This window comes from Rhineura floridana, chromosome 1 (assembly GCF_030035675.1).
Source record: "Rhineura floridana isolate rRhiFlo1 chromosome 1, rRhiFlo1.hap2, whole genome shotgun sequence".
NCBI lineage: Eukaryota > Metazoa > Chordata > Lepidosauria > Squamata > Rhineuridae > Rhineura > Rhineura floridana.
The window spans coordinates 149,849,204-149,971,099 of record NC_084480.1 but is presented as its reverse complement, the minus strand read 5'-3'; the positions used below and the strand labels follow the sequence as shown (position 1 = coordinate 149,971,099).

Here is a 121,896-nt window from a genome sequence, read left to right as displayed (position 1 = left end):
CATGTTAAATAGTCCAACCCTATGTCAACAGTTTGTAGACATGGCCCTGCGACCCTTTCGGGCTCAATACCCTACATTATTGGTCTACCATTATATGGATGACATCTTGGTGGCTGGGAGAACCCTCCCATCTATGTGGCAACAACACCTTACTGATCATTTGTCACAGTCAGGGTTGCAGATTGCCCCTGAAAAGGTACAACTCAAAGAACCATTTCTGTATTTAGGACATAAATTAATGCAATCCTACTCCACTCCTGTATTGCCCTGTCTTACTTTGTCAATGAAGCCAACTTATGTAGAACTACAACAATTCTTGGGTTCTATTAATTGGATTCGACCATATTGTAAACTTACCACTCAAGACATGGGGCCTTTATTTGAATGTTTAAAACAAGGACGTCAACCTGCAGATATTATTACTTTAACGAAACAGGCAAGGCAATCCCTAGAATTAGTTTCTACAACGTTAAAAGCTATTTGGGTGGATCGACAAATATTGAATAAACCACTGATTTTATTTGTTTTATTTGATGGAAGCCAACTTTTTGCTGCACTCACTCAGGAGTCAGGCTCCAATGCTACACATATAATAGAGTGGCTTTACTTAGCCCATACACCAAAGTCATCTATCACAACTTTGCCAATGCAAGCAGCAGAAATAATCCAAAAAGCACGATTACGATCAAGGCAATTATTAGGTATCGATCCGGTTGAAATTTCGTTGCCTCTTAAACTTTACACATGGGAAAATGCTGTTGCGCTTTCTGATGACCTTCAATGGGCTTTAGTCTCTTATTTGGGCACAATTTCATGTCGTTCCTCATCAGATCCACGGCTTCAAATTACACAAAAAATTCCTATCCAGTTTCAATCTGTAATCAGTTTACAACCCTTACCTGCGGTCACGGTCTATACTGATGGCAGTCCAACTAGAGGGGTTGTTGCATGGCACGAGCAGGGGGTTTGGAAGACAATTTTCACCTTACCCCAAACTTCCGCTCAGAGATCTGAGTTGGCCGCTGTTAGTATGGCGCTGTTGACTTTTGCAGATCAGGAGGTTAACATTATTACCGATAGTCTTTATGTTAAGAATGTTGTACTTGCATTACCCGGTAGTTATGTCTCTCCCATGCTGGACACTAATCTACTTGCTCTTATGCTTACACTTCAAAAACTCATACATACTCGGTCTTGTCGATTTGCTATATTTCATATTCGCAGTCATCAACCTTTCCCAGGATTGTTAACAGAAGGTAATCAATATGCTGATCAGGCTCTTCGTGCCCTCCTTTGCACACCCATAGAAAGTCATGCCCTTCATCATCAAAATGCTAAAGCACTCCAGAAGCAATTCCATCTTACTGCCCAGGAAGCCTCTGCCATTATTCAACAATGTCCCCAATGCACACAGTTAACTCTATCCCCAGAACCAGGAGTGAACCCACGAGGTCTCATAGTTAACCAGTTGTGGCAAATGGATGTTACACATTTTCCTACTTTCTCCCCATGGAAGTATTTGCATGTTACAGTAGATACATATTCCGGATACATATGGGTAACTCCTCAGAAAGGGGAAAAAACTAAGAATGTTATTAATCATGTCATTCGTTCTATTGCCATCATGGGCCAACCTCAGACGATAAAAACTGATAATGGTCCTGCATATGTTTCACAGCAATTTGCACAGTTTTGCACTAAGTGGTCCATTACACATTTGTTTGGTATTCCTTATAATTCTACAGGTCAAGCTGTCGTCGAACGTACCAATCGTACCCTTAAAGAGCATTTGCTTAAACAAAAACAAAAAGGAGGAGTACCACTGGGATTGGCCACCAAAGAGGAGTGGCTGGCACAAGTGTTGTTTACCATTAATCATTTAAATTTGTCTCAATCTCCCAATACTCATTTTTCCTTTTCTACTCGAGCGCAGCGGCATTTTCAGCAGTCGGAGTCTCTACCTGCCCCGCGGGTGCAGTTTCGGCAACTACCAAATCCAGAGTGGAAAGGCCCAGTTCCGCTTATAACGTGGGGTCGAGGTTACGCGGCTGTGTCTACGCCTGACGGTCCTGTGTGGGTACCTGCTAGGTGTATCCGGCCCTGGAAAGACGATGTCCTGGCACGATAATCTTAAGAATCCCATCCCTAATTTTTCTCTGCAACTTCAGGATACTGGGATGTCTTCCAGGAAGCGTGGTCGGAATGTTCCGCAACCTCCCGTGACTTGGGGCCAAATAAAGAACTTAGCAACACAAGCAGAAAAAGCAATGGAACAAGCCGGGGTGGACAAGACAACTGAGAATACCATTCTTGCTTTAATTGCGTCTTTAAATACAAATTCTATTTTTGTACTTTGCATTTGTTGGATTTTAGGAAGCGCCGGGGCTGACAGGTTGGGGCAGGAGTTGGGGATGCGGTTTCAACACAATATCTGGGTTCAGTTAGCAAGAATGACAAATGTGAGTGACTTTTGCATGACTGAACATGTACAGGAAATGGGTATGTTGGGAACATGTTTAATACCCGTATGCAAAGCACCTGGGGATATTGGGAACATTACAGGACTTGGGCGGTTCATGAATACTTCAGAGATTAAATATCATACTGTTTCGAATTGGGGAACTCCAACCTTCCAGCTGCCTGTTAATGCTTTTCAATTATTTACATCACATGTTGCAAATTCCATTAATAATACGTGTGCTCGGATGGTTAATTGTAGTCGACATAAGGTGCAGAAGGGATGTCTAAAGGTTGGGAGACCCACATGGAATTGTACACAGCACATTAACATATCCAGTATGTACGGACACATTCCTTTACCAGGTGGATGGTTTTGGACATGTGGAGAAACCACTTTTAATTATGTTCCCGCTAATATTTCTGATACCATCTGTTGCCTGAGTCGACTGGTTCCCATTTTCCTTCATAAAAGGGAGTTGCTAGCCCAACGTAGGAAAAGAGAAGCTGTTGCCATGCCGGCTGATTGTAATGACAAGGTGGAATTGCTTAATAAAGCAGAAAGTGTATCACTAGCCATCTCCCTTGTTGGACTTCCTGCATTGGCAGTAAGTAACAGCAATCAATTACATAAATTAGCCTGTAATTATGTTAAGATGATAAATGCCACCTCTCGAGCCATTGCTTTGTTAAATGAAGAGCAGGGTATATTAAGACAAGCTATCTTGGATAATCGTGCAGCTATAGATTACCTGCTATTACAACATCAGTTGGGGTGCGAAACTATAAAGAATATGTGCTGTTTTAATTTAACTGACAACAGTTTTGAAATCAGAACACAGGTAAAAAACTTGAAGGATCTAGCTAATAACATTTTGCAGGACGCCCCTACAACTTGGTGGCAGTGGCTTTGGAGTTGGCTGCCCACTGGATGGCTAAGTCAGATTCTTAGATATGCTATTCTTTTACTCATTTTAAGTATAGGCTTATGCTGTTTTTTACAATACCTTTTCCAGACGTGTACACCTGTTGCTCCGCGACCATTACGTAGTAATTACTTTTTGCTAAAAAATAAAAAAGGGGGAGATGTGGGGTGGACTGAATGAACAGCATACGTTGGCAAACCACGCTGCTGTTCTCAGTACACTATCTCTCAAGACATTGCGATCTGACCAGTGGAAAAACAGGATGTGGTTAACTTTATGGCTGTAAACGATACTGACATCTGTAGTGGTTAAATAACTGCCTGCATATTGCCACGTAGATAATGCTGTTGTACTATGTATGTACGTGATGTTATACAATAGTTAAAGGTCATAGGCTGTTTATGGAGAGAAAATAATCCACGCCTCCAAGCGGAGGTAAAATAAAAGCGGAGACGAGAATTACGAGGGGGGCTCCGAAATTGAACTCTGGTCTCACCGTGTCTCACTGTGTCGTGATATCTACAAGCAGTGAATTCAGATTTATTTAAAAGCATGGCCAGCAACTAATTTTTTTAAAAGGGCCGTATTTTTAATGGAGCGGTGGCCAAAGGGCCAAGCAATATTGGCTCTGCTCACTGACTCAGAGGGAGAAGTTGGGAAGGGCCAGGTAGAAAGCTGATTTGCAGAGAGAGGGGAGTCACTGTGAATCCCTGGTCACAAGTTGCTCATCTCTGATTTATAGTTTCTATAGTATTGTGTGGTGAACTAGTCCAGTTAACCAGAGTTCAAATATGAAGTTTTCAAGACAACTGTTTTGTATCAGATTGCTTCACCTCACACCATACATATAAAGCGCTGTTATGGCATTTTAACAGCCATGTCTTCCCCCAAAGAATCCTGGGTGCTGTAGTTTGTTAAGCGTTCTGTGTATTGTAGCTCTGTGGAGGGTCTCCTGATAACTCTCAGCACCCTTGAAAAATGACAGTTCCCAGGAGTCTTTGGGGAACAATATGACTGCTCAAGTGGTATAAACATTCTTTAAATGTATGGTGTGGATGTGACCATTGTAAGGAGCAAACTTCCTGGTTTTGAAACTTTCCTTTAAGCAGTTTCTAGAACTGAATAAGCTTAAAACATAGACAACAGAATTGGGTCATTCCTGGATTGTTCTGTGTCTCATCTGAGGGCTCATCCAAACGGAGCGGGATAATCCATGTTTTCCATACCCGGTTTGTCATCTGACAGTCCTCACTTTGCCTGTTTGTTCGCTCTTTCCCAATAAAAAAACCTGCTTTTTTGGGGCCCACACACGCAGCAAGAGGACCCGTACTTCTTCTCACTTTTTCCCAGCTCCGCCCATAACACTCCCCCCATGAGCCAATTGGTCCGCAAAAATATGACGTATGCTCCTCTCCCCCTTTGCAACAAAGCACAAGGCGCATGCACTTGAACATATGAGCGCAAAAGTTTGAATTTCCTGATGGTTTGGTAGTAGTGGCTGTAATGGAGTTCCTTGTCGCTCACCACTCTGGAGCAGTGCCGGCCAGGGGGGGTGTCTCCAGGTGCCCCTGACCATCCAGGGGGATTGTGGGCAGTGCAAGGTATCAGCGCTTGTAATCTCTGGGCAAATCTCCCCATAACCCTTGGGCTCATTCACTGCAGGGTTCAGCCCTGGACCATTATGCAGTTCGGCGGCAGGAATGCTGCCCCTGAGGGAAGCAAACAGCCCCCCCCCCACGGGTGGCTGCTCTTGGCTCAGGCAGGGAATGCAGGCAAAAAGCCCCACGCGCTGCTGTGTCAATCTGTGCTGAAGCAACCAGCACAGGCTTTGTGGTGTTCCCTCTGATAAAAGAAACATGCAATTCCTGTATTTTTGTTTGTTTGTATTTGCAATATTTTGCAAAACCGGCTGTATGCTTTTCTACCTTTAACGTTTCTGGAGATACACATGATTGCAATTCCACTTATTTCTCCAGAACAGCAAGTAACGATGTGTCATGTCTAGGAAGGTAGACCACCAGTCTTTATGGTTGCGGGTGGCTGAGACGCTCTAGCAAACCACTTATATGCCAATAATTCCTGTGGGTTTTTTGCTTGTATTTGCCATATTTCACAAAAGCTACTGTATGCAACAGCTCAGCTGGGCTGCGGAGAACCTGCAGGCTGTGGTTGAAATTGACAAGACTCAAAGAGAGTAGCTTGCAGGCAGGAAAGCGAAATTGTCTAAGGGTGCATGAGTAATCCAAGAGGAAAGCCTCTATTTCTCTTCTCCCCCCATCTCCCTCGACTCTGGATGCCTGGAAGCAAAAACCAATACGTTCAAGAAGGGCATTTGATGTGGGGGTGAGGGGTGGGAGGTGGAGGTTAGGCAAAGATAAATATTTTCTCCCTTGAAAAAGTTTCCAAACAACCACAATTGCAGATCTCACCCTGAGCGGCTGCCCAGTTTGCAGGCTGGCTTAAAATTAACCGCTGTTGCTGCTTCTGCGCAAATGCGCTTTTTTGCATTTGCGCAGTAGAAGTTGCAGCCCCCCCCCCCCAAGACCACACCATTGCTCTGATAGGTTCCTTTTTCCCGGGCTTTCCCCAGATATTTGTGCACATGCGCAACAGTGGAAATACGTGATTGGCTGAGAATGAGGGAAGGGATATGGGGAACCGCCCAAGAACCACCCATCAAACGCCCACAGCTGTAAAGTCTGCGGTATTGCATCCGAGCGCCTGAAGGTACAGCGGATGATTCCCGGTTTAAAAAAGCAAATCGCATGATTTGCGGTATTGCAGGAGCAGATTTAACCGCACAAAAATGCGCAAAAGCGTGCGGCGTCATACGGACAGCCGAAAAATAATGAAAACACAAAGCGATCATGTCACACATTTTACAGTCGTCTGGATGAGCCCTAAGTAGCCCTTTTTTGAGGTCCTCAGCATCCTTCATTTGGTGCTGGTTCCCTCCAATCCATACAGATACCAGAAATAAATTTAGGACAGGCCTGGGCTCTGTGATCCCTCAGACTTTGTCTGTACTGGTGGAGAACCAGTCAGATGGGTGACTAAGAAATTTAATAAATAAATAAATAAATGATATGGATATAAGTTAATTATGAGGTGGCACCGTGGCAGGCACGGAGATGCAGTTCCCGCAGCTGTGGAAATGGAGTCGCTCACTATTCTCTTCATCCCCCCCCCCATAGTTCTGGAACTCCAAAAGCACCACCAAATTCACTAAGCGCACGAATAGCGTCTGCCAATATCTTTCTCTAATTTTAAAAGGCTGCCAGGTGATCATATCATTTTATCCTCCTGCAGCTGGCAAACTCAGCTCCCCTCACATTTTGTGTGCATGCCTCAGCTTTTAATGAAAATGGATAAGAAGCACCAGGCAGGGCTGGTCTTACAAGGAAGCAATATGCAATAGTCTCTTTGGGCTAGAGAGGTGATCTGTTTCTGCCTTAGATATCTATCTCTGTGAGGAACTAGCAAATAAATAGACACATCCTAGTGGTTCAGAGCACACAGGGCACCGTTCAGACTTTTTGTTTTGGTCTGCATCAGTATTAGCAAGAAATACAGGGCAGCTGAGGAGTCCTGGTGGCCTGGGGGTGTGAAAAAGTCTGCTCGTTTTGGAGGTGACGCAGACATTTTTGGAACCAGAAGCTGAGTTTTTTTCCCCTTCCTCCTCACCCCACAATATTGCTTGTGTAGAAAAGCAGAGGGAATGTTTTCATGAGAGAGGGGGTCTCCTATGAGGGATTCCACTGATACTGTTTTAAAAGACAAACACATACCTATCAAGCAATAAACATACATATTGGGTTGTACCCATCAAAGACACTGCATGTCCAAAATGACTTCCACTTGAGCAATGAAATTTCTCCTCCCTCTCCCTACCCATGCACTTCCCACACACCCCAAAATCTGCTCTGTGAGTTTTCCAACCAGATGCGGGGGGTGCATGGAGAGACGAGAGAGGGGAAGCCCCACGTCATTCCACTTCTGCAATGACTTCACTGGATTTAACCCTTTAACTTGTACCAAATTGTTTTAGTGGGGGGGGGGTCTGGAATGAGCTGAAGAATAGGCTTAGTTTCAAGGGAACACAAAAAGCTTTAATTAATTAATGTGAGATCCTCTTACTTAGTATTGCCACGCACCCAGGGCCAGCCCAAGCCATTTTGCTGCCTGAAGCAAAAGACAAAATGTCATCACACACACACCTCCCTAATTCCAGAGCTTGGAAAAGTTACTTTTTTGAACTACAACTCCCATCAGCCCTAGGCAACATGGCCACTGGATTAGGCTGATGGGAGCTGTAGTTCAAAAAAGTAACTTTTCCAAGCTCTGCCTAATTCTACATACAGAAGCCAACCAGACTGACAGTTCTAACCTATTTTAACACTGTCAGGGTAGCAAGGTGAGCACAGGACAGACAAGAAGGTACACACTGTTCTGCCTTCCAACACCTCACTATCCCTCCCTCCCCTGCCCAACATCTGCCAGTTGAAGAAGTCGTCTCACTCTGCCTAATGGAAAAGCTGTCCCTGTGCCCAACTCCAAAAATATCCAATCGGTTAGCCAGATTTGAAGGGACTGCCCCCTTCAGATTAATTATGGACTCTAGACCTTCCAACATCTGCTTTGAATCTGAAATAAATTCAGATTGGTGGCCACTCTAATAAGGACAGTGTGGACTCCTCCAAGCCCTGATGCGCTATTCTATCACTATACGCCAGGGCAGAAAGACCTCTAGCACAAGGGAACTCCTTGCAACATGAATTATGTTCACCCTGTCTCCCGCCTCTACCCATTGTTCAGTGGGCATCCAGTTAATTAATCTAGGTTTTTCAGATCAATTACAAATCAGTGTGTTGGGCGGGGTAGAGAGATGGCACCCATCTGCAGTGATTCTGCATTGAAATCTGTACTGCTTTGACAAGGGCTTTCCCCATTTACTGTACAACAAATTTGTGGATGAATGTAAAAGTATAATGGCTGTTACACATCGGCAGGGCTGCTTTGGTCTTTGTACACCTTCCCCAACCCCACTAGCTTATTTCTTAGTCCCCCTCCTCCTCATTTTTGTATGATTGTAATGAACAATTACACAACAGCCAACAATTATTAGACTTTTTTTTAAAAAAGCTGAATTGAATGAGCTAACTGAAAAGCTAAGGCGCTTCCTGTCACTATTTTCAGGTGAGATTCAATCACATACAGGCAAATTCCAGTTGCACGTTATAGCTGATTAAGAGCTCTTGCGCTACAAACCCACTTCCTCAAAAAGGCTGGACTTTTTGCAGTAAGAAAAATGTTGAGAAAATGCACTGGAAAGTGCTGGATAACTTGCTTTAACCTCCCTGCAGACAAATCAGAAAGAGTGTTCATTAAATAGCCACCCATCACAAAGCCAGTTGTTCTGTCACAACAAGCCAGTGCAGCCAGACACCGGAGAAACTGAGGCATATGAGATCAGTGAGCATGGGATGGAGCAAGCAATGCACCAAAAGGGGCTGCACAATGAGAAATTAAAGTATAACGCTAGTAATTATTATTCAATGACGTATAATAATTCAGTAACAAAACCCTGTAAAAAAAATTAAAATGTCCTGCAGTGGAGTCATTGCCTGCTTTTTCTCTTCTGATATCACCACCTCCTCTTTCTTTCCCACCCTTTTCTTCTCTTGACTATTGTCCAGTGAATTGAGACGTTGCTGCTGCTGCAACTTTTCTTTCATCCCAGCCCCTCACATGGGCGGGGAGAAACAGGGAGGGCTGGAGCCAGACAAGTCGCTAGATTGATCTGGAAAGGAACCAGTTTAATCCCAACTATCAGGAAAAGGGAGCTGCCAGCAAGGCAGAGCCAGCCTTCTGAGATCAGGCAAAAAGAGACCAGGAGAGATCTCTCCTCAGGAGGGGAGACCCCAGCTGCTGGGAGAGCAGCCTCCTGGGAAAAGACATCAGGATAGGAGCATCACGCAAGGCAAAATGCATGAGGTTGGTGATCTCCCTCTCTTGACTCTAATTCTACTTTTAATCAACTCCTTCTGAGGTGCAGCATGGGGAGGTGGAGACTGTGCAGCTGGGGCACAAGAGGGACTGCTGGAAAAGACAGGGGATACATGTAGGTAAGTGCAGGGGGTAGAGTCAGTTATTTTCCACTTGAGTAACAAATTCTGCAGCCTTTCCAAATCTATAAGTGAACAGGATTGCCAGATTGTTGCTCTGTTCTTACTGGCTACAGCTTCTCCATAGGAGGTTAATTTTCTCTTCTCTCTTATCCCCATGTGCTTCACGGGCTAAGTTTTGGCATGTCAGGCTGTTTTTCTAAAGGCACAGCAGGGCCAATGAAAAAAGGCATCATTCTGTAAGTGGATCTCTGATGGGGACAGCAGGGCAACCCCATACTTTAATCCCAGGGTGAGAATATGGGCGCTTCCACGAGGCAGTTTATTGTGGACTCAGTGCTGATGCTCATGCGTGCAAGTTTTTTGCAGCATCTACACATTGTCCACATCGTCAAATTGCTATCCCATATGCCCCCCCCCAGCAGTTTGATGTGGACAATGTGTAGATGCTGCAAAAAACTTGCACGCATGAGCATCAGCACTGAGTTCACAATAAACTGCCTCATGGAAGCGCCCATATTCCCACCCTGGGATTAAAGAATGGGGTTGCCCTGCTGTCCCCATCAGAGATCCACTTACGCTGGATAATGGAACGGACCAAAGAATTTCAGAAGGAAATCACCCTGTGCGTTATAGATTACAGCAGAGCCTTTGATTGTACAGATCATGAAAAGCTATGGAATGCTTTAAATGAAATGGGGGTGCCACAGCATCTGATTGTCCTGATGCACAACCCATACTCTGCACAAGAGGCTATTGTAAGGACAGAATATGGAGAAACCGACTGGTTCCCAATAGAAAAGGGTGTGAGACAGGGGTGTATTTTATCACCCTATTTATTTAATCTATATGCATAACATATCATACGAAAAGCGGGATTGGACCCAGATGAAGGAGGTGTGAAAATTGGAGGGAGAAATATCAATAATTTCATATATGCAGATGATACCATACTCTTAGCAGAAACCAGTAATGATTTGAAACGAATGCTGATGAAAGTTAAAGAAGAAAGCTCAAAAGCAGGACTACAGCTGGACATCAAAAAGACTAAAGTAATGACAATAGAAGATTTATGTAACTTTAAAGTTGACAATGAGGCCACTGAACTTGTCAAGAACTATCAATACCTTGGCACAGTCATTAACCCAAATGGAGACAAGAGTCAGGAAATCAGAAGGCGGCTAGGACTGGGGAGGGCAGCTGTGAGAGAACTAGAAAAGGACCTCAAATGCAAAGATGTATCGCTGAACACTAAGGACCATTCAGACCATGGTATTCCCAATCTCTATGTATGGATGTGAAAGTTGGACAGTGAAAAAAGCAGATAAGAGAAAAATCACCGCATTTGAAATGTGGTGTTGGAGGAGAGCTTTGCGGATACCATGGGCTGCGAAGAAGACAAATAATTGGATGTTAGAACAAATTAAACCAGAACTATCACTAGAAGCTAAAATGATGAAACTGAGGTTATCATACTTTGGACGCATAACGAGAAGACATGATTCACTAGAAAAGACCATAATGCTGGGAAAAACAGGAGTAAAAAAAGAGGAAGGCCAAACAAGAGATGGATCGATTCCATCAAGGAAGCCACAGACCTGAACTTACAAGATCTGAGCAGGGTGGTTCATGACAGATGCTCTTGGAGGTTGCTGATTCATAGGGCCGCCATAAGTCATAATCTACTTGAAGGCACATAACAACAATATGCCCTCCCTATTTAATCTAGATTTGCCATTTCCATGGTTGGATTTTCAGGAGAAACAATAAATCCAGATTAAATGAGACATTATGGAGCATTTTGATAAAGACAATGCGGTGTGGATGCAGCACAAAACTTGCATGTGTATTTTGAGCAAACTGCCTTGTGTGAGTGTGCTGCCTGCCCCCTTTTCGAGACTGATTTCCTTCATCCTGTTTCCACTGAGATGCTGAAGTAGCAGACTGTCAGCAGCCAGGCCACTCTCCCCAGGGCACAGCTTCTTGCCCTCCCTTCTGTGAAGTGATTATACAAAGCACACAAGTACAGAATGCCTCTCTGTTTCAGTCCCCCCAACCCCCAGTGGCACATAGTTTGCCCAGTTTGGGGTTTACTCTGACCCCTAAATCTTCTAAGATTTTAAATTACTAGAGTTACTGGATTCATTTTAAAAACATTTTTTTGCAGCGCATGTCTTGCTGCAGTGAGAGTGTCATCTGAGGTACACATTTTCAATGGGAAAACTAGAGCAGATTGTAGAAGTGGCTTTGATTTATTATTGGAGCCAGGCTACACATTAGACTCAACCTGTGAACCCTAAAACCCCAGCAGCATTTCCTGGTATCAATTAAGCTCATTTATTAGGAAGAACCATGTCATAAATCAGGGAACCAGACAGTTGACAGAAGGGGAGAAGTTGCTATTAAATACAGAGGGAGTGGGCAAGGATATGATCTCAAAACTATATAGATTCCTGGTAGGGAAAGATATGGGGCCCAATTTCACTTTAAAATCGATGTGGGAATCAGATTTGAACTGTCAGATTGAAGAAGAGGAATGGAAATGTATGTGGGCAAAGTTCCCATATAGATCTGTATCAACCTCCCACAGAGAAATCACCTTGAAAGTTATAAAGTGGTACTTAACTCCTTTATATATAGCACAAGTTTTTAAATCAAGTTCCCAAAAGTGTTGGCAAGGCTGCATTTGTGGTGGGAATGTTGTAAGATCAAAGGGTTTTGGAAGGAGGTGTGGGTGGAGATGCAGAAACTGACAAAACAACGATGTCATTTCACCCCAGATTTAGCCTTACCGAACATTTTCATGGGGAAAAAATTGGACTTGAAATATAAAAAAACTAATTTATTGGATTCTTGCTGGCAGCAGCCAGACTGGTGATTGCTAGATACTGGAAAACATTGGACAGTTTGACTGTACAAAAATGGCACCCAAAGCTCTTGGAAATCTTGGAAATAGTCTTTTTATAGAAACTGACACATAAAATAAAACTGGTGGAAGGGAAAAAGAAAAAGACTCTTGAAGCAGAATGGTGGCCTTTTGTGTTCGCATCTACATCAGATTCAGGAACTGGACTAGTACCTTCTCCATTTAGATTACTGTGGCTATCTTGATGCTTGAAGATCTCATCTGTAGTATCTGCAAAAAAAAGAGAAAGAAAGAGTTATATGTTGGGGGGATGGGGAAAGGGGGGATAAAGTTACTGGTTTGTAGCGTATTTCTTATATGTAAAATAGGAATAAATAAAATTAAAACAAAATACACAACCCAGCAGCAGGTCCTTCAAGGGAACAGCAGCTTTGGGAGGAGATTCCTCTGCCCACTTCTTTATTGCTGTAGTTCTCCTCACCTTCTTGAGCCCCATTACTCCTCAGGGAACGGTCTCTTTTTGCTTCTTTTTGAGGACCAAAGAATATTTATTGTTCACAGGTCTACCCTGTTAATGTATCCAGGCCAGGGGGAGGGGTCTAATTTTAGTACCAAAAGGGTTGGGTGTCTGAGCAGAGCTGAATCCTCCCTCCCCATCTCCCTGCACTCCATTGTTGCAGACACTTCTTTGCCAGCTTGTCTCATTTATGGGATGTGAGCCCAGCTGGCAGACAAAGTGCTTGACGTCCGCACCACAGGCAAGGTAAGACAGAATTAGGAGGGGGGGTTGGATTTTCTATGCACACCCACCATCTCATGTTAAAATAAGGCACACACCATGGCTATCAGAGGCTACTTGCCATAATGGCTATGCTCTCCCTCCACAGGCAGAGGCAGTATGTTGGAAAGCACAGGACGGAAGAGCACTCTTGCACTCAGGTCCTGCTTGCAGGCTTCCCATAGGCAAGTAGTTGGCCACTGTGTGAAGAGGATGCTGGATTAGATGGGCCATTGGCGTGATCCAGCAAGCGATTGTTATGCTCTTCTTTTTTATGTTCACTCTTCACATGAAGAGGACAGCCACGTGAATGAACAACATAGATGTCTCCATCACATTTTCTTTGACCCTTTAGAGAAGCCTTTGCCAACATGGTGCCCTCCAAATATTCTGGACCAAAACTCCCATCAGCTCCAGCCATCTTAGGAGGACACCAAGTTGGCAAATGCTACTTTAGAGCATGTTGATGGGACTATATTATTACAAGTAGAGTGTAATAGAAATTCTTCTAAACATTTACTGATCTAGCATCTTTATCATTCTGTAATTTTGGTTAGCTCTTATTCCGCCCCTCCCCCCCAAAGTAAGGATGCTGGGTTTACCTGATTTAGGAGCAGTCACCTTTTAAAATCACTTATATTTTTACTTAGGTTGAATTTTCCTTTCTAGCGTTTTAATGGTTTTGTGAGGGAAACTAACATGTCTTGCATGGAGGTTTTGGTCCTGGGGATTAGACCTGTGCATTTGAAGAGGCACTGGACAGGAGTCTGTGAGGAAAAGCAGAGGGAGGATAAATAAATAAGTCTCCAATTTTGCACTTTTATAAGTCTCATGGTAGTGCGACATACATGCTTATATTTCTCCCTTTTAATAGCACCTACCTAATTCAGGCTGGATCATACTTTCTGAGTTTTACCTCTGTAAGTTACCCAACTAATAAATATATTAGTTATATTTCAGACTTTTATATTCTGCTTTTCAGAAATAAGCAACCTCTCAAACCAGTTTATTGTAATATTAAAGGAAAACATCAGTTTAAAAAATTGCTGCTAGGCACAGGCTAAACTAAGAGGTTAGGCTACAGAATGATGAATAAATGACTGGTGTAAATCAGTGTGAAGGAAGTGACAAAGCTGGGACAGTTTCTGTGTCTGCCCTTATACTTTATTAGGTAACCATAAGCACTTTCACAGGTAATCTGAAGTGGCACTCATTTTATTGTGGCACTTCAAGGCAATACTTTGGGATCAGCATTTCAAATTTATTTATTTATTTATTTATTATTTCATTTATATCCCGCCCTTCCTCCCAGTAGGAGCCCAGGGCGGCAAACAAAAGCACTAAAAACACTTTAAAATGTCACAAAAACATACTTTAAAATATATTAAAACAAAACATCTTTAAAAACTTTTTTAAAAGGTTTAAAAACATCTTTAAAAAAGATTTTAAAACATGTTTTTTTAAAAAAGAAGGTTTAAAAAGATATTAAAAAGCAATTCCAACACAGACGCAGACTGGGAAAAGGTCTCAACTTAAAAGGTTTGTCGAAAGAAGAAGGTCTTCAGTAGGCACCGAGAAGATAACAGAGATGGCGCCTGTCTAATATTTAAAGGGAGAGAATTCCACAGGGTAGGTACCACCACACTAAAGGTCCATTTCCTATGTTTTGCAGAATGGACCTCCTGATAAGACAGTATCTGCAGGAGGGTCTCACCTGCAGAGCACAGTGATCAACTGGGTATATAAGGGATAAGAAGGTCTTTCAGGTATCATGGTCCCAACCTGTATAGGGCTTTATACACCAAAACTAGAACCTTGAACTTATCCCTGTAGCAAATGGGCAGCCAGTGCAATTCTTTCAGCAGCGGGGTGACATGTTGGCGATACCCTGCCCCAATGAGCAGTCTCGCTGCCACATTTTGCACCAGCTGCAGCTTCCAGACCAACCTCAAGGGCAGCCCCACACAGAGTACATTACAGTAATCCAGCCTGGAGATGACCAGTGCATGGACAACAGTTGTCAGGCTATCCTGGTCCAGAAATGGCTGCAGCTGTCTTATCAGCCGAAGCTGGTAAAAGGCACTCCTAGCCACTGAGGTCACCTGGGCCTCTAGCGACAAAGATGGATCCAGGAGCACTCCTAGACTATGGACCTGCTCTTTCAGAGGGAGTACGACCCCATCCAAAACAGGCAACTGACCAATTATCTGAACTCGGGAACCACCAACCCACAGCTTCTCCATCTTGCTAGGATTCAGACTCAGTTTATTGGCCCTCATCCAACCCACCACCGAGTCCAGGCAGTAGTCCAAGGCTTGCACGACCTCTCCCAATTCAGATGTTACAGAGAAATAGAGCTGGGTATCGCCAGCTTACAACTAACACCTTGCCCCAAATCTCCTGATGTCCATATAGATGTTAAAGAGCATAGGGGACAAGATGGTACCCTGCAGCACCCCACAGCACAACTGCCAGGGAGCCGAAAGCCTATCACCCAATACTATTCTCTGAAAACGACCTTGGAGATAGGATCAGAACCACTGTAAAACAGTGCCTCCAATGCCCATCTTACCAAGTCGGCCCAGAAGGATACCATAGTCAACGGTATCAAAAGCTGCTGAGAGATCAAGTAAGAGTAACAGGGTCACACTCCCCCTGTCCTTCACTCGATAAAGGTCATCCATCAGGGTGACCAAGGCTGATTCAGTCCCATAACCAGGCCTGAACCCAGACTGGAATGGGTAAAGATAATCTGTTTCATCCAAGAGTACTTGTAATTGCTGCACCACAACCCTCTCAATCATCTTCCCTAAGAAGGGGGTATTTGTGACCAGTCGGTAATTGTTGCAAACCAGTGGATCCAGGATGGACTTTTTCAGGAGCGGTCAGATCACCATCTCTTTCAGGGTGGTTGGAGCTACTCCCTCCCACAACGATGCATTGACCACACCCTGGATCCACTCAGTCAAACCCCCTTGGCAAGCTTTAATAAGCCAAGAAGGGCAAGAGTCAAGAGGACATGTTGCTGGCTGTATCATCGCAAGCACCTTGTCTACGTCATCAGGACGCATCAACTGAAACCGTTCCCAAGAAGTTGCAGCAGACGTTGCACTGGACACCTCACAGGGGACTACAGTAGATGTGGATGGGTCATCAAGATTGCTACCGAGGCGAGCAATTTTACCCTCAAAGTGCCTTGCAAACAATGCACAGTGGACCTCTGAAGGGTCTAAAACTCCTTTTCTTGGAGTTGATGTCAACAGACCCCTGACAATATGGAAAAGCTCCACTGAACAGCTACTTGAGGATGCGATGGAGGCAGAGAGTGGGACTTCTTCACCGCCCTCACCGCCACACACAGTAGGCAAAGTTATGATGTTTTACTCATGCCCGATCAGCCTCACAACACATCTTTTGCCACTTGCGCTCTAGCTGTCTTCCAGCCTGTTTCATTGCCCTTAGCTCACTGGTGTACCAAGGTGCAAGCTGGGCTCCACAATGCCAGAGAGGGTGCTTGGAAGCAACCATGTCAAGAGCCCAACGCACCTCGCTGTTCCACAGCGTGACAAGGGCTTCAACAGGGTCACCTGCTCTATCTACTGGGAACTCCCCCAGGGCATTCAGGAATCCTATGGATTCCATTAGGCTCCGGGGGCGAACCATCTTAATCTGTCCACCACCTCTGCAGGGGAGGATTGGAGCCATAAGTCTAAACTTCACCAGGAAGTGATCTGACCATGACAATGGGGTGACATCCACCCCTGCATCTCCAGACCACCCCTTCCTCTATCTGGAGCCAAAATCGAGGGTGTGCCCTGCCCTATGCATCGGGCCAGTGACAATTTGAGACAGCCCCATGGTCATCATGGAGGCCATGAAGTCCCAAGTTGGAACACTAGAGGCAGCCTCAGCATGTAAATTGAAATCACCCAGCACTATCGTTCTGGGCTCCTCCAATACCACAGCCAAGATGGCCTCTGCCAGCCCAGTCAGAGAAGCTGCCGGGTAGCAGGGTGGACGGTATACCAGCAGCAACCCTAGTTTACTGCCCTCACAGCCAGCTCCAAGACAAAGTGGTTTCCTGGTGACAGAGATGGAAGTTCTGTAGACCACAGCAACTCCTCCTGCTTGTCACTGCAGCCTGTGCTGATGTTGCACCAAGTATCCAGGTGGGCAAAGCTGGGTCAGATCAACTCCTGGCTCACCCACCCAGGTCTCAGTAATGCATACCAAATCGGCACCTTCATCCACGATCAAATCATGGATGAGTGTGGTCTTATTGTGTACCGATCTGGCATGAAACAACACACACAGGCCAGTGGGCACAGCAGGTGAGCAATGAGGAACCCATCCATGAAAGGAGTGGGAGTAAGGAACAAGCGTAGATAGCCTTGCTCTTGTCTTATATGGTAGTTCACCATCTCCCCACGGCTATACTTCTTTTTACCTGTGATCACTGAAATTGGGGTGGCATCCAGGGCTATGGAGTCGGAGTCGTGGAGTCGGAGTCGGAAGCAATTTTGGGTGAAGTTGGAGTCGGAGTCGGTAGAAATGTACCGACTCCAGCTTCAAAATAAATTTTGATTGACAATTAAAAAAAAAAAATTCACAATGTCAAAGAAGCTTCCCATGAAGTCAGCTGTAGTTGAGCATTTCACCATAACTCAAGATGGAAAACATTTTGTGTGTCAGTGTATGACACAGGACCCAGATGAAGACAAATGGTGTGATGCCAAGATCAGCGCATATTCAGGCAGCGATGAAAATGCTCCTATGAGAGCTTCCAATTTAAAAATACATTTACAGCCCTTTCCAGGGCTGTGGAGTTGGAAGCAATTTTGGGTGGAGTCTCAGTCGGAGTTGGACAGTAGAAAAAAAGTTGGAGTCGGAGTCGAAGGTTTGGTGTACCGACTCCACAGCCCTGGTGGCATCACCCATGTTCCTCCTTACTAAGACTCCTCCTAGACACCTGATATAGACCCAACAGGAGCCCACCAACAAAACCTACTTGAACCAGTTATCCCAGTATGCCTCTGAGAGAATTGGGAACAGTCAGACCCACTCAATATCTTTCACATGGGGCACATCTACTCTCCTCCATCTCACACCCAGGGAGGGCCAGCCTTCTGCCAGTTACAGACTCTCACTCTGAAGGCATCTGGAATAGTTACAGCCATATACACAAATGTGTCAGGTAAAGAGAGTAATATATTGCAGAGCTTGATTTTTCACTTTGTTGTGAATGGGTGCTATCTCTTTTCTTATGGTAGCCTTTTAAAAGAAAAATTTCCTTACCAAAATATTGGCCAATATGGACATTTCCTATTTAGTCTGCTGTTGGGTCAATTGGTTGATTACACATCAGTGTATATGATGTTTTACATGGTGCTTTACATGATGCTCAAACTAACTATGACTTTTATGACATAGTTTTCTAATTTGTAGCTCCCACTGGCCCTCATGCCAACTATTTGTGAAATTAAAACACAGCTATGACACACCAAACTATGGGATAAAAGTCACATCTGATTTGGTTCTAACACCTTGATGTCCAATATAGTCGCCACCTGTGGCAAAATGGCTATTGATCTGTGGCAAATTAGTGCTTTATTTCTACTACCCATTTTTAAAAATAAATATTTAAATAAAATTCTTTTATACATGTACCAGTTCAGAAAAGTATCCACCCTCCGGTCTTTCATCTTGGCATTTACAATTCTCAACTCTCTCAAGAGCTTGTGAGGCTTCTTTCTATGGAGAGGCACCTTTTCAAGAAGGATGGGATTTTACTTCAAAGCACACAACATTTGAAAGATGACTCAATTGTTACAATGTGGACTTGTATTTTAAATCAAAATGAGTTTGTGGCTCTAAATACAGTTATTCCAAAACTATTTTCATTTTCATTTTTTGGTGCAACATGGCTCCATGAATCAACTTTTTCTGTGATAAAAATGGTAAAATCAAAATGTACATCACAGGTATTGGATGAAAATTTGGAGGCGGAGTTGAGATGTAGTTTAACTGATTTTATGCCTGATTTCCCTGCACTGCTTCACGAAAAGATGTGTCAGATCTCTCACTAATCCTATCAATAAATTCAAAACATTGTGTATTCTACCCTCAAAAGCACAGTTAAAAAAACATTTTTGTCATGCGGTGAAAATGTTAGCACATTTGCCACAATTTTAGCAAGTATGAAAAAACAGTTGGACACCTCTGCTTAACATAAGTAAGCAGAGGAATATAAGCAAAAAAGACAGGTCCGCATCCCCAAGTAACCTACAATCTGCATTTCAGCAGTGGATGAGACAAACGAGAGACGGGGGAATGAGAGAGGCAGTTCACAAAGGGATGCATATGAGCAAATTTGAGCAGTTACTTTTACTTTTGTTTTAGTTGGAGATTAGGACTAAGGGCCTGAGCCAAAGACTTCGTGGAAAAGGTAGGTTTTGTATGACCAAATATGAGGCACAAAATATACTTCTATGTGCATTGAAGAACATAAGAGCCTGCTGGTTCAGGCTAAAGGCCCATCTAGTCCAGAATCTTGATCTCACAGATCAGATGCCTATGAGAAGCCGGCGAGCAGAACATAAGTGCAATCACACTTTCCTTATTTGTGATTCCCAACAACTGATATATACAGACATGCTGCTCCCAGTACTGGAGACATCTGTTAGTGCAAATGACACATCACACTGAAACCAAACATTACTATATTCCTGAGCCTAACTTGCAAACAAGCTCTGAGAAGTGATTAATTGCGCAATGAATGTGACAGGAGAAACGGAAAGGAATGTGCTTCAGTGTCATGACCTTGCAGAACCAAAATCCATTCTCAACCTATCAGGGAGCAACAGGCTAGACTACACAATACTATGCACACTTACCTGGGAATAAGTCCCAGTGAGCACCAACAGAAGTAATGTGCATAGGAGAAGGCTGACAATCATGCTGACTACTCAATCAGACCGAAGCAGTCACTTTGGTTCAAGAAGTATATCCCTAGAACTCTTCTCTCTTACATTATAGTTTTCTATATGGAGGGATTTTTTTGCGGGGAGGGGATATGGAAGATCATGTGGAAAAGTGTAACTAGAGCTAAAATGAAACCCTAAAATTGTTTGTTTATTTATTTATTTATTTATTTATTAAATTTATATACCGCCCGACTAGCAATAGCTCTCTGGGCGGTGAACATAAAATAGCATAAAAATACAATGAATAACAAAATAATACTAAATAATACAATCAAAAATTGTTGTCCTTGATGCTCAATATTCACTGGATATCTTGGCACATACTGACTATTTGATATCTGCATTTTACATCTGATGATATTTGAAATTATGTAACAAATATTGAAAGAAAATATCAATGTCATACCAAGAACTGGAATAAATATTTTATATTTGACACATAAAGGTGTTGACAGCTGACATTTGATTAATTTTTTTCATATGTAACAGTACTTGGCAGTTAGCAAGTAGCAGCATTTAATATTTTGTACAGTGCTTAGGTTTTAAGTACGGTAAGAAGAATAAATCTTATTATTTGACTGAATTCGATGGTTGACATGGAATAGTACTAACATCTGACATTAAGGTGTAGCCGTATGAATATAAAGTGCATATAATGAAATGGAGTCTAGTTCATGAAAGCTTATGTCATATTGAATGTTAGTCTTCAAAGTGCTACAAGACTGTTCTCAGTATCTGGCAGTATTTTATAGCTTTTGAAATGTCATATTTGATTTCTGCCACCATCAAAACAATCAAGAGATACTAAGAAGTCTATGACTGCAATACTATGCAGACTTTCTTAGAAGCCAATCCCATTGAACTCAGCGTGATTTATGTTATCTCTGATTCAGCATACTGTACATAGAACCGGCTGCATGGCAGTCCAGTTTCAAACGTTGAAGTAAACTTTCACACTCAAAATGTGAGTTTACATTTCAAATTCAGAATTTCATTTTGAAAAGTTGAACAGTGAAATTAGAGGTGATGAATTTTTGGTTTGTGTGACTGTTCCTTTCAGCTCTAATTGTAACCATGAAGTTTGAAAATCAGACTGAAGGCAAGCGGGTGGAACAGCTCAAGATGGAGGCAAAGCAACAGAAAATGAAGGCAGCAGAGATAGAAGAGGAGAAAAGGGATGAGAGTGAAGGTCTTATTGAGTTCTTCAGTTCCTTCCAGGAGCTTTTCCAGTTCTTTTGTAACAACACAACCATCCATGGGGCCATCCGGCTGGTTTGCTCTAAGAAGAACAAGATGAAGACTGCCTTCTGGTCGGTACTCTTCTTTCTTACCTTTGGCCTCATGTACTGGCAGTTTGGAATTATCTACAGAGAATACTTCAGCTATCCTGTCAGCTTGAACTTGAACTTCAACTCTGATAGGCTTACATTCCCTGCTGTCACACTGTGCACCCTCAATCCCTACAGGTAAGCCTGACGATGTACAATATTGGAGGGCTGGGCTGCCTTCAGCCTTGCATGGTCTATCTCCTCTGCCCTAGAACCTGAGTGGTCTATCAGTGTTTTAGGGTAGAGACACACTCACTGTTCTGCTGGTTCCAGAGCATCTCTACCTCTCTCTTCTGAAAACGGGCACACGACGTTAGTCAAACCCCACGCCTTTTTTCTGTAAAACCTGGTGGAAGCAGCTCTAGTGCTTTTTTATTTTTTTAATTCAGCTTCAAAGAGATTTCATAACTGATCAGCAAATAATCCATTCTCCCTCCAGGTATGGCTAATGGAAAAGCTTTGATCTGGTGACTAGTGTGTTTACAGCATTAGATTTATAAAGGAAGAGTTAATAATCAGTATTCATTGATAGTTAAGGGACAACTAATCTGTGTAATGTAATCCTCCTGAGCATGTACTCTTGCTTTGAAATATGTTCCATACTGGAGTAGATCAAGGGGGCAGTCTACGTGCTCCAGCCTTCCTTGCAAAAATCCTAGCAATAGGTGAACCACCATTAATTAGCCATTGGTCCACTGGTGGACCATAATGTATCTTCTGTCCACCTTTGGTGTATTGCATCCCTGTAGGTAAGTGTAAAGACACTGACCCTACAAGCCCATTCTTCCATCTTTTAGGTACAGTGCTCTTCAGAAGGAGCTGGAAGACCTGGATCGCATCACCCGCCGGACACTGATGGAGCTGTACAAATATAACATGTCCATGGAGCAGAGCAACTGGAAGGCCCGATCCTTGCGGAAGCGCAGCTATAGGAGCTTGGCCCATCATGTACAGCGCCACCCACTGCGTAGATACAAACGTGAGGCCAGCATGGAGGACAACAATCCCCAAGTAGACAAGAAAGACTGGCAAATTGGTTTCATTCTGGTAAAGATGACTTCACATTCTTCTGTTTATTTATTACATTTATATACCGCCCCATAGCTGAAGCTCTCTGGGCGGTTTACAGCAATTAAAAACAATAAAAACAAATATACAAATTTTAAAACACAAAAAACAATTTAAAAACACATGCTAAAATGCCTGGGAGAAGAGGAAAGTCTTGACCTGGCGCCGAAAAGATAACAGTGTTGGTGCCAGGCGCACCTCGTCACAAACATCATTCCATAATTTGGGGGCCACCACTGAGAAGGCCCTCTCCCTTGTTGCCAGACTCCCAGCTTCCCTCCGAGGAGGCACCCGGAGAAGGGCCTTGGATGTTGAGCGTAGTGTACAGGTGGGTTTGTATCAGGAGAGGCGTTCCATCAGGTATTGTGGTCCTAAGCCATGTAAGGCTTTATAGGTTAAAACCAGCACCTTGAATTGAGCTCAGAAACATAAAGGCAGCCAATGCAAGCAGGCCAGAATCAGTTTTATATGTTAGAACCATCTGGTCCCTGTTACCAATCTGGCCGCTGCATTTTGCACAAGCTGCAGCTTCCGAAACGTCTTCAAAGGCAGCCCCACATAGAGTGCATTGCAGTAATCTAACTTGGAGGTTACCAGAGCATGGACAATTGAAGCCAGGTTATCCCTGTCCAGATAGGGGCATAGCTGGTCCACCAACCGAAGTTGGTAGAAGCCACTCCGTGCCACCGAGGCTACCTGAGCCTCAAGTGACAGAGATGGTTCTAGGAGAACCCCAAGCTACGAACCTGCTCCTTCAGGGGGAGTGCAACCCCATCCAGGACAGGTTAGACATCCACCATCCGGTCAGAAGAACCACCCACTAGCAGCATCTCAGTCTTGTCTGGATTGAGCCTCAGTTTATTAGCCCTCATCCAGTCCATTGTCACAGCCAGGCACTGGTTCAGCACATTGACAGCCTCACTGAAGAAGATGAAAAGGAGAAATAGAGCTGTGTGTCATCAGCATACTGATGGCAATGCACTCCAAAGCTCCGGATGACCGCACCCAACGGTTTCATGTAGATGTTGAACAGCATGGGGGACAGAACTGACCCCTGTGGAACCCCATACTGGAGAGTCCAGGGTGCCGAGCAATGTTTCCCAAACACCACCTTCTGGAGCTGACCCACCAAGTAGGAGCGGAACCACCGCCATGCAGTACCTCCCACTCCCAATTCAGCCAGTCTTCCCAGAAGGATACCACGGTCGATGGTATCGAAAGCCGCTGAGAGATCAAGGAAAATCAACAGAGTCACATTCTCCCTGTCTCTCTCCCGACAGAGGTCATCATACAGGGCGACCAAGGCTGTTTCCGTGCCAGAACCAGGCCTCAAACCAGACTGAAATGGATCCAGATAATCGGTCTCATCCAAGAGTGTCTGGAGCTGGCCTGCCACCACTCGTTCAAGGACCTTGCCCAGGAATGAAACATTTGCCACAAGCGCCAGAGCTTGGAAAAGTTACTTTTTTGAACTACAGCTCCCATCAGCCTAATCCAGTGGCCATGTTGCCTAGGGCTGATGGGAGTTGTAGTTCAAAAAAGTAACTTTTCCAAGCTCTGCACAAGCCTATAGTTATTAAGATTTTCTGGGTCCAGGGAGGGTCTCTTCAGGAGTGGTCTCACTACCGCCTCTTTCAGGCAGCCAGGGACCACACAGAGAGGCATTAATCACTTCCCTGGCCCAGCCGGCTGTTCCATCCCTGCTAGCTTTTATTAGCCAAGAAGGGCAAGGATCCAGCACAGAAGTGGTTGCACGAACCTGTCCAAGCACCTTGTCAACATCCTCAAGCTGCACCAACTGAAACTCATCCAAGAAATTGGGACAAGGCTGTGCTCTGGATACCTTGCTTGATTCATCTGCTATAACACTGGAGTCTAAGTCCTGGTGGATGCTAAAGATTTTATCCTGGAAGTGCCTAGCAAATTCATTACAGCAGGCCTCAGATGGTTCTGCCATGTCCTTGGGGCCAGAGTGTAATAGCCCCCGGACAATTCTGAAGAGCTCTGCTGGGTGGCAGATTGATGATTTGATAGTGGCAGCAAAATAGTTTTTTTGCTGCCCTCACTGCCCCTAAATACAGCTTACCATAGGCACTTACCAGTGTGTAATTGCATCCACCAGGAGTTCGTCTCCATCTGCACTCTAGCGTCCTCTCTGCTTCTCCCCTCCACCTGCCCTGCATCTTTTCCTCCCATGATTTTCCCCTTAATATTGCTTTGAAGTTCAGTATCTGCGCTGCCCTAGGAAAATTTGAAAGTTGGGAAGGATGCCCATGCCTCTCTCCACCCCCTACCTCAATATGGCAAAATTCATTATAGGACTGTTTTTCTTTAGACCACTTTGCGGATGATTTTGGAACCTCATTCACACAAATCTGGTGATGACAAATCACCAAATCCTGCTTGCATGGTGATGGGATTAAAAGTGCCGACTCTTGTAGATGTCACAGTGTGTTTCTACCTATGGAAGTATTTTGTTGATGAAGTTTGCAAAGGTTTTTATTAGTTTTGTTTGCATCCCACCGTTTGGCCTATACCAGCCTTTCTGAATCTGGAGCCTTCCAGATGTTTTGGACTACAACACCCATCATCCCCAGCTAGCACAGCCATGCCGTGACTGGGCCTGATGGGAGTTATAATCCGAAACATTTGGAGGGCACAGGTTCAGGAAGGCTGGCTTATCTTAAAAGGAGTTTTAAAAAAGGCTGTGTTTTTAGGGACCTGGACTTTTCCTCTTAGAAGTGATGCCGCTATTAAAATATGTGAATGAATACATATTCACATATTTATTAAGCATAGCTTTGAATATTGAATTTTCATTCCAGTTAGGACTGACTCATGTGGAATCTGGAACAGGACACTTCAGCTTATTTTTATAACTTTGCAATAAGAGTTGAGATCACAGCAGTTTTGCCTGTCAGGAATGTGCCCTGGAACTCTAATCATGCTTCTTGCTTATCTGGATGGAGGGATGTGTGTAGAAACTAGCCTACTGTACAAAGGCAAAATTTGCATTTGTTGCTCTGCCCACTTTTGCCTCTGCCTGGACTCACTGAGCACGGGTATGTGGCCCTTGGAAGTTTGCCTAGAAGGGAATGTGACTCTTGGGCTGAAAAAGGTTCCTGTGATTTTGGTCCACATGTTATAAGAAAGAGAGAAAAACAACTCTTTTCATTAATGAAGGTCATGTTTACACTTTACCAGCCAAGTCTCTTCAGCTTTCTGAAGTTCTGTCCTCACTACAAATTTGTATCAGTTTTATACCTGCATAATTGTCATAGCTTCCCCAAAGAATTATGGGAATGGCAGTTTGAGGGTACTGACACTTCCCTGTTATGTCCAATACTAGTATTCTCTCACAGAATTACACCACCCAGGGTGCCTTGGGAGTGGGGAGATAGATATTAAACCAATGTATCTGTAGTATAGCTATCCTGAAAAACCGAGTGCCATAATCTTGCTTGTGACAGCCAAGATTTGAGCCTCTCTTAGTGTCCCAAAATTTCATCCTCATCAAGCATTTGGAATGCCCTTTTTCTCCATGTCCATTTGATATTTCTGTCCCACTGTTTCACCTATAAACACACAGGAATGCCTTCCCTTCCCATGATGCCTTCCCTTTTGCCCTGGGAGTGGCCTAATAATGGGGTTGTTAATTTCCTTTCGCAGTGTAATGAAAACAAGACAGACTGTTTCCACCAAATGTACTCCTCAGGTGTGGACGCCGTACGGGAGTGGTATAGTTTCCACTACATCAACATCCTGGCGAGGATGCCCGATACCAAGGCCCTGGATGAGTCCAACTTCACAAGCTTCATTTATGTTTGCCGTTTCAATGAGGCAACATGTAACAAAGCGTGAGTCCCAAAGTAACTGCTGATCAATAAACCAGCCTTCCTCAACCTGGTGCCCACATTAGCTGGGGCTGATGGGAGCTGTACTCCATCTAGAGGGCACCAGGCTGAGAAAGTCTGTCACAGATGAACACAGGCACTGTTATTTTTTATTCTAGCCTAGTTCTCACATCGTTCTATTTTATTTATTTATAGCATCCATATGCCACCTTCCCATCATTGACCAAAGTGGCTCACAATATCATTTTTTTTAAAAGAAACAAAAATAGCCAATAAAATAGTGGATCACCATGTTAAAGGAGGCAGTTCACAGCATGATCTGTGCTCCCCCCTTCCTTTTGTCAATGGACTTGTCCAAGAGAAGGGGAAGGATCATGTTGGACCTTTAGTGTGGAAAACAGGGTGGTTGTTGTTTTCATTTATCCTCCCCCACAGTTCTTTCTTGCATCCCCCAGATAATTTGGATTTTCCCCAGCCAGATTCTGAAACCAGAAGTTCATCTAAGAGAAAAATATGTCTGAGGGGCATTTGCTGGGAAGAATTGGTGGGCACAGAAATGACTGAGCTCTGTGCTTTAAGTGCCTCCCCCCATCCCAATGTTCCAGTGCCTTTATTTGGAAACATGCATTTGCTGAGATATCTTTTAGTTCCACCCTAAGAAGACATTCGAATGAAAATTGCATGCTGAATCTTGTCTGGCAGCTTAGCAATCCCAGTTGTTATGGTCTTAAGAAGTAAAGCCAATGCAGCCATATCCATGTATATCCCCCTCCCCCTAAGAAGGAGGTTGAAGTAGCCCAAGCTTTATGCAGAGACACTTCTTACATGGAAAGAATCATCTCTGCGTGATTCCCTTGAGGTGACTTTCCAGGTGCTGCTGAGGGAGACCTGCACAACCTGTGATCCACCAAGCCCGCCAGCCACACGTATTCCAACCTGCTGCCCGGTGCTTGGCAACCAGCCTTTTCTCTCCTATTTTTGCAGGGCCAGGCAAACAGCTATAACAAGGAAGTTTATCAAGTCCCCAGTGGGCTGCATTTGGCTTGGTGATAAGGGAATACATGAATCAAGCCTTCCGTGACCACAGTTAAACCAGAGTTAGTTACACAGCTTAGATCCCTTGTCAAGAACAGAAAAACCATTTTTCCAGTGCAGCTGAGCTTGGGTTGTTTTGGTTCCAGCTGGCATGCAAAAACCATCATTAATTTCAGCAATTGTTTGCAGGACTTTGTCAACTCACCTTATTCTGACCTTCCTTTCACAACTTGTGTACCTCCCTTCCCCTCCCCTCAATCCATCTGCTGCTGACACCAGGCTTCACCATGAATGCTTTGAATCACTGCAGTGCTGTTCATCCTTGTTTAAATTTGCATTACATTTAAGCCTTGCTAAATTGCCTCTCATGCTGCAGAAACTTTATTTATAGTGTAGACACAGCTTGCGGTGGGTCGTCTCCACTCCTTTCATACATCCTTTGTGCATCTTAAAAAGTATTTGATCTTCCCCATGAAGATTGCTAAGTGCATCCAAGTTTCCCAGAGAAATTGTCCTGTTACAGGGTCATCACAGGCAGACTTTACTTACCTTTACCAAAGCCAAGTAAAGAGTTATGGAGTACTAAGCAAACACTTGAGTTCACTAAAGTGCTTCACACTGAATCTGTGGGTGGAGGAAGAGAAAGAGGTATTGCTGGGCTTGACTGAAAGGCTCATGTCAGCAGTTTGTAACAGTTTTTTAAGATGGAATGGAGTGAGTGGTATGCACAATTAGCCCTTGCTGACGCAAAAAGAACCCAGGATGCAACCAGGCATGTAGGGGGGAAGAGGCAAGTATGCTTTAACCTAATTTAATATTCCACTGACAGGTGGTATCAAATGTACCCCAAGAGCATGACATGAGAGGGGGAGTAGATCAGTGACTGGCAGGGGAGGCAGGGCAAGGTAATGAGCCCTCCTGAGCCCTGGGGCCCTCAGTGGTTGCCCAGTCATGCTGACCCCTGATGCTGGTGTAATTCCTTGCAGGTTCTTACGGGCCAAAAATGAAATGAATTTGCAAAGATTCCATGAATAACTTGTGGACTTTTTTCCCCAAAAAACATAACATTAAACATAACACAGTTTTATTTGGTTCTCAGCTTCCAAATACTAACAGAAGAGCCTTAAATCTGGCCTAGTAGGTTAAAGTTAAAGTACACATCTTATTAAGAAATATAAAATAAAATGAAACAATACCGTTATAAATTCATAATAAGGTTCAACAATAATACAGAAACATAATAATCCCAATAACAGCAAAAGTAACTGACCAGCAGGATTAAATTTTGGGCTCAAACCAAATCCCCCAAACAACAGCCCACAGTCAAGATGCTCTCTGGCATCTCCAGGTAGTAGCACTTTTCATAGCTGCTGTAGTCAGTCAGGGCCCCACTGTCCCAAGCCAGGTGGGAAAAGGCCAGCAAGCCAGGAGAGGGTCTTGCAAAACTCACTGTCGGAGTTTCTGGCACAATCAAGATGGTCTTTCTTGTGTATTTATCCCGTGTATTTTATGTATTTTACATTGAGCCCAATGACGTATGGGCATCTATGACTGGCAAAGGAAAATTCTCAATAAAGGCATGTTTGTTTTATTAGCAAATGGTGGCATGGTTAATGCCTACTGCCAGTTATTTGATTTGTATGGCTTTCTTGGAGTATATTTGACCCCAACATTGGGTTTTTTTTCTATTGACAGAGGGTTAAATTTGCACAACACTTTTTCCATTATATCTTAAGGCACACTTGGGCCTTTCACCATGACTAGCAACTTCTTTTTTCCTTCTTCCTCAACTGCTTTTTTAAACCGAGGGGGGAGGGAGAAGGGTGAACACTCAGCCTGCATCTATAGCTTGATCCCTACTTTGTTATTTTGTTTTGTTGGCCCCAGTAAAGGTATTTATACTACTGTTGATGTTTGTTTTTTCCTAATGGACCGACAGAGCAAACAATTTGTTGTTACTGTTGTTCAGCTGAATTGTCATAATTCGGTTAACCTGGATGCTTCGTCTCTTTTTCTCAGGAACTACACACATTTTCATCATCCTATTTATGGAAACTGCTACACATTCAATGACAACAGCAGCACTCTCTGGATGTCCTCCCTGCCTGGAATCAATAATGGTGAGCAGGTGCATAGAAGGTGGTAATGGATGTCAGAAGAGGGTCCTCGCTTCCCTTTCTAATCTGGCCCATGGCAGCTGATGGGTGCTACGGCGTTCTCTTCGAGGGAAGGCACCACTTTCAACTCTTTAGTGCAGGCTACAGCACTTCACCCAAACCAAGTGGGCTTGCCTCTGCCTACTCTAGTTCATGCAGATGGTGTGGTAATAATGTTTGTGGACTGCATCACTTCAAAGTACAGCGTGGGGCAATACATGGGCAAATGCTTTCCCATGGGGGAGAATCATTGTGCACACAAGAGAGTCAGTCTGGTGTAGTGCATACAGTGTCAGACTAGGATCTGGGAGACCAGGGTTTAGTTCCTCAGTTAGCCATGAAGCTCACTGGGTGACCTTGGGCCAGCCACTGTCTTTCAGCTTAACTTACCCCACAGGGTTGTTATGGGGATAAAATGAAGTGGGGAGAACCGTGTACATTGCCTAAATAAATCGTAAGTATGTCAGAGGTAGGGTTAAGTTACAACTCTTCCGCTGGACATTTAATTATGTATGCAGGGATCTTTTTGTATATAGGAACATTTGGCCATGAGATTGTTCCACCTGCAGTCTGAAGTGGCCCAGTCCAGGAACACCTCATCTGCTGTTGGTGTGAAATTGGCTTCCGTGACCTGAAAGCACAGACAAAAGGCAACCTTCTTGACTTGATTTTGCTCCAACCCATTCTCTCTCCCACGGCATATACCACACATGGTCTAACATTATTAGCAAGTTCCACCTGTGAAGTTTTCTCTAAGGTCCCCAGTTTCAGTTCTGTGTCATACAACACATGGATAGGTACTGCGCTCATTGGAGTCCAGCCTCACCAGTGCACGTGAAAGGCCTAACATTCTCTTTACCTGAGACTCAATCCTGGACACCCTTTGAAATCCTCATGCTTATCAGGCTATCTTTCTAACCATCCACTAACCCTGATTTTTCTTCCTAGCTTAACTCACTCCCACAGCTAACTTTTGCCTTTCTTTTGCCCTCTTTTTGTCTCTGTGACTGGCCTTGGTCTTCCTTGCTCTCTGTCTCCACAGGCCTCTCTCTAGTCATCCGCACAGAGCAAAATGACTTTATCCCGCTTCTGTCCACTGTGACGGGATCCCGAGTGATGGTCCATGGTCAGAATGAGCCAGCCTTCATGGACGAGGGGGGCTTTAACGTGCGTCCTGGTGTTGAAACATCCATCAGTATGAGAAAGGTGAGAGCAAAAGCAGGATGAGACCTCGCTTCAGCATGCAGACAGAGTAGTTTCCTGTGTGAGGAAAGGAGAAAGCAAATGGCTGCAAAAAGACCTGCTGGGTTTAGTTTTATTCCATCCAGAGTCTGTTATCTGGAGTCATAGATCACAAAAAGAAAATATGAAATAACTTTGGTTAGTTTTCCATAAAACTAGCGTGTGTCAACTAACAGTCAACAAGCCAACATCCTGTATTGTCATTATGACAGCTAATCACTTTCTTATCTAGATTTGTTGTGTACAATAAAATTAACAGAAAGAATAATCCATGCAAGAACGAAGGGCCACTCTACATATTGCAGTTGAAGCAAGCGCCCATTGAATATGTGGCGTATAGCTGCTTCTACTCTGTAATGGGTTTTCTTCACTGCCTATAAACCAGGGAAACATGCCTCAGAGCCACGATTGGACCCAGATCCTGACTGAACATTTCCACAAGGTGCAGATGGTGAACATTAGGACCAGGGAGGCCTGGGTTTGAATTCTTGCTCAGCCAATAAGCTAACTGGATGACCTTGGGCCAGTAATTCTCTCTCGGACTAATCTACGTCACAGGATTATTATCATAAAACTGGGAGAAGAAAAAGGGCTAAGTAAAAGCAAAGTACGTAATGTGGTCATCTTGCGTGTTCTGTGGTGGAAGTGGATATACACTAAGGCTGTAATCCTGCACTCTATGTCTGTGGAGAGCAGGGTGTGGTGGAACAGCTTTGTACAGAGCACCAGTGTAACTCTCCCTCCCTGTTGCCTCCACACCCAGGGTGTCACTGCTATGGCAGGCACGCTGCACTGCAGTAGGCTGTTCTCTCAAGGCAAGGCCCTCTTGAGCCTCACCTTGGAACATCTAGAAGCTCACTTCTCCCCCAGGCTCCAGTCATCAGGCTACACTTAGCAGGACCAGGAATTGCGCATGCTTTGGGGGTAGAAGCTTTAAGGCAAGAACGGGGACCCTGAGGCCCTTCAGATGTTCTTGGACTACAACTCCCATCAGCCCTAATCAGTGCCCATGTTTGGGGGCTGATGGAGCTGGATCCCAGGAACATCTGGGGGGCCCATAGGTTACCCATCCTTGCTTTAAGGTGAGGCACCAGAAGCAATGTGTAGCTTATTGTGCCCTAGCAGGAATGCACTCAGTGCAGAAAGGCATGGAATAGGAATGTCCTACTGGAGCCCTATGAGGAGCAGGCAGAAGGAATTGCTCTGTTGACCAGCCAACACAGCTGCCTCCTGCCAATGGTAGGGGCTGATGTTGCACAGCCTGATTCCCTTCTGTGTCTGAGGGCACAAAGTCAAAACAACAAGGTAAAAAAAAAGTTGTGGCAGACCTTATCGCCTAGGTCCTCAGACCAACACAACTCCCAGTTCAAGCTCTGGAGTCAAACAGTACATTCACCAATGGGTGTGGGGGAAGAGAAACCAATTTGGCTTGAGAGCCAGGTGCAAATCAGAGGGGAGGGAAAAAACCGCACCCATTTGACATGTTGCAAATTAACTATCAGGAAACAACACACCGTCTTGGGGGCACCTACAGTGACTGCACAGAAAATGGGAGTGACGTGCCAGTGAAGAACCTCTACCAATCTCGTTATACTGAGCAGGTATCTTAATTCAACTCACCCGTAATGGGTACCAGCCCAACCCTATCCCTATGCTGGAGTTATTCCCATGACAGGCCTATCACCATGGGTTTCCCGGGGTATTATTACGAATGCTGCCATGTGATCAGAGCTCTTGCATTTCTCCTAGGTCTGCATCCGTTCCTGTTTTCAGAGCAGCATGGTAGAACGGTGTGGCTGTGGCCATTACTTCTACCCCTTGCCCCCTGGAGCAGCTTACTGTGACTACAATAAGCATGTAGCCTGGGGTACGTGTGGATAAAAGGCAGAGAGGAGTCCACCAGTGCCCTTTACCTCCGTTTCACACTCTTGTAAAACCTGTCCCTAACTCTCCCCAATGCTGTACTCGCATAGGTACAAGGTGCTGGGGCTCCTTGCACAGGTCTTGTACTATTAACTTATTGTATGTTTCTCTGTCTCCTGCCTAGGTTATTGCTATTACAAACTCCAGGCTGAATTCAAAGCAGGCATCCTGGGCTGTTTCACCAAATGTCGGAAACCTTGCAAGTAAGTAGGCTTCAAAACTTGTGGAATTGCATTCCTGGGCCTGGTCAAATTCCACAGAGCTTGCTTGGCAATAGAAAATATTTAGTAAAATGGAGCACAACAGGGTGGGTTTTTTTGTACCCAACACATCATTCCATGCTGGTTTCCCAAACTCAGGCCTCTCAACCCCAAGCATTTGACAGAAACCCAGTAATGCAGGGTTCTTCCGTTACCTCTCTTTGTAGCCTATCACTGTATGCATTTCTCTAGCTGATGATTCCAGTCATAATGCAGCAAACATATTTTGTGAATGGCAGCTTGGAAGGTGGTGGTGCCAGTTGGCCTAGCTCAGTGTACAACATCCCAGCCATGGAGGCCGAGCACGATTTAGTAGGGCATCAACAGAAAAACAGATGTGCATTCTTATAATCCTTTACAGCCAAGAATGCTGCCTGTAAAGGAGGTCCCCATGGCGATATGCCTCTAAATTTCTCATATGCCTTTCTCTTTAGGGTGACAGAATACCAGTTGTCAGCTGGATACTCACACTGGCCTTCTGCTGTTTCTGAGGTAAGGAGTTGCTTTTCAGGTTATGTGTATACACACATGCGCACTTAGGAGCTACCATGGGGCAATTACATGTTTCACACAAATGCACATCACAGAGCCCCAGTGCCTGTCTTTAAAATGAAAAGCCACTTCGGGAGGGGTAGGGTGTAAAGCAGAGAAGTAGGGGGGCGCAGCATTTAAACCTTGCGTGCAGCTGGGACTGCAAATGCTTGTTTGCATCAAAATCTCTTTTTAAATGTACCAGAGGAAAAGCCACTTAGGGCAGGCAGTTTGGAACAGAGAAACAGTGACTAGGGGAAAAGACAGTGTCTGGAGGAAGCACCCCTTCCCTCCCACTTCACTATAAATTCCCCCTTCCAAGGTGGCTTTTGTTTTTGTTTTGTTTCTTTAAACAAAATGGCACTGAAGCTCAGTTACATGCATTTGTGTATAACAGGTTTTCCAAATGTGTGTTGTCATTCCAGGCCTGGGTGTTTCACATGCTATCCCGGCAGAACAAGTACAACATCACATCCAAGAGGTAAGAGCTCCATCTACAGTCAAAATAAAAAGTCAGCATTTGAGACACAAAGATTGGTAAGAGACGGGGAGAAAGGATGCTGCAACGTAGCACCCTGTGATAAGCTACAGTGGTCTAGAAGGAGAATGTGGTGAATTCTAGGACTGAGAAAGAAATTGCCTGCGGATAGGGTTTAAACTAGATTTCTGGCATTCAAGATATGTTTTCTGGAACTACGGAGAGAATATTTGGTGCAAGAAGCAATGCAGTAATTCATTCCTCCATATAATATTACAAGTCCTCTTTAACAGCAACCACAAATTGCTGAGTGGCCTAGAGAGGTAGTTTATAGGTTTCAGAAGGTCAAGTAGGAAATGATGGTTTCTGAGCTGATGCTCACATATTTTTAAAACATATATGTTATGGTGCAGCTTAATGGGAGTTTATGAGATTAAACTTTGGAAAATTGCTGTAGACCTGAGGATGTTGGCTTGTGGGTTTGGAAGGAGTATAGTTTTGGGAGATGTAGGCTACAATCCTATACCCGCTTACCTGGGAATAAACCCCAGTGCACTCAGTAGGTGGAATATTTGTTTATAGGATTGTGCTATAGGATATTGAATGAATGAATGAATGAATGAATGAATTTATTCATACGGTCAGAGACCAATACAAAGGCATCAAAAGTACAGTATTAACATAACCAATACAAAAACATCAAAAATACAGTATTAATACTGCACAAGTTAAAACAAGACACATGTTCTAGGGAATGCTATAGGACATTGATGGAGGTAGAACTGTCCACAGGCCTGGATTTACTCAATCCCTCTTTTATTGCCAGGGACGGAATTGCCAAAGTAAACATATTTTTTGAGAAGTGGAATTATAAAAGCAATGGAGAGTCTCCTGCTTTCACAGTATGTATTCCATTCATTATCACATTTTGCCAGCTGCTGTCCCTACCACCCATCTGTGACACCAAAGAGTCACTATCCTTTAAATGTACAGGGCCTTTCCAGAAGGCCAGTTTCTAGAAATGCAAATGTGCTAACTGCAGCTCATTGCATGGGAATCCAGTCATCTTCTTTCATATAAGTGCTTCAGGTCCATTGTACTTTCCCAGGTCTCTCAAAATATTCTAATTTTTGTTGTCGAGAAAATTTGGTTCTTCTCCCCCCCCCAAAAAAAATAGCAGGGCCATTGCACTCTGGGGTGCTATGCGGAATGTGTTGGTTAGACTTGTCATGGGCATGTTAGAATAATGCCCATGGCATCACTGATGCTGAGTAACACAACTCCCCCCACCCCACCATGCCTGCTAACACCAGTCCCTGGAAAGAGCTCATACAGGAACTGAAACTAGCTAGTCTCAAGGCAAACAGCTTCTCGTCCTCCTCCCCACCCCCATCTGCCCAGCAAGAAAGAAGACTTGAGATTAGTCACTTTCAGCTTTGGTCAGAGTCTGTTCTTTAGTAGACTGAGCTGCTACACTGGAGCTAGAGCAAAAATGAACTCCCAAATCTGTGCACATTTTGATAGTTGATGTTCTCTGAATGCTAGGTTCAGCAAATATTTGACAGTCAATGCCAACATGTAACATCCAAAGATATTGCTGTCACTGTAGCAGTCAATAGTTTACAGTGTGATGGCTGATATTCAGTAGCAGTCAACATTTCATACTGACAATGCATTATAATTTAGTAAATTTTATATATTATCTTCATTCAACAAATTGAAACAGGCAATTGTCACAGTTTAATCGCAATTTGATTCTGAAATGCAAGTGTCAAATTTAGACATCAAAATACAAATGTTCTGGAGCACATATCCAGCCTTCAGGGGACAAGATAGCTACCCCTCATTACAATTAGACTGGATATTGTGTTTTCTACCAAGATGGCGGCAGAGGCTTCAGCCCCTTAGGGAAACCTCGGCCGCCATCTTGATTGACGGCAAACCTCAAAAAACAGCAGAGAAAAAGATAAGTGAAGCGGGGGGATGGCGGCCCCCCAATAGCTCTGGGCCCCTAGGCTTCAGCCTACTAAGCCTAATGGATAATCCAGCCCTGGGTCTAGGTGAGTCCCAAAGAAAAGGATGGCAGCTCTTTGAGTCCGTATCAGCAGCTCAGCTGTTCAGGGAGCAAGTTTTCTTTCCGGAGTATTGTTTTTTATTCTCTGATCTCCATTCTGCAGGTTGTGACATTACTTTCGCAGCTGGGGAACCAGTGGAGTCTTTGGTTTGGGTCATCTGTCCTCTCAGTGGTAGAGCTGGCCGAGTTGATTTTTGATTGTTTTGCCATCGCCTGCATCCTGGCTTTCCACGGGCTGTGCTTGCATAAATCCTCTGACCTCCGTACACTCAACAGCCATGACAACACTGCCTCCCACGCTGTATCTCCCGACACCCCACAACATGCCTCTGTTGAGGCTGGCATTGCCACGTTGCCATCCTACAACAGCTTGGAATCACTAGACCTGCACAGAGTTTCCTTCAGGAGAACAGAATGAGGGGCCCAGGCCAGGATGGCTTCTGTAGGACCTGAAGCAATGTGATGTAAATTACTGCAAATCGCTGTCCTTCTGATACCTCCACGAGGCAGATGGGACTGCAAGGTCTCCTAGGAAGTTGAGGGCAGTATGAAGTTATAAAGGGCCAAATAACTTGGAAGCTCCTCTCTTTGCATGCTTTGCACCTTTGCTGTATGCAACCAGTGTAATCTATCTATCTAAACAGAGGTCCTCAATGTGGCACTTGCCCATGCCTCCCAATTTTCTGAATTTTGTTTTTACCATGGGTGGCATTGCGCTAGGTAGAAAACAAAGTTGAGGCATCCAGCCACTCCTCCATTTCTCCAGAATGCCCCTGGACACCACATGGGAGTGTTTGGTTGGTTTTCTTTGGTGTGTGATTTGCATGCTTGGGGGGGCATTGAGGGCATTTTGCCTCCCCACTCCCCCTTTTGCTCGGTTTTGGGCTGTTTTGCCTGGCTTCTTGTTGCTGTTTGGTTGTAGGGAGTGTCTTTTTTGTTGTTTTATTTTGGGGGGGGAGTCTTTTGGCTGTTGGTGGTGGTTCTGAGCATCACCAGTTTTTCTTCTGTGATATGGGTATTTTGCAGTGCCCACAATTTTTTTTGTACTTCCAAATGTGCCCCTAGGCCAAAGAAGGTTGAAAACTCCCAATCTTAAAAGAACAAACCACCTTAAAGAAATAGACTGCATGTCTATTAAGAGGGCTTTATTTGCCAGCCTGTGATGAATAAGCAAGAGCCTAGCAGGGAACAGCAAGGAACCAAACCCCCCAGCCCCAGCCTTCAACCCATGCATTTTAACACTGTCTTCAGTGGCATACTGAGTGCTGCTTCCTACCCATTTTGTTTTTCTTGTCATTCCTTTGCCAGCAGATTCTCCATGTGCATGAAAACCAGCCGAGCCAGAATAGGAGTTACCTCACACAGTATACACATTTTACTGTCCAAAGGCAGGAAATCTGGAGTGCTTCTGCAACTAGCTAATGAAAGGCCTCCTCAGAAGCATCTTTCTCCATTGCGCTAGATCAGCCTTTCCCAACCAGTGCGCCTCCAGATGTTGTTGGACCACAATTCCCATCTTTCCGGACCATTGGCAATGCTGGCTGAGGCTGATGGGAGTTGTGGTCCAACCACATCTGGAGGCGCACCAGTTGGGAAAGGCTGCGCTAGATACTGGAGTTCTTCTGTCTTGCAGCATTGTCAGTGTGAGACATGCAGTATGAATGCAGAACAGATATGCAATAAACCTGAGAGCTCCTGGGATTAGAATGGTGGTATTATCCTTGGAACAATGAGTCCCAGTTTGGATGCCAGAAAAGGGGTGAAATGTGGCTGTAAAAATTATATCTTCCATGGTGGATGTATCCATCTCTCTAAGCCCCTCAGAGTTGGGAAGCCACATGCAGCACTGACATACAGACAATCCTGGCAACCTACAAGCAGGGACACCACCAGGAGGAAGACAAGACACCCTGGGATTTCTTCATGCTAGGCCCAGTGGAGCCCAGGAGAATCCAAGAAGCATCTCACAGCGCGGTATTCAGCTATAAAGTTGCATTAGCACATCAGGACTTTCCCCCCCTCCTCCCCCTGTGCACACAGGTGCTGCCTCCAAATCTGCTGTGGAGGGTTGAGAGCAGATTTAGGAGGTGCGCAGGGGAGGAGAAGGGGAAATCATTATGCCGTGCAAGGAGAAAACCTTGCACTGATGGAACATTGGGCTTAGTGCTACGTTGAATACAACCCAGGATCTTGAAACCAAAGTACCTTCTCAGCTCTGATTAGGCACAATAGGGGAAGAGCACCAGGAGGTAATATTAAATGGGGTTACACCACAGCAGGAGCAAAAACTATCAACTAATTGTCCTAGGAGGTGATCAGATATGTGTATCTATATATAAAATATTTGAGTGTTAACATGAAGTGTATATTTAATTAAGGAAAAACAGACTGTCTTTCTTCAGTTTCTCTTAACTCAAGTTAACTCCTCATAGAGTACCTTTTCTGAGAACAGCAAGTCCCTAAAGTTTGGATTGCTTCAAACTGTGCTTCTTTTATCAACCTGTCAAGGAATTTCTATTAGTCTCAAATCAATTTCTCTTTCTTTGAGCGCATCAAAGAGTACACATCTTGCTATACTTTATGACAGGGCTGGTTGGCCTCTGGCCCTCCAGATGTTGTTGAGACTACAACAGCCAGCCATCAGACCCGGCCAGCATGGCCAAGGGTCAGGGATGGCAGGAGTTGTCATCCAGTGACATCCAGAGGGCCAAAGGTTAGCCATGGAGGTGTCAGAGCTGTGTCTACTTGTATTATCCTTTCAGGGACTTGTTTACATTCAGCCCCTTTGCTGTAGACCTGTCTCTGAGGTGCTGGAGTTGAGCATGGACCTGGGCCCTTTCTTTCTTTTGCTTTCCACCACAGTCCCTAGCTCAAACAATGGCATGGCCCTGTACGTATTGACCTATTAACTCTTCCAGTGGGTGGAGCATATTTTGCCCATGGCACTGGTTGCCATTTCATGAAAGTACGCAATGTCCCTCCCAAGAAAAAAGGGTGGCTAAATGAGCTTCAGCACCAGATTCCCATTTCTAGTAGTGTGATGCAAATAAAGATCAAAATGTGCGCAAGGAGCAGCTCTGGCAGGAGGCATTAGGAAAAAAGGTCTGCATTCAAGGTATTTTGCCAAAAAAAACCCAAACAACAACTCTGGAGTACAGTAATAGTACAGGATAAGGCAGTATGAAGACCCTGCGGCCCTCCAAATGTTGTTGGACTGCACAGGAAGCTGCCTTATGCCGAGTCAGATCCTTGGTCCATCTAGCTCAATATTGTCCACACTGACCGGCAGCAGCTCTCCAGGGTTTCAGACATGGGTCTTTCCTTCCCCTACCAGGAGATCCCATGCCTTGAACCTGGGGCCTTCTGAACACAATGCAGATGCTCCACCAGTAAGCTACAACCACTCACATGTACAACCCCCACCAGCATGGCCAAGAGTCAGGGATGATAGGAGCTGCACTGCAAATACATCTGGACTGCACAGGCTCCCCACTATTGTAGTAAAGTGCTTCACCGACCCCGCTCCTGCATTTGTCCTACAGAACTGGGAAAGGCAAGGCAGCCTCTTTTATTTCAAAAGTCTGATGAAAGGGTTAGAACCTCGGTGCTTCTTCTGCCTCCCCACAGAAAAGTGCACTGTTCAAGTAATGTAGATTGCATAGGTAAGTTTATTCCATAGTCGACAACATTTTTTTCATACTGGCAAAGAAGAATCCACTAGCTGTCCTACTGCCTCCCCCCCCCCATGCTCCCTTTGATTTTGGTGGGTATTTTACTACCTCATCTTGCTTTGTTGTTGTACTGACACAGCATCACATAAGCCCACCAGGTTGCATGTAGACAGCTTGGGACCCTAACATACACACCAGTTGAGAGGCACGTTCTAGAGATCCTTTTTGCTACACAGACTTCAGCTCAGAGCTTGGAAAAGTTACTTTTTTAAACTACAACTCCCATCAGCCCCAGCCAGCATGGCCACTGGATTGGGCTGATGGGAGCTGCTCTTAAACATCTAAGTAAGATGAGGAAACCGGCGCCCACACAGCACAGGGTTCCCACTGAACAGGATTATATTTTTTGCTGTGCATTTCTGGCATGGTTTTAATCAAGCTGGTCTGATGTATCTTCTTTTGAAATCTTCAGCATTTCAACAGGAGCATGGGTAGTCATGATGATCATAGGCCATCCTATGCAGATACTGCAATAGCTTCCTGAGATCGCCTAATAAGTCACCATCACCATTTGGGTATGCCTTCATGAAAAATATTGTTAATATAAGCTGCTATAGTTGTCTAGCATTTAAATACGTGAGCGAGGACAGATCCATTTTGGATTTAATATGCACACACTAAGGTAGAACCTGCCATTTCATACACTGCAGGTAGGGATGATGATATTGATCTGTTTAATATAGGACAATCATGCTTCTCCAGGGTTATCTGTAGCAAAACAAACACTCTCCTTGCATTTAAATCAGGACAGGTTGCAAAGAAAATGAATACATCATAAAGCAGAGAAAGAAGAGCCTCGCGCAACATGTGATAATGAGGAGGGGCTTCAGCCACTGATCCTTTGAGTAAAAACAAGAGCAACGCATGTACACAGGGATAGTCCTATTTTCACAGGCCACATCATCTGTGTGACAGGGATGAAGTATTGCTCTGGATTTAGTACCCTCAAACATACACACATGAAATATCTGCTCTGTAGACCTCCTACATAATCCATGGCAGCACTAGGGAACTTGCGGTACTGTAATTGTCATTGGACTACAACTCCCATCAGCCCTAGGCATCAAGGCCAACGGTCGAGGATGATGGAAGTGTAATCCAACAGCAGCTGGAGAGCCAGATCATCACAAGCCCTGATCTGCACAGTACAAAGATAGCAGTATCATGCGTTATGATACATGGCACAGCATCCCTGAAATGCTTTTTTTCATTTCCTTTAATGCCTGGTTACGCAATTCCTTCTTTGAACAGAAATGGTACAAAATTAAGTTAGATTTTGTAAGTGGATGTACAAAGGGAGCTTATTTTATTACTTCCAGTTACACTTGTACCCATGAACTGGGTGTGTAATGTGACACAGCAGAGCACCCAAGATGCTGCCTTGACAGCATAAATGTTTTTCTTAGGTCTCCTCTCTTCTCATGCAGAGGATGCAGTTTGGCCTACTACAAGTTAGAGGGGGAAGAACACTCTTCTTTCCACCACTTATCTCCCTCCCCCCATACAGCAGCCAAATATCTGAGCAGCAATACCAAGAATAGACTCTTATGCACTCTCAACTGTAGCATCAAAAGTGCTAGTTTTACACTGATTATTTTCACTGTGCCAAACTAAAACGGATTACGTTGTCAGGTGTTTGATTATCTTGATACTTCACTCTGCTCATATTAATGGTTTCAGTGAATTCAGCTGTTTATGCAAAGGAAACAGATTTGTTATGTCAATAAGATAAGTGGAGATAGGACAAGTAGGAACTAAGCACAATATGGATATTGTAGGGTCTGGTCAGGGACTGCCCTAGCCTAGGCCATTTTTCACAATACCAAGCCTTCTGCCTCTTTGTCACAGCTGGCTATTGAAAAGGTCTTCAAGATGGAAGGGCTGATACTTTTTGACAAGTGTACTCCAAACCAAGTACAAAGTATGAGAGAATGCTTCTCACATCCTGACTAGAGTCTACCAGTTATCCTGGCTCCCCTTGGTACTTATGTGCAATTGCGATCACCACAGTGGCACAGATCACTCCCAGCATGATCATCATCTGGAGAAGAGAGTTACCATGAGACCACACACAGCCATTGTTACAATACCTCCCTTGGTGAACAGGTGTCCCACAAAGATGGGCAACTGAACACAATGGCCATTTAAAGCTGCCTCATGCCATGCCAAGACCCTCCGTGGCGCAAAGACCCTCCGTGGCGCAGAGTGGTAAGCAGCGGTAATGCAGCCGAAGCTCTGCTCACGGCCGGAGTTTGATTCCAACGGAAGGAGGAAGTCGAATCTCCCGTAAAAGGGGTCGAGGTCCACTCAGCCTTCCATCCATCCGTGGTCGGTAAAATGAGTACCCGGCATATGCTGGGGGATAAAGAAAGGCCGGGGAAGGAACTGGCAATCCCACCCCATATATACGGTCTGCCTAGTAAACGTCGCAAGACATCACCCTAAGAGTCGGAAACGACTCGCACTACAAGTGCAGGGACACCTTTACCTTTACATGCCATGAAGGACCATGTGTCCATCTAGTCCACTAATGCCTACTGCAGCCTTCGCCTACCTGATGCCCTCCAGATGCTGCTGGATTACAGCTCACGTCATCCCTGACCATTGGCAATGTTGGCTGGGGCTGATGGCAATTGGGAGTCTAAACATATGGGAAGACAGCAGGTTGGCAAAGGCTGGCCTACCACAACGCTCCAGTCTCAGGCAGAGACTCTTTCCCAGCCATGCTACCCCCAATATTTCTTTTCCCTGGAAATATAAGGGATTGAACCTGGAATCTTGTGCATGCAGAGCATTCATTTTACTTCTGCTATATGGGCCCTCCTTATGGCTGCGCACTACCACACTGCCCAGTGAGTTGCTCCTGAAATGCTCACCTTACAGTTCTTCCACCAGTACTTCCTCTTGAGCGCTGCTGCGCTGCTTTCAAATACTTGAGCACCAGCTTGGAGTGCATCTGCTCTTTCATCTAATTCCGACAGCTTCTGCTCTCGCTCCAAGACTTTGTCCACATTCACACGCATTATATCTACCACCTGAAGAGAAAAAGGACACCTGAACCTGCCTGCAGAAAGGAAAATGTGAAGACCCATCAAGAACAACTCAGGAGGTTAGCAACTTACTTCTGCCACCTGCGCTTGAGTCTGCTGCATGTGGTGATTGCTGGTCAAATTTGGAGGTGGTCCAGGGGGGCCTCCAGCATTTTCACCCCCTTCTTGTCCTGCCCCTGGGGCAGGCGGCTGAGCTGGATCAGACCTGATCTGATCTGTGAAGACGTATCAGGTACCAAAGGTGATAGCACATTCTAGTGTTCACCCAGAAGGCACAGACCAGAGGCCTTCCAGCCTTTTTGGGCCTGGAGTCACTTTTGGAAATGTAAGAAAGTGTTGTGGGTACTACAAAATACCCATTTCACAGAAGAAAAACTACCAATGCTCCAGACATCTGCCAAACAGGCAAAACACCTCCAAACAAAAACGCAGGCAAAAAGAAGGCAGCTGCCTCAAACAAAAACGCTCCTCCCGAAAAAAAACAAAACTCAATTAAAAAACTAAAAATTGGAGAGGCAGTGTGAGTTGATGGGCACCAAGGGGGTGGCTGGGGATACTATGATGCCCATAGGTGCCACACTAGGGACACCAGCCATAGAGATAAGAAACTAAACTGCAACTAGAGGTGGCAGCTCCAAATGTTGCATTGCTACCAGCATAGAAGGCAGCCAGGGATATTCCAATGCTGGAAAATGTACAGAAGAGGATAACCAAAAGCGATGAAAGAATTGGGCTACCCTTTCTATGAGGAAAAGTGAAGAGCATTGAGCTGTTTTTCCCCCACAAATTGAAAAAGTTATAATGCAAAACATGAAAGGGTTAGAGAATTATGGATGATATAGAGAGAAGTTTTTCTCCTCATCCAATGAAAATCTTTAAGCGAAGGGTTTAGGACTGGAGGTACTTCATCCAACGCACACTTTCTGACATTCGTAGTATAAGATGTAGTGAAGGCTACTAGCTAAGATGGCTTAGAGCAGGCACGGAGCACCTCTGGTCCTCTAGCTGTTGTTAGACTACAACCCACATCATCCTTGACCACTGCCTATGCTGTCTGGAGCTGATGAAAGCCCAGTTGTATCTAGTGGTCCACAGATGCCCTATTTCTGGTTTAGAAAACAGCTCTCAGCCATGATAAGTAAAGTAGGATCTGGACTTCCGGGAAGTGGTGCTGGCTGGTGGTTGTCTCTGAGGGAGCTCTGCCTCAGAGGAAGCTTTTTCCAGGTTAAAAGCCAGCCAAGAGGAATCTTGGACTGGCTCAAATGTTCTCCAAGGTATAGGAGAACCGATCAGATCTCCCACAAGACTTCGTTGAGCTGTCGGCGGCTGGAATTGATCAGGAAATTCCTGAGATAAGAAGGCAAGCCGATCGGCTGAAGACGGAGTCTGGACTTCCACGCAAGCTGCACTGGGATAAAGCGAAGCGTTTTTTCTTTTTAAAAAAAAACGTTCTTAACCAGCGAGCCCACTTCTACCTAAATCTTATCATTCGGCTTAAATTACTGCAATAAAAGGGATTTGTTTATGAATCAGCAACTGAGAAACCTGGGTGAGTCATACCTTTTCTCTTTTAAATATAATTAAGGAAGAAAGAAAATATAAACAACTTATATACTTCTTTTACGACAAAAAGCTGGCTTGAATTTGGAGTTATAAAGTTTAAAAACGGATGAGAGGCAATTATTATATTTTGGACTAATTTTCTCTTTGGACTATTTCTTTTTGGATAAATCCGCTGCTCGTATATGCTAATAACTGTTTAGTCTTGGCAACCAGAATTGTTTTGCATTCTTGGATACAGATAAGAACTGCTGGCTGGATTTCAATAATAGGCCTGGAATATTAACTCTTTTTTCGGTGGAGAGAAAAAAGAAAAGAAATAGATTGCCTCTAGGTTCTGAAATAGTGATTAATATTAGAAATTAAAGGCTTATTTTTGAAAATGGCAACTAAAAAAACAACTAAGGGGCGAAGAGGTTCTATTGATACACAGGAAGAGGATATGCCCTCAGAAATGTTTCAAAAAATAATGGAAGGGATCAATGCTATAAAACAGGAGATGAAACAGGAAATGAATGAAATGAAAACTGAATTGACAGATATAAGAGACTATATTAAAACACAAGTGGATGAGATTAAAGGGACAATTGGGCAAATAAAGGAGGATGCAAAAAATACTAAAGAAAAGGTACAAACCTTGGAGAATAGAACAGATATATTAAATCTGGAATTAGAAAAAAATTTGGACTATGGGGCTGTGACTGAAATGAGAAGTAAAGAGCATTGTTTGAGATTCCGTGCAATCCCTGAGGAAACAGGTGAAGACATCAGAGATAAAATTGTTAATGCTTTAGTAAAATTTCTGGATTTGAATGAAGATCGGATGGAATTTGAAATAGACAAAGTTTATAGAATTAATTCCAGATATGCAACAATGAAAAAAATTCCAAGAGATGTGCTTGTTCATTTTGTAAAGAAAACGACCAGAGATATGGTATTACAGCAACATTTTAAATATACCTTTAAAATTGATGGTAAGGAAATACTGGTGTTGAAAGAAATCCCTATTAGACTTTTACGTAAGAGAAAAGAATATGCTTTCCTTACAGAAAAACTTAAGCAATGCAAAATTCAATTTAGGTGGGATGTTCCAGAAGGAGTGATTTTTACATTCAGACAACAGAAATATAGATTGAATACTGTTCAAAAAGCAAGGGACTTCCTGAGAAAAGCTTCAAAAGATATGGAAGAAGATAAACTCAAAGATATGGATATAGTTCCTGGGAAACAAAGTCAACAAGGATATGCAGAGGAGGGGAAGGAAGATGATGGATCAAAAGGAGCACCAGGCACATTTTAAAATACATGCTTAATGATGGATTACAAATACCTAACTTGGAATATAAATGGAGCTAACACGGCACAAAAGAGAAAGAAAGTGTTTCATTACTTGAAAAAATTAAAATTGGATATAATTTGTTTACAGGAAACTCATATTCAGAAGAAAGACTCCAAATATTTGATTTGTAAAAATTTGGGTGAAGAATTTATTTCAGCTGGACCAAAAAAAAAAAATGGAGTTGTTCTTTATATTAATCCACAATTGCTTCCTAAATTGGTATTACTGGATGATAGTGGTAGATTTGTGGGGGTTGAAATTACTTTACAAGGTACAAACATTTTGATAGTGGGTATTTATGCCCCCAATGAAGATAAAACAAGGTTTTATACAAGACTTATGGAAAAATTGTCAGAGCTTTCATATGAGCATTGGTGTGTCATGGGTGACTGGAATGGGGTAATCTCACCAAAAATTGATAGGCTTTCTGAAAAAAATATCAAAGAGACACAAGGTAAATTACCGAAGATTTGTTTTGAACTCATGGAACATTTAGAATTGGTGGATACCTGGAGATATATAAATGATAACGCAAAGGAATTTACTTATTTTTCAGAAAGACATAAAACATTTTCGAGGATTGATATGATTTGGATGTCTAAAATTTTAGCGAAGGATATCTTTAAAATGGATATATTACCAAAAACTTTTTCGGATCACAATCCCGTGATATTAACTTTAAAAAAAAAAAATCTTGGATTTAGATGGAGACTAAATGAATCTTTATTACAGAATGATAAAGTAGTACAAGAATGTAAGAAGAAATTAAAAGAGTTCTTTGAATATAATTTATATAAAGGAACAAGTGAAAATATTGTTTGGGATACAAGTAAGGCATTTATGAGGGGATACTTTATTAAATGTAACTCTGAATTAAAAAAAAAGAAACAACAGAAAATGCAATTAATTTTGGAAGAAATAAAACAAAAAGAGGAAGAATTGAAAAAGAATCCAGCTAAAGTTTCTATTGTAAATCAAATTAAAATGTTACAGAAGCAAGTATCAATGTTGACAGTCAGAGAAATTGAAAGGAAATTAAATTTTGCTAAACAAAGGACTTTTGAATTTGCAAATAAACCTGGGAAATGGTTAGCATACAAGTTAAGAAAAGAACGTCAAAAAAACATTATTTTAAAGATACAAGAAGGAGACGAGATGCTCACAGATAATGTAAAAATTAAAAAGATTTTCCATCAATATTACTCAACATTATACAAGTGTCAAGAAATTCCATCTGAAAAAATAGAAAAGTACTTATCCAAACAGAATTTGCCTAAAATTACAGATTTTCAGAGACAAGTTATTAATGGCCCTATTACGTCAAGAGAGATATCTGAAGCTATAAATAAAATTAAATTAGGAAAGGCACCAGGACCAGATGGGTTATCTGCAATGTATTATAAATGTTTGGAGGAAGAACTCTTGTTACCCCTACAGTCTACAATGAATTCTATTTTGCAAGAGGGAAAGATGCCCGATAGTTGGAAAAATGCTAATATAACATTAATACCTAAAGAGGACCAAGATTTAACTAAAACAAAAAATTATCGGCCAATATCTCTATTGAACAATGACTATAAAATTTTTACAATGATCTTGGCTGAAAGATTGAAAATAATATTGCAACAATTTATTCAGGAAGATCAATCAGGGTTTCTACCTAAAAGACAATTACGTGACAACGTCAGGAATGTTTTGAATGTGTTGGAATATTTAGAACAACGAAATGATAAACAAGCAGCTTTGATTTTTTTAGATGCTGAAAAAGCGTTTGATAATTTGAATTGGAAATTTATGTTCCAGGTTTTGGAGCAAATGGATTTTGGAGACAACTTTATAAAATGGATTAGATCGATTTATACATCACAGAAGGCCCAGATAATTGTTAATGGAGACTTAACGGATTCATGTGAAATACAAAAGGGTACAAGACAGGGATGTCCATTATCTCCCCTTTTATTTATTTTGGTTTTAGAAGTGCTGCTTAGAGATATAAGGCAAGATAAAAGGATTTCGGGTTTGAAAATAAAAAAAGAAGAATATAAATTGAGAGCATTTGCTGATGATTTGATAATTGTATTAGAAAACCCTTTGGAAGGAATTCATATATTGATGGATAAATTAAAAGAATTTGGACCGTTAGCAGGATTTAAGATCAACAATCAAAAAACAAAGATGTTGGTGAAAAATTTAACTTTAAGTGAACAGAAAGAGTTAATGGACAAGACAGATTTTACAATAGAAAAAAAGTTGAAGTATCTAGGTATTATTATGACAAATAAAAACTCAAAGTTGTTCCATAACAACTATGAAAAATTATGGACAGAGATTAAGAAAGACTTGCTAAGATGGGATAAATTACAACTGTCATTAATGGGTAGAATATCTGTGATAAAAATGAATGTATTACCGAGAATGATGTTTTTGTTCCAAACAATACCTGTAATATCCTCTGATTTACCTTTTAAACAATGGCAAAAAGATATTTCTAAATTTGTATGGCAAGGAAAAAAACCAAGAGTTAAATTTAAATTACTTCAAGATGCTAAAGAAAGAGGAGGACTGGGATTACCAAATTTGAGACTTTATTTTGCTGCCTGCTGTTTAGTCTGGATAAAGGAATGGATTTTATTGAGGAATAAAAGACTATTGGATTTGGAAGGCCATAACTTGAAGTGGGGATGGCACGGATATCTATGGTATGACAAAGTAAAAGTAAACGTAGACTTTAACAATCATTTTATAAGACGTCCTCTGTTGAAAATATGGAATAGATATAAACCAAGGTTTTTTTCGAAAATACCATTATGTGTCTCAAGTCAAGAAGCGTTTTATAGAAGAGAAATGACTGGAAAAGAGAAATGGTTAACTTATCAAGATCTATTAGAAAATGTACATGGAGAATACACAATGAAAGAGAGAGAACAACTGATAAAGGAAGGATATAGTTTTCATTGGTTTGCTTATTTACAATTGTTAGAAAGATATAAAATGGATAAGAAAATGTATGGGTTTGAAATAAGTAAATCTGATTTTGAAATAGGTTTGTGTACAAATGATGAAAACATAATTGCGAAAATGTATAAACTTTTACTGAAAATGGATATGGAGGAAGAACAAGTAAAAGAGTGCATGGTAAAGTGGGCAAAAAATTTTGGTTATAACATACAAATGGATCAATGGGAAAATATGTGGAAAAAAGGCTTGAAATTTACATTATGTTATAATCTTAAAGAAAATTTTTATAAAATGATGTACCGTTGGTACATGACTCCAGAAAAGCTGTCAAAAATGTATAGTAATGTCTCTAATGTTTGTTGGAAATGTAATCAACAAGAAGGATCTTTTTATCATATGTGGTGGTCATGTAAAAAGGCAAAATTATTCTGGGCACAGATAGGCAGGAAGATGCAAAAAATTTTAAAAATAAATATTCAGTCAAAACCAGAATTTTTTTTATTGGGCTTTATGGATAAACAAATAGAAAAGAAATATGGAAGAATAATATTATATATGATTACGGCAGCAAGATTATTATATGCACAAAAGTGGAAAATGGAATCAATACCAACAATGGAAGAATGGCTATTGAAATTAATGGACTTAGTAGAAATGGATAAATTGACGTGTTTACTTAGAGAAAAATCGACAGATACATTCCTTAAGGATTGGAAGCCTCTCTTAGACTTTTTGTCAAAAGATCAAAATAAAATGATGATACTGGGATTTGATGATTAATTAAGACAGCTTATGGAGAAAAGGGACTATGTATGTATATATATTAAGGGACAGGTTTGATGTATATTATATACTTATAGCTGATTTGTGACAAATCGGAAGTCAACCATTTTATTTTCATTTTTTGTTGTAATATTGTTATGTTTTTTCTTACTTTGTTTTGTTTGTTTTTGGAAAAATTTGAATAAAAATTATATATAAAAAAAAAAAAAAGATAAGTAAAGTAGGATCTCTATGTCCAGATCTCTATCTTCTGTCTCAAGACTAGAAGCAATTTTGGCATCTAAGTTGAATATAAATAATAATAGTTGCTAGGGGACAAATAGGGGTGGGAGCCTTTGCCTGTATGCCTTGTTTATTGGTTCCCAGAACTATCTGGCCAGGCACCACTGGAGACAGAATGCTGGACCTTTGGCCCGATTCAGCATGGCTCATCTAGTGCTCTTTAGGAGACAAGAAATGCCATTGAGAAGATTGCAGCAGTGGTTAAACATGCCAAATGAGATGGAAATCCAGAATACAAGTAACGGATAATAAGCGACATCTCACTGCTTCAGATGGCTTTTATCTTGCTGTGCCAGCGTCTCCTCGTCATGCAAGCAGGGTGACACAGCTGGCCTCATGAGCAAGTGCGAGCAATGGGTCTAGGAAGTCACCCAGCTCAAGACTTAACCTCAGCAACAAAGTCTTGGTGGATGTAAGCACAGCAGCTAGCTCAGCCTCAGCATCCTCAACCTGCAGTATACGAGAATACTAGCCTCCCTTGTAATACTGTTGTAACGATTCCTGGGATGTGTATGTGCTTTGAACATGAGTACTATCATGGCTGTGATGACACTGCCTGAGCAAATGTTGCAGCAAAGAAAGTCAAATGACTTCTTCATCCTCAGTGGAAACATAGTGAGCTCCCAGGTCTGCTAAGGTGTGGGTAAACAGGAAAGAACTGCTGTGCCACAACAAGGCAGGACCGTTTTATCCCTGGGGAAAGTTACTACCAATATCCTTGGCTTTTGCTGCCATATGTCTTCCTGCAGCTCAAGAGATTAAGCCCCAGTTCTGAGAGCAAGGCTGTTTCCCACATGGCAACTGGGGGATGATGAAAGAATACCAGAACATATTGGACAAATGACCAGTCTGGTATAACGTGTGGTAAGATGCTTCAGGCAGCAGCAGCACCAGACAGTCGTTAGTTGGCCCACAGAGAAAGAAAAATGGATGGATGCACTCACTAGAGATGGCAACGATCTCATCCTTGCTTAAGTCCAAAGGACAGAAAAGACAAAGCTGAGCTTCTCTACTCTGAATAGTTCCTCACCACCACCACCCACTTCTCCCTTCCTCCTCGCAGGTGACCACTGACTTCACCATCTGCTACCAGGACATTAAATGTCCACTCACAATACAACCCTATCTAGCTCGGTACTGTCGACGCTTGACTAGCAGCGGCTCTTCAGGGTTCCTTGCAGGAAGCTTTCCCAGCCTACCTGGAGATATCGGGGATCGAAGCTGCCATCTTCTGCATGCAAAACACGAGCTCTGCCGCTGAGCTACGACCCTTAGGCCGGCAGCGTGTCCACTCAGAAACAAGAGAGAGTAACAGAGAAGAGGAGCCGTTTGAAAGTACAACGCGTCTACATACCCATCAATGAGGCGGAAGGCTACTGCACTCAATTGAGAGCTGGATTTGGGCAGGACCTGAAACGGGTAATTGAAGGAAATAGATTGTTTCTGCAGCCTGTGGTGTGTGTGTGCGTGCATGCGGGATATTTTGGTTGGAAATCCCAATCTGCCGCCGCCCACCTCTAAATTACTTTCTTTCATCCACGGCTCCCCCGATACGGAGAAAGTGGACTGTATTTGCATTAGAATCGAATCTGGCATGGCTATTCTTTAAACGTTCAAAGGCTCCACACACAAAAAGAACCATGAACTGCTGTCTTCGGTGCTACTGTTTTATTTTTTTTCTAGGTGAAACCGCTGCTGTCCATTCACAGCTACGTTAAAATCCTGGATTTTCTCCATTTTGGGTCAGCTCTCACTTTCGCCCCGAGGAGAAAACATATGGTTTCCAACGTCAACCCGGAAGTTGCCTAGCCAGACAACGAGATGGGTTACTGTACTATTTTCCTATCTCTGTGGTTTCTCCTTGTTCTTCCCTGCCTCTTCTTACTGGCCAGGCGAACTGTAACTTCGGAGACAATGTTAGTCCCTCGCATCCAACCAAAACTATCCGACCGCTTTGCGTGTTTGGAGACGGGGACTCCGTGTGCTCAACAAGCCTTGGGATCCCACCCTCCGCACCCACCCACATGCAGTCTTTTGGGGGACCCGCGTCCACGTGCTTTGTCCCCTTTTACTCAGGAGTGGGACGTCCTTGTAGGGATCCCTCCTAACTTTATGCGCCTGGGATTTGGAAATTGCTTCCAGGCTTCACACAGGACATGATGGGGCCCTAGATACGGAGCAAAAGAACCGAAGTACTGGTGGTAATTTGCAGTGCATTGTGCCGAGATCTCCAGGCGTGTTTCCTAATTTGGTTCACCGCTCTTCCTCTGCATTCATCCCTCATCCCCGTCCCTGCTTTCCCTTTTGCCACATTCCGATAGTTTTTCATGCTCTGTTGGTAAATTGCGTTGCTTCTTCACTCCGTTTCCTGATCATTGATTGGCACAGTAAAGGGGGTTTCGGTAGCTCTGTCCCATATGCCCAGTGTGGTTAAGCTGTTGTGGCGGTGCACACCTTTTTTTCAAGACTGTAATTAAATCAACCCTTTAGGATAGGGCTGTTGTAACTGCAGTCCGAAACACATTTTCTCCGAAGTCCTGCAAGCTGGCTTGGATGCGAATACCATCTCTGCACTGGCGTTGTTATTGGACACTGCCGTGTTCTCGCTATCACGTCGGCTTGTTGGCGTGCCATCTAATACCATTGATACTATTTCTACCACTCCACTTTCACTTTTACAGCCATTAATTTGATTGTTGTTGCTGTGTGTTAGACTGTTGTGTGATAGTATAGTAGTAAATGGATGTTTGAATGTAGGAGTGCGAGTGTGGATAGTTTATGATTAATTTATAATTTATAATGTATGTTGGAATGTATGAGTGTAGATAGTTTATGATTTAAATTATCTTGCAGTCTTAAAGGAGTGGTTGACAATCTCCGGGGTATACGGGGTGGGTCTTCGCTTTTATTACTGTTTAGGATAGGCCTGTCCATTAGGCAGCCGGGATAGGGGCATGTGTAAACCAAGGGGGGATGGAACAGAGAAGGATGGGGACCAAGTTATACCAAGGTTGGGCGGCAGGCACTGGGCTGATGCTAGGGGCAGACCACGTCAATTTAGAGGAACAAGGGATAGATGTGTAATACCCATCCCCTGTTACAGGTCTGCCCAAAACCAGAAATCAACTGGGGGACGCTGGATTCCTACCGACCTTCGATTGCTGCTGTGTAATGCCAGGTCTGTGACACAAAAAACATCTGTCATCCATGACATGATACTGGATGAGTACGCAGACCTGGTGTGTATCACAGAGACCTGGCTGGACGAGGCCTCAGCTCCCATTCTTGAGGCCATGTGTCCGCCAGGTTTCCATTATGCGCAGCAACCGAGGGTAGGAAGGCGGGGAGGAGGAGTGGCAGTCATCTATCGGGAGTCCTTGATCTTCACCAGGCCTCCGCTCCCTAGGACCAAGTTTGTTGATTGCATGTACTGGAGGTTGGGCCCGAAGGGCAGTTTGGGGATCCTGCTTGTGTACCGCCCGCCCCGCTGCACGGCAGACTCCCTGACCGAGGTGCTAGAGGTGGTCTCAGATGTACGAACGTTGACCCCAGAACTGTTAGTGTTGGGGGACTTTAACGTGCATGCTGAGACCACTCTCATTGGAGCCCCTCGGGATTTCCTGGAAACCATGGCTTCCTGGGAACTGCACCTTAGTAACACTGAGCCCACCCATGTAGCCGGTCATGCCCTCGACCTTGTATTTGTCCTGGGAGTGGCGGGGAGTGTTCTGAAGTTGAGGGCTATTTCTTGCACCCCCGTGTCATGGTCAGATCACTATCTGGTGAACTTTGACTTCTCGATGCCACATACCCTCCGCAGGGGTAAGGGACCTATTAGAATGGTCCGCCCCAGGTGCCTGATGGATCCGGATGGATTCCTGACTGCGCTGGGGGAATTGGAACCTGCTGAAGGTCGCCTGGTCGAAACTCTGGTGATGGAGTGGAACGAGGGAATCACCAGGGCATTAGACCGGGTGGCTCCGAAACATCCTCTCCCCCTGAACAGAACTCAGACAGCACCGTGGTATACACCCCAGTTGCGTAGTCTGAGACGACTAGAACGCCGGTGGCGGAAATCCCGCTCTGAAGATGTTCGGACACAGGTTAGAGCAGCAATAGCTGCCTACCAGGTGGCAATAAAGGCAACAAAGAAGGATTTCTTTGCTGCCTCTATTGCATCCGCAAAGTGCTGTCCCAGGAAGCTGTTCCAAGTGGTCCGAAGCCTGGTCGGTCCAGTTGCTCAGGAACCCTTGGAACATTCTAAGGCTTCCTGTGACAAATTGGCAAGGCACTTTGCCGATAAAGTCGAACACCTGAAGAGCTCGATTCCGTACGCTGTGGATGCGGTAGAGGATCCAGAGTTGACCAGCTGCAATCCGGTTCAGTGGGATTGGTTTCGGCCTCTTCCTTCTGAGGATGTGGACAAGGTACTTTTAACGGTGAAGCCTACCACCTGTCTGATTGATCCTTGCCCATCATGGTTCCTTATGAAATGCAAGGAGAAATTGGGCGAACGGATCAGGGCGGTGGTAAATGCATCCTTGAAGGAGGGTGTAATGCCACCGGCCCTCAAGGAGGCAATTATAAAACCCATTCTAAAAAAGTGCTCCTTGGATCCCCATGTCTTGAACAACTGTCGCCCCATTTCGAATTTGCCATTTTTGGGCAAGATCATTGAGCGAGTGGTGGCTAACCAGTTATCAGCACACTTGGATGAAACGGATTATTTGGATCCATACCAATCGGGTTTCAGGACTGGACATAGTACTGAAACAGCCTTGGTCGCTCTGGTAGATGATATGAGGAGGGCATTAGACAGGGGAGAATTCACCTTTCTTGTCCTCCTGGATCTCTCAGCGGCTTTTGATACCGTCGACCACGGTATCCTGTTAGATCGCCTGAAGGGATTGGGAATAGGAGGCACTGTTTTACAGTGGTTCCGTTCCTTTCTTTCTGACAGGCATCAACAGGTAGCATTGGGCGATGAGGTTTCAGACCCTTGGCCCCTCACTTGTGGAGTGCCACAGGGTTCTATCCTCTCTCCCATGCTATTTAACATCTATGTAAAACCGCTGGGACCCATCATCAGGAGTTTTGGGCTGCGATGTCACCAATATGCTGATGACACGCAGCTCTATCTCTCTTTTAAATCCTCACCGGAGTTGGCTGTGGAGACCTTGTCCAAGTGCCTGGAATCCGTGAATGGGTGGATGGGAAGGAACAGGCTGAAGCTCAATCCTGATAAGACCGAGGTGCTACTCGTGGGTGACAGGGGAAGGTTGGGTGTTGCTGACCTGAAGCTTAATGGGGTGAGACTATCCCTGAAAGATCAGGTCCGCAGCCTTGGGGTTGTTCTTGATTCCAAGCTGTCCATGGAGGCTCAGATTTCGGCAGTGAGCCGGGCAGCTTGGTATCAACTACACCTCATACGGAGGCTGCAACCCTACCTCCCTATTCATCAGCTCCCACTGGTGGTACATGCCCTGGTCACCTCTCGATTAGACTACTGCAATGCGCTCTACGTGGGGTTACCCTTGAAAACGGTCCGGAAACTACAACTCGTGCAGAATGCGGCGGCTCGTTTGCTTACAGCCGCCGCCGTGATCACATCACACCAATGTTATTTCATCTACATTGGCTTCCAGTTGTTTTCCGGGCCCAATTCAAGGTGTTGGTGTTAACCTTTAAATCCCTATACGGTCTCGGCCCAGTTTACCTGAAGGAGCACCTCCAGCACCACCAATTAAGCCGCCTGACTAGATCAGCCACACAGGGCCTTCTCTCAGTCCCACCAACGAAAACAGCTAGATTGGTGGGGACTAGAGAGAGGGCATTTTCAGTGGCGGCCCCCACTCTCTGGAACTCCCTCCCGTCTGATCTTCGCCATGCCTTCCCTGGATACATTCCGCCGAGCCTTAAAAACTTGGCTCTTTGGACAGGCCTTTGGGATCTCCGGGGTGGGCTAATTTCATGATTGTTTTAAAATTATTATTGATTGCCCTACATTGTTCTATACTGCTGCTATTTAGAATGGTTATTGTTAACTGCACTGTAATTTTACTTTGTATTTATATTGTATTTTATCAAATTTCAATGTGTACGTCGCCTAGAGTGGCTTCGGCCAGATAGGCGACACAAAAATTAAATTTTACTTTACTTACTAAAATAAAAAAGAGTGCAATTCTTTCTTTCATGTTGTTGCATATACAAGAGTGAAAGTCAGCGCCTTTTTTTAATAAAGAGATGGAGACTTACGGCATCAGTGCAATAATCTGTTTATTATACATGTTCAGATGAATAGGTATTACAGGGATAGTAAGACCACCGCTCAGACAGTATCAGATTCTCAACAACTTCAGGCAAATTGGCAAGATACACTTGCAGTATTCGAAGTTTTCTAAATTGAAATTGTGTTACTTCTTTTCTACCTTTGCCATATTGACTAGGTGTGTAATAGGATTGTTATGTTATATTTATAGTGTTGATATGGTTTTTGTGCTGCTGTTTTATCTGCCATTTGTTATTTTCTTTATTATTGTATTATTTCACTTGAAATTGTTTTTGCACATGTTTGACTTATTGCAAGCTATTTCATATGCAATGTGTTTGTTTTCCTTTTTGTACATCGCTTTGAGTCCTATCTTTGGGAAAAAGCAACTAATAAATGCTATTAATAAGCAGAGGTGTCTGCCTCTTTTGTGGCACAGCAGCCAGTTGACAGCAAGTCTGCATTGCTGATAAAGCTTGCCACAGATCTGAGCCTGACCTGCTTTTTTAAAAGGTTTTGCCAATCCCCTTTATACTGTCTGGTGAGCTTTAGAATGCCAGCTAAGTGCCCCGTGTTGGTAGATCTGGAGGATGAACTGCCAGGGACTCTACAACTGCGTATGGCCAGGATACACTAATGTAATATTATGCCATGGAGCCCCACTGCTGGGCTCTGAAGGCAGAGAGGAGCAGTACCTACTCCCTCACACTCCGTACACGTCAAAAGAGATTATGCAAATCAGAACACTCAGACTGGACCTACTGAAGGGCCAAAATACATTGCCCCTCCTGCTGTGCAACCTAGGGATCCGAGTAACTCTCCAGCCAATCACAGCATAGCAAAAGCAGTGTGTATGTTAACCTTTGGTGACAGGAGCCATGGTGAAAAGCCACTTGGCACAAATAGGCAGCACTGCACAAAGAGCCAGGCTCAGGACAAATAGAGAAGGGCAAATTGGTAAACACCTGTCTTCTCAGAACCTTCAGAGGAGGGGTGACTAACCTTTTCAGGATCAAAGACACATATTGGGCAGTGGGTGGGGCAAAGGCCAATGTGAGCAGCACTAAAGGTGTCATCCATTCTCATTTGCACTCAGTCTCCTACTGTGACAGCCTGACAGCCTCTCGCCCCCATCCAGGCTTTTCAGTCAGTCTGCTCTCCTGCCTAGTGTGGCTCCCAAAGTCTCCTGACCCACCACGCTGTCTCCATATTCAATTCAGTATGCTGTTTTTAACTTTTAAAGCCCTTTACAGCTTGGGACCAAGGGGCCTAAAGGACCACTTGTCTCCATGCATGCCTGTACACTGCGATCTTCAGCAGAAGCCCTTCTTCAGATACTCCCTCCATCTGTGGAGTGGCACAAGGGAAAGGGCCTACTTAATGGTGGCAATGCTCTCCGCAGGCAGGCTTACCATGATGCCGTATTGGCACCAGGAAAAGACCTTTCCATTTTCCCAGGCTGTACATTATTCTTATGCTGCTCAGTGTTTTGCCTTGCCCAGGATGTAATGCCATCTCCAAAATTCCCAATAGCCAGAAAGTGAGAATGTGCCTATGAGGAAGGTTGAGCTGTCTTCCAGCGTTACCAGGAATAACATCTACTCAGCAGGAGTCTTCACATACATATGTGAGGCAGTCACAGCAGATGGAGTTGGGAAGAGTAAAGTTAAGAAACATACGTGACTTGTATTGAACTGCATTAGCTACCCAAAGTCATTTGCCATTTTATTAACGCTACTTGCATATCAGTATTTCCTTTCCTGATTCCCTCTGTAGCGTGTTACTAATCTGTATCATACACGAACCCTATTGCCTTGCCTCCAAAGTCAATCTTTTAAGACTGACAACAGAAAATGAATATGATACAATTACATCCTGTCAAAACAGGGGTATGCAAACATTCCAAGAGACACTTTGATGCGATTGCTAACGCTGCTGTAACTTACAACCAATTCACACTTTATATGACAGACATGTCCAGCTTTTAAATGGAATTGCCCATGCATGTAACGGGCAATCCGACTTAATATAGGTCATTATTCATACATAATATAAGCCACCTGCAAGGTTAAAAGTGGAGTGGAACAAGTTGGCTCTTTCTGCCCCACTCCAGGACTACAGCTGTGAATGAAAATGGATCCCAGCTTCTTACAACCCAAACTTTGATGAGCCAGAAACTCACTGGTGCAACTTGCAGCACAATCCTAACCATGTCTAACTAAAAGTAAGTCCAACTGAATTCAATTGGGCTTACACCCAGGTAAGTGGATTAGGAAAGCAGCCTTAGCTGCCTAGGATCATGCAAAAGTAGAGACTGAAGCTTGTGGCTCCAAGACCATGCTACTATACTGCTTACTGAATAAAATTAGGAAAAGCGATGCATTTCACCAGAGAAGCACCTACTCAATCCTATTCCATTCTTCTTTTCTCACCATGTGGTTATTTTTCCCTGTAGTTCTTCAATGCATAGAGCTGCATCTTTGGTTAGTAAAAGACTCTGCATCCAACAAGAATTCTAAGAGCATTTTAGACAGCATGAACTCAGCTCAAGTGGGGTGTTCCTGAGCAAGAAAATAAGGCAAATTTGTATCTGAACATGACTGTTCACAGTGGTTGCTCAGCTAGTCCCAATGCAACTCATCACACAGCTAACTCAATTCTGTTCCGTATAAGTCAACCCATACATAAGTGGAGAATTAGACAACTAGACACAGCAAGGAGATAACAAAAAAGCAGGAATTTTTGTTCTGAAGCCATGTTATTTACCTTGGCAAACACCCATAACACACTGTTAAGTAATTTTTAGCCTGAAATACACATCAAATAAAAAACAATCTTTACTCTTTACTCTGCATTTGAGGTGCAGATAGTCACAGAACACAGTACATAATGGTTACAGTGTATTCATGTACACCAACAAGGCTGAAACTGATGGATGGGTTACATCCTCAGACTTTAAGCAAAGACTTCCAGGAATGAAATTTCAGTACGTTGCTCTGGAATATATTGGTAGATGAAGTGACATATAATGGAAACAATCAGAATAAGGTCATTTGAACTATTCTACATATCCGTAATTCTTTGTACAGTCCCATGAGCTAATGTTTTCCACCACGTTGGCAACAGATGCTAGCTCCTGAGGAGCTACTCTTAGCGATGCTTCCCAGTGCGATTAAAACGCTTGTACAGAAATTTAATCCTCTTGTTCAAGTTGTGGTAATCCTCTAAGAACATTCGGTCACCCACCATTTTCTTTTTGCGGATGCATCTCTGCAATTCATTGCCCCGCCAGCCACGTAACCATACGGGGCCTACAATCAGGTCCTTGGGGTGGGCCAAGAAGTCCCCTAGAGAGAGAGAGAGAGAGAGAGAGAGAGAGAGAGAGAGAGAGAGAGAGAGAGAGAGAGAGAGAGAGAGAGAGAGAGAGAGAGAGAGAGAGAGAAGCAGTAGACCAGAAAGAGAGGTCAGCCTTGGGGTCTTCAAGTGGTGAATAGTTTTGTAACCAGCCACTGTCCCATCTGCCCTCTTGTATATACTTCCCACAGCACTCTTGCTATCCCTCCCCCTCCTGAGTACCAAAGTAATAAATAAGAATATCTATTAATATTTATTTATTAATTTATTAATTAAGCTTATAAACCGTCCGACTAGCAATAGCTCTCTGGGCGGTGAACAAAGTACAGTAAAATCGTAATACAATACCACATGACATAAAAACAATCAAAAATCAATTACAACAACAGTGTATTTCCTTTACTGCTCATTACCAAATCCCAGCACATACATCTCCCCAAAAGTAAAGCTTTCACATCAGTCTGCCCCCCAAAAAAAACTTGCAAGAAAGGGGACAAGGTGTCCCTTAAAATTTCCTTTAAACATCTGATAGAATCATTGGAGAGGAGATTTGCAGGGGCAGCCAGATAGAAAAGACCTCTCACACACACATAAAAACCCAACCTTTTCCAGGGAGAACAAAAGGAAAGATCACTCCACTATTAGGAGGAGTGAGAGGCAGTTTCAGGTAAATGAAAGCCCCCCCCCCTAAGAAACGGGAAAGGAAGGATTGAAAACAAGAAATACAAGATTAAGAAAAGAAGAAATATGTACTAGCAATGAGAAACCCAAATTAAGGAGGGGAAGGGGAAAAGAGAAATAAGAGGAGGAAAAGGAGGTATGCAAGCAGCAAAACAGAGAGAAGGCCAGATTGTGTGACAAGGCCATTTACCAAAGCAACACATGGCTCCATTTGCTTCTCTGTGTCACAAAGGGAACTAAACGTCCTGGGATATGATCCAGGACAAAGGAGGGAATTCTGGGCTGGTAAGTAAGGAGGTGGGAATCACACAGGCTGTTGGCTAGCACTGTGGGCTCCCGAAACCAAAAAGATGACAGGAAAGGCTGACTGTCCAGTTAATTCTAAAATGCAAATGTTACCAAACTAGCCCAGAACAGCACAGCTGAAAAGAGACATACTCTGACCACTGCCACCAGTCAGGAGGCGAAGGACCACTGGGAGGCTGTATACTCTGTCTCCCAGGAAGAATATCATGGGGGAGACCAATCTAGCCCTGTCCATTGGCCAGTGAAAATACAGCTGCTCCAACACTCTTCCTTCTCTCTTCCTTTTTTCTTTTTGTATGGTGTCTATCAGATTGCAAGCCTTCTTGCTGGGATTATTTATCCATATTTATTTAAAGCACTTTACCCTGCTGTTCATGTGAAAGGGGACTCAGAGCAGTTTACAAATATTAATCTCTTATCTGTTTTACCCTTTAATACCTCTACAGCATTTAGAAAATTTCAGGCACTTAGTCAAGGTGGAAAACTGGATTCAACCAGCAGGCCAGATTCTTATCTCCACACCCCGACCCTGAAGGCCAATTACCCAATCTCACAATCACCTGATGTCACCCATAACAATCAGATGATCCTTGAGGTTCCCACAGAGCTCTCTGCAAGCACTGCTGATCAGCCAATTGTCAAGGCTTGCAAAGAGCCGCACAGCATTATGGGCGGGCTTTGCAGGTGCTGCTGATCAGGTGATAGATAGGTGGTACTTGCAACCCATTTTTGCCCAGTCATGTCTTTACCTGCCCCACAATTCATGTCAGGTATAGGGCAGGTGAGCATGGCTTGGCCAAAACAGCTTTGTGGCCAAATGAGGAGGCCTGGTGGACTAAATTAGGCCCCTGGGCTACAGGTTCTCCACCACTGTTAAAAGTCTTAAAATAATAACAAATAACTAGCAAAGCAGAAACAGCAGTAAAGTTTTCAGGTCATGCCCTGGTTCACAGCTTGCCTATTTCACATGGACACAATCAAAAGAAAACCTGTTCGCCAGGGAGTCACCACCAACAATATGACAAGCATATTTCTGGATTCCTCATTATAAACATCATATTCTAGAATCATTTCACTGTTATAAGTGAAAGCACACAAGGGCTTAAATCTGCAGTTTTTTCCGAGTAAGAAGTATAGTGGGAAATATCCAATTGGACTTCCACTTGTGCAAACAGGATTTCTGCTTCCTCTTGTCCACCCTGCACACCCCCAAAATCTTTTCTGGAGGACCCTCCAGAGCAGATTGGGGAGCTATGGAAGGCTGCAGGGTGGGGAGGAGAGGAAGATGAAGTATCTTTATGTCTGCCGGTACAATGTTGCATCTTGCCTAATTTCTTTTTTCTGTTCAGCAACTTTATATTCCTAATATTTACCCAGAATTCCAATGTTGTCATAGACTCCAAACAGTGCTCGTTTCTCTGTCCATCGATCAACTTCTTTGGGGCGGGGAGGCTCCTTCACACGGTATGAGTTAGGGACTCCTAGAAGAAAAAAATGAACAGAAATGGCAAGTATGTCTTTGCAAGAACTCCACTTTTGAAAGTGGAGGTGCTTGCAAGGGAAATTTTCACATTAGTACTTTTGGAAATATGCACTTATCTGAAACCCAGTTAGATCTGAACGTGGGATACTTAGGTTCAAGTCCCACCCATTCTACAGAGTTGCTGTATAGTGTTGGGAGAGTTATTAACTCTAAACCTCAAATTGCTATTTGAAAAGAGAAATAACTAGCAATGTACTTCATAGAGCTGTTGCAAGATGATGACAACAAAGACTGCAAAACATCTGAGAACCTAATACCATCATATAACCTGTGTTCACTGGTGTGGGTTTTGAAGACCTCCAACCACCAAGGAATCATTTTAAACTCAGAAGCATGCATTCACTTAAATCTGCATATGGTAATCAGTGCCAGGTTATGGTCTGAAGGCACATGAGACCACCATCTCATTGAAACTTAGTAGGTTTGGTTTGTCAGTGCCTGCAAGGGTGATTGCCTGAAAACCACATGTATGCCCCTTTGGGTTTCATGGTGGAAGAAAGGAGACAAAGAAATTGTGTAAAGAACATGGGCTTAATGTTAAATTAGGGCAGAAAGGCCAATATCCAATATATGTTGTTTGTTAAATTTATACCCTGCCTTTCCATATTAAAGGCCCAAGAGGGCTAATGATATACATAATTGTCAAGAACTGCTACCACTTCTCACCAGGACTCAATTCCCTAACCCTAACTTTACACTGGTAAATAAGAGGTAGCTTTATTAGAATAAAATGTAAGTGCACAAGTATAGCAGCAAAATAGTTCCTTAAACCAAACACCCCCAAGGGCTAGGCTAAATACAGAGAGTTCAAATCACAAATAAAAATAACAAAGCTGTCTATCCTAATCTATACTCATACAACAGGACAAACCAGCAGAGTAACATCATGGTTCTACATCACCCCAGAGATGTATAGCCTGGATAGCACATGGAAGATAGAACCCCAACATCAGGTAGCACCAAAGAACATTGGGGAACAAAGATCTAATGTCATGGTCCTATTCTTATGGGAAAATGCCCAGCAACAGCCAATAATTAATTAGCCAATCAGGAGAGTTTCTGATGATGAAATCTTCTGGAGCTTTCACACCTAATGGTCACGCACTCACCAACCTTCCCTGGTCTGTGGCTTTGAAGTACCAGTCTCGGCTGATAAACAGGTGTTCTTACTTACTGCTTAATTAACTGAGTTCAGCTGTGATGACTATCTCGTTGCCTCTCAGAGGCCCCACAATTCTTTGCCACAGAACCATTTTAGAAACCAGGCATTCTTGACAACAATGAATAATCAATATTACATAACAATCAACAATCCAATAAAAAAAATCAGGTAAGAGCCAATTAAAACAAATTGGGCAATAGTATCCAGTTAAATGCCTATTAAGATACAGATTGAACACACAGGGCAAGACAAATCAGGTCAATTTTATGTATTTTAATTTATTTTAATGTTTTTGTGATCTTTATTGTGTACAATTTTTATTATGTACATATTCGATTTTATTGTAAGCCGCCCTGAGTGCTTTATTGCAGAGTAGAAGGGTGGGATAGAAATATTTTAAATAAATAAATAATTGGCCAAATATCTATTTAAATAAAAATGTTTTAATCTTCTGTCAGGACATCAACGAGAGGGCTCCCCTCAAGTCAGAGAGTTCCAGAGTCTTGGAGCAACCAGTGAGAAGGACCTCTCTCAAGTTCTTGTCAAACATACATTAGATGCTGGCAGGACGAGGAGAAGGACCTCCCCAGAAGATCACAGGCAAGCTTGTAAAGGAGAAGACAGTCCTTTAGCTAGCTTGGTCTGAGACCCTTCAGGGCTTTAAGTCATAACCAGCACTTTGAGTTGTGCCCAGAAACAGGCCAACAGTCAGCATAGCAGTTGTAACCTAGAAATCACAAACTGTCTGTAAATGTCCCTGCTGAAGTTTCCAGTCTTCTAAGGCTTATAGATCACATTACAGTAATCAAAAAAAAGTTGTAACTAAGGTAGTGGCTCCACCCACCCATGGACCACTTGAAAATTGGTGAGGGTCTTGGCGGACCACTTAATTGTTTTTCTGCCTGTTATAGCAATCGTAATGTGCTGTGTTAGATGCTGTATAATTTTTAATTGTATTTTAATAGACACAATGATCACCTGAATGAAGCTCTTGGACCACAGTTTTGAAAATCCCTGAACTAAGGCATGCGCCACCATGGGCAAATCTGACACCTCTCATGCACCAGCCTCAGCTAAGGAAGAACACTCCTGGCCACTGCTGAAACCTAGACATCTAGGTTTAAGAGCAGATCAAGGAATCCATCCAAATTATGAACCTTTTTTTTTTAAGGAGTACAACCCCATCCAAACCAGGCTGAACTCCCAATTCCCTCACCTGTGTTTTTAGAACAACTCTGTCTTGCCCAGATTAAGGTTCAGCTTGTTCATCCTCAGGCACTGATTCAGAATATCAAGTTTCCTTGGATTGGGAGGGAATAGAACAACAGCACTGGGCATCATCTGCATACTGATGACACTGAATCAAAATGTCACAAAGCCTCCTCCTACAGCTTCATGTGGATGTTAAACACAGAGGGCAGAATAGAACTCTGGATGGCATGTTCTGGCTGATATGGCTGGCACTCTAGAGAGAACCCTTGTCAATCTACGGACTGCAGAGACAACACAGATGGCTGACATAACAGCTGAATGTCCCCTTGTGTACCCTGTACCAGTCTGATATTTCCAGCAAGCAAGTAGAGGCCTATAGCAAGATATTATAGCCTTATGTTAAGCATAGATTTAGAATATTTGTTAGTGAGCCTGAAGGTTTGTATTCCCCCTTTCAGGCCCCTGCATTTCATAAGCACCTGAAAGCCTAAAACAGTCAAGGGCATGATGACCTGCCCAGTATAATGCTGGGAATGTACCTTGTTAGTTAGAGAGACATCAAAGGAGCCCAATTAGGCATATATTCAAGAATATGTTATCAGTAAGGTGTTGCATAGATGATTTAAGTTTAGGTTATACTCCCAAGGACTCTCAAGGATGACGGTTAATGAGCGGTTATTTGTTAGTATAGCCAGGTGGACGAGTCAAAGGCCGGTCAATGATGGGAGTTGCTTGTTAGCAGAGATATATGGCCAACATATAGCTTGCCAAAGAAGTGCCAGGGAGTTTCCATATAGTTTTCTAGCAATAAGTAGACCTTTGAAGATGTTCTGTGAGAAGGTCAAATAACCAATTATCGGTGTTATGCTGTAATGTTCAATGCATGAAAAATATCATTTGTGTATGTAATCCTGCCAATAATTGTATGTAATCATGCCAATGCCACGTGCTAGTTTCAATACTATAAAAGTGTTGCGTGTGCCCAATGGGGTGTTCAGTCTGACACGAGCTACTCCAGAGCTGTGTGGCTGTTCCACTTTTATTGGGCTACTTGGCTGTATGCTTGTAAGTTACTCAATAAATTTTAACTCTTTGTAAGCAAATCTCTTGTCTGCATCTCATCTCTGGTAACCCAAAACAACCTGAAGTGATACACCCCTCCTGCTTAGAAGAACCTATACACCTAAGGTAAGGGCAACTATACAAGCCGGGAGACATCTTGAACACATGGAGGAAAAATTCATGACAAATTCAATCAAATACTAGTACAAGCTCATCAAGCCTACTCTTTAGTAGTGATGAAGTTATTTTTTCCCACCATCACAGCATCCTCTCAATGTTGTCCTGAGTTTTTCTAGTTGATTCAGAAGCTAGGAATAATACAGGAATCCTTTGTAGCTAACTATGATATGCTTGCAAGACATTTTGAGGGTGAAATTGCTAGCAACTACCATGACTTCAATTCCACAGTTGCTACAGATCAATCTATGGAGATCTCCAGACCAGTGTCTGATCCTATTTTGTTGGATGATTTACAGCTTGTGGGACCTAAGGATGTGGACTTGGTTGAGTTTATGCAACTACCATTTATTTGACCTTTGCAGCTTATTACATTTAGCAGGAAGGAGACAGCAGGCTTGGTTCAGGGGGTAGTCAATTCCTCTTTAAGAGAGGGAGCAGTCCCAGACTCCTTAGATGTGACAGCTGTATGACCATTCCTGAAAAAAACTTTCTTGGCCCTAGAAAATTTTAATTGTTGGCTGGTAGCAAATGACCTGTCTTCCTGGGCAAAGTGTTCAACCAGGTAGTAGTCAATCAGACCCAGGCAATCTTGGATGAGATCGATTTTTATAACCATTTCAATCAGAGACTAGGACTGGCTTTGACAATGAAACTGCCTTGGTTACCATCTCTGTTGGGAGAGAGACAGAGAAAGTGTGATCTTTCTGTTTCTCCTTTATCTTTCAGCAGCTTTCAGTATCACCAACCATAGTATCCTCCTGAGATGGAGGTCCCAAGCTGGATGTGAGTGGTACAGCTACAGCGGTATCACATATCTGGTTGATTGTTTTGAGAAAAGGTGTGTCACAGAGTTCCATATTCTCCTCCCAGCTGCTTAAGATCTACATAAAACCACAAAGTGAAGTCATCTAGGGATCTGGAATATGTGTTCTCATCAATATGCAAATAACACACTTCACTTTTTCATCAAAACCAGTTGAGGCAATGGTGTGCTGGACTAGTACCTAGTGCAGTTGTGGAGGGGATGAAGGCTAAAACTAAATCTCAGTCCAGAGAAGACAAAGGATTTGTTAAGTAAGTGGTTCTTTCTCCAGATGAGAGGTGTTCAGTCTATTCTGATGGGGCTGCACTCCCTCTAAAGGAGCAAGTTCATAGCTTGGGAGTGATCTTGCACCCATCACTGTCATTGAAGGCATAAGTGGCCTTTGTAGTGCAGAGTGCCCTTTAGCAGTTAGGCCAGGAATTGCCACCACATGCCCATGGGCAACAGGTCGGTGACCCTTGAAATAAAAAAATATTTTAGGATGGGGATTGAAATGGCAGAGCAGTGTAGAGAATTTCTGGAGCTGGAAGGGCTTGCCGCCTTGCATTCTGGTTTGTTTTGAAGGTTTTTTTTAAGAGGGGATGGGAGGAGCAATAGGAATAGCTTCCCTATTCATCAAGTGCCTCATCCTGTTTATTTGCTGTTGCAGCAGGCACTTGCTTCACCCAATGAAGGGGCTCTGTGTGCACGACTGAGAGAAATGCCCTTGGGCAGGGGGTGGATGAGGGAAGGTACACATGAATGTGTGGTCTGTGTGTGTGGTCTATAAGAGAAAGAGATATGCACTTGAGCAGAAAGATGTTATGTGTGGCTGTGTATATGTTACGTATGTGCATATGAGTAATAGAAAGAGATGCATGTACATCTGTGGTCTATATGTGTGTGAAGAGTGCATGAGCATGCCGTGTGGTGTGTGTATGTGAGTGATGACCTAGAATATTGTTCCTGGTACTGGGGAATGCTCCTCTTTGTTATTAGATAGCAATATTGTATAAGGGTGGGAGAGAATCAATACTGTGTGTCAGTGAGGACCAGCAGGACATAACTGACATTCCACGGTGAACATGAGATTGTCCAGATTGGGGTGAGAGGAGGACCAGCAATTACTGTTCTATTTTTGTATTATGCCATACCCTATCTGAGCACGGAAAGTCTAGCTTCAATTATCCATGCACTGATTAACTTCCCGTCTTAATTACTGTAATGTTTTGCTTGTGGGGCTTGTAATGAATTATATGTGAGGCTACCTGGTGTAGAATATGGCAGTGAGAATTCTTGAAAAAGGACCTCTGTTGATGATCTTCTGGCATAGGTAGGGGACTGTTTGGAATTAAGTGTTCCTTCGGGTAGAAAGGTCTCAAGTGGGGCTTTATAAGTGAAAAAACAGCATCTTGATTTGGTCCCAGAAACAAATCAAAAACCAGTGAAGATGAAAAAGTACAGGTATAGTACAACCCTGAAAAGATTATCCACCCACCAAAGTTCAATGGCTATGGTGTTAAAAAAGAACCAGCTACTGGAAATATCTCACATAGAAAGGCCCGAAACCACCACTGACTCCCAACCCAGTAGGATATCACATTCTATGGCATCAAAGTACTACACCCCACTGAAATAAAGTATACATGTACAGAATATGGCGAAAGCTGCCGATTAACTGTTTCTAGAGAACAAGTTACCAAGAAGCAAGCTCTAGGGAAACTAGCAGGATTTACTTCTGAGTAAACAAGTTAACAAAATAAAATGAACAAGCCTTTCTGTTCATTCAAACAGCTAGAAAGGCAGTAACTACGCTGAGACTACGCGACAGTCATCAACACGCGACAGTCCCAAGCCCTGCAACCGCTGTTTCTGTTTCTCACGCAATGACTCACCAGTACTGAACAGTCGGCGAGCTTCAGGTACAAAAGAACGACGCCCAAACAAGCCCCGCGCCGCCGTCAAAAGAAGCTGCGTCGTCGCCATTCCGCTTCCGAGATACTAAAGCGCTTCGCAGATCAGACAACCACCGCCAGCTCAGAACACTATTCCAGCCATTTTAGAACCTTCCCAGAATGCACCGCTTCTTCTGGAGGTTTGTTTTTTTAAATTGGCGGAAAGGAAGGTAATTTCCAGAGAGAGAAGATTGTAGATCACGTACAAATAAAAAGGTTCAAAGGCAGTGTAAATAGCACTGGAAGACTTTTTGGGTTGAGGAGCGGGATAAAAAATGGTTTAAAACTGTAAACAAAATGAATACAAAGTAGAAGTGAGTTGCCGGTGGAAATCAACAGAGAAATTCAGGATTTTAGCGTAGTTGTGATTGAGTTACAGTATGTCTACCTAAAAGGAAAAAGTAGTAGTGAACTACTTTGTTGTTTTTAACTGGCATCTTATTTTGTGTATTTAATTTTTTTTTTAGTTTATAAGCATTTGTTAAAGTGCCTTATTAATTCAAATATAAGCTGTCATTCTTATATTGTAAGAAAGATGCTGTTGGAGGTCGCTGATTCATAGGGTCGCCATAACTCATAGGGTCGACTTGAAGGCACATAATAAAAACAAGAAGAAAGAGTACTGTACTGTGACTGAAAAAGTGTAGTTTACATGAGGGTGGCTTACACCTGCAAGTAACTCGGTTTACTGAATTGCCCCTTCAAGACCTCCCCCGCAACTCCAAATCCATGCAGACGTCTTGGGCTTCATTGATTTACATGGAATACTATTAATTTTAAGAGCTTTTTAAATAAACTCACACGAAATAAGGTACAAATGAGTTAGAAACAGCATGAGCTCTTGTTTATGGACAGTGCAATTTTAAAATGTTTAAAAGCGTTTAACAAACAAATACAAATCATATTTCCCCGCACAAAATAAGACGCGAGTTAGAAAGAAAACAAACGGCTGTTTTTCTTTTTGAATGGACAACACACTGTTGCTTTTTAAAAGCTCTCACTTCCGCCACGGAAAAAACAAAAACAGTGTCAAAGGGAACCAAAAAGTTCAGTCTCCAACTATCGGATTGTGACTTTAAACTTTTCATATCTCTATGTTTTAACAAAGCTTTTCAAGGCCCGTTTTGTAGGATTTTGAATTCGGACCGTTACAGAATATTGCTCCTAACGTGATTGGTTGCCGAGCTCTTACCTAGCATCCTGATTGGGCGCCCGAATATCATTCGAACTGTTTAGCGCGCCTTTTTTTCTATATCGGGTAGCGGGTGCGCGGCAGAGTAATTTAGGCCCGTTCGGATTTTCCGTCCGCCTCGTGCATTTTCTAATTTGCTAAACTCTCCGCACATCTGGTTGGTCAGCGTTGTGTTCTAAGAACTACGATACGTTGATTTCTCAGGGGCGGCCTTTGTGGCGCGGCGTGTTTGTGGTCCAGCCTGTTTCCGGGCAAAGAGCGGAGCCGCCATGGCTGATCTCTCTTCTTCTCCGGCTTCCTCCTGGGAGTTCCATTTGCCTCTGTCTCCCACCGACTTGCTTCGCAGTGCGGGATCCTTGCAATACGTGGTGCAGGAGGTACTGCCCCTCAAACAGCTCCCGGGGCAGCTGGCAGGTTGGTAGGAAAAGAGGGCCAAGTAGTCAGATTTATTGTACTTGTCTACTCGGAAGTAAGACCCTTTCAGTTCAGGGGGTTGCAGACTTAAGAAACGGTGTGTCAGTTTCCAGCGAAGATACCTGAGCTGCCTAAGGCCGTTCCTGTTTGCATAAACGGGGGTGGCAAAGCCTGCCGCCTTCGAAAAGTTGTTGGACTGCAACGTCCATTATCCCTGACCTTAGGCGGTGCTGCCTAGGACTGGGGAGTTGGGGGTCCAGCCACGTCTGGTGGCTGCTAGATTAACCACCCCTGCCATAAGGACAGCATGTAGAACTGTGAAGTTAGGAGGAGAAAAACAATTAAGAATTGTAGCTGTCCTTACTGATATCCCCATTAAGAACATGTGTTCAGTATGACTTTTTTTTTTAAGATCAAAAGCCTAAACTGGTAGTAGTTTACCAAATGTTTGTTCATAAGCAAGGTATGAAGCCTTCAGAAGACCACCGTAGGAATCTGCCTTATACCAAGTCATTGGCCTATCTAGCTTATTATTGTCTACACTGACTGGCAGTAGCTCTTCAGGGTTTTCAGCCCTACCTGGAGACACCAGGAATTGAACCAGGGATCTTTTGCGTGTAAAGCATGAGCTCTACCACTGAAATATGGCTCATATTGCAAGGAGGGGCAACTAAGGCTAAGAGAGAGTGAGTTGCCTAGAGCTATCAATTCATGGCATGGGTGAGATTCATACCCAGGGGACTTGCTGATTTGTACATCAGACTCCTAACTGCTACCCTACACTAGCTATTGTGGCTAACAGCTGTTGATAAACTTATCTTCTGTGAATTTGTCAGATTCCTTTTTAAAGCTATCAGAGCTAGTATTCCTGACCCTGCTCTGCTGCTGTTTACCTTCAACATTAATCTGATGCTGAACAGCAATCAGATCACAGCAGTAATTGGAAGTACGCTGCCTTTAGTCACAGTGTTGCTATAGCCTAGTCAGGTAGACAGAGTTTGGCTCTCATATGTGGACTTTCTCTCTGCAGTGTTCCGGACAGTATTTCGCACACAAGGACCTCTTGCTATCCTGCAGCAATTTGATACTCTGTACAGTATCCTACAGTGAGTTTGCACATTCATAACCGCTACTGATACTGTTGGGGAGAGCTCTGCCTCTTAGGGTTGGGATCCCTTTCTTAATAATGGTGTTACAAGAATAATGTTGGCACATAGACATGGAAAAGTGTGGGAAAGTGTATCAGATCTTATTTAGTTATCTTGCTAAAGAAATTGTGGGATGAAATTGAGAGCTGCTGTGAAGCTGTGTACTGTTTCCAATGGCATGAGGGTTAGCAGCTGTATGTTAGCCAGTGTAAGATCAACAATCCTATTATAGTAGGGCCCCACTTATACGGCGGGTTCCATTCCAGACCCCCGCCGTAAAGCGGAAATCGCCGTAAGGTGGAACCCCATTGACGTTAATGGGGCGTGTCACGTGAAAATGCCGCAAAAGCGGCTTTTAAAGAGGGGAGGAAAGCCACCGCATTAGCGGAGCACCGGGAAACGGGGCCCTACTGTATGGAGTGCTTCCAACACTTGCAATAGAGATGTTATCAAGAGACTAAATAAACGTGAGAGTTGAGGTCCACCAAACTTGTGCTGTTATAGGTGCATACAACAATATCTAAGATTGATCCTGCCTATCAAATATAAAGTTCTTGGGATGCTTTGTTAAGAATAGTTATCTGGCTTTGCAGTGAATTTGGTGCTATTGAGATCATGTACTTATGGCAAAATTGCTTAATTGTGCTGCTCTTTCGGTCACCATAGAAAAACATGAATGAAGCAGTCCTTGGGATACCACGAATGGAAGAATGTGTGCCCTAAGAGCGCTAGCGCATATATGTGTGTTTGTGTTCTATTTAATTAAACATTTTTTCCTCTGAATCTAGTGATTTGATCCACCATCTTCTGTGAAAATCTGTTTTATTCAACTTTGAAAACAATTCCTTTCAGAAGTTGTTGGAAACTTCTCACATTTCCCCAGAAAAACTGTTTATCAAGTTAACCTAATCCTCATGATGTTTTACAACCACATTGGGAATGAGGGTTGAGTGATGTACTTAAAAAGTATGCCTTAGAAGTTGAGGTCACTGTGCAGTCTTGAACTGAGTTTAAAAAAATTAAATGTCACATCTCTGCTCTGCAGCCACTTCAGAACTGTTGATCCTGCTGTTAAAGAAGATGCTCTAGAACTGATGATGAAAGGTAAGTGAGGCCCCTTGAGATAATAGAAAACGTGGTTTCTTTCTGGTGGCTTCATGATGATATCAAGGCAAATGTGACCTCATTGGCAGGCAGCTTCCTCAACCCATTGCCTATCTAGAGGTCTGTAATCTTGGTGGTCAATGCAAAGTAATATGTGTCCGCTGTAAGGGCAGGCCAACAGTATATCCCATTCCTTCTGCCTTTCTCCCTGGAGAAGGTATCCATCTCTTGCAAAGTATCGCAAAGCGTGGTCAAGGGTGTGGGCACAGGACAAGCTTAGTGTATCTGGGTTATGGGTTGCTGGGTGCTGCCAGAGTTATGGCTGTTGGGGCATCATGAGCACAAGTCTTTGGTAATCTGAAAGCTACAATGAGTTTGTGTTCAAGGAAAATATTCACCAAGAGCATGTCTGGTGATCACAGCTTTGCATTTCTCTCTCCAGTTGTCACCAGTCACTCCAGTGCACTGACAGCCATCATGAATGATGCTGACCTAGTACCCTCACTTCGTCTTCTTCATCTTAATGCTCTCAAGATGAACTGTTACCTACTAGTACGTCTGGTAGAGGCTTTTGAAATAGAGACTGGCAAGAGCAACGTGGTGGGACTGGATTCCAAGCGGAAGGTAGAAGGCTGAACCTGTAAATGTGCTGGGCTTAATATGGCTTTGTTTCCCTGAAGAGAATTGCCCCAAAGTCAAATGAAAGTTAGTCTTGCAAGTTGTATGAGAAACTAATTCATGCAGAAATTGCAGTGAGGACTCAAGGACTGCTGGTTAAGGAAAATGATATGTACCTGATTTCAGTATTTGCGCAGCCTCTAAATGGCAGGCTGTCTTCCTTTCTTTGACACTCATCCTTCTCATTTGATGCTCCTAGGCTGCAGCTTTCCCTCCAAGTCCCACTTCAGTAATAAAGGATTTCTCCTTCAGTGGAGGAGGGTACACTTGAATGGACTATTCACCCTGCTTGCTCCAGTAAGCAGAGCTGTATTAATTAGCTTTTGCCTAGTCCCTCCTTGTGGGAGGAGGCCCCGTCCATCTTCTGGTTACACCTGCTGTGAGGCAATACATCGGAACAGTTCTGGCACAGCTCTTTCACTTTGAGCACCAGGCTGGTTCTTTTCTTTGCTGGATCAGCTAACTAGGATGGGAAAGGAGTTTGTGTTATGAATCTCACTGGAGGCTGTATAAGAACTACACTGTTTTTCTCCCATGCGACAAGAATGCTCCCATGCAATTCTCTGTGACGCATTCTCAAAAGAATAGCCCTCTTCAGAAATTTAGTTCCACACATTAAAAGAATGCATGGAGGAAAGGGTGGAGCTGTGTATGCTGCCTCTCACATATATGCACATGCCATTGTCCTGGCCTTTCGCCATAGGCTCCACTCCCAAACCTTCACATGTTGGATGGAACATCTGAAGGGGGAAAGGTACACATGCATAGCTGCCCAGAATGGTCTGAGGGTGGAATTAAGACTTTCTTTAGATGTGTGGAACTTGATTCCTGAAAGAGGGGTTGTGTGCACTCATTTTTCTCTTCTGCACACATATTCCTGAAGTTGATGTCTTGTGTTTTGTGTAACAGAGCAAGAAGAGCCAGGCTAAAAGCTTTCTCTGGGAGGAGGAAAGGCAATTGGTTGTACAGCTACTTGTGCACTTACTTCAACTGGATCTTCATCGACTGTGGAGTAACTTGATAGTTGAGGAAGAGTTTATCAGGTGAATACTAGAGGGGCTGAATGGGAAACTGGTTTGGGGCAAGGTCTCTGGAAAACATGCTTTCTTGTCTTGGGGAAAAGTGACAGGGATCGCTGTTTGCAAGGAGGAGGGATTGATTAGGGCAACAATTTTTGTTGTTCACCGCCCAGAGAGCTTTTGCTAGTCGGGCGGTATAAAAGTTTAATAAATAATAATAACAACAAGGTAAACTTGAGCTAAGTAAAAGTCATTCAGAATTCTATTTTATCACTGGTAATATGTGGGCTTTGGAGGTTTGCAGTGTTGCAAATAATCAAAATCCTTTCATTGCTCTGTTCTCGCAAATATAATCCATACCTGTTCTGATTCCTATTTTCATTTTCCCTTCAGCTTAGTGAGTGGCTGCTGTTACCGCATCCTGGAAAATCCTAATATTGGCTACCAGAGACATCGACCTACACGAGAGGCAGTGATTCATCTACTTGGTGTCGCTCTACTACGTTATAACCATATGCTCAGTAAGTCTGCTCTTTTCTCTTAGAGCTACTTGAGCATTAAACACAATATGGCCCAGCTGTTGCTACACCTTCAACCCCCTAACCTAAACCTTCCTATCTCTCTTATTGAAAATGGATCTTCTCTTACCACAGCTATCTTTGGTAGGTGCCACTCTGAAGGTCACACAGATGCTTCAGCACTTTGAACATGTGGCTCCAGTGTTTGTGGAGGCTGTGAGTGTATGGATCAAAGATTATGGAATGAAAAGCATTGTGGGGGAGTTGCTCAGGTGAGAAAGAGAGGCTCTTCTGTCCTTGTTCCCACCCATTCTCAGCAGCTTCAGCCACTGACTCTTGATTCACTCTTTAGGGAGATTGGACAGAAGTGCCCTCAGGAGCTGTCCCGAGATGCCTTGGGGGTGAAAGGCTATGCTGCCTTCCTTGTAGAACTGGCTGGACAAATGCCTGCCGTTGTGCTGGCTAATATGAGTGTCCTGCTGCATCACCTGGATGGAGAGGTACCAAGCGGGGTCCTGTGAAATATTTCTCAAGACAGTGCAATTCTGCTTTCATTTGGCCTGAGATTTTGAGAATAAATGGGAGAACTTGTGACTAAACAGGCTGTTTAACCTTTTAGAGCAAAGATGGCCCCCCACCCCCACAACACACATGGTGCACAAGCATCCTTCATGTGCTAGGGCAGCATAGCTGTGTTCTGTTATTCTGTCTGCATCTTGTTAAATTTTCTGTTGCGTCTCAGTAGGTTCAGAACCAGCAGGTCATCTTTCTCCTCCTACTCCCTCCATAAGAACCTGCCTTATAACTACATTCCTGTTCCAGGTAGAAAGTATTAAGCAGCCAAACCTATGCCCCCAATCCATTCTGTCATTCAGCATCCTGGGTCATTAGCTTTCCTGAGGCTGCAGAAGAATTGTAGAGAGCTGTTAGGTGGAGACTGGTTCAAATGCAAGTCAACTCTGTGATTCTTAATTAATGAACCGTCTCCCATGACATCAGTCCTGCTCACGTTTACTTGGTAACTAGTGGTGTTGAACACTGACTCCTCTGAGAAAACACTCTTTGGATCAATGTGTAAGTCTGCCACAAGCCTGTGCTATAGCTGGAACACCGGAGACACATATGTGCCCGCCCTGAAATGCCTTTTCAGCTATTCAAAAAAGGTAGGGAGGTGACATCTTAATTCTCCAAGTGTCTCTCTTTGAGTTCTGACTCATCAATAACTTCTGAGTATTTCATCAGCAGATTCTGATTTTGGATTGCCTTTCCCTGCAGCATTTAGCAGTCCATGACAAATAGGCCCAGCCTGGCACAGAGCTGCTGCTGTAGTGGGCATCTGGCCTATGAGTGCTGCAGAGATTATGCATTTTAACCTGTTTCACATTTGAAGCTTCCTTGGGATATTTCCCTCACGGGTCCCTTGTCATCTTTGGTTTATGAGATTTGGAAAATGCCAAGAGAAAGGCCCTTCTAAACAGTGTTATCCTCCGCAGAGCTATGGGATGCGCAATGCTCTTTTGGCTGCTATGGCAGAGGTGCTGCTGCAGGTGCTGAATGGAGAGCAGCTGGAAGAAGCTGCCAAAAATACAAGGGATCAGTTCTTGGATACTCTGCAGGCGCACACATGTGATGTCCATGGCTTTGTGCGCAGTCGTGTGCTTCAGCTCTTCACCCGCATTGTGCAACAAAAAGTGAGTTGTGAGGGAGGGAGCACTCTTGAGTTAGCATCCTTTTGTTAGAAGCTATTGCTATCGGATCCATAACTCCAAGGGTAGGATAGTTTCCATTGGGAAGTGCCCTCTCCCTTGACTTGGAGTCAGGTTTTGGAGAATGTTTAGAGGGACCTGTGCACTAGTTTTCCTGCTCCAACACATTTAATTGGCTTATTCAGAGTCACTGTCATTCATCCTGCTTCCCCCTCCCCATTTTGTGTGCGTTGGGCATCTGTTTACCTTTGTTCTTTGATTCATGTTCTTTGCAATCTTGGGATATTTCCCATGCCCCATTTTGTCTGTCTTTTGCAGTTAAAGGAAGCAGGAATTGGGCAGCCATGTATGCCAGCCATACCTCTAGGTTCCCTCCTTTTGGATGCAACCATAAGAGGATTTACACTTTTCGTATATACAACAACACTGAAAGAATACAGGGTTTGTGAGGGCGGGAGGTGAGAGGTGGGGCAGTGGGCTTTTCTAGGTAGCCCCCCACCCCCGGCCACTTGCTTTGTAGAAGTTCATCTCTACCTGGATTTTGTCAGAAAAATCTGACTGTGATGGCTAGAGAGATCTATAGGCCTTCAAGGCAACAGCTCAAGAAACACCCAGTCTTTACTTCAGAGGCAGTTAGAAACGCTGAACCCACCATGTATAGGACCAAAAGCAAAAATAAGGGTTCTAGTACCATTGCAATCAAGAAGTGTCAGCAGCATGGTTAGCGCAGTTATGAGTGCCTTTCCAAGACAGGATATAAGAAACTAGTCTCAGAGGTATTTTCAAGTTACTAGAAAATAGCATGGTGGAAGTAAATTTCCCCCGGGAGTGAACTCGTATCTCTTCTATAGGACTTTTCATTGATATTGTAGATCAGCAAGGATGTCCGAATCCTATGATTTCACATGTAGATCCCTGATGCATGGCAATTGGGGGTGCAAACAGGATTTCCTGGGTCCAGTACACTGGATGCAGATTGGACCCCCTGCATTCCCACCCACCCCCTACGTCCTGGCAATCAATTGGTTTGGCAAGGATTGCTTCTATATTAGCAGTACAAATAGTTATTTTGAATCCACAGTCTTGATTTAAGATTTATTTATGTAGTGAGACTTCCGGGAAGGGTGACTTCGCTTGTGCCTGCTTTTGAGATGGGCTCCCGCCTCAAAAGAAGCTTATTCAGATATAAATCAGTCAGAACATTACTATCATGGAGAGCAACCTCGTTCCAACAGCACCCCCTCAATCAGATCTAAAAGTGGTGAGAATGCCAGACCAAGAGGGCAGGGCTGCTCCTGCCACACAGTTTTTGATGGCAGCTGGAATCTTCATGGGAGGGAGATTGAGGGAGTTGCCCTGCTCCTTCACTGATGTCAGGGGGAACTGGATGTCTTGACTTTGGCAAAGATTAACCCTACCTTGGAAGTATCTCGCCCTCCCCAGCAATCAGAACTTGAGCAGAGCAGGTGACACTGTCTGGGCCCAGTGGACAGGGCTGCATATGTGGCTCTTCTGCAGAAAGTCATCTTGACTTCCGGGAAGGGTGACTTCGCTTGTGCCTGCTTTTGAGACGGGCTCCCGCCTCAAAAGAAGCTTATTCAGATATAAATCAGTCAGAACATTTTTTATTTTGACTGATGAAATTTCTCCCGGGCAGGGAGAAACGTAGAGATCAACCTCAAAAGCCTGTTTTTGTTGGGAGGACTGGATTTCATTAATTTATGAGAAAAGGTCCAGCCAGCAATGCCGGACGGACTTCCGAACAAGCTCTATCTGATTAATGCGATAAGTTTATCTTTTCTTCAAAGAGAAAACGGACTAACAGGCAAGCACCCTTCTTTCTATTTTTTTTTTTACTTGGTTTAAATTGTTGCAGCAAAAAGAGATTTGTCAAATGAATCAGCTTTAAGGAACTTCTGGGTGAGCTATAACTCTTCTCTGTTATTCACGAAATTAACAGCTTATCTCTGTTTCTATTGCAAAAAGCTGTCCTGGAAGTGCATTCTAAAGATAGAAGAGGGATTTCTATTCCGAGGAACATTATATTGTCTGGGACTATTCTCTTTTTGGTCTATTTTATTTTGACGAATCTGCTTCTTCACGACGCCGCTAACTGTTTTGATGCTGGGAACTAAATTTGTTTTGTATTCTTGAACATAGAGAGATAAGGCAGGCTGCTCTGTTTATACTGTGATGTCATCAAGCCTGGAATATTAACCCAATTGTTGCTGAAATAAGAAGTGGTTCTTCTTTATTTTTGTTTTGTTTTGTTTTCGTGGTTTTAAAAATGGCAATCAAGAAAGTGGCTGAGAATCTGGAAGTAATTATGTTTCAGAAAATAATGGATGAGATTGAGATAACGAAACAAACCCTGCGACAGGGCAGTAAGGAGCTGAAAATTGAACTGAGCAAAATGACGCAGGAGCTTAAAGAAACAGGGGATCCTGTGAGAGAGGAGAATGAGATCAGAGATGAGAAAAGAAAAAATAAAGGGAAGATACAAGCCCTGGAGATTGGAACAAATGTGGAATTGGAAAAAGATCTGGAGTTTATGGATATTAGAAATAAAATCTACTGTTTGGAATTTAACGTTATCTCTGAAGAAATTAATGAAGATATTAGAGATAAAGTTATCAATGGCTTGGATAATCTTCTGGACTGGAATGACGTGATGGAGCTTGATATAGAGAAAATCTATGGAATTAACTGCAGCCATGTGACAATGGAAAAACTCTCAAGAGATGAGCCAGTGCATTTTGTAAAAAAGAAGAACACAGATATGACTTCACAACAATATTTCAGCAACTTATTCAGAATTGATGGCAAGAAAATATTTGGGATAGAGGAAATTCCCATCAGACTCTTATTATATGACTATGGCTATGACAGCAAGATTATTATGGAATACTGATAATGGAAGATTGGACACTGAAATTACTGGACTTAACAGGACTATTGAAGATGGAAGATGGAATTAATAGGGATAATGGAATAATGGCTATTGAAATTATTGGACCTAACAGATTTTGATGAGATGGATTAATCGATATGTTTATTTGGACTATGGTTATGACAATAAGATTATTATTATTATTAACGAGATGGATTAATCGACATGTTTATTTGGAGAAAAATTGATAGATATATTTCTTAAAGAATTGAAACCTCTCTTTGACTTTTTGTGGAAAGAATAAAGTAATGTTTATGAGATTTGATGATTAATTAAGATAACTACTGGAGGAAAGTGATTTTATAATATAATTTAAGAGACAGGATTGTTATATATTGTAGACCTATAACTGATTTGATCTGCGACAAATGGGAAGTCATTTTATTTTTTTGTTTAATCATTTTTGTTTTGTTTTGTTTTTTGTCTTTGAATGTTTTATGATTTTGTTTTGTATGTTTTATGAAAATTTGAATAAAAATTATTGTAAAAAAAAAAAAGATTTATTTATGTAGTCAGTTTTTAATATGCCTTTCAGAGTTCCTGCCCTCACGTGTTTTACAAGTGTTAAACCATAATCATATAACAGATAATTATTAAGTGACAGTTAAACTTTACAGTAACATAAAAAGATAGCAACAGCTAAAAAAAACATTTCAAACAGGAAAAATAAATAGTTCCTGGCCATTGGCCATGCTGGCTGGGCTGGTGGGAGTTGTAGCCCAAAAACATTTGGGGGAAGGCTGCTCTAGAGAAAGGGACAATCTCTGAATGCTGTATGGAGTCCTCACCTCCATGTCCAGAGGGAGGCTATTTTCTGATAGGCTATACTACTGCCTGAACAATGTTGGAAACTTCAAGGTATCGTGGGATATGGTCCCGCTTAATATTTCTTCAGCCATACCTGTTATAATCTCTCACCTCTTTCCTCCCTGCTACAGGCTCTGCCCTTAACTCGATTCCATGCCGTAGCTTGCTTAGCTGTGGGTCGGCTACAGGACAAAACCGTAACTGTGGTTAAGAATGCTATTCAGCTGTTGGCTGCCTTCCTTTCCAACAATCCTTTCTCCTGTAAGGTAAGCTCTTTATCTTCCTTTTTAAAACAATGTTATGCTAAAGATCTTTCTTTGCAGACTAACACTCCCCCTTCTCCTGCCTCTGTAGCAGCCTTTCCCAACCGGTGTGCCTCCAGATGTTGTTGGACCACAACTCCCATCAGCCTCAGCCAGCATTGCCATCGGTCAGGAAATATGGGAGTTGTGGTCCAGCAACATCTGGAGGCACACTGGCTGGGAAAGGCTGCTCTATAGATACACCCCCCCCCAAGCTTTGGTTTCTACTCATACACAATCTGATGAACGGAAGAGACAACTCAGTAGATGAGAACGTAGGGAGCTGACTGTTGGTTCCTCTAACTCAGTATTGTTTGCATTGACCGGCAATAGCTCTCCAGGATTTCATACAGAGCTCTCTCCTAGTCCTACTGGGGATTGGACTTGGGAACTTCTGCATGCAAGGCGGATGTTCTGCCACTGAGCTATTCCCCTCAGAAAAAATTTGTTAAACCCAATGATATGTAACAAATGCAAGACAGAGATCAGAGCATCATTAAACGTTTATCCCAGTGACCCACCCACAAACACACACATACATACTACTTTTCTCCTGTAAAGAACTTGCCCTCTCTCCATGGACATGGCAGTCCTCAGGTATGCCCCTGGCTCACTGAAGGTGGCTTAATTTTCTACTGAATTGCAGGAGGCCACAGGGCAGTCACTCTTCAGCATTTCATTTGCAAGGACTCTTCCCCCAGGGTGGCTTTTAGAAGCTGGCTTTATCTTCCATGTATTTTTTAATTATTAGACGTTTCTTATATCAGCATTTGCTCAAGTAACCAGAACATGATCCAACTTTCGGATCGTGTTCCCCGAGGTTCCCACAAGATTTGGGTATGAAATCTGGTGAGGAAGGAAGAGGGTTTTGTGGGCAAGAAACTGGCCGTGTTGACGAGAATTCTCCTTGTGTTCACAGCTGAGCTGCACAGATTTAACTGAACTGCTTGAGAAGGAGAGGCAGAAACTTCAGGAAATGAAGGACAATTGCAGGACCAAAGCTGGTAATGCGCTTTCACCTTCCCTTAGCTGGGCAGGTGTAGGAAAGGCAGAAAGGGGAAGAGAAAGGCATGGAGAACAGAATGACAAAATTTGGGACCTCTGGTAGGAGTGGAGCAGGAGAAAAGGCAGAATCCTCTGAAGGATTTAACATTGCCAGTAAAGACCCCTGTTGTTCAAAATTGTACCTACAGCTCCAGCAAAGCCTGTCTGAAGGGTATCTTGGAGTTCACCTTAAGATATTTGCAGCTTGTATGCATTTGGGTATTTTTTCCTTTATTAAGGAGTCTTAAGCCCGTTCACAAGTACATGGCTGCTCCAGATTCAGAAATGTTCCCCGTTTCAAGCAGTTTGCCTTAGTGGTCCACTGACTTTCAGCCATGTCACCGCAAGTCTTTTTTGATGCAGTTCACCATGGCATCATGAAAACCAGCAAACAGCTGTAGGGAAAGTCCAGCCTGAAGGCCTACGTAGGTCTGCTAGGCCTCCCCATTTGGCTCACTGTGCTCTTCTGGCACTGCCACGCCCACCTCTTCCTCAATGTCAGATGCTGGACTGGTGAAGCCACAGTGCCAAATTCAAAAGGAATATTAAGCAGTGCCCTCTTAAGTTGGCTCCTGATACTTCTTTACCAGCCACTGCTTAAATTCAGCATTCATTTTATTTTTATTTGATTTATTTAACAAAATGTATAGATCACTTGTTTGTAATAAAACCTGAAAGCGGTTTGCAAAAAAAAAAAAAATTAAAATTGTAAATAAGAAAGTTAAAAATAGATATTTGGAAACATTCAAAAACTAATTAAGATGAACAATAAGCTAAAACAGATTAAAACACACGTTTTGAATTTGGTACCTATTTCTGTAGCTGTGCACAGCCAAATTAAGCAAGCACTGAATTGAAGCTGGAAAGGAAAAATAGTCCACCTACCAATTCTCCCTTTGCAACTGTAGCTTTGTCTGAATGTGGTCCCTAGGGATTTACTTACGCACATTAATAAAACTTAACAGGTTCAATGCAAATGGGATTTTTTGACCAAGGTACATCTTTTTAGCAATAAAAGGCAATATACAAAAGTTTTATAAATAAATAAATGTCCTTTGCTCAGAAGCGGTTGGAGGTGTTACTCTTCTAGCCTTTCAGTTGTGTGGTGAGTTGTGCTGAGCAATGTGTCATCCCAAGGCCACCCCATGACCTTGGCTGAATGGCGACTTGAGCCAGGTCTATCCTGGTCAAAGCCTACTTTGATCCCCACCAGCTTCTACTGAAGGAAAGCACCGAGTTTTCTCAGGTGCTGTTGCTAGGGAACCCAGTGGAGAACCTGCATTCACTTTGGGATACCCATTGCCAGGGTAGATAGATTTAAATTAGGGCAACTTAAAATCTGCAAGAAAATTATCAGTTTAAATCTGAGGTGGGCAGGTCCCATGTAGCCTTTTACCTCCCAGTACTTCAGGCCACTGCCATGACAAGAAACAAGCTGGTAGAAAGATGCAGCCCAACCACAGTGCCTAGAACAGCCTTCTGCTGAAGCACTAGCCTGGTACTCATGGGTGATCAAGAACTGCATGCCAGCGAGTGCATGGGATTCCATGCAGGCAAGTAAGAAGGCTGGCAGAGGAATGATGGAGCATGCACTCCTTGCCTCCTTCCCTTTATGCCCAGCATAAAAAAGCAGTTCTCCATCTCTTCCGCCATTCCCCCAACAGGCTAGTAACAATTGTGGAACCTGGCTGCCTTCTCCTGCATTTGAAATGGCCAGAAGGAGCAGACCAGGAGCAAGTGGAGAATGGGGTACATGTGTGAAGGGGAGAGGGATAAGTAGATGGAGGGAGGAGGGAGTCCCTGCTCACTTCTGGCTTTTTGCCCTAGTAACCCCTAGTATATGGCTCCTGACCACCCCCTCACCTTCCCCTTTTGAAATACATATATTTCCTGAGCAAATGCAGGTTCTAACAAATTGTTCCCACAACTTGAACCCATTAGTATGCAATAGCCTTACAAAGTAATTTCAAAACATGCAGCTCATGTGTCCTTTGTACTTTCTAATTATGTCACATCATGGACAAAGTCATGTATATATGCATGGATACTAAGGAAGATCACTTACTTAAAAGCTAAGGTTTTGGTCCTGTGAACCCTTATTTGGAACCAAGTCCCAATGTACAGAACTAAACCAACTGACGTTCTGAGCAAACAAGCATAAGATTGGGCTGTAACTAGAATTTTCCAGAAGCAAAGGATGGTGCTTACTGGCCCAAACTATGTTTCTCCATGAGTTGAAAAGTGAATGTCCTTGCTGTTGGCTTGGTAGGATTGCAAAATAATTTCAGAACTAAACATGGTGCAGAGTTCACGTAGCTGGGCATAAAATAGGAGCACCCAATCATCAATATCAGCCAGTGGATGACATGGTGACATGTAGGGTGGCACTGCCTGTTTTTTACCACATGTGGTGACTTGCCAGGCTGGCCCCTCAGTATCAAGCCGTAATATAAGTACATAAACTATTGTGCTATTGGATGAAAACATTTTCTCCATAGTTCATTTTTTACAAAGAAAAGCAGTCTTTTCCCAAGAGGGTCATAAGTCCATTTTTAAGGGACTGTTTTGCCTCAAAATCAGAGTTTTACAAAATCTAAAATTTGTCCACCCTACACACTGCTGAAGTTGGCAGAAATCCAATGGCAAGCCCTCCACCTAAGTGACAAATATAAGGCAATTGGTTTGTGCAGCACTTCCAATTCAACAGGGCTAATTCAATAAAAGCCAGTTCAGTGGCATGAAGTGGAGAGGGCAACTCTGCAGTTTTATTTGCAAAGTTTTATCCCAAAGGCTTCCAATAATTTTTAAACCATCCAATAATAATGGCAGTGATTATTTGAGCTGTACAACGTCCTGGCTCTGTAGTGTTCCAAGTTCCCATTAAGTGCTAGTTACCTCTGCAAATGAAGGGTTTATCTGACTCTGGCTTTCGTCCCATAGCTATGGTGATCTCCTCAGAGGAGGAGTGGGAAGCAATGCAGCCAGAGCTCCAGGCAACCTTGAAAAGCTGTCTTTGCTCACAAAAGCAGGAAGAAAAGGTGGATGGGCTTGAGGCGGGGAACCCAGCGCAGCTATTTGACAGCATCATCCAGCTGTTAAGAAAGTCCAATTACAAGTGAGTAAATCTGGGAAAGATTCATGTTCTTCTGCTTACAACATGACGAGGCTTTTGTATGTGTTCCGTATTGTTCATTTTAATAGTCCCATGCAAGTAGTTGAGTCACCCCACACCTCCCAGAGGTGAGCTGGATGAATGTGTGAAGGGTGGCTTGCTCATGTTTCTTTTACTGTGCATGCTCTCCATGCAGGGGTGCCATCCACCTGACACAAGAAGGTATGCACCAGTTCCAAGCGGTGGAGCCCTTCAGCAGACCAAGAACAGAGGGTGATGAAGAAGACTTTATCCTTAGTGTGTTGAGAACACTCTACTTAGGTAACAATTTGATGGTGTTCCACTTCACTTTGGCAGTTGGTTGGTTCCAGTATTCATAGAGGCAGAAGGTCCTCTTTCCAAGAACCAAACTAAATAAATGTCGATGCCACTGTTGCATCTAATCACGAGTCTCTTCACATAAGAAGAGTAGTGGGAGATCTTAAAATAAAAAATGGGGGATGTGGAAAGCTGAATTCCCCCTTCTCCTCCACCATATCTATCTGCTGTTAGCCACTCAAACATCTTCCTTTACCCCATTCCAGTACTGTTTGTCAACCGGGGGGGGGGGAATGCCCAAATCAAAAGAGCACAGGGGGGAGGAAGTGTGCAGGATTCAGTTCTATTTTATATATGATGGTGGCTGTAGCCATCATATCTAGATTGGCCCCCGTTCTGTGCCTCGTTGTTTGCCTGGAAACTGTGTCCTTCATCAGACTGTTTGCAATGAAAGATCCACCTTTGCAAAATAGGTCTATGTGTGATCGTACTGATAATACTTTGTGCAAGACAAGGAGTTTGGAACTCCATATATTTGCTCCTGTGGTGCAGGTTCCCAGGCTGAGCGAGGTGGCCAAGGATCCACAGATGGGAATGAAGAGCAACCACAGGAAGCAGACCAGGTGCAGCCACCATCAGAATTGGTAAAGCAGGAGATGCTGGTACAGTACCTACAGGATGCCTACAACTTTTCTGCAAAAATCACCGAAGCCTTGAGCTTGGTCTCCAGACTAATGTATGAAAGTTCAGTCTCTGGTAGGTCTAATTCCTTGCCCCCGCACTTTGTTTTACCTTTCCCTGACAGTGCTAGTTTTATATAATACTCTTTTTAGTTTGTTGAGCCTAAGTTTGTAGACAATTCTTGGTGAAGTAAGACTCATTGCATGTAAGCTCAACCCTTGCCCTTCCTGGCTCATAGAAGCCATCAGAAGGGGAGTGGGTTAGGGGAATGGTCACTGCCCCTCTGAGGTGCAGCTGCTCCATCAGGCCCCAAAAAGGCACTGGAAAGGCCTCTTTTTGAAAAATAAAAAAATCTCCCTGAGTTACATCCTGTTGAATAATTGCCAGATGTCTAATATTCCATTTTTGGGAAGAAGAAGGTTAAGCAGCCTATGGCATCTCAGCCTCACAATTTCTATCCGGTTCCAGGCTTGGTTGGTTACCTTGGGTGACCTACATCAGGAACTAGACAAGGGAAGAGTGTCCCGATTGGTTCTCAGCAGCTTTAAATACCGTGGTATCATTCTGAGTCACCAGACCGGAATGGGACTGAATGGCACTGTTTTCTAGTGGGTCCAGCCTTTCCTGGAAGGATAGTTTCAGGTGTTTTTTCCTAACCAACACCTTGTCCACTGCCCATGGAGTCCCACAGGGTTCTGTTCTGTTTCCCATATTCAGCATCTACATGAAACTGCTGGAGGAGGCTGTCTGAGGCCTTCGAATGGGCTTTCAGTAGTGCACAAACACGCAATCCTGTTTCTCCTTTTCAGTTCAGGAAGGTTGTTGATCTTAATTGATGTCTAGTTTCAGAAAGAGCCTGGATGAAACACACAAACTAAAACTTAACATAGACAAAACAGGTGCTCCTGAAAGGCAGGAAAGTGAGCATTTAGGCTCTTTTGGATGGAGTTGTCTGCCCAAACTATGACTTTTCAAAGGGAATACGTCTGGATCCTTTCCTCTGCCTTAGATGCCCAGGTTTCAGCAATGGCCAAGAGTGCTTTTGCTCAGCCGAGGCTAGTGTGTCAAATATGCCTTTTCATAGAGGTCAGATCTGGCCAAGATGACACATGCTTTTGCTACTTCTTTAGATTACTGCAACATGTTCCATGTGGGCCTGCCTTTGAAGACTGTTTGGCTGCCAATCTGTTTCTGGGCACAACTCAAAATATTGGTTATGACCTATAAAGTCCCAAACAGCTTGAGACCAGACAACTTGAAATACTATCTTCTGCACGAGCCTGCCCAAGGTCTTCTAGGGAAGCTCCTTTCTATCCTGCCAACATCTGAAGTGTGGGAACTCGAAAGAGGGTCTTCCTCGGGTTGGTGTGCCAAAGGAAGCTAGGAAAGACTGAACATTCCCTATTGCCTAGGCTAGATAGGAGCATGTGATACAGTTTTACATACTGTAGACAGTTCTGAGGCTCTGCCTCAGTTCCTTTTCCTGCCTTGCCTAGGCCAGAACATTTCACTTAGCTCCTGCTGGAGAGAGACAGAGGAAAAATAGGAGGAAGTTTTGTATTCTGGCTGGGGCTTCCTTTTTCCTCTGCTTTTCTCTCGTATGCTCATTTCTGTCTCCAGCTCAGCTCCTGAACTCTTTGAGATAAATGAATGTTTAGGCTAGTAACGGGGGTGTGTGGTGTTACAAGCCTGCTTACAAGCTTAACAGAAAAGCAACATGAACATTGTTTCAGTGTTGGGTTGGTTGAAGGCATTTAATTTTAAGCTGCAATCTTTTTTTAAAAAATCCCTCCCCACCTTTTTCTTTTCCCCAGTGGTGCAAGAAGCCATTGAATTCTTTGTGGTAGTCTCTCAGTTTGGTGTCCCTGAGGCTGTGCTTGGAGTCCGTCGAATGCTTCCGCTCATATGGTCTAAGGAGCCAGGAATCAGAGATGCCGTATTGGATGCCTACAGGAGGCTCTATCTGAACCCTAGCGGAGACTCTGAAAGGTGCGGCTGGCCCCATTCCACCTGCCACAACAAAATGAATCATGCATTCTCTCAACTTGGGAGTTTCATGGGGTGGGGGGAGAAAATGCAGTTACTATTAAGTATACTATTTCTATGTGGTCAGTTCTGAGGTCCATTTTAACATTTCAGATTGAAATCTAGCGTTGTCCTTGGTATGCTTTTTTGGTGCCACATAACAAGGCCTGCAGATCCCAAGTTGCTTTTTCATTCTGAATGAATTCTTTGGCAATGGGCCTCTGTTAAGCGGCTTCTTTGGGTGTAGGCCCCACGGTATGGTCTGAAGGCACACAAAGCTGCACACACCTTGCTGCAGCTAAGCAGGTCTGGGTCTCGTCAATGCCTGGATGAGAGACCACCTGGGAACAGCAAGTATGCTGCCTTGGTTTTCTTGGTGAAAGGCAGGATATAAATGTAAGAATGTAAATAACTAATAAAATATTCACCTTCTTAAAATAAATTGCAATCAAGACTGCTGGCTGTTACGTGGAATCTCAAGATGCTAGATCTTAAAGAAAACGTCTGGTTTATCTTCTACACACAGGGCTCGAGCCCAGCACTTGGTGCAGTCTCTTTCCCTCCTCATGGTGGATGCATCACTGGGGACTGCTCAGTGTCTTGGAGAAATTGTGAGTGTGTTTTCCCCTGTACCAGGCCAACTCTCACAATCCTAGTTGCACTTGACTCAGAATATCTTGTTATCTTGTTGTTATGTGCCTCCAAGTCGATTACGACTTGTGGCGACCCTATGAATCGGCGACCTCCAAGAGCATCTGTCATGAACCACACTGCTCAGATCTTGGAAGTTCAGGTCTGTGGCTTCCTTTACAGAATCAATCCATCTCTTGTTTGGCCTTCCTCTTTTTTCTTAGTTATTTTAGGAGGCTTGTTATCTAGCTTACTGGTTCAAGAGGTCTCAAACTCGAGTATCACACAATCAGCACTTCCTGGCATTATTGCCTGTCTAGCATAATTTTTTTCCTGCAAGTTTGTTTCTTGGGCTTTTGCAGCCCTTGAGGTGCTTTCTAATATAGACGGTCCAAGGACCCCTGCAGTAGGATTTCAAGTCCATCAAACCAACTGTGTATGCTGATATTGGATGGTAATCTGATTGAATCAGGTTAAGTTGACACTGGCTTGGGCCTCTTTAGTTTAGAAAAAGTAACAACCAAGAGGAGATTTGAGATTGGAATATAAAAGTATAGGGCATATGAAGATGGATCTGCACGCACACATGCAGTACTGACTCTTGGGGTCACTCACTCAATTTTAAAGGACAGTAGATTCAGGACAGACGAAAGTGCTTTCCAGAGCACATTTGATAGAATTTGCTATCACTAGATGAGGTGGTGACCACTTGCTTAGATCACTTTTTTGAAGGGCTGACTACTAGCTAAATGGGACCTCTGTTCCAGGGCTGTGTTCCCCTGAATACTGGCTGGGGGGGGGTGAACTCTAGGAGGAGGATTGTTGCCTTCATGCTTGTGGGCTTCTTAGGCATATCATACCAGCCATTGTTGGGAACAGAAAACTGGATTCGACAGAGCCTTGGCCTGATCTTACAGGGATCTTATGATATATTCTGTCCTTGTTTCATTCACTGAAGAATTATTGTATTAGGGTGCAGAAGTAAAATCAGTCAGCCCCATATAACAGTCTGTCTTAATCCATGTTCCCAACAATAGTTTTGAAAAGTTGGAATGGGTATTTACTTCCATGACAGATCTCCATGTATTTTTAGTACAACCTATCCAAATTTCTTTACCATAATTGGGCTCCTCTGGCCCAAGTGCATGTTCTTTACTCCATCCATCTAATCAGCACAGTATTGGCCTACATTATTGGGGTGGGGGTGGAGGGGAGAGAGACACATCCTTTGTCTTTTTAAAAATCTTAACTGCTTGCTTTTTGGTTTTTTAGATCTCTGAGTTTGTGCAAAAAGATGAAATAAAACCCACTGTGGTCCAGCTGCTCTGGGAACGGTTTACAGAGAAATCGCAGTGCTCAGCGTTGAAGCGCCATGCTGCCATCATGCTTCTGGGCATGATGGCACGGTGAGTCATTAGCTTAGCCTCCTTGGCCCTGGCAATGAGCTTAAGAGATACAGGGTGCTTCAGTGTAACAGCTGCATCATGTGCAACAAGGCATGAAGAGGAATCTTGATTTCTTCTCTTTCCAGGAAAGCTCTGAGAAATTATTCACATGTGCGCGCACATCCCTTCATTCTTGAGATACAGAAACATTTGTCATTGCCTCCCAGGACTTAGGTTGCCGCTCATAACTAGGATATACACGTATCTGTGTATATAGATATATACACACACAGACTACCTCTTTGGAATTAGCTGGGGAGAATTGCATTAGAAAGGCTCCTTCAATGGAGGAAGCTATCTTCAGATGGGTTACTCTTTCCAGTTGTGTCAATCAAAGCAAACTTCCATTAAAGGGGACCCCTCCTAGTTGCAGTCCTGTCTCCTTCAAAGCAACAGGTTTTTTGTTTGTTTTTTTAAGCTGTTCCTTCTCTCTTCCCTGGGTTAGATAGGTGAGAGAAGTCCAACTAATCCTGAAGTTGGGTTGGTATCGTTGTCTGTGGCCCTCACCAAGTTTCAAAGGTATTGCATTTTATGCAGGCTGAAGCCAGGTCAAAGAATTTTGGAAGTCAAATATAGTAGGGCCTCACACATATGGCAGGTTCTGTTCCAAGCCCCCACCAAAAAGCAAAAACCGCCAGAAAGTGGGGCACTGCTCAGCTGCAGCGTGGGAGCTCCCCACAATCCAGCTGACAGCAACCAGCTGTAGCGTGGGAAGCTCCAGCCGCCGCGCTACAGCTGATCAGCTGGAGCAGGCGGATGGAGCTCCCTGTGCTACAGCTGATCGCCCAGTTGGCGCCGACGTATTAGCAGAACGCTGGCAAGTGGGGCCCTACTGTACCAGTCTTGGGGTTCTTACTGTTATAGGATCCCAGTGAAATCTTTTGTTTCCCTTGTCTCCACCAGTTGAGGCTTAATGCATGACTAAAACTTTGGCATAGGGAATAAGCCCTTAGATAGCTTTGCTTCTGTGGAACAACAAGAATAATAAGCGGTGGTTTTAGTCCTTCAAAGTCACCCTAATGTGGATCTAATGAAATGTGTTTATGCCGTCATCAGAGGGAAGCCTGAGATCGTGGGGAGCAACCTGGATGTTTTGGTAGCAGTTGGGCTGGACGAGAGAGTGCATGAAGATTATCGCCTTGCCCAAGAAGTGTGTAATGCCATCTCCAAAATTGCAAATAGCCAGAAGGTCAGAATGTGCCCATGATTGGAGCAGAATTCTCTTGTCTTATTTTCTGCAGTAGGTGTAGCCAACTTTATTTGGTCTTGGCCTTGGAGGAGTTTTTAATCAGAAATGAGTAGTGCATGTATACTTGGCCTCAAACTGTAATAATATTTAGTTTACTGCAGTGCTGTGCCTAGTGTTGTCTTATGTTTTGCGTGTGTTTTAAGAGCCACTTTGAGCTATGGGAGATTTTTCTTAGTCACTTTGCTATGCCACACTTGCTCTAGATTAGTCCAAAAACTGGGGAACTCCGGTAGCCTTTAAGTGTCACAGCCCAATCTGATCAAGCATGTGTCCTTTAAGTGGAGGTGGTGAATAGAGGGCTGAGTTCAGATATGAAAATCACAAGCTGCTGTGTGTGGCCTTTACAAGGCTTGTTTTATTGTTTTATATTATTTGTATTTTTTGTATTATTTTAAATTGTTTTTAGATTTTTAAGTGCCTTTTACGGTTTTAAGGTTGTGCATAGTTTAATTGTATTTTAATTGTGTGTCTTTCTATGTTTTTAACTACATGTAGTTCTATTTGTAAGCCGCCCTGAGTTCCAGTTTGGAAAAAGGGCGGGGTAAAAATAAAGTTTCAATTCAATTGTATGGTGTGGTTGTGAGGGTTAATTTTAAGTTAAAACTGTTTGTTTATCATGGTGTGAAGTTATTGCTAAAAGGGAAACAGGAAAAAGGTTTTGTTGAACAAAATTAAAGTAGTGTCTACCTACTTTACTACAGCCTGGCCTTGGGAAAAGCAGCCCTCCCTTCCGGCTTCCACAGTCACACCTGCTCTTTGAACGTCTGTGTGAGGTTATAACTGAGGGTGAGTTACTGAAGCTGAAGGATAACGAGGGGGTGTCCACACACAAGCATGTTGCCTTATCTAATATAAGTGGCCCTTCTACTTTTCTTTAGGCTTTGCTAGATCAAGTGCATACTGGATCCCTTTCACAGAGATGGCAGTTGCTCTCATCTATCAGTTGGCAGAAGGGCCTGAAGAAATATGTGCTCAGGTCTTGCAACGTTGTAGTCGGCAGGCCCTGGAGAAGTTGCCCGAGTCTGAAGGGGCCGAGGCAGGTTTGTTGGAGATGGTAACGTTACCGTTCCTTACGGCTGAATCTGTTTGGGAGTGAGGAAGGGTGAAGTGGAAAAGAGATGACCAAGAAACCACTAAAAATGCAAGTTATAGATGAAGGGCAACAAGAACTCTCTTAAGTAGTAAATATGCAGCCCAGAAAAATAGCCAGAAAACAAGGGTTTTTGTGTTTTGTTTCTCTCTCAGAGCCTGGATCATCATCTCCCAATGAAGTTGCTAGTGACCCTAATTCTATTGATATTGTGGTGTTGACACATCTGATCTCCCTTGCTGGGGATGTGGCATTGCAGCAACTTGTCCATCTGGAGTTGTCAGTAAGCACTGAGCTACGCAGGCGCCGGGTCATTGGGGAAGAACGTGAAGCAAAAGAACAGGCTGTAAGCAAAACAAAGGTGCCAAATGACAAGGTGAGGGCTGGAGTTCTGTTGTTTCCTGTCTCTTTGCCTCCTATCATTTTGACACCATAGCGGCAGCAGATCTCTGTTTTGCATCTGGCCATAAAATTCTACGAGTCTCTCTAGTTCAGGAGCTCTTATTTTTCAACACAAAAAGTCGTTCTGAGCTCATCTTCTGTAGAAGACCCTTGCTAGGAGCACTTGCTTGTCACTACTTCATCTGTTTTTGGATGGTGGGGAGAAGCAGGGTGTTGCTAAGTCCTTAGGTATTGATTCCATTTGATCAAATCTAGTTTGAGACTCCTCTTGCAAAGATATTACAAACAGTCTGGGATTGTTCTGTATAATCTTATTTTTGAAATTCTGTTCGTCTGTGTTGTATACAAGCTTTAGAAGCAGCAGAATCCTTTGCCTAGAAATCTCATGCAGCAAACAGAAAAGCTGGTTTCCATTACTGGAATTACAGAATTTACCTGTTTTGTAGTGTGGTAAAATTGTTTCCCATCTAAGCCTATGTTTTTTCACTTAATTTTCAATCCTCTTGCCTTCAGTTAATGATGATTTGACCAGAGGAGTTGAAAAGGTGATCTCGTTGCTTCTCCCCTTTGCTCTACTCTATTTTGTTACAATATTTTGTGTTTGCTTGTATTTTGCTAGAATTATTCAGTATTCAAAATGTTGCATAGTTTGTTTTTAAACCACTGGTCTCAATTCAGTTCTCTGCTATAAAAACAAATGAAATTTGATCTGCAGACCTGATCCCCACTACCTGAGTTACAGAAACGGAGCCCTATTCCCTAGTAGTGCTTCCTCAATTGGAATTAGAGGTGCTGGGAATATTGCCTGAGGGAGTTTATCTGGGTCTGTCCTGCTTTTAAATTGGGCAGTCTGCACTGGAGGGGAAAACAGAGGATGCTAACTTCTGTTGGCTTCTTTCTGCACAGAGCAGTGGGAATGGGACCACCATGGAAGAGGACCTTGGCTTGGTTGGGGCCTCTGCTGACGACACTGAAGCAGAGCTCATCCGCACTATTTGTGAGACGGAGCTGTTGGACGGTGAGTGGCCCACTTCTCCCATGCTGGCAAATGTCTAAGAAACTGAGCTTCAGATCAAAAAGTCCCAATGAATCATGCTCTGCTGTGAATTCTCAACCTCCTACAATATGCCTTAATGAGATTGACCTATGTTACAGAGCTGATGTAAGGAGGGGGCTGCCAATACAACACCCACAAAAGCCTTCCCTGGTGCCCCCCCCAAATCAAGCTTGAAACATTATTTTGTAGCCAGTGGGATAGGTTGTGAGGTGTGTTTGGTTGCGGGATGGGGGTGTCCATGACAACTTCACTTCGCAAAAGGGACCCAAAAAGGTGAGGCCTGAGGACTCATTTTTGAAAATATAAGAAATTGCCATAAGAACCACAAAGTACCCATTTTACAGATGGAAAACCGGCAATGCTCTGAAACAGGCAAAACACCTGTGGATGCCCTCCCCCTGAAACAAATAAAACACAGACAAAAAGGCAGGCAACAGCCCCAAACAGAAAGATGCAAAACCTCTATTTTTTTAATTAAAACTGGGATGGGCAGGGAGTCTTGGCAGGTGCCAGAGGAGGATATCTGAGGGCATTGTGGTGCCCACTAGGGACCCCAGCATTATAAGGATGATGGTGATAGCTCCTTGCTGGAATACAGTACAAACTAATTGAGCAGGAAAATCTAAGTTGTATTAACCATTAGTACAAGATGTGTTTGGACTTTTCTCTTTTACTTTTTAAAATCTGAATGGTTGCCTCTCTTCTCCAATAAGAGCAGAGATTTTGGCAGGGAATCCTAATTCTGCTGTGCATCTGGGTATCTTTTCCCAGCACTTTGGAATCATGAATGGAAAAATATCCATATTGACTCTAAATCCAGATTAGAAGCTTGAACAGCCTCCGTTGGAGATTTGTTGCACAACCAGCAGTAGAGAAATACTGCAACTTGTGAAGTTGTGTAATTTGAATAGGTCACGCTTGACTTTATTATTAATCTTGTGGATTTAAAAAACATATTTTTGAAGAAAAGTGGAGATAGTCTGCGGTTAGAGAGAAGATACTTTTTATGTTCCCTAGAAACTGTCAAGTTCCTAAAAAGCCTATCTGCTACGGAAATACTGCACACAATAACATGTAGCCCATAGGATTTAAGTTACTCACCCTAGCTTATGAGAAACTATCACTCAAATGAAGTGGTTGTAGGGCTCTGTTTTAGACTGATCTGTTGCGACCTCTCTACCACCTCTCACTGTATAGGGAAACAGCTGCTTTCAGCCTTTTTTCCCCTGGTGCTCAAGATTTGCAACAACCCAGGACTCTACAGTGATCCAGCACTCTCAGCCACTGCTGCATTGGCCCTTGGAAAATTCTGCATGATCAGGTGTTTATCCATTTATGATCTTTCCCTTCCTGCTCTTCGGTACTACCTCTTGCGTTGCATTCTCTGCCATGTTCTACAACATGGAGCCGCCTCCTTGACATACCTGAGGCTGATTACGTTTTCATTTCCATTCAGTTCGGAATTCTGTGACTCTCATTTGCGACTCTTCTTCACAATGATGGAAAAATCCACCCTCCCTAGTGTGCGTGCCAACCTCATGATTGCAGCTGGAGACCTGGCCATCCGTTTCCCCAACTTGGTGGAGCCCTGGACATTCCACCTCTATGCTAGGTAAAGTTCTGGTTGGGAGGGATTAAATCTGGAAGCTGGAGGGCTATAACAGCCTGCAGTGTTGCTGGTAGTAGGAGCAAGACTTTTCCAGATGGGAAAGCTTGCAGGAGGCAGATGGGAGCACCAGGTGATAAGCGGCCAGGCTGCTTAGTACTATTACTCTAAGTGGCTTTGCTCCTCAGGTTGCGGGACCCTTGTCAGCATGTGAGGCAGACAGCTGCTTTGGTTATGACTCACCTGATCCTGAAGGATATGGTAAAAGTGAAGGGGCAGGTGAGCGAGATGGCAGCTCTTCTCATTGATCCGGAAGAGGAGATTGTGGGACTGGCTCGAAACTTCTTCACTGAACTCTCCAGCAAGGTGAGGCAAAAGGGTGTGATGCTAAACTTCTGGAATACAAAGCATCAATCTTGTTCACTTGTATGCTGCTATACTTCTTAAATGTTATATGAAGTAGGTCACCAAAGCATAGTTGCCATTTAAAAGCTTTTTTTCAAACAGCACAGGACCATTCAAAAGTCTCCCGTAAGGAAATGAGCTCAAGCACCTTGGTTTGGGACATGCCCATTCAGGATAGTGAAAGATGCAAATTGAATTTAACCTCAAAGATGACCTGTAAGTCTGCAACTAGGTGGAAACTTCCTAGTAGTGGGATTTATGGTGTCAACACTCTCATTCACCGTTGGACAATGTTCATATTTTCCCTGGTTTCATTTCCTCCACTAGGACTTAAATCAGGTCAAAGTTCAATTCTTATTTCATCAGAGGTATGGCACATCATGCAAGTGTTTGATAAGAACAGCAACACATCCTCCCTGCAGAGGAGGCAAGATGATCAATGCTGTGTACGTGTTTGACCTAAATGGCCCTATTTGCATGGACAACAAGCCACTAAGGGGAAAAATAGGCCTAGTTCTCACCAAGGTGACAAACCTGTGCCTGGTTTTATTGCTTCAGACAGAAAGTGGGGACTTACATAAAGACCTATAAGTAGCAAAGTAGCGTGCTGCAATCCTTCTCCCTGCCATCTAGTTTCTATGATGAAGGGAACTTTTTTCCCCTTGTATGCAGGACCTTTGTTATAAGTCCTGACTTGCAGCCTGAAATGATACGGTGATGTGATACCGCCTCTGCTTCAGGCAACAAGTTACCTTGGCCCAGGCTTAGTTCAAGAACTGGGAAGATTCTCCATCCTCCTCTCTAGCTCCTGGACAGAAAGATCAGGGCTGGCTGTTCTTACTCTTACTGAGCTGCCTGCCACTCGAATGAACCCCAGCCTTTCCCTCTTGTTCCAGCTGGGGAATGTTGGGACTGCCCTTGCCCCTCCCCAAAAGCATCAGTTTGCAGAGAAACATCTGATCTGTTTGGTCCAAAATCTTTCCTGGAGAGCCAAGTCTTAGCCTGCTACCACAAGGACCAAAGTGTTGGGCCCTGGCAGGCCTTCCTAGGACATACACCTAAGGTGTACATAAGACATACACCACTTGGGAGACATCTGCCTATCTTCAGTTGATGCGGACACACTTGAGTAAGGCCTCAGATATTGAACAGAGCACAAGAGGGCACATACAGTGGAAGGTGGCCCTTAAGGTACTTGAAGCAGGCCCTTAAATTGAGCCTAGAACAAATAAGTAACCTTTATAGATTATGCAAAATCAATGCTCTACTTTGACTAGAGCCTACCAACAGTCCCGCAATATTTTGTACTGGTTGAAGTCTCCAAATTTTACAACAGTCTAGTCTAGAGATTACTCAGGTATGAACAACCATGGCCCTAATGCACAATTGGTGTAGGACAGTCACTAGGAGTGCTTTCTGTCTGCCCAAGGAACACAGTCCAAGCTAAACTGATTGGGGGGGAAGGAGTGCAACCCCATCCAAAACAGCCTATATACCTAATCCTAAATCAGGCAACTCCACCCACTATCCAACAATACCTCCATCTTAACAGGATTAAATTCCAAACAGTTTTGGGTTTCTGCTGCCTTTGATCTCTTGAAAGTGAGAGAACTGGATGTCGTCAGTGTAATGACTCCTTTCTCTGGCTTCCATATGTGGCTTCGTATAGATGTTTAAAAGTGTGGGCAGTAAGATGCAGAGCTTGGAAGTAACTAGTTACAAGTAACGAATTACTTGTAATTTATTACTTTTTTGAGTAACGAGAGGGTAACTTCATTACATTTTGCTGGTAATAGAACGAGTAGTAACTTCATTACTTTTGAGGAGTAATTGTAATGTTTCCAGCATTACTTTTGCATATTACTTGGGGGAGAGGAGCAGGGGAAGTCTTCTGCTCCTCTGATTTGTGAATAAAAATCATGTGCTTCAAATTGGGCTTCTGTGCAATATGTGTGTTGGGGTTTCATCATTGCTGGGGGTGGGGTGGGGAGGATGTGAGATTCTGTTATGCCATTCTGTTAATCTTACGGATAATTTTTTTTTATTCTACCCTCTGTGTGTGTGTGTGCTTATTTTTAATGTTGTTTTAGGCTACTTAGATGTGCAGCAGACAAGGCCAGCACCTTGTACGTGCTTTTTTAAAGTAACTGAAATGTAACTGTAGTGATTACTTTTGAGAAACAGTAAAGTAATTAGTTACTTTCAGAGCAATTGTAATTGTGACGGCAATTACTACTTTTGGGGCCATGTAACTGTAATTTATTACTTTTAAAAAGTAATCTTCCAGGCTCTGGTAAGATTATTATTATTTATTATTTAGTTTAATTTATATACCGCCCTAAGCCCGAAGGCTCTCTGGGCGGTGTACAAAAAGATAAAAGCAAGCATAATATATAAATACAATAAATACAATAAATCAAGAGACAAAACAAACAAACAATAAAGAACCAAACAACATCCAAAATACAGAAATACTGTTAAAATACACTTTAAAATGCCTGGGAGTATTAAAAGGTTTTCACCTGGCGCCGAAAAGATAGTAGCGTCGGCGCCAGGTGCACCTCATCGGGGAGACTATTCCACAGTTCGGGGGCCACCACTGAAAAGGCCCTGGTTCTAGTCATCACCCTCCGAGCTTCTCGATGGGAGGTACTCAGAGGAGGGCCTTAGATGTTGAGCGCAGTGTACGGGTAGGTTCATATTGGGAGAGGCATTCCACCAGGTATTGCGGTCCCATGCCGTGTAGGGCTTTATAGGTCAAAACCAGCACTTTGAATCTAGCCCAGAAACAAATAGGAAGCCAGTGCAGACAGGCCAGAAAAGGTGTTGTATGAGCGGACCTTCTGGTCCGCGTCAACAATCTGGCCGCTGCATTCTGGACTAGCTGTAGTTTCCGAACAGTCTTCAAAGGCAGCCCAACGTAGAGCGCATTGCAGTAGTCCAATCTAGAAGTTACCAGAGCATGAACAACTGAAGCGAGGTCGTCACTGTCCAGATAGGGACGTAGCTGGGCTACCAATCGAAGATGGTAAAAAGCATGGGACCCTGTGATATCACAAAGGCCAAAGGGTACACTGTTAATCCCCCAGCACCTTCTCCTGATACCTGGAGGACATCTTCAACACAGTACCTCCTAACCTCTTTATCTGAGAGCCAACCCAGAAGGATAGCATGGTTGTATATATTAAATGCTGCTGAGAGAGCCAGGAGAATCAAACAGGGTAACACATCCTGTCTGTCTCCTGCACAAGCCATCCACTAGTACAGAGAATGTGGAACCGTTTTCAGCCCGAGGGCCACGTTCTCTTCTGGACAACCTGCTGAGAGCCACGTGTCAGTGGTTGGCACAGCCAGAGGCAACCATGGGTAGAGAAACAAAGGTAATGTCCTCCATCCAGACAAGCCAGAGGCATTATTCAAAGACACATTCCAACCAGGTAAAAACACTCTGGGTGCAAAGCAGGGCCAGACAGAGAAGTGAAGGGCCGCATTCACCCCCAAGCCTGAGGTGCCTCACCTGTGCAGTAGGACAGCCAAGGCAATTTCAGTTCCAAAACAAAAGGTCATCTGGAAGTGATCCAGACAACCAAGGTCAGCCAAACTTTGCGAGCCCCTGTTCAATAGTCACCAGAGCGTAAGTGTTCTAAATAGTAGATTGTTCCACTTAGTTGTTTTATTGTATATTTAAATGCTCTAAAACTGATCAAATTGCTGCTTTTCCACCAAGAAGCAAAAAACATTTCACGTGATACTCTGTTAGTGTGTGCTTCCTTTCCCCCTCCCACTGTTTTTTTTCATTCTCTGAAAGTACCCTCCTGTATTTTGTACAAGAGGTGGAGTCCACTTGTCCCAAGGAGAAAGAGAGTCCTTGCTGTGCTCTTTCTAGGCTAGCTCTTCTTGCACTCTGTCTGAGAAGCTTCCCTCTCTGTGCTTAGTGAAAAAACAAAACAAAAAATCTCTGGGCCAGACCCTTATCTTTGTTTTAGTGTGTGTATCTTAACCAGGAGTCTCTAAAGGCTGTAGGGTCTGGGCCCCGGCTGCAAGACTGGCTGCACCACTATCCTTGGTAGCAGCAGAATGGTGCAAAGGCTCAACATCTTGTATTCTCCATGCAGGATAACGCTGTGTACAACTTGCTTCCAGACATCATCAGCCGTCTCTCAGATCCAGACTCTGGCATAGAGGAGCAGCCTTTCCGCACTGTTATGAGGTAACCTTGTTCCGGTTTTGTGTGTTTCCCACCACTTCCACCCCTTGCCCTTTTGAGGCACAGAGCTTCCCAAGTGCCCAGGCTGGCAGAAGGACACAGCTGTGTTACCAGGCCAAATTTACTAATGGCAGTCTTGAAAAATAAATAAAAAGGGGGAGACAACAGCACATCAGATAGCGGAGGCTAGGTCTGTCGACTGGGTAAATTTGAATCTCCTGGTCCTGTGCCATTTCTGGGAGGTGGAACAGTGAAGGAGTATTGTGTCCTCTGTGCCTTGCTTGTGGGTTTCCCAGAACTATCCGGCTGTCCGCTGTTGGGAATCTTCGTGGGATCCAACATGGGTTTTGGATTAAGAGACCCAGGTTCTAACTGCTGTTCAGCTCACTTTGCAGATAAGCAGTACTAATTATCACAATGGGAGCCAGAATTTCCCAGAAAATGTTAAAATGACTGTCCTGTGCCCCTGTAGGATGCAGCAGCATGTTAGATGCTGTTCAGAATCGCAAGTGTTTTCAGATTTGGAGAAGACTTGATGAAACTCTTAGAGTGGTATTCAGGGCTAGTCCTACTCACATGAAATTAATGAACATGACTAACACATGTTCATTAATTTCAGTGGGTTTGCTCTGAGTAGAGCTTAGTGGAATACAACCCTTACTCCTTTGTTATAAGAAGTCTGAGTCTTTTCTCACCATCCAGGTTCCTTTGAGGCTCAGTGGTACCATTTTAATACTATACTGTGTTCTATGTACCCATTTCCCTCCCGTCAGGGTCTCTCCCATGGCCAGGGTGATGCCATTACTTCATGTACAGTCCCCTGTGCTCTCGTGTCCCATCCTAATTCTGCCTCATCTAGGCTTTCTCCGCTGCATGTGAGATTGTGATGGAGTTAGAATCAGGGCTCCTTCTGATAGTGCTGCTGCTTGAGCTGCTCTTTCCTCCCACATCCCAGCCCTCGCCTTCATACGCCGCCGGGAGCTGAATCAGCATCTTCAGGCGACTCTGGCAGCCAAGCCTCATCCTCTCTGGCACAGTGGTCTGGAGTGTGGGAGCTGGAGCTGTGTGCAGCTACCTCTGCACAGTGCTTTTATAAGAAATCACACTTGCGTGCTATACAGTTCTAGTCACCTTATCTGAAAAAAAATGTATTGGGGAGGGGAGACAGCTTACAGCTCATCAAGGTTGTAGAAAGATGATGTGAATTACAGGGGAGCCCAGCTCCTTCCCCCAAGTCCCCTAGCAACTGCAGAGGGGCTTGTAAAAAGAACTGCATTAGTGTATTTCCTCTTCCTTGGCATCTTTATGGGTTATGGGGAACGCAAGAAGCTCAAAAGGGGCTCTCCCTATTTCTTGCCTTCTCCAAAGCCCCACAGGAGGTGGAACAAGACCCCTTCTCCAAGTTCTTTGCAAATGCTGGAGGACTCGGCAGGGGGACCAGTGGCCATGACAGTGTAGTACGCCAGGCCAAAATGGATGCCTGATACTTCCAGATGGAAGATGAAATACTTGATACTGTGAATACATACATGGTGTTTCTCAAGCATAGAGGGCCTCACGGAAAGTCAGTCCCTTAAGACTGGTTTCGGAAATGGTCTCGGAGAGGGTAGGTGCCATTCTTGATGAAAATGCTCTTGTGTCATTGACCTTAGCAAATTGTCTATTCTGGCTTCGGATGTTTGGGTATGTTTCCGTTCTCTTGGTCCCTTCAGACTATTGGTTGCTCCTGCTGATATGATAGGAGAGACCACGTGAAGCTGCTGAAAGCTGGAGGTCAACAGCAACTGCGTTCTTAATCCCCCTTCCCCCCACCCTTTACAGGCAGCTCTTCTCATTTATCACGAAGGACAAGCAGACAGAGAGCCTGGTGGAAAAGCTTTGTCAGCGGTTTCGGACTGCTCGGTAAGTGAGGAATTTCCAGGGAAACGGGCATACTACCTGGGAACATACATTTCAGTCCTCTAGATTCTGAAATTGGACACCATGAGCTGTGGAATGAAGAAACTGGCAGATGAGAATTGGATGGAAAGGGTGTGCCTGCTTCACAAAAGTAAGGAGATGAGTCACGAAGGCCAAAGGCTAGTTGTCCTACTGCTACAACTGTCTTAAACTAATGACAAATCTACAGAGTCAACTAAGAGAGCATGGCCTATCTGTGGGACGGTTCAGTGGGCAGGACTGTCTGGGCTTATACATTTGCCAGTAGGCCAATAGCGGCTGGAGCTTGTGCTGTCCCCTCTCCCACACACCCCTTGGGTGCAGAGGGACTGACAATTTCTGCCAGATCATATTTGTTCCCTGGCAGGGGGAAATTCCATCAAAACTTACCCCTGTTCTCTGAGGGCTGCTGCATAGTGTCCCCTCTGGAATTATTGAGGGCAGGCAAAAAATGTAGAATTGGTTGTAATTATAGGTTGTCCTTACTTGCCATAATTGCTACTTTGCAGCTAGGGTGGGATGTAAATTACATTTTCATACTAGACAGTTGCCGCTGTGTGTTATGACAGTTTTGAAACCAGTGAAGGCAACCTTGCTGAGGTCCTTTTCTTAGATTAAGATGGGTGTTGTCCTGAGGGAAGAGCTAGTGACAAGGATACAGAAATCCTTTAAAGTTCTAGAAAAGAGGCGTGCCTAAATGGCATTGTCTGCAGCCGTTTTTTAGGTTGTGCGCTCTCCAAACTGATTATTGAGAGAGAAGCTGTTTGTCCAGTTTGGATACCAGCCCAGGAGCTGAGGAGGCAGCCAACAGGCCAAGATGTTTTGTAAAAGTTTGCCAAAGTGAACTGGCAATCCAGGCACAGCATTAGTACAACCTTGTGTTCAGTGAGCTTGGCTGTGCTACTAGATAATGTTTCCTTTTGTGGTGGTGGTTTTATGTTTTGAAATCAAGCTCATGCCACCTCACCTGAATGGCCCCGAATCCTTGTTACACCGATGTACAACTTCTCTTGTGCAGGCTAATGACAGAAAAGTGTATACAGTGCTCATGTGATCAGCGCTTTGTCCTATGTGGTGGTGTTGCCTCTGATTAGCTCTCTGATTCCTGATTTCTTCATATGAAAGTCAGGCCTAGTTCTGTTTGAAGTGCTAAGCCTATATCTGGGCTGTACTACAGGGTCTCACAGGATGTAAAGTGCTCTTGTGTACGCTTCACAGCAAAGGGGTTCTGGAACACCTGCTCACTTATATTTGCTTTAAGAACTATCTGCCGAAGTGGCCCTAGTAGCAGGCAAAGATGCCATGCTGCAGTCTGTACTTTTGACTGGAAATGGTACCACTGAGGCACAGATTTCCCTTCTCTTATATGTTGGTATCTCTTCAGTATGGAAAACTTTAGCCAGGGTACAACAATCTTGCTCACCATAGCAAGGGATAAGCAAGGCTCTGGTGAGCGAGATGGGCTCTGAAGCTACAGGGGGAGAGTGGGTGAAGCCCTCCCCAGCCCCAATTCCCAGTCTGGGATTTGTCTGGACTCTGTGCTTGGCAGCAGAAGTGCAGAGCCATTGCAGGCTTCCAGCTCGCAGCAAGCCAACGCATCTCCATCTCTCCTCTGAAACTTGGAGTAGAATCTCCTGACCTCTGTGCTCCATTTCAAAGGGGTAGTGGTAGGTCAGGGACAAGATCCTTCCTCTCTGGACTTGGTCTACCATCAGTGAAGGCAGACTGTGGTTTTGTCTCTTCTGCAGAACAGAGCGTCAACACCACGATCTGGCATACTGCCTTACCTTGCTTCCACTCACTGAACGAGGTCTCCGTAAGATGCAAGACAACTTTGATTGCTTTGCTGACAAACTTCAGGACACAGCTGTCTACAATTGCTTCCTGGCTGTGCTGAGCCGGCTTCGCAGGGTGGGCACTAAGCCTGAGATGAAGGTGAGGGCCACTAGTTTGTTCTTAAGCTGGGCAGGGAGTGGTTGCCCTTTTTCTCCTGAAACAAAGAAAAATCAAGGTGCTTCACTGTTGGCACCTGAGCATGCAGTATTATTTATATGTATGTATACGGAGATTTCTACTTTTGTATGTGGTATCACTCTTCAGGCGCTTACTGAAGAATTTGAGCAGAAGCTCCGGATGTGCCACAACAGGGGCCTGGACTCTCTCACTGAAGCTCCTCCTCAAGAGTCCACAGGCCACAAAGGCAGAAATACCCCTCTGCATCAGACAGCAAAGAAAGCAGCAGCAAGTATGTTCACAGTTTACAAATTTGCATTGACACTTTTACATTTTCCTGCTGAATTAAGATGCCAAATTCTTGCCAACTGATAGGGCTTTTTACAACTCTTGAAATATTTTCTAAACTCTTGAGGGCTAGGAAGGGGCACTATTGAACAGTAGGTATAAGGAGGGTCCGGCAAGGGGTACCTGGAATTATGTACAGTGAATGGGATTTCTCAAAGTTGATAACGACATTGTCGAGAGTAGTCCTCCTTCCCTCACTGATTTTTGTGGGCCTCTTGTAAAAATAAAAAACCATGCAGGTTTCCCTTGTAACAATGAGGATGTGACTATTGCCTTTTTTTATCTAAAAGTTCAAAAGCCTCAGGATTCTGAACAAGACTTGAAATGATCTGGCAAATATAACTTGTAATGCAGATTTCTATTTACCTCCAAAGCTTATACCTCTCGTCTCGATTTTGAGTACAACACTGTCAAATGGCTTTGTATGTAACATGGTTTGCTTCAGTATAATCCTTTGTAGAGATATCCTTGGGAAAACATTATGACACTTGTATGTGATTTTTACTTGAAAAACCCAAGAATAGGAGCCAGAAAAAATGGTCCCACTTGCTTTATGAAGAGTTAGTAAATAGTATCTAGTTAATCATTTGTATGTTCAGTCTTTGTAGCTTCTTCCAACTCCCACTTCCTTTGTAGGCTCACGTCGGCGACCTCTGCGTGCAGCCAACAGAGAGGCTGGCTCACCCTTTTTCACTCCTGAGCCCCGTGTTTCCAAACCCTCCAGAAAGACTTCAAGACTGAAAGTTTCTGTTGTCTTCTCTAGCGATGAAGAGAACAGCCCAGAGGAAGGTGGGAATATGTTCTGCATGTGCCTGAACATTGGGATGGAAGAAATGTATTTGGAAGGGTCTCCCTTTGAAATGTTTTTAGGGAGATGTGAAGACCTTAGAGCCACCTGTTGAGAGTTTCCTTCGTCAGCTCTTTGATCTGTTAGCCACCCTGAAAATGTTCTTATGCTGAGAAGTAGGTTATAAATTCAAACAGGATATAAGACATTGTTCCTTCAGACTTGTTGTTGCCACCCATTGTACAGGCCGATTTCCTCCAAAGCAAACTGGTTCTCTCTTCTCTTTCAGAACTCTGTGCCGAACTGACAGATGAGGAGACGCCAAGCAAAAGGACTCCCATTTCCCGTGCATCTCGCTGTGGTCGGTGATGATGATGCCCTTCATAGACTCTCTCTTGGTTAACGGGGATAAAGCTCACAAGTTTTGGATGTACTGCTTCTCCAGGTTTTGCACATGTTAAAGCAATGCAGTGTGGCAGCTTGGACTTTGAGATCTTGCATCACAACATGGAGATTGCTCAGCCTCTCCAACCACAAGCTTTCAAGAAGATGAAGGCGTTAGTATGCACAAGCGCATGACTAGTAAAATGGGCAGCATAGGCCTTGAGTAAATATGTGCCATTTCATGCAAAGTACTAACTCTTTATTTTGGATGGGTTCTTGATTTTTCAAAGTGCCCCTGAGAACTATAATATCATTTTTCTTAAATGTAAAATATGTAGATTACAGTAAATGCCATTCATATTAAAAAAAAAACTTCTATCCAGTCTTATGTGACCACAGTACCTATTCCACTATTAAAATTTTCACTTGTCAACTAAATGGACTGTCTTTTGCACACTGATTATACAGCCACAAGAGTGGCTATAGCCAACATGGATTTTTCGCATTCCACAATGTTAAATTGAAAATACCCCTATGCCATTCTGCTGCTTCCCATAAGCTCATTTCAAAACAAAACCTTACAAAACTTATAGTCCTGAACTCAGAAACGCTTGATTAACAACGTAGTGGTTAGAGTGTTGGACTATGACCTGGGAGACCAGGGTTTGAATCCCCACACACCCATGAAACTCACTGGGTGACCTTGGACCAGTCACTGCCTCTCAGCCTCAGAGGAAGGCAATAGTAAACCTCCTCTGAATACCGCTTACCATGAAAAAACTATTCATAGGATCGCCATGAGTCGGAAGAATCGAGAGTTTGAAGTGTAAAACGAGAAAAAAAATCCAGTCCCCGTTAGACTTCTTTCTGTCAGTGGTTTTATAATTTGTTGAAATTAATTAAAAATCAGCCAAGTTCACAGAGTACCTGTAATCCTATTATTGACCTTGCCCCATACTGACCATCTTCTGTGGTTCAAAGGTTTAAAAAAATACATGGCTGATGTTTAATTTAAGAAATTTAACATTGTCAATTATAAGCATGGGCATTCTTAGTAAAAAGCAGTGTTCTAACAGGCAGACTAATAGCTGTTTGGCTTGGCTAATCAGGTGACTACACCCAGGTCAGACCTTTATTTCACTTTAGACAGTCGTGGCTTCCCCCAAAGAATTCTGGGAAGTGTAGTTTGTGAAGGGTGCTGAGAATTGTTAGGAGACTCCTATTCCTCTGTCAGAGTGCCCATCGGCAAAGTGGTTGCAGCTCTGTGAGGGGAATAGGGCCTCTCCTAGCATTCTCAGCACCCTTCACAACCTACACTTACCAGGATTCTTTGGGGGAAACCATGTCTGTCTAAAGTGAAATAAAGGTCTGGTGTGGATGTGGCCAGGGACTACTTTGGTTTAAATTTGAGTGGGAGGCTATATGTGCCTGCTGTAGAATAAAAAGGTGGGGCACACCCTGAAAAACGATACTGTTTACAATGTTTTCCTTTTGGAAAGGAGAGGGGCTTTCCCTCTGCCCAGTGCCCACCCACCCAATCTCCTCCCCTCCCTCTTTCCCCCTGCCCCTCCCCAGGCCAGTTTCACCTATCCTAAGCATGAATGCACAGGAGTAAGTTCCATTCAATTCAATAAGCATGCAAATGATCAGACCTACCTTCTCTCCCCCTCCTCTTCCTCCTCCCCTGCCCACTGGACTGTGAAAGACCAACCCAAATTGTGTTTGCATTTTTGCAAATTTGTAGGGAAGTACAATATCTCAGAGAGGAAGTTAGGTCTCCTGCTCCCCTGGTGCATTCACTATAGCTGCCCAATTTCCCTACTTTTTAAAAATTTGATAGAAATATCTGTTGGCTTATAGGTACATTCTTGAACCACAAAGGGTGTTTTTTTTTGCCTTATATGCACGCATACATTTCTGCCAAATTCAAACATTTTAAGAGTTCTGGGATTTTTCCATTGTCCCAGGCAATTTTTGTTGACATCAACAAATTAATTACCTACAGCCACAGTATTAAATATAACTAATAGAAGATCTAAACCAAATATAAAACAAAATTATTAGATGCAAATAATATGAATCGACAGTTCCACTGTGTGTGAAAAAGATCTGCCCAGGGAGTCTTGCATTTCCAGCATTTTAAACCTGGTTTCAGAAAACATTTTACTAAATCAACCTTGTGTTAAATACCACTGAAGTATCAGTTCATACTGTGTCTTGCTTAAAGACACTAAATTACTTAACAGAGCAACATATATCTAATGTATTTGTATTGCAAAATGGTTTAGAAGGGAGGAACCTGCTGTTAAGCATAGGGGAGGTAGTGCTGCCTAATTTGCAATGTCATGGGAAGGTATGAAGTGATCTATAAGTATGTTTGATCCTTGTCTATGGGCTTTTTATCTGAAGTGGCCTGGGATCCAATGGAAGTTGTGGGGGGTTCCCCCCAATAGTTCTGTACAACTTAAGAGGAATGGTGTAGGGAAACTGGGCGCTAGGAGCCTCAAGCAGCTCTCCAAGCCTCTATCCGGCCTTGGGATTCTCCCCAGGCAACACTCCTTGCTACCTTTTGCCTGGTTGGCATGTGTCCTTGAACTGTGAATGCCTCTTGCTTCCCCAGATGGAGATGTGTGTGCATGTAGAAACCTCCAACTTGCGTGGCTGGAATGTAGTTGACAGTACAAAAGGAAAAGTCTGGTCTATTGCTCCATTCATATTTGTCTCTGGCCTCACCCAGAACTGGCCAGAGGGCCCCAGAAGTTTTCCTATGAAGCAAAGCTGGTCCTCACACTGAAAAGAGTTATCTATGTTGGAAGTGGGGCAAGAGCAACTCCTGTTTTGTTCTTTTGTTTATGCTCCAGAGGGAAGATAGAGCTAGGGTCCTCCAGATGGACAGACTTGTTTACCTTTTTACCTGTGATGCTCTGACTGACGTCCTTTTGTCACTAGACTGTGACGTCTTTAGGGAAGCTTACCTGCCCCTCCTCCTTCCACCCTCTCCATTCCTTCTCCGGCTGTACAGGAGAGAGGAGACATCCCTTTGTCTCTGCTCTCTCTCCTACCATGAGGCTGACTCCCACACCTGGGTGTTATGCCTCCAACTTAGCTAGTTAGTTAGAACTAGGTATGCCTTTTCTATCTACTGTGTATTTCTCTAAATAAAGTAGCTTTTCTTATTTTACCAAGTCTCCAGTCTCAGTGATGCAGGGTAAAAGCCTGCTTTCTTAGGCAAACGCCCGCGCATGCCGGCACACTCGCATTTCAACATCTGCTGTTGCTCTCTGCTGCTGTGGTGCTGCTTTTAAATGAAATTAAGCAGCACAACTACACACAGCGCAACAATCTACTCCTGGTACAGTCTCCAAAAATCTGTTCCAAGCAACTTTTGTGTTTGATGCCACTGTCATACCTGGCTTTCCAGCCCCAAAGACTCATCCCAGCCCCTTTTATAAGATACTTTTCCTGAGTAGCATAAGTGTATACATCCGAGTTAAGTTGATCAAAGCTGCCACTGAATCTTGGAATGACTTGCCCTGCAGTGCTAGAAAGCGTTCTAATGGAACTGACCAAAGAACATGAACAGATGTGAATATCAATAGTCTATAAAGTTTGGCATCCTGTCTGAGAAAGATGGCAAGCAAGATATGATGGCAATATCCTTTCACATTTGATTCCAGGAAGCTGGAACGTGTAGGTAGGCTGTGTCTGAACTTGGGGGCTGTAGCTCTGAATACAGTGGCTTGCCATATATTCCCACCCCCATCTAACTTTTGTGTTGTATTTGAAGCTTTTTGTCTTGATCCCTGGTTTTCTAAGAGTAATTACCCTGTCAATTGGGTAGACATCATTCATGATTTTGCAAACTCATATCATTTCTATGGTTGCTGACCTAGCCACAGTATTAGATTACTTACAGGGTTTTCAGTTTAAGGTATAAATTGCCTTTCACATCCAATGGTGCAATCCTAACATTCCATTCATCTCTTTATTTTCTTTTGCTTGATAACCCTTTTTGGATTTTGGCAGAAAATAAGAACAAAAACATTCACTGCCTTGGGGTGAAAATGAGCATGGGGGAATTCAGTACATCTGAAAGCCACAGAAGACGAATTCTGGCTCATGCTGTGGGCTCTCCCATGCCATTCCCGGGGGGGGGGGAAATAAAGTTTGGCCCACAGCTTTCCTAGCTTGACTTCTGGAAGCTAGGAATACAGTACCTGTTAATGAATTATAGCTGGTCTGGGGACTTGAGAGTTCCGGAGGACTTCATGTCAAGAGGGGTACTGAAGCCATCAAATCAAGCATTCACTTAGCAAAAGAGGCCAGTTTGGTTCAGAAAGCTGGGGTGCATGCGTGTTGCAGTCAGATGATGGCAAATAGCCCCAGAATGCTTGTCTTTTACTTTAATATTCCAAAATATATTATCTTTGAATAAGCTAGGATAAGAGTACTTGGATCTACCTTTCCTTAGAGATTAATATTGGATTAATACCCAGTCTTGGAGACTGATAATGCTATGCTATCTCTTTTAATACAAATCTCACACAAAAACCAGTTGTCTTCCAGCTAAGACTTTGTAATGATGGTTTTGATACAAAATATCCTAAAAATCCAGCTTTTGCTGTGGTTGCCTGCACTTGAGGAGGAAGTTCTGTTTTGGCCTGAAGATACCTGAAGAGAGTTCCAGTATAGGAACCCAGGCAGACACATTCAACCAATCTGAGTTGCAACACCTCTTGGAAAACCCATTGATTGCTGTCCCCTTTGCTGTGAATCTCTGCCATCACCCGCTTATCTGTAAATTTAAAGTAACCAAAAGAGCATCATGGACTTGTTAAGCCAAGATATGTTCGCCTAAAATGTCACTCCTTTCTTCTTCCTCTCTCACCACAATTACTAATCTAGTAGTTTCAATAGCCTGAGGTTCCCGCCAGAAGATCCCAAAAGATATGTTAATATTTCCTCCACTCACTTGGAGAGCAGAATAATTATGTAATTTTAGAAGCCATTTCTCAGACATTTAGGACAAATTATTCCTGAGTGGCACTGTTTAAAAACCTTTTAGCACCTGATCACAGCCAGGAAGACAGGGCTTGTAGTCTTTGTTTTTATTTTAATTTTTAAGCTTAACTTGGGTGTTGCTGGCCAAACCCTCACTCTCTCCCTTTCCCGTGTTCTGCTTTCAAGCCCAATCAGGACCCTGTTTCCTAGGGAGACCTGCTCTTGCCATGCTCTTCTTCCTTGGCTGTCTCACCCCCACAATTAATATTCTTCCCTCACAATCCATAGCCACCCACTGCTGCAAAAACGGAACTTTTATTCTCTGCCATTTGCTCCCTTCTGATTCTTAAACACTTCCCCAAAGCTCCACAAGTCTCCCTTCAAACTGCCTTTTCCTCTGACCGCCTTCTGTTCTCTTTCGAGACCAAGTGGCTCCAGTCAGCATTCATTTTTCTTCTGGGCCACTTTCATCCCTTCAGTAAAATCTCCCTCTTCCCCTCATTCAGCCAACATTCTTCTCTCCTGACTTTCCCCTGCTCACTTTTATGGCATCCTCCTTCGCGCGTGTGTGTTTGGGCATGCTTTTAGAATATAATTAGTTCTAACTCGTTTATTCATTGTAACCTCTGGTAAACATAGCCTTTCGTTAGTGTGTTCACTGATTTTAACACTTTTCACAAATATGCCAATTCCTTTTTGATATAATAAAATTGACATTTGATCTATCTTGTCATGCTTCTTAGCCATTGGGGTGCCAAACTATGGAGTGCATCTCAATGTCAAAATATCCAAAAACAGTAGTGTCAGGGTTACATGTGGGAACTGCAAGCGTACTTTCAAGCTGCACACTTCATAACAGTTTAGTTATTCTTAAGATTTTCACTGCGTTCACTGAAGTTAGGAACATGCCTGCAGTGAAATGACCCACAACCTCTAAAAGAAAATGCAAGACTCCTACAATCAAATAGTGGTTTATGGTTTATTTTTATTAATATTAGACTAGATCACCGTATCTGGATGGGATCCCCTCACTTGTGGCCTGGGTAACTTGGAGACTGCTGATGTAGGCATCAAACTTCACTCAAAGCCCTCAACAATCAGGCCTGCAGCCAGAAGTCTTGTAGTAAAGGAGCCTAAAGAGCCAGGCATAAACATAAACACATCACACTACCTATATTTATGTGCAACTTTAATGTTAAATGAACAATTGGGAAAACCCATGCAAGCATGCCTTGCACCTCCATAAGTAAAATGAGTTAAATAGCAGTAAAAGAAATGCATATACAAGTGTCTGGAATGTCCCTGTAGGGATCGGATGCTCCCTACATCAGAAATGCAGGTTGTAGCTGGATCTGAAATGTTCCACTAATATGTCAGTATATTAGTCATTGTTCTGTGGTGGTGAATTTTGCTGCTGCCATTCCAGAAATTTTGGTACTAGGGCTGTGACCTGTGAGCATCATGACAGAGCTGAGATGGAGGAGACTGTATAGGTTGTGCTGCAGCTGATGCCAAATGTTTGTGTATCAACACAGAAATCAGAGTTGCGATTACACCACCTAAAACAGTGCCAAACATACTATGTTTGTTCTTGGAACCCAATGGCAGAGCTTGGAAAAGTTACTTTTTTGAACTACAATTCCCATCAGCCCCAGCCAGCATAGCCACTGGATTGGGCTAATGGGAGTTGTAGTTCAAAAAAGTAACTTTTCCAAGCTCTGCCCAATGGTACCCTGTCATTTCTCTGCTTTCAGGTACGGAGGGAGGATAGCAACTTGAATAAAGTAGACTGAATACAAACACTTTCTCTGCCCTGTTATGGTTCTGTCGAGCTTTGTGGCATAGTCTGGCTGATAGATAGGCTTTTCATCTGTCAGAAGTTCTCATATATTAATCTCATTACAACACATGCATTGGCTTGTACTTCACCAGCCTCATAGTAGCCAACTATAAATAACTAAATGTAAGACAATTAGTTCCATAGTGGGCTCACTAGTGTAAATTATTTTGTTTCATTATACTAATTAACAGAGCTTGGAAGTAACTAGTTTATTACTTTTTTGAGTAACGAGAGGGTAACTTCATTACATTTTGCTGGTAATAGAACGAGTAGTAACTTCATTACTTTTGAGGAGTAATTGTAATGTTTCCAGCATTACTTTTGTGCATTACTTGGGGGGGCAGCAGGGGAAGTCTTCTGCTCCTCTGATTTGTGAATAAAAATCATGTGCTTCAAATTGGGCTTCTGTGAAGCATTGTTCTTCCTTCATGCTCTATGGGTGCTTAGGAGGCGACGAGGGAGGAGGTGGAGAGCGAGATAGTGTGGAGAAAACAATTGTTTAACAATTGACAGGAGTGGAAGGAGAAAAGAGCTGGAGGCAATATATATATACAAAAATATGTGTGTTGGGGTATCATCATTGCTGGGGGTGGGGTGAGGGGATGTGAGATTCTGTTATGCCATTCTGTTAATCTTACAGATAAAAAAAATTATTCTACTACCCTCTGTGTGTGTGTGCTTATTTTTAATGTTGTTTTAGGCTACTTAGATGTGCAGCAGCCAAGGCCAGCACCTTGTAGGCAATTTCATTTTTAAAAAGTAACTAAGATGTAATTGTAGCAATTACATTTGAGTAAAAGTCAAGTAATAAGTTACTTTCAGAGCAATTGTAATTGTAACGGTAATTACTGCTTTTGGGGGGCCATGTAACTGTAATTTATTACTTTTTAAAAGTAATCTTCCAAGCTCTGCTAATTAATCACTTTTAACAATAGGTGCTCATCTTAAAGTATTATTTATTTATTTATTTATTTATTTATTAAATTTATATACCGCCCGACTAGCAATAGCTCTCTGGGCGGTGAACATAAAATAGCATAAAAATACAATGAATAAGTATAATAAATAAAAACCATGAAAATAAGAAAAAATACTACCAGAAACACATCTGTAATACTAGCAAAATACACAGAGCACCACACCAAACTCAGCAATGATACTCAAAAGTTGTCTTGAATATAGCAGAGTTAACATGCAGCTAAAATGAAGCACACGCTTGCCCCGATGTGATACATATTTACTTCAAACTAAGACTTACTGTGCGCACAGGATTAACAGCCTTACTGTCACAGCCGGCATATTTTCATCCCATTTCATTCTTGTGGGTGATACTAAAATCAGCTTATCCTGTTTTGTAGTGTTGTTATTTTTGAAAATAATTTCAGTATTGGGATTGGTAGGTTGTTGCCAGCAGGTGGCAGCACAGCCACCAGTATCTTCATGGCAAAATTCATTATGGTCTGCTTAGTTTTCCAAGCCTTCCAGGTCAGAAGAGGGGGTGTCAGAAATGTTTGCAGCTTTTGAAAAGATTTAAGGATGATAGGCTTGGTCAAGACCTAAGCTGGCAGCCATGCTGTTTATAGACATTATCTCACATAGCCTCACAGAAAGAGTAGCTCCCGCTCACCTTTACGCCTGCCACATCTGACCTGTTATTTAAAATTGGTACAGCTCCATTTCTTTATCATTGCTTTTGTCAGGCTGGTTGTATCAATCTTTAAAGAGGGAGGTGGGGGAGGAGAGGGAGGGGGGGGAATAAATTCTCAACCTAGTTTGTGGGGACCTGCTAGGAACGTCTTCTAGGTTGCTCACCTCCAGGATACCACCAGATTCCATCAGTCAGTGTTGGAAGTTGAGCAGATGACACAGGCCTTGCTGTCGTTGTACATACAAACAGCCAAAGCTAACCTGGCCATTTTTCAGGTCTGGGGCAGAAATTCGAGATGTTTCTCCTAAGGTCCAAAACATGCTACGGATATTGTTGTGACTGGCAATTTGCTGCCCTTTAATAAATGTAAATGTACTGCCTTCAACTCGATTCCGACTTATGGCGACCCTATGAATAGGGTTTTCATGAGGCTGAGAGGCAGTGACTGGCCCAAGGTCACCCAGTGAGCTTCATGGCTGTGTGGAGATTCGAACCCTGGTCTCCCAGGTCGTAGTCCAACACCTTAACCACTATGCCACACTGGCTCTCTGCCCTTTAATAGCACCCTAGGCATCCCCATTAAGTGATTACGTAGAGCAGTGGTTCTCAAACTTTTTTGGTTTGCGGCGCACTGTAAAACATATAAAAAATTTCTGGCGCACTTTGTGTACAAAATTAAAAATATATTAATATATTTTAAACTATGAATAGAAATAAACTATAGAAAACTATTACTTACCATATACAAATGGGTTTCTTCTCATTTTTAAAATATACTTTCATAATATTTGAGGCACACCTAGCCACCTCTTAGGGCGCACCAGTGTGCCTGGGTGCACACTTTGAGAATCACTGACATAGAGCATGTCAATATCTTCATATGGCAGAGAGACAGCTCACACTGTTGCTTTTTCCATCTTTAAAAATTCCACATTTTATCTTTACCCTTTGCTGCCATATTTCACTCTCCCCTCTTCCCTCCCCGCTTCAGGCCCTAAATATACCACAGGCCTAACTATGAGCCATAAACTGAGGGAGAATTTAGTGACTGGGAAAGAGCCATGGCTCAGAGGTGGAGGCCATGATTTGCATGGAAAAGGTCTCTCAGCCTCTCCAAGCACAGCTGGGAAAGAAGCCTGCCTGCCTGCCTGCCAGCCACTCTGGAGAGCCTGACTCTGACCACTCTGACTCTGTATAAGGCAACTCACATCCTATGTTCCTAATCCATGGGTATATCCATCCAGTATTCACCTAGCTGGCACCTCCCATCGCAAAGGGTGTACAGAGTAAGTGTTCTGCTTCTAGTGATAGTATAAACTTCAAGGGAACATTAGCATTTGATGTTCCTCTCATTTGTCCTCTGTCCCCAGCACAGAGTCCTTGCTGGCAATTGTTTGCTCATCAAACACAATGCTCGATTGTGCAAATGCTCCAACAGTCTCCAAATGAACTCTCCACTTTCCTTTATCATGACCCTGAGTATTTTGCCATCAAACCAAATGCAGTCTCACAGCAATGTACTGTTATCCCAAACTCCATGTGGTGAGAGGTGTCAAGTCTGCCCGCACATACCTTGGATTTGGTTTTTTTAGAATGAAAGTCACTGGAGACTATGGTGTCTTTGTGATATACAGTTTTATTTGAAATGGAAATGGACTGCCTTCAAGTTGATCCCGACTTATGGCGACCCTACAAATAGGGTTTTCATGGTAAGCGGTATTCAGAGGTGCTTTACCATTGCCTTCCTCTGAGGCTGAGAGGCAGTGACTGGCCCAAGGTCACCCAGTGAGCTTCATGGCTGTGTGGGGATTTGAACCCTGGTCTCCCAGGTTGTAGTCCAACACTCTAACTACTACACCACACCATGGTTTTATTTACACACCCATATATACAGGGTGAGCATAAGATTTAGGAAGGGACATCGCTCAGTGGTGGAGCATCTGCCTTCCATGCAGGAAAGTGCCAGGTTCGATCCCCAGCATGACCAGGTAGGGCTGGGAGGGACTTCTGCCTGAAATGATGGAGAGCTGCAGCCAGTCAGTGCAGACAATAATGTGCTAGATGGACCAATGTTCTAACTTAGTATAAGGCAGCTTCCCATGTTTCTAAGACTGAAGATCTTCCAACAGATCTTGATCTTCCATTAGGTTTCGGGGGGGAACCATCACTCTGAATAGCAGCACAGACAGCAAGTCAAGCCTGTGTGTCTTCCTTGCTTGGCTCACTACACCGGTCCCAGGTCTATTGCTATCTGTCACTCACTGATGACATCACCTCCAACCAAGGGAGGGGGAGAAGGCCTGTCCCCTTTAGCCCACCTTCCAGAAGCATCTCCATTTAGTGTTTTTTGTGGCACACCAACTCCCTGTACTCTTTATTCATGCAAAATATATACTTAACAGAGCCACTGACTTAACAAAGCAACTGGTTTAACCACTTTAGCAGTCCTTTCTACAGAATCCCATCGTACAGACATAAAAATACAGCCTTGGAGGCGACCCCAGAGATGACATCCAGCCATCGCCCAATCCCGTAACAGTACTGTGGCTTGTCAGATTCAGTGCACTTGCTCATTTTGCTGCCTGTCTGAGGAGGTGGCGGTGGTGGCTAAAGGCCACAATACACTTGGCTTAGCATATCACCGTTTGTGCTGGCTTGCCACAAAGTAGCCCATATCCAATGCAGGAATTATCATCCTAGTGCAGATGGTGGCAATGGGGTCTTTCCTACCTCCCTTGGCATCCTTTTAGTGTCAAGTTATAAACCATCCCCCTGGCCTTTCGTTAAAGGTCATAACCTCAGCCAGGGCTAAACTTAGTGCCTTGGTCCTTTGGTAGCAGTGGGAATAGCAGCTGGGTGATGAGAATCAGGTTACGTCCTGAGCTAAATGAACTTTCTCCACAGTCTCTTGGTATCTGCCCTGTTACCTTCTTCCACCTGCACCTCTTTGCCAGCTCCTCCACCATTTTTTTGTCCTGTTTTGCAAAGCCACACATGTCAGAGTTCCGCTATAGAAGCTACAATATTTCAAGTGTCAGGGGTATCTGTGTTTGTTTTGGAAAAGTTCAATCTATCAATCCATTCTCTACTCTGAATCCCAGGAGAGCTCAACCCTAATTTTTAAAACTGGCATTTGGGGAAATGGAGAAGGTGCACATGTGTGGATGTCTTCAAAGCTGGAGTGGTAGTTAAGAACTTGTGGGTACTAATCACACTGGAATTCATTTCCCAGAGATCTTTCTACAACTACAAGAGTGATGAACCAATATGTTAAATCTTGGGGGTGTCAAGTCTGATTTGGTTCTTTGTACTTTGTACATCTTGGAAGCCAACACTGGGAGAATCATAATCATGATGTAATTGTTGTCAGTTGGATTGATTTATCCATGAAAATCAGAGTCTTTTAGTAATTGCAAGAGTTTTTATTAATGCCTATTTCCCATCACCATGAACTACAGTCTCATTACTACACCAAATATAGGAACATAGGAAGCTGCCTTAGAGTGCCCATAGATACATTTAGTTTGGCATTTATACTGAATAGCAGTGCCTCTCCAAGATTTTAGACAGGTGACATTCCCAGTGCCACCTGGAGATGCCCAGGAATAAACCTAGGACCCTTCCACATGCAAATCAGATACTCTACCAGAGCTATGATCCTTCCCATACAAAAAATGAATAATGGGCTCCTTCTGAGAGGAAGGGCAGGATATACATACATACGTAATAGTGGCTTCTCTACCTCTGAGGGGCCACAAGCACTGTTTCAGATTGTGCCAGTGCTCCTTGGCCTCCATCAGTGTCAAATATCTTAATCTATATTCAGTTAAGAGGCCTTTGATCTGACTGGCAGACATTTTACCCTGGTGTCCATAGCATATGGATGACAAGAAGTCCTGTTGGAAAATCTATTATGCCTCATTGTCTTTGAGTACGGTGAAACTACCACTTTAAGATCTAAGGTGTAATATGGGCCAGAAAGATGATAAACAAGCTTCTCAGGACTATGTCCAGTGACACATTTGGGGCTCTACCATCTGAATTCTTTGTCACACTGCAACTCAGCTCAGTGTCAACTCTCGTTTCATGTTTTCCACAACACTGTTTTTGATGTCAGTTGTTTCTGTGCTCCATGTTGCCTCTCTGCAGGAGGAATGTTAAACCAGCAGGTAATATCTCAGGCCACTTGAAACTGGGCAATGGTCTCTCAGTGCCCCATGATCTACCTTAGGGGTGGGGAAGCCTTTTCAGCCCAGGGGATGCATTACCTTCTTGGCAACCTTTCAAGGGCCACATGCCAGTGGTCACAGGGCCAGCGACAAAAGTGAACAGAGAACATGAATGCGCATTTTCCCTTTGTGCAGTAGGCTAGTCTCTACATACACACTCACATACCCTTCTCTGTCATCCATCCAGGGGGCTTGAGGACCCATTCTAGTCGGGAAAATACACTTGGGAGTACAAAGCAGGGCAAGTGAGGAGCGTAACCTGGGGAGAGTTTTGAGGGACAAATAGAGAGGTCTGGAGGACCACATTTGGCCCCCAGGCCTTGCCTCCCCCCACGCACACCTTCTGCCCGGCCTAAATGGTGTCTTTTCCCCCAGTATATTTTTCACACATTCTCTCTCCCCTAAATGTGGTGTGCTTTGTACTTTACAACTCTCTTTCACAGTGGATACATGAGCCTCTGTACTCTTCAGATACTTACTTGCTTTCTGGTGGGTATATTTTGCACATTTCACAATAGTAACGTGCACTACTGGAAAGCTGTTGCTCCAACCTAGTTCGATTGCTAGCTTTAAGGCGTTCTCTCCAGCAACTTGCACAGTGTTGTTACAACAGATGCTGCCAGTTCCTGAGCTGTAACCTTACCCTGCTCAGCCTCAAGGCATGCTTGTGTCCAAACACAGCCTCAGCCCTACCGGCGCAGGATTTCTCGGCCTAAGAGCTTCCAAGGGCTGCTAACGCTAAAACGGTTCTCTCTGCGTCTTGCGTTCTCCCCTCCCCGCTGTCCCTCCGTGCCTGTTGTATCTAACCGCGAAGAGCAGCCCAATTATAAAGAGAAGGCGGGATTTCCGGTGTCACGTTCCTCTTGGCCTTATTAAAAATGTCGCTCACGCCGCCGCGGAGAAAAAGCGGAGTAGGGGAGGGGTCACTCTGGGTCATTGAGCAATCCGAGTCCGGCCAGAGAGATGCAGAAAAGAACCATCAACAGGCTCCAATTTGGGGGGGAGGGGAGTGAGAGAAAGCTGCCCTTGTAAAGAGCAGGGACATTTTGCAGAGTTGGCCCATTTTACTTGGAACGTCATTTTCTGTCCCATTCCCACGAAAAGGAAACCAGCATCCGCCAACCTGGCTGTTCCTAATTATATGTGGATCACGTCTAAAAAATGGAAGCCTAGCTGTTGCGGTCTCGTCCTCTCCATGTTTGTTCAGAAGTATGTCCCACTGATCTCAACAGAACTTAACTTCCAATTAATTATGCACAAGATTGTGATACCTTAGATTATTTCAGTGCATTTTTAATGCTAGGAAATCTAGCGTGGGGTTTGGGGTTGAGAAAGGTGTGTGCCTTTGACCATACTAATTAGGGTTGCCAGGTTCTTGGCCTGAGACTGATCCTGTATATTTAGGAGGAGAGAAAGTCAGTCAACTGCAGGTGTTCTTGCAACTCTGTAATGGGAAAAACCACAAGGTGGAATTCTCCCTTGCCCCTGCACAACTTTTGAAGATACAGAAGACCTCTTGGTTGCCAGGCCCGGCCTCCAAGAGGTCTTCTGTATCTTTAAAAGTTGTGCAGCAGAGAGGGAGAATTTCACATTGTGGTTTTTCCCATTACAGAGTTGCAAGAACACCTGCACTTGGCTGACCTTCTCTTCTCCTAAAGATACAGGATCAGTCTCAGGCCATGGACCTGGCAACCCTAATACTAATACATTTTTCCTGACCACCGAAGAATCACAATGCTGACCTCCCTCGCTCGCCTCTGGGATGTCCAAACCAGAGAACTCAGCTACCAGGAAGGATGGAGCCTCCAGCCTTTTTTCACAGAAATGGAGGCTCTTGCAGACCCTTAGCGAGGGAGGTAGCGGCTGCCCCCCCAAACAATTCTGCCCCCTATTTTTTTCAAAAAACAAATTTATTACAGATTTTTTTATCCCCCCCACCCTACTTTTTTGGTGCCCACCCCTGAACTTTTAGGCTGGCTACGGGCCTGGACTCTTGAAAAATTAGATCAGAATGGGCATCCTCACTGATGGGGTTTAGCCAAGGATAGAAACAGTGTTAACTGCGGCTGGTGTGCCAGATACAAATGAAACAATACATATGATACATTTTATTATGCTCTCTTTCCAGAGGATGCAGTCCTCCTTATGCAGTTACTTGGGACTTTGATCTCACTGATCTTAGTGGGACTTACTTCCGAATAAACATACATATCAGTGAGCTTGAAGAGTTCGAAAAGATCAGTAATATAACACTATTACAAGCATATCCCCTTTAAACTTCTGTTTATATATGGACAACAGGAGGCAGGATGGGGCACGCAAGACTTAAAAAGAACGAAACGAAGAGGACCCCCCCCCCCGTAGTTGCTGGGGAAACAAGCTGTAATTCTTCGGGTTTGGGGAAGGGGAGGGTAGAGGAGAGGTTAGGAAAAAGGATATTCCTCCCAACCCCCATGCTTGCCTGTGTTGGAGGGCGGGGCTTGGCCTTCTGCCCCCTTACCGTATTAACTGTGATATATGCATTTCTTACATGTCATTTCTGCGGGAAGAGGAAAAAAGGGATTTGAGAGTACCGAAGCGGTGGTGTAGATTCTCCTGCGAATCTTGGTGCATTTTTATAGGAATGACTGAGGGACGTCCTAGAAAATTAAAGGGGGTGCCATGGCTGATGTTCTTACCCAAGGCACATGTTCACAGCATGGTATCTGCCGCATCTAGTGACGAGTTTAAGGTATGGATAAGACACCAGAGAGCCAAATGCAGTCAGAACTTTCACATGCACCGCGCACACACCTCCATGCTTTTCAGCGGAGGCCGCTCACGCATCCAGCTGCCGGTCATTAAAATGCACAGTAATTCAAGCGTAGAGCAACCAAGTGATGAGTCCCCACTATCTGCCCTGAACATGGAGGTTCTGTGTCACTCAGTTGGCTAATATGGGCAGTAAAATGGCCTTGCTTAATCAGACGAATGGCCATATAGTCCAGCATTTCGGTCTCCCCAACAGTGGCCAGGCGGGTATCTCTGAGAGTTCCCACAAGCAGGACGTGACAATGTGGGCTGTTTCTTGTTTGCCCTCAGATATTTAGCCTGTGATTTTGGAGATTCCAGAGAGTTGTCGTGCCAGATTCAGGGCCCTAATTAAGCACTAAAAACTTTGTTAGGATTGCAAAAAGCACAGGTGCTGTTATCTAAGCTTCAGGGTAGGGCACATTCCGAATGTGCCCGCTGGGAAAGAGAATGGCATTGATTTCACCAGGAAGCTCACTTCCTGGCGGGGAAAATGTAATTATACCGAATCCTCTTTGCTCTCACCCTCTTATCCCTCCATTTAGCTAGGCCGAGTAATGGATAGGTGAAGAATCTGCTGCCCCAGCAAAAGCTGCAAATCCCCTTTAGAGATCTCTGAGGCACAAACCTGGTTTGGAAGGTTATCCCGCCCAAAATAAAAATCTGGATGAGGTTAATGGTGATGAAATTTGGCGGGAAAGAACAAGGGCTATTTTCAACTGCATAGGAGCAGGCACCGAAGGGGGGGGTAGGTGTCGGGGAAGTGAGTTGGGGAGCCTACACTCGCGATATTAGGGCTGCACATAGCCTCCCCTCAGACACCCTCGGGTTCTGATTTGGTGCCTGAGCTCGGGGCCGGGCCTCGTAATTACCATACCGGGAGGTATAAAGGAGAGGGCACGGGGGCCCTTCCTTCTCACCTCCTCACTGTACTGCGGAGTTGAGTTAGGTCAGGGACCCTTTAGGTAAGAAGCCTCATAGGGGAGGGGAGACGCAGCAGACTTTGGTACTTTGTTTGGCTGGGGAGGCTAATGCCGGAGGAAGGGCGGCGGGGCTGGTTGTTGTTGGCCCTCGGGGAAGGAGGGTCCACAGAGCACCGCGGCAAAGAATCCAGCTTGGATGAGTCGCTTCTCCGCTCGCCTAGCCTCCTCCGTCTACCAGGAAACGGGCTGTTTTTACTAGGCTCCTGGCTGTGCGGGCGTAAAAGTGGAGAGAATGGCTACAGCTCTGTGGGCGCTTGTTACAGAGAGTGAAGCCTCATCGAACTGGGCGGCGGGGCTTACTTCTGAGTAGCCGTGCGGAGGATCAGGCTTGGACGGCTGGGGAGTTTTCCTCCTCTGAACGGGCCTCCTCCCTGGCCAGCCCGAGGGGTCCGCGTCTTTCAGTACTCGGCCTCGGCCAGTAACAAAAGTTTCCCGGGCCAACTTGCGGGAGGAGATTCGCTTGAAAGGCGACTGCGGAAATCACCGGGGGGGGGAGGGAAGGCTTCGTTAGTGTAATAAACCCATCCACCCACTCCCCCAATGAAGCTTTGCTGCCTCTTGGATCTTGGGCTTT

At 43.7% G+C, this 121,896-nt stretch overlaps 5 protein-coding genes and 1 non-coding gene across 11 annotated transcripts in view; 4 read left to right on the top strand and 2 right to left on the bottom strand.

The window, feature by feature from the left end:
• Positions 1–9,252: 9,252 nt before the first annotated feature.
• SCNN1A (sodium channel epithelial 1 subunit alpha) lies at positions 9,253–36,759 on the top strand. Its single transcript, XM_061637391.1, has 13 exons — positions 9,253–9,377; positions 21,196–21,601; positions 22,261–22,510; positions 26,201–26,388; positions 29,440–29,540; positions 30,619–30,782; positions 32,321–32,419; positions 32,568–32,685; positions 32,866–32,944; positions 33,436–33,493; positions 33,958–34,013; positions 34,837–34,912; positions 36,188–36,759. The coding sequence occupies exons 2-13, from the start codon at positions 21,210–21,212 to the stop codon at positions 36,500–36,502; spliced, it is 1,896 nt and encodes a 631-aa protein (XP_061493375.1). The 5' UTR covers positions 9,253–9,377; positions 21,196–21,209; the 3' UTR covers positions 36,503–36,759.
• Positions 36,760–41,539: 4,780 nt separating this feature from the next.
• VAMP1 (vesicle associated membrane protein 1) lies at positions 41,540–50,870 on the bottom strand. Its single transcript, XM_061609971.1, has 4 exons — positions 50,831–50,870; positions 42,938–43,080; positions 42,692–42,850; positions 41,540–41,856 (listed from the first exon to the last, which is right to left on the bottom strand). The coding sequence occupies exons 1-4, from the start codon at positions 50,868–50,870 to the stop codon at positions 41,779–41,781; spliced, it is 420 nt and encodes a 139-aa protein (XP_061465955.1). The 3' UTR covers positions 41,540–41,778.
• Positions 50,871–56,045: 5,175 nt separating this feature from the next.
• Positions 56,046–69,637, bottom strand: MRPL51 (mitochondrial ribosomal protein L51). Of its 3 annotated transcripts, XM_061637415.1 has the most exons (4): positions 69,505–69,632; positions 68,253–68,598; positions 61,770–61,877; positions 56,046–59,402 (listed from the first exon to the last, which is right to left on the bottom strand). In XM_061637415.1, exons 2-4 carry the CDS (start codon positions 68,341–68,343, stop codon positions 59,206–59,208), a joined length of 396 nt encoding a protein of 131 aa, XP_061493399.1. In that variant the 5' UTR covers positions 68,344–68,598; positions 69,505–69,632; the 3' UTR covers positions 56,046–59,205. The 3 variants fall into 3 exon arrangements, with proteins under 3 accessions (XP_061493399.1, XP_061493411.1, XP_061493406.1); XM_061637427.1 differs by lacking the exon at positions 68,253–68,598 and having other exon boundaries at positions 69,505–69,637; XM_061637422.1 differs by lacking the exons at positions 68,253–68,598; positions 69,505–69,632 and adding an exon at positions 62,841–62,903.
• On the top strand, positions 68,173–105,259 carry NCAPD2 (non-SMC condensin I complex subunit D2). 4 transcript variants are annotated; one of them, XM_061637359.1, is made up of 32 exons: positions 68,173–68,482; positions 69,709–69,918; positions 70,949–71,024; positions 72,112–72,170; positions 72,613–72,794; positions 73,758–73,891; positions 74,261–74,388; positions 74,534–74,657; positions 74,738–74,885; positions 75,879–76,076; positions 79,980–80,114; positions 81,070–81,154; positions 84,135–84,309; positions 84,503–84,627; positions 85,177–85,380; positions 87,120–87,294; positions 87,857–87,941; positions 89,233–89,366; positions 90,462–90,594; positions 91,356–91,440; positions 91,533–91,694; positions 91,900–92,120; positions 93,053–93,164; positions 94,401–94,524; positions 94,660–94,815; positions 94,998–95,175; positions 99,330–99,424; positions 101,243–101,323; positions 103,108–103,294; positions 103,460–103,604; positions 104,297–104,449; positions 104,737–105,259. In XM_061637359.1, exons 2-32 carry the CDS (start codon positions 69,774–69,776, stop codon positions 104,814–104,816), a joined length of 4,224 nt encoding a protein of 1,407 aa, XP_061493343.1. In that variant the 5' UTR covers positions 68,173–68,482; positions 69,709–69,773; the 3' UTR covers positions 104,817–105,259. The 4 variants fall into 4 exon arrangements, with proteins under 4 accessions (XP_061493343.1, XP_061493354.1, XP_061493362.1 ...); XM_061637370.1 differs by having other exon boundaries at positions 68,180–68,452; XM_061637378.1 differs by lacking the exon at positions 69,709–69,918 and having other exon boundaries at positions 68,180–68,452.
• Positions 72,219–72,536, top strand: LOC133376005 (small nucleolar RNA U85). The gene has a single exon (XR_009760388.1). It is a non-coding gene; the product is annotated as a small nucleolar RNA U85 (small nucleolar RNA).
• A 15,980-nt stretch (positions 105,260–121,239) lies between the features above and the next one.
• Positions 121,240–121,896, top strand: part of GAPDH (glyceraldehyde-3-phosphate dehydrogenase) — a 7,356-nt gene continuing 6,699 nt past the window's right edge. Inside the window, exon 1 of the mRNA XM_061637404.1 lies at positions 121,240–121,304. The gene's annotated coding sequence lies outside the window, so the exon portion shown is untranslated. The remainder of the gene's footprint in view (positions 121,305–121,896) is intronic.

Bases quoted from the DNA above. Each gene is read 5' to 3' on its own strand.
- SCNN1A (XM_061637391.1), top strand. From the start codon at position 21,210: ATGAAGTTTGAAAATCAGACTGAAGGCAAGCGGGTGGAACAGCTCAAG. The intron at 33,494-33,957 runs GTAAGGAGTTGC...TTGTCATTCCAG, and splicing joins GGCCTTCTGCTGTTTCTGAG to GCCTGGGTGTTTCACATGCT. The intron at 34,913-36,187 runs GTATGTATTCCA...TCCATTCTGCAG, and splicing joins GAGAGTCTCCTGCTTTCACA to GTTGTGACATTACTTTCGCA.
- VAMP1 (XM_061609971.1), bottom strand. From the start codon at position 50,870: ATGGTGAAGTCAGTGGTCACCTGCGAGGAGGAAGGGAGAA. The intron at 42,851-42,937 runs GTAAGTTGCTAA...TTTTCTCTTCAG, and splicing joins CTCAAGCGCAGGTGGCAGAA to GTGGTAGATATAATGCGTGT. The intron at 41,857-42,691 runs GTGAGCATTTCA...TCTCTTCTCCAG, and splicing joins ACTGGTGGAAGAACTGTAAG to ATGATGATCATGCTGGGAGT.
- NCAPD2 (XM_061637359.1), top strand. From the start codon at position 69,774: ATGGCTGATCTCTCTTCTTCTCCGGCTTCCTCCTGGGAGTTCCATTTG. The intron at 72,171-72,612 runs GTAAGTGAGGCC...TTCTCTCTCCAG, and splicing joins TCTAGAACTGATGATGAAAG to TTGTCACCAGTCACTCCAGT. The intron at 103,605-104,296 runs GTATGTTCACAG...CTTCCTTTGTAG, and splicing joins AGCAAAGAAAGCAGCAGCAA to GCTCACGTCGGCGACCTCTG.
- MRPL51 (XM_061637415.1), bottom strand. From the start codon at position 68,343: ATGGCGACGACGCAGCTTCTTTTGACGGCGGCGCGGGGCTTGTTTGGG. The intron at 61,878-68,252 runs GTGAGTCATTGC...TTTTTCTTCTAG, and splicing joins TCGCCGACTGTTCAGTACTG to GAGTCCCTAACTCATACCGT. The intron at 59,403-61,769 runs GTAAATATTAGG...CTCTCTCTCTAG, and splicing joins TGACAACATTGGAATTCTGG to GGGACTTCTTGGCCCACCCC.